Below are 110,655 nucleotides of genomic sequence, written 5' to 3'. Positions count from 1 at the left end.
GGTTTCCCGGGTCTGTAAGACACCAGCGGAGTTTGCCTAGAAGCCTGAGCCCCAAACTTCTTCACTCCCTTTGGAGCAGGGCCCCTGACTGTGGTATGCCCATTCCCCACCCACTCTGAATTCTAGAGAACCTTCCCTGCTCAAAATCCACAGGATCCCAATTCTTTCTGCAGGCAGAAAAGGTTTTCAGCTACCCCCACCTTCCTCCATGTGGTTCTCCCAAATATGGGAGGGACGCAGGAGACCCAGGCCTCTGTTCAGTGAAGTCCTGGTTCCTCGTCCCTCTACAGTCTTCTACGTGGACAGCACCTTCTGAAGGCAGTACAATCGAGCCATCATTACCTCCTCACCCTCTCTGCTTCTCCAGCTCCGGGTACTGGACAGAGAGGAACGCTTTCTGTCTTCCAGGCCGAAAGCCCGCCCAAGAAGGGGCGCCAACGCAGGAAGTAAGATCCGTGAGGGCAAAAGGGCCCGAATCTGGCAATTGGAGCCCCCAAGGTTGTGTGTGCTTTCTGTGTGTGCGAAGTCCTGGCCAGCGCGCGCTCGCTTCCACCTGCCGCGCCGTCGGGCGCCGCGAGGAGGCGGGGCTCGGTTGCTGCAGCCAATAAGCGACGCCGGCGCTAGCAGCTGCTGCTATAAAGGGCTGGGGGCGGCGGCGGCGCGGCCCAGAGCGCGGAGCGCGCAGCGCGGGCCGGAGGGAGGGAGGGAGGGCGGGCGAGGGGAGAGGACTGAACACCGGGGACCGGACCGGCCGGGCCGAGGGGCGGCGGCGAAAGGCAGAACGCCGAGATCTCTGTCGGGAAGCGCAACCTCCCCGGGCCCCGCGGGGCCGCGCAGGGGGCGTTCTCAATCCCGCGCCCGCTCCCTCTTTCCATCCCCTGCTGCCCGCAGGCCACCCCGGGGCCCGGTTATCCGCGTTCGCGTACCCGGGCTCGGGCCCGTCCCCGGCCCTCGAGGGAGCCGCTGCCCTCACCGAGACCTCTGCAGCGGCCGCACCAGAGGCCGCCCCGGCAGGACCCCGGCTTGAGCATCGAGCGCCCCCCAAAGAGTGCACGACCCTCGGAGCCGCCCTCAACACGGACCGCGCCCGCCGGGCACACAAGAATGGTCACTGTAGGTATTCCCCTGTCGCTGAGAGGGAATCTAGTCGGAGAGGGTTTAGGCACAGGCTCCGAGGAGATGGGGGTGGGGGGGTAGGACCAGGCCTAGCTAGGCCTGGATGGGGGGGTAGGACCGAGCCTCGGGGCCTAAGTGTGGGCAGAGCCGCGCCCAGAGTGCTGGGGGCGCTTAGAGTTTGGCTTGAGAGGCCTTAGGGAATCGACCTGCGATTCGGGGGACAACCTACGGAGCCCTGGGGGCGGGATTGCCCCCCTTCAGCAGGCCTGATGGGGGAGGGGCCGCGGCGGCGGAGGATGCCTCCTCCATCCAGGCCCGGACTCAGCAGGCCTCCCGGGCAAACGCAGGGCCCCAATCACTGGTGCTGGGCCAGGACCAGGCGGCAAGGAGTCCCCGAGAGCCCCAGGGAAGGGGTGGCGTCGGATCGCGCGCCCTGGGCCTCGACCGCGCCCGGGAGCCGGGCATCTCGTCCTCGAGCCCGTCGACCTTGCGGCAAGCGGGGAGGGGAGAAGAGGGGGCGCGCCCGGAGGCCCCGCGGGCCCGCCGCCACCGCCGCCGCGTCCCTTTGTTTCTCGGTGCTTCTTCGCGGGCCGTAGCCTCGCGCGGGCGCTTCAGGCTGCTGGGAGGGGGAGGGGAGAGAGGGCCCGCGGGGGGGTTAGTGCTCCGCCGCTCCTGAGCCCCCGCCTCCGGAGGATGGGGAAAGGAGCTCAGGCAGACCCCCTAGGCCAGGTCAAGACGCCCCACCCTGCCAGAGCTCAGGGCCGCGGGGTGACCTTGAACGCGCCCGCCGGCCCGCCCGCCGGCGCCCGTCGCCCAGCGCCGGTGCTTTCAGCAGCCGCCGAGCTGGTCAGCTCCCGAGCGCCCAGCCACGCCCGGCCACGCCCTTTCTTACCACGCCCCTGCCCCGCCCATCTAGACCCCGCCCCCGGGGCCCCAGGGGCCCGGCCTCGCCCGAGCCCTCGGATTTCCACTCCACTCCGCAGCCCGGGCGTATCCCGGGGGCGGGGCTGGCCAATTTTAGCCCCACCCCGGCTCCACCCCCGCCCCCGCCGCGCGACTCTACTCCCCGCGCCGCCGAGCGTCCTTTGTCTGGTCCCAGCGCCCGGGCCTCCTTCTTTCGCTCTTTCTGTCTGTCAGGTCTCTGCGTGTGTGTCTCTGTACCCTGTATCTCTTTCCGGACCTCTTTTTCGAGTAGTAGAGAGCATAATGGGTGGGGGTATGTTCAGCACTCCCTCCATACCTGGGCCTCTCCCCTTCCAGACCTTGAGTCCCACCCACCTGGCTCTGAGAAAGGAGGCCTGAGAGAGGCCACCCTTTCCTGCTGTGTGATCTCAGGCCAGCTCCTTTCCCTCACTGTCTCATGCACCTCACCCAGGTCTAGGAACGTGAGTGAGGCCTCCTGAGGACCCTCAGCACCCCCAGAACAGCCCAGCATACATTGCTCTGATCTCTGCCCCCATTTGAAAAAGGGAAGCTGAAGCACAAAGGGGAGAACGTGTGGTCAGAGGTCACACAAGGGCCTTGGAGCCCTCGGAGTCCTGGAAAGTACTCTAATGGAAAGTACTCAGGCAGAGACCCACCACTGAGACAGGCTGGGAGGAAGTCAGAGGATGAGTTGAGACAGTGATGGCCCTGCATGAAGGGAGAAGGACCCAGAAGTGGGAGGCTCACTTAGCACCACGTGGTGGTCCAGCCTTACCATGCATAGCCACTCAATGCCCTATTGTCGTGGGTGCCCAAGCATCTGTCACTGTGACTAGGACCGGGGCACAGCTGGAGGCCAAGGGGTCTGACACAGCAAAATGATCTCAGGTGTGTTCACTGCAAAAATCCATATGTCAGATGTTTGTATGATAGTACAAAAGAGTTGAAGGAAGAGAGAGACGGAAGGGGAGACAGAGAAGGGTGCAGAGGGGAAAGAAGGACGGAGGGGAGAGACTCGGACAGAGAAGAGAAACAGGAAAAGTGTAGCAGAAAGAGGGAAAGACCCAGAGGAAGAGCCAGAGAGAGTGTGGGCGGGAGGGTGGGGGGAGTTTCCCACTTGCTCCGTCTTTAATCTGCCTTCCTCCCCTCTGACTTCACCTCTCCATCCTTGTCCTGGGACAGCCCTCAGCCCTCGAAGGTCTCTGTGATTCCTGTGTCATCCTGGGCCATGCATTTGCTGTGGGCTGAAGCCCGAGAGGGTGTGGCCTCCACCAATCCGATCCCCATTAGCAGCTCAGCCGGCTCAGCCTCGGAGGAAATGCGACACTGATCCCTTTAAGCTCTGGCACAGATGCGAGGGAGATGGGGTGGGGGAAGGTTGAGATTAGCAGGCTGGGCTTCAAGATCCCTAGTGGGAACCCCCCAATCTCCTCTTAACCCCATCCAAGTTGAGGATAGCATTCAGAGAGGTGGAGAACCAGTAACCTTGTAGGCTCTAGGGTCATCAGATCAAGGAATCAAACCCAAAAACCATCCCTGCCACTTCCTTGTCATCCTGGGCAAGTCACAGGTTCCTTTCACCTAAATTTCTCCATTTGAGAAATGGAGATAATCTCCAGCTTTCAGCATGATTGTGGAAAAACAGTGAAAATTATACATGTTCGGTGCATATAGTAGGGCTTCCAAAGCTAGAATCTGATGTGCCTTGCGTACTATGTCCTGCTTTTTGGGGCTTGCATAGACATCATTAACTGATCACAGAATAATAACTTGCTGAACCCAGACATAAATTCAGACTCCAGCTCTCCATACATGGGGGACCTCTGTGGCATATTTTTAGTGGTTGGACAAAGGCCCAGGGAGGCAGCATGAGTGTCAAAGGACACACAGTGAGGAGGGTGGAAGCAGCAGCTTGGTGGCAGCTAGTAAATAACTTGTTGAGTTGAATGAGTAGACTCGGCCAACAGAGTAGGTTTAAATGTAGTGATCCCCAGGGCTTGGGGTTGAGTGGGTGCTCGGCTTTGCTTTGTTATTGTTATTATTTTTATTATTGGCCATTTCACCAAGAGAGTGGGCTCTTGGGTCTAAACCCTGGATTTGAATTCTTGGTCCACTTTTTGTGTGCTACCCAACCTTGTTTCAACCCCTTCTCCTTCAATGAGACTCAGCTTTCTCATCTGTCATCTGTTAAATGATGAAAAGAGCTCCATAATATTCAATGTTGGGAGAACTGCCTGGGAATTTTCACATAGAGAATTTTGTCTGGCACATAGCAGGCCCTCAACTCATGGCTATGTTATTAGTAAAGTGTTGTTTTAAGACCAGGATGCTGATGTGTGGAGTGTACGTTATTGCTTTCTTTCAGGAGCCTGCTGCAGACATTGCTAATCAACCAAGTCTGTATTCCTGGTGAGACTGGATGTGGCTTCAGAATAATCCTCCAGGGAATTCCCCAGTGGTCCGGAGGTTAGGATTCCATGCTCTCTCTGCCGAGGGCCCAGGTTTAATCCCCCATCAGGGAACTAACATCCCATAAGCTTCATGATGCAGCCAAAAATGGAAAAAAATAAAGAATAATTCTCCAGGCAGATCTCCCAGATAGCCACTCCCAGCCAATTGGAGCTGCAGGGGAGTTGACCCTCTGAGCCATCCTTTAAATAAGAATAAATGACAAGGAAGCAGAAGCCCAAAGAAGAGCCAAGATTGTCCCTGAGGACATACAGCCATATGGTGGCAGAGCTGCCCCCAGTGTGCTGGCCAGTCATTAGAAACAGCTCTGAAGTCCAACATATCCAGGTTTGAAATCAAGTTCTCCATTTATATCATGCAGTGTCTCTGAGTTCTTTCCCGGGTACCGGACACGGGAGGTGTCAGTGGAGCGGGATGATTATTAATAGCAGGACTGGTGGACAGGACAAGCCTGCTTCCACTTCCCATGACTGTGTATACGGCAGACATAGCCAACCGATCCCAGGATGCTTTCCAGCTGCACCCACAATCAGTTTTAGATTGTTCTCTGGTCACTATACTGGTAATTTGTTGGAGTTTTCAAGAAAATGGAGCAGAGGCCCAGAAGTGTGAAGCAGCATACCTAAGGACACAGCTGGAAAATGAGAGAGCCAGCACTAGGCTTCGTTGGCAGTAGAAGTCAGAACTATAGACTTCTCATCATTAAAGCTCATGTGCAAATCCCTGTTTCACCATTTAGGGACTGCATGATCTTGGTAATTTTTTAAACATCTTTGAACCTCACTCTCCTCATCTGTTGTCTTAGTCAGCTCAGGCTGACTAAAATACCATTAACTGGGTGGCTTAAACAACAGACATTTATTTCTCATAGTTCTGGAGGCTGAGAAGTCCAAGATCAAGGTGTGGGCTGATTTGGTTTTGTGGTGAGGGCCAGCTTCCTGGTTTGCAGATGGTTATATTATCACTGTCTTCATATGGTGGAGAGAGATCATCTGGCCCTTTTTATAAGGCTCCATCCTCATGACCTAATTACCTCCCAAATGCCCCGCCTCCAAATACCATCTCATCGGAGATAAGGGTTTCACATATGAATTTGGAGGGACACAAGCATTTAGTCCATATGCATGCATACTAAGTCGTTTCATTCGTGTCCAGCTCTTTGCAACTCTATGGACCGTAACCCGTCAGGCTCCTCTGTCTGTGGGATTTTCCAGGCAAGAATACTGAAGAGGGTCACCATGCCCTCCTTCAAGGGATCTTCCCAACCCAGGGATCAAACCACCATCTCTTAGTCTCCTGTATTGGCAGGCAGGTTCTTTACCACTAGTGCCCTCTGGAAAGCCCATTTAGTCCAGAGTCTCTCTCTCTCTCTTTTATTTTTTTCTGTAGCATCTCTTAAACAGGCTTCCCAGGTGGCTCAGGGGTAAAGAACCTGCCTGCCGATGCAGGAGACGCAGGTTCAATCCCTGAGCCAGGAAAATCCCCTGGAAAAGGAAATAGAAACCCACTCCAGTTTTCTTTCCTGGAAAATCCCACGAATGGAGGAGCCTGGTAGGCTACAGTCCATGGGGTTCAAAAGAGTCAGATAAGACTTAGCACCTAAACAACATTTCTTAAGCTGAGGAAATAAAACCCTCTTCTTTTCAGAGTTGTGAATAAGGAAAAAAGAAAAATTGCCTGTAGAGGGCCTTGCTCTGTGCCTAGTACACAATATGCCCAAAATCTGGGGACAACTATGGTATGATATTTTGGGGCAGGGATGACTGAGATGATGTGAACCTGCTGGCTCTTTCTATCACCGCAATAGACATTGCTAATCAATCACACAATGGTCTTTCCTCCTGAAACTGAATATGGCTTTAAATCCTTCTTAATTCATCCCTCTAGGAAGACTCTACCAATCTATTCAGGTTTCTAGGTGAGGGAAACCTATTCACTAGCTGTGCTATAGGAGAAAAACCTAAAGAAATGCTGGCTACTTTCCTTTCTCATGCCCATGACAGACAATACCAACCAACCGCAGCACTGTTTCCTTCTGAGCCCAGATGTGGCTTTCAAATTCTTCTTTCTCTACATGACTCTTAAGATAGCCAAGGCTAATTATTTGAATTTTCAGCAAAGTGAGTCAGAGGACCCCAAGAGAATAAGGAGTATATCCAAGCACACAAAACAAGGAGTTAGAGCTGGTACCTGACTGACTGACTGACTGACTCTCATAGAGAATGGTAGAGAGTGGTCTTCAGGTGTAGACAGGTCTGCATTTGCATTCCAAATGCCACCACTGATATGCTGTGTGACTTTAATACGTTCTTTAACATCTCTGAGCCTCATATTCTTTGTCATAGCATAATTAACTTCTACTGAGCTGTTGCATGGATCAAAAAACATAGTGTCTGACTCCTTGTGACCCCATGGACTGTAGCCCGCCAGGTTCCTCTGTCCGTGGGAGTCTCCAGGAAGAATACTGGAGTGGGTAGTATTCTCCCCACAGTGCTGGGATTGGTTGGTATTGTCTGTCATGGGCATGAGAAGGGAAAGTAGCCAGCATTTCCTTAGGTCTTCTCCTATGGCACAGTTGGTGAATAGGGTGCCCTCACCTAGAAACCCAAATAGATTGGTAGAGTCTTCATTATATATGGATGGACTTTTTCCAGGTAAAAGATCCCCTTCTCCGGGGGATCTTCCCAACCCAGGAGTTGAACCAGGGTTTCCTGCATTGCAGGCAGATTCTTTACCATCTGAGCCACCAGGGAAGCCCGTTCTTGAACATAGATGTTAAAAATCCCAAACAAACAACCATCAAAAAATGTGGCAAATCAAATCAAACAATGTATATAAACAAAACTGCAACATGACCAAGTTTAGTTTAGCTTAGGAAAGTTGACTTAATATTAGAAAATCAATTAGTGCAGTTCATGATAGTAATATAGTAAAGCAAAAAAAATTATTTCAATAGATGTAGAAAAAGATAGTCAATAAAATTCAATATCCATTCCTTTAAAAAATATCTTGTTAGGATATTAGGAATAAAATTAAACATTCTTAACTTGATAAAAGTCATCTACCAAAAAACCTATAGTAAAGATCATATTTAGCTGTGAAATATTTAAAGCATTTCCTTTAATGTTTCAAGAATAAAAAGCCACTAGCAAAGAGTCGGAACGACTGAGCGACTGAACTGAACTGATCACAAGGTAGCCCCTGCAATAAGACAAGAAAAATAAATAATAGGTATAGATTGGCGATAAAGAAGAATATCATTATTTGCAGATGTTATTATGTTATACAGAAAAAATCCAAAATGGCTCAGTGGAAAAACAGGTGGGGAGGTGTAAACACCTAGTGGGAAAATTATGCATAAAGCAAAAGAAATATTAACATATTTGGATAGGACTTGCCTTTGGTGGGAAGAGCAAAGTACAAGGTCAGGAATGGGATTATGAGGGTTTCATAGTGAATTTAAAAGGTTGCAATTTTAATTCTGAATACAAAAGTATTCATTTCATTATTCTAAAAGTGTAGATTGGTTTTAGACAAATGGGCAAGCATATGTGCAAAAGGGCATATATGGCATTTATATACGGACTTTTTCCAGGTAAAATCACACACAAAATGCTTTGCCCAGTGCTCAAGGAGTGGGAGGGGCTGTAAGAATAATACCTTATCCCCTCTGAATGTTCAAGCCTATGTCAGACATGACACATCTGTCACCACAAACCCTGGTGTGGGGACTGGGCCATGAGTGGGTGTGGCCTGTTGTCTCCAGCAGATACTCGGCGCCATGGAGTCTCAGGTGGCAGGGGGCCCGGCCGGCCCGGCCCTGCCCAACGGGCCACTCCTTGGTACAAACGGAGCCACTGATGACAGCAAGACAAACCTCATTGTCAACTACTTGCCCCAGAATATGACCCAGGATGAGTTCAAGAGCCTCTTCGGCAGCATTGGTGACATCGAGTCCTGCAAGTTGGTTCGGGACAAGATCACAGGTGTGGCTTCTGGCGGGTAGGGGTAGGGGATGGAGGTGGCAGCCTCAGAAGTACATGTGTGATGTGGAGCCGGAAGTGACCCCGGGTGGGAGGTGAGGAGAGCAGGTGGGACCCTCGTGGGGCCTGAGGTATGATGGGGAGCCAGGTGTGAGCCCAGGTAGGAGCAGGTGGGACCTTGGTGGAATGTGAGGTGTGATGGGGAGACAGATGCAACCCTAGGTGGGATACTGGAGGGGTCTGAGGTGTCCTGGGGGTAGGGTGGTACACTGGGGGAATAAATAAGGGTGGAATCCTGGTTCTCATAACTGTGATGGGGGTGGTCAGCCTCTCAGGCCTGGGTCTGGGAGGACCCTGGCAGGTCATCGTCCTGGTCCTGCCTGCAGGGCAGAGCCTCGGCTACGGATTTGTGAACTACTCTGACCCCAACGATGCAGACAAAGCCATCAACACCCTCAACGGCCTCAAACTGCAGACGAAGACCATCAAGGTCAGCGCCCTGGTTCCTGTGACTCCCCATCTTGGCTGTGCCCATTTCCTCTTTATTACCACCCACCTGAACTGACCCTTCCACTGCCACCCAACCCCCCTGGCCATACCCTCCCCACATGTCCATTCCCCCTACGGCCACCCATCCTCCCCCATGGCTCATCCCCTAAGGGGTTCAAATCATTCCCCAAAGGCTTTCTGTCTGGGGCCCCAGAGCCAATGACTCTGGCTCTCTGAATCTCAGTTTCCTCACCTGTTGATGGGGAGATGATCAACCCCACATTCTCTGGCAACTCAAGGAGTCAGCCAGGCCCTGGAGGTACCCACCCCCTCAGCTGTAGGAGTGACCAGGGTCTGGTGTGCAGCCCCCTCACTGCCTTTGTCATGGAAATGGGGGAGAGGGGGGCCCATCTGCCATCTGGAGCCTAACTAGGGTCTGGGAGGGTGGGATTAGGGGTGGGCCCTTCCCCCACCTTTGTGCAATGCCCCTCCCCCCCATGACCTCCCCTCTCAGCAGCTGCAGCTGGGACCCTGCGAGCCCAGGTTCCCTGGGAAGGTGGGGGGGAAATCACCATGGAAACCCCCTCTCCGGGTTTGCCTGGGGGTGTTTGGGCTCCACCCCACAAATCTGCTTCTGAATCCTGGGGGAGGGTAGGCTGGGGAGGATGCCCATCTGGCCCCCAGTTTGGCATAAAAACAGAGGTGCTGGAATCTCTTCCTCTCCCTGATGTGGAGGCTGACAAGGGTCTGATGGGTCCCTCTGTGGCCAAGTGGACCCAGAAGCCCCCAGGCTGTGAGGATGGACCCTAGTGATGAACTGTATGACCCTGAGGGCTACTGTATGCGGGTGATGTGGCATGCGTGTGTAGTGCGTGGCACCCTAGGCTGTAAGACATGGTGTCTGTGGGACCCCGTGGCTAGGTCAGTGGCTGTCATCCTGCGGGCCTGGCTCTTATAGACTCAGGTTGTGTTACTCTCTGTCTCTGAGGACATGGGGTTTTCTTGGTAGGTGCTTTGTGACACACTACAACTCCGGCTGTGACCTGGTGGGGCTGCATGGGTGTGTCTTGCTGTGACAGGGTGTTTGTGTGTTATGGTGAAATTGTGTGGGTGTGTCTAGCTGTGCCCCATTCGGGGTGGGATGTGTGTGACACCGAGGGCTTGTGCAGTGGTGTGACAGGTGTGTGGTTGGTTCTATGATTCTTACTGTAATTACCCTGGAGTTCCATGAATGTGGCAATGGCCTTGTGTCCCCCTCCTGGTGGTGTAGTCACCGGAGCTGTGCAGTGGGAATCCTAGTGTGGCCCCGTGTGTGTGTGTGCCTGGGTGGCTGTGGTGTTTGGCTGGTCCTAACTAGGTGTTCCAGCAGGTTGTGCCCCAAATATTTCCAGCCATCCATTGTGTGCCAAGCCCTATCCTGGTCAAGGGGTGTAGGAGGAGCCCATACCCAGGTGAAGGACCTGGGTCAGCCCACGTCATGGAAGGATGGGAAAGGACCCTGAATGCCGACTCTGCCTTGGATGACCCTGACCCCAAAACCCACCTAGGAGTTCAGCGTCCCTTCCCCCGTCCCCCAGCTCCAATCCATCAACAAGTCGTCATCCCTAAAAAAGGCACAGCCCCTAGGGTGGGGAAGAGTGGAAGCCATCAAATACATTGCCATGAGTTTTCATTGTTATTACTGAAATATAGCAGCTGTGATGTTTGTCTTTTAGTTTTCTGGAGGGCCCCGGGTGCGCACAATTGCATCAATTAGAATCTCCCTGCCCCCACTCCAGAAGCAATATACCCTTGGCCCAATTTATTCATTTTGTTCATTTTTTTTTTGTTTTGGTTTTGTTTGTTTTTTTTTTTCATTTTGTTCATTTTTTAATTAGTGACTTCTAGTGAAGTAATATGCCCTTGCAACTCACCTCCCTAAACAAAAGCTGGACCCTTGACAATGACCTCCTCTACCCAGAGGTTAATTTAGAAGAAACAGAAAGATAGACATCAGCAGAAGTAAGGGAGGAAGGAGCTTATCCTCCCACCCCCTGCCCCCGATAGCTCTAGCTCACCCTGTTAGCGTTTGGGGGTGGGCCCTCTAGACCATGTTTCCAGGACATTGATAAACACACAATGAGATGGGGTCACACAATAGTCGCTGCTCTGTAAATGGACTTTTCTTTCCCCCACTTTACAATACTCACCACTGTTTCGGGGAAATAAATATACACATCCACCATTTTTCAAACAGTTGCAGAGAGTTTCATTGTTGGGCTGGACCACAATTAATGAATCGAAGGGTCATAGGGAAATGTGTCTTATTTCATAACTGAGAGAAGGGCTTTGAGAGAGGAATGGGGCTAAGGGTGGAGGACCAAATGTGGATGGGAAAGGACCAGGAGGATATTTCACAAGAGGCATGGAGGAGAAGAAAGGCGAGGAAGAGAGTTGGAAGCCCAGGGGACAGCAAGCGCAAAGGCCCTGAGGGTGGAGCAAACCTAGTGTTTGGGGAACATGGAGGGAGGCCTGTGTGCCTGGAATAGAGATGTTGAGGGGGACAGTGGGCTGAAATGAGCGTGGGGGGTGGTGATGGGTCAGGTCATGCAAGGCCCTGTGGGCCATGAGAAGCACTTGAACTCTGAGAAGGTGGGAGACACAGAGGAGTCTAAGCAGAGGGATGTGACCTGGTTCAGATGCTCACAGGTGCCCCCTGGCTGCTGTGGGAGGAACAGCCTGTGGGGGGGTGTGGAGTGGAGCAGGGAACCAGGGTGGAGCCTGCTACACTGGTCTGGATGAGCAATGGGAGGAAAATGGGGAGAAGTAGGTGGATTCTGGATAAGGAGGAAGGTGGAGCCGATAGGATGATGGTGTTTAGACGTGGGTGTGATAGACACGTCGAGGACAACCCAAGGCTGGGGACCTGAGCGCCTGGAACGACAGAACTGTCATTACTGAGTGGAGGCAAGTTGGGGTTGCTGAGTGTGACTCCTCCACCATGAAGCCTCCTCACAGGACACCTGGAGGCAGGTATCACGCAGGTGTGCAGTTCAGGGGCCAGTCCCAGTGCTGGCTCAGACATTCTGGAGCTGTCAGGATTGAGCTGTGGGCTAAAGATCTGAGTGACCCTGAGGGTGCCCAGTGTAGTAGGGAAGAGACCGGCCAGCACCCCAGGTTCACTTTCCAAAGAAGTCAGACGTGTCGATGCTGCTGGAATGTCCAGCCTGAGAGCATGAGCTAGAGACGCAAAGGTCTCCAAAGTCCCCAGGGAGACACGTGCCCCCCCCACTCCCCCCCGCAGAGGCGCAGGTATTTGTCATCGCTCTACGCAGGCCGAGCCACGTTCATTATCTTGGTCACAGCCACGTCCCCTCTGACCACTCCCCGGTTGACTCCTGCCCACTGCCCATGGTGACTGACCACTCACGGTATTTGTTGAGTAAACGGATGAGGGATGTCTGTCGCGCAGTGGCAGTTTGGGTGTTGCCTCACTTTCCCCATCTGTGATATGGGTCTTGCCCTCAGCCCTGTCTGCCTGACCCCCTCCCCCAGGTATCCTATGCCAGACCCAGCTCTGCCTCTATCCGAGATGCGAACCTGTACGTCAGCGGGCTCCCCAAGACCATGAGCCAGAAAGAGATGGAGCAGCTCTTCTCCCAGTACGGCCGCATCATCACTTCTCGCATCCTGGTGGACCAGGTCACAGGTGAGGCTGCCGGGGAGGGCTCACCTGGCAGGGGCACGCAGGACAGAGACACCCAGGTGGGACGAGAGTGGAGAAACAAACAGCAGGGAGGAGGGGGCGGGGTCACACAGGAGGGGGCGGGTCCCCATGAAGCCCTCGCGCCCCACTGCAGGTGTCTCTCGGGGTGTGGGGTTCATCCGCTTTGACAAGAGGATCGAAGCCGAGGAGGCCATCAAAGGACTGAACGGGCAGAAGCCGCTGGGTGCGGCCGAGCCCATCACGGTCAAGTTTGCCAACAACCCAAGTCAGAAGACGGGCCAGGCGCTGCTCACCCAGCTCTACCAGTCCTCCGCCCGGCGCTACGCAGGCCCCCTGCACCACCAGACACAGCGCTTTCGGTGAGCCCCTGCCGCTCCCTGCCCCTAGATACCCCAGACCCCCAGAACCGGGTGCCCGAGGCTTGCAGGTGCCCTCCTTGAACCCCGTTCCTGCACAGTGGAGAGACTCCAGGACGATGCCCACACTCTGGGGCTGCTGAGGGCAGAAAAGAGGAAATGTGGGGGCCTGTCCTGTGTTGAGGCCAGGCCCTTGTACACAGCAGGCACTCAATGTCCACAGGCCACTGTGAGTATTATTATTGGCGTCAAGAGTTCTAGAACTACCCGATCGGGTCAGCCCCGGCTGCCCCCTCCCTTGGGCACGTGGCTCCAGCTGCTGGTTCCACAGGTGCAAGCCACAGAGTGCTCCCTGGGGGGCAGGCACCCTTGCTTTTTCTGCTCAGTGATGCCATGAGATCAGAGCCCATCTTGTCCCTTGAGGGACGAAGGGTCCCCAGGGACCCTGAGGCTCAGAGAGGCCGTGTCACTTGCCTGACCCAGGCACTTTGGAGAAGAGACTTGAAACTTCCCTTCTAGGGACCCAAGAGCTGGAGTTGGGGGCAGGTGGGGGGGTGGCATGGGAGAGCAAGATGGGGTGTCCAGTGTGGGAGGGCGAGGATGCCAGTGAAGAGTGGGTAGCAGGACTGGCATGAGGCGGTGCCCGAGTGAGTGACCGCGGTTCCGTGCCAGGCGGTGTCCAGCCGGGCGGGGAGCAGGCGGGAGGGGGCAGGGCCAGCAGCACTGCTGGCCTGCTGGCTGGGGGCGGGGAGGGCAGGCTGGCTGCAGTGTCACAGCCAGGGGGTGTGCCCAGAAGCCACCAGTGACCACCACTTCTGCCTCCACAGGCTGGACAACTTGCTCAACATGGCCTATGGAGTCAAGAGGTAAGAGTGCCCCTGCCCTGCTGCCCCCAGCCCCTCCGTATTCCCTCCTGGGACCTTTGCCCTGATGGAGCCCTCCCCCACCTCACCCCCAGGACTGCCCATGTATGGGCATAGTGTGACCATCAAGAGATCTGGGGAATACTGAGTCTGCTAAGTGCCTAGAAAGGGCTACTGTGAAATTTGGACCCAGACGGCCTATCTGTGGCCTTCTCCATTCCACTGAAAGGCAGGCAGGGTTGCCTGGGTCACAGCTGTGCCCCCACTGGCCACTGTTGGTCATCTTTGCTGAGGGTCACAGGATGCCCCCTTTCCGCCTCTTAGCTGGCAAGGAACCTTGAGGCCCCTGCTATACTGTACACATCCTGATCCTCTGAAGGTCCCTGTGTCTATACCATCAAGAGCTACTGAGCACATGCTGAGTGCCAGGAGCATGGCTTGGGGTTGGGAACCCAGCGTGGCCCAGTCAGACTTGCCCCTGGTGGCCCTGGTGGAAATGGAATGACACTGAGCTTGATGCTTGGCACACAGTGTGGGCTCGCTCAGTAAAAGGCAGCAGCTCTTATGATTATTGTTAATATTATTACTTATCTCAGTCCTTTGGGGAAGGAGACAGATGAACAGTGATCTGGGAGGTAGGGTAGGAGACAGGTTGATGGACATCCAATGGAGACATCACTCGGGGCCAGAAGAGAATCAGGGTTCCTGGCAGCAGAGATGGCTTTGCAAAGTCCAGGAGGAGAGAGTGAGCCCAGCAATCATATAAACAGCTTAAGGCCCTTGGTGTCCTGGGTCCTGAGGTGTAGAGGAGCCTCAGGAAGGCAGGGAGCCAGCGCGGAATGTGGTGAAGCCAGTTCTGCCCCTTCCTCTGTTCTTTGACTCCACACACCTCTCCCGAGGGCCGACTGGTGCTGAGAGCTGTTCTGGGCCTGGGAGCCGGAACCGAACCTTGCAGGGAAGATGGAGCTGAGAATAAATATCCGATTTAAATAGGAAAAGGCCTGGGGGCTTCCCTGGTGGTCCAGTGGTTAAGACTCTGAGCTTCCACTGCAGAGGGAGCAGGTTCAATCCCTGGTCGGGGAACTAAAATCCTGCGTGCCTCAAGGTGCAGCCAAAAAAACCCCCGAAAACATACACATGTACACGTGTGCCTGCCAAGTCACTTCAGTTGTGTCTGATTCTTAGCGACCCCATGGCCTGTAGTCAGCCAGGCTCCTCTGCCCGTGGGATTCTCCAGGCTAGAATACTGGAGTGGGTTGCCATGCCCTCCTCCAGGGGATCTTCCCGACTCAGGGATCGAACCCAGGTCTCTTATGTCCCCTGCATTGGCAGGTGGGTTTTTTACTACTAGCAGTACCTGGGAAGCCCACATATGTACATACATATGTACATAAGTAGGAAAAAGCTGAAGAGGGCCAGAGAGAGGAGGTGACCACGGAGCTGAGACCTGAATAACCAGAAGGGGACACTTAAAGGCCACACTCGCACCCTGGTTCCAGCACTGCCCTTCCGGGTGGGCCTCCTCCTGGCAGGATGGCCAGTGTGGCAAAAGAGGCGGCATTGCCAAGGGTGAGGTCAGGGTGGTGTCTGAGTGGCTGGTGAGGACAGGAATTGGGTGGGAAGAAATGCCAAGGGGAGAGTGGTTGCCAGGTGAGGGGAAGGGGTCAGGGATCAACAGGGCTGAGGATCAGGTGGGGTCCAAGGTCATGGGCTCAGGAGGTGGGTTGGGACTCAGGGAAGGATGGTGGGTGAGGACCTAACATTCAGAGAGGGTCAGAGGTCAGGACAGGGCTTCAGGTCAGGGTGGAGATGGGGGCTGGTGTCTCAGAGTGGCTCAGAGTGTGAGGTTTAAGGTGGATGGGGTCTCAGATGGAGGTCACAGGGCCAATGCAGGGTCACACAGTCCCAAGGTCACTGCACAGTCAGAGGTCAAGAGGGGTCAGGGGGCATGCCGGGGGTCAGGGCAGAGCCCGCGTGACCCCCAAAGTAGTCCCCTGTCGCTCATCGCCAGGTTCTCACCCATCGCCATCGATGGCATGAGCGGCCTTGCGGGCGTGGGCCTTTCGGGGGGTGCAGCGGGCGCCGGCTGGTGCATCTTCGTGTACAACCTGTCTCCGGAAGCGGACGAGAGCGTTCTGTGGCAGCTGTTCGGGCCCTTCGGGGCGGTCACCAACGTCAAGGTCATCCGTGACTTCACCACCAACAAGTGCAAGGGCTTCGGCTTCGTCACCATGACCAACTACGACGAGGCGGCCATGGCCATCGCCAGCCTCAATGGCTACCGCCTGGGCGAGCGCGTGCTGCAGGTGTCCTTCAAGACCAGCAAACAGCACAAGGCCTGAGGCGCCGCCGCCCTCCCCACCCTCCCCGGGCAGCAGAGACAGAGAGAGAGAGAAAGAGAGAGAGAGAGAGAGAGACAGGGGGCCCGAGAGAGACAGCGCAGGCAGACCACGGACGGCACGAGGGCCCTGCGTCCCTGCAGAAGCCACAGGGTGAGCACTTGGTGGGAGGGTCTGCAGGGCATGGGGGGTGCCGGGGGGGCCCCCTCCCCCATCCTAATGCCCCTACCCCCTAGGCTGGGCTGTTCACTCTCTCGTCTTGGTTTCGTTCATGGTGAAGGTTTTTGTTTCCTTTTTCGGCTAAAATGAAAGCAGAGATGTGCCCCTAGCCCACCCCTCAACCACCCTCCACGGATGGCTTGGGGTGGGGCGCATTGGGGGTGCCCTCCCAGGCCCCCTTGCCCAGGCCTCCCCAGTTACCTAGGTGAGCCTGAGACGGGGGGATCAGGTTTAAAAATCCCCAAAAAAGTGAAACATGAGAGGGGTGTGGTCAGCCCTGGCCCAGAGCCCCTTGGTGTGGAATGTGAGGAGCAGGGGGAGGGGCTGGAAACAGAGACAAAATGAAAAAAAAAAAAGGGGGGGTGGGAGGGGAAGAAAAACTCTATTTTTGTAAAAAGGGAAAAAAGACCTCGTGGAGAATTTTTACTGGGGATTCTTGAACTTGAAAAAAAAAAAACACAAAAAAAGACAAAAAAAAATATTTTGGCAGGTTATGTTTACCAACTGGGGCAGGGACAGGGAGCAGGGCTTAGGAGCTGAGGGTCCATGGGGCCACACCGAGAAACACAGCCACGCAAAGATACACAGGGGCAGGCACATGTACACACCCGCCAGGGACACACACAGCAGCACAGAGGGACCCAGAGACACGCCTCAGGAAAACTCCTTGGCCCAATAAACATGGAAGAGCAAAGTATGGGGCTACACACGCATGGCCATGGTGGACTCGGACGTGGGCAAATGTGGCCAAGGGAGGAAGTGACCGCAGGTGGGTGTGGCCAAGGGAGGAAGTGACCGCAGGTGGGTGTGGCCAAGGACAAATGTGCACACGTGAAGATGGGAACATTACCTCAGGTGCACGTGGCCATGTGGAGACAGATTCATTTGGACATAAATCTAGACACCCAAGCATGGAGACACATAGTCACAACACCCAGAGACACACAGACATGCCCACAGCATCGTTCAGGCCCAGGTTAGCGGTCACAGCCCAGACCCCAGCCCAGTCCACAGCCCACTTCCTCCCTTAGCAAGGACGGCTGGCCCCACCCCACCCGCTACACTCCAGCCCCACCGGCCCCGCCCCAGGCTCTCTGCAGAGATCTCTCCTGGCTCCTCAGTGGTCCCTGCTGCCCACGGTCACAGGCGTGCACACACAGCGTCCATGCATCCAGACACAGGATACCTCGTTACCCTTTTGGCATCATGGTGGGCTGGAGGCAGCCCCCCCCCACAACACTTGAGGCCAAAGGAACCCCCACCCCCGACCCTGGGGCTGAGCCTCCCTGGGCCAAAGGCCCTGGCCCTCAAGGCCAAGGGGGAGACTGGGCCCTGAGCCTCCCTGCTCCAGAGCCTCCCCCAGCAGCAAGCGCCCACCACTCTCCTGGACAGGCCCAGGGTGGATTGGCCCAGCGGCCCAGCCCCACCTTCTCTTCCCGTCCACTTGTCACCCCCTTTCAGTTTGTTGGGTTTTTCTGTCTTTCCAGATCAGTGAGGGCAGTGGACGCAGCCCCCATCCCAAGCCCCAGCCTCGGCTTCTGTCTGGGCTTTTCCATCCCCCTAGTTTTCATTCTTTGTTTAAAAAAAAAAAAAATCCAACAGAAGCCAAAGGCCGGAGCCCTCGGGAGCCCTCGCAGGCCCTCACCCCCACAGTGGGCCCAGTCAGAACCAAGAACGGCAAACCCTAGTTTCAGCCCCTCCTCCGGTGTCCCTGCGTTTGGTGTCTGGCCTTGGCCCCATCTGACTGCCCAGCTCTCTCTCCCCGACCCCTCCCGGTGTTGTTATTAAACGTCTGTGGAGCTTCTGCTGCAAGGAACAAAAAGAAAAAAAAATCAAAAAAGCGATAAAAAAACACAAACAGAAGAGGAAAAAAGCGACAAAAAAAAAAAAAAAAAGGAAGAGGAAAAAAACCACACACACAGAAGAGATTTAAAAAAAAAAGAAAAAAAAAAAAAAGACATAAACTGGCACCAGTTAACTTTCTTGTACTTTTTTGCCGAATTGAGCTTCTTGTAGTTTTAACTTATTGCTATGTTAACTATTTATCCTTGTTGCCCTGTAAGGACATTTGTGTATATTTCTGTTCCTTCATCCAGTTTGCAAGTTTAAAGGAACCACGATGTTCTCTTTGTTTCTTTAAGTTTTGCCGAGACGTGGTTATGCCTAATTTATTTATAAAAGGGGAAGTGGAATCATTAAAGTAATAATAATTATTAATAACAGTAATGGTAGCCGAGCGGCGCCCCGTGGGGGGGCCTGTGCTCTGCAGGGAGGTCCCTGCAGCCAGCGACGTCCGGGGTCTTTAATGGGATTATTTTTGCTCGTCTTGAGAATTTTTTCAGTCCTATTTAGCTGGTGAAACCCTAGCTTGTTCTTGATACACAAACCTATTTATTCTTGTGGTTTTTAAGTCCTCCCCAACCTCCCCACTCCCCTCCAGCAGGGCAGGCCCCCCAGCGGGTCCATCCCTCTCCCTCTGTTTTCTTGGGGCTTTCTCCCCTCTGCTGTCCGCCCGCAGCGACGCGTGTCCACACGTGGACAGCGTGGCGGAGGCATCTGTGAGCAATAAGGGCTGGGTTTGTTCCCCACCCTGGGGGAGGCCGGGCTCCAGAGAGGGGGCACCTCCCCACACCCCCCTCAACTGAGGCCCTGGGCCCCTGCCACCCCCAACTGGGAGGGGACTCCTTTTTCTAAAACACAGAACTCAGCCCAGCCAGCCAGGCCCCCTTCCTGGAGGCCAGCCCCTCACCCCAGGGGAGGTGGGGCCTGGGGTCTTCCGCATCCCTGCGTGGGGCAGGGGCAGGGCCCGTGGGGAAGGGGCTCAGCCCCTCCAGCCCTTCCTTCATCCTGTTATTTATTTGGATGGTTTCAAATCAAGACAGAGTCCATGTTGGAGGTGATAAAAGAACTGTTAAAAAAAAAAAAAAAAAAACAAAAAAAAAAACCCAAAACCCAACAAGAACACTTTGCGTTGAGTTTAGACACTATTTATTACCGGGATTACAGGCCTGGCCGCGGTAACAGACTTTTACATGGAATTGTTTAATTATTTGTACTTTTCATGCCAGAAAAATAAAAGTTCAGAATCTTATGGCCTCAGGTGTCTGTGCTTCCACACACCAGTTGGCCCTGCTGTGTGGCTGAGTGCACGCCACTGTCCCTCTCTGGGCCTAGCTCACATCTGGAGCCCCCTGGCTTCCCCACAGCACACATGTGATTGAGGGGGTGGGGTCTGAGACCAGCCCAGGAGGAAACCCAGAAGGAAGTGACCCAATAGCTGTCTGTTTACATGGTTCCAGGCTCTGCTGTCCACGGGGCATCTCAGGTGAGACCCTCAAACCGGAGCCAGATCTGCACAGCTGCTTACCATGTTCAGCCCTCTCCACCCCCGGCCCTTTCACACCCCAGCAAAGCCAGACAAACACAGATGAGTTGGAGGGATCATGTTTATTGTTTGGGGGGTCACAGGTCAAGTCACTTCCCCACCTAGAGGGAAGGCAGATACCCTGGGTGGGGGGCACAGCGGGCCAGGCCCCCAGGGTGTGGGGGCCCAAGCAGGACAGGCTCCTTTATTCCATCTGTGGAGGCAGCAGGGGCCTGGGAACATGGCTCTGCCCCACTGGCCAACCAAAAGCAGGGCATGGAGCCCTACCTGCTTCCTGCCCTGTGGGGTGGGTGAGGTGACCCATAGCGGCAGGCCTTGGTCCACAGACTCAGGGGCGGATGGGGAGCACCACTGGGGGCTGGTTCCACATCTTGATTTCTGGGACCAGAGAGAAACCAAATGAGACAGACGAAGGGAGATGGATGGGGAAGCTGTCATGTGGCCAAGAGCCCCCCCGCCCCACCATGCCCCCGAACGGTAGGATGGGAGAGACCCCCATCTCCCCACTCACCTCTGCACTGGGCAGGGCAGGGCTAGAGCTCATCATGGTCGCCCTCCACTGGGTATTCAGGCGGGGGCTCTGGGCAGGCAGCTGGCGTCATCAGCTCCATGAGGTACTCGCAGCGGCTGGGCTCTGTGGTGCTGGTCACCACCGTCTCCTTCCCGCACAGCAGGCGCACCTGGGGTGGGCAGGTGGGGCTCAGGTGGGCTCTGTGGGCCACATCCCCACTCCACTTCCCCCAGCCCGCGGACACTCACGGTGGTGGAGCGATTGGGGCCCTGCCAGCAGCCTGTGCCCTGCTCATACTTCATGGCGCTGAACTTGTCGTGGTCGGGGCCAGCCCACGAGCCCCAGGTGCTATGGGAGAGTGGGCCGCTGAGAGGGGCCGGCCGGGGCACCCAGGGGTGGGGATGAGGGGCCGAGAAGGGGGCCTAGCCCGAGCTCACTCACCCAAGGCTAGTAGGGGAGCCGCCGAGTTTGGGTTTCTGTGAGACAAGCTTGAAGGGGCAGAGTCTGTAGACGTACCTGTCGTGGGATGGGGCTGGTGGGTGGGGGAACAGGGGTCCCAGCCTCCACGACAACCCCCCACACCAGAGCCATGCAAGTACCTCAAATCCCAGTGGCTGTGCCTAAGCCCACCACCCTCCCTCCCCACCTCGTCCTTGCTCAGGCCCAGACCCACCAAGCCCACCCACCACACGTGCCCACAGGGGACGCACTCATTGGTGGTGAGCTCATAGCACTGGCTGTACAGGTAGGCGAACTCGCCGTTGGGGCCAAAATCAAATGAAATCTCCTGTTCCAGGTTCCTAAAGGGGAGGCCCGGAGGTTAAGGGGCAGTGGGGGGTGCCAGCCCGACTCAGGACAACGCAGGAAGGCCCGCTCGAGTGGTGGAGGGTCTCTCGGGGCCTGGGCTCCAGTCCCCACCACCTGGGGACTCTCCCTGCAGGAGCCACCGCCAATGTGCAGAGGTTGCCTGAGTGACTTCCCCATCGCCACCATCTCTGGGGAGTTGGGCAGCAGGCGGCCATGGGGCAGTGGAGAAGTGGCCTTGCTGCGACCGCATGGGCACCCCCATACCTGATGGATTCTTCCATGTCCTTCAGGGACCGCTCAGCCTCTTCAAACTTGTTGCGGGCCTCCTGGGCAGCTGGTGGGGTTGGGAAGGAGGTCAGAGGTGTCCCCACAAAGGGCAGGGGGTGGCGCAGACAGGCCTGATTCCCCCAGCCCCAGGGCTGGCTCTGGGTGAGGAGAGGGCCAGGAAGACCCTCTGGGCCTTGCCAGCCGCCAGGCAGACCCCACCGCCCCGCCCCGGCTCTCAGCTCTTGAGGGAGCAGGGCCGGGGCTCCTGGGGCCCTGCTGGTTCCTCGCCTGCCAAGGGCGACACAAACAACAGCTACCCACGAGGAGGGAGAAGGGCCCCTGGGACTGGTGTGGTGGTGCCAGCTTCCCCAGGCCCCAGAAGCCCCCTCTGGGTGGCCCAGAGCCCCCTGGGCTTGCCTGGGCCAGCCCCAGGTCCCCTCGAGGAGCAAGCGGGGCCTGTTTCTTGGGCCCCTGCACCTGCTGGCGACAGGGAGGGGCCCCTCCCTCCCAGGGTCAGCCCTCACCGTTGATGAAGGCCTGTGTCTGCTCATCATACGGCGGCATCCTGTCCTCCTCGGTGGGGCTGGCCGTCTGGGGGGCTGGGGCTGGGGGTGGGGCGTCCTGGGGGTGGGAGGACAGAGTCAACGAGTGACCACTCCCACCCATCACCCCCTCCACCCCTAAACACCCACTTTGGGCTGCTCCCCCTGGGAATCCTCGTCCTCCTCATCCTCATCCTCCTCTGTCTCCTCGTCCTCCTCGTCTTCGTCCTCCTCCTCTGTGGGCGGTGAGGGCATGGGGGGCTGCTCCTCCTTGGGCTCCATCACATCGGGTGCAGGAGGCGATGGTGGGTACTCAGTGGGCAGCACCTGCCGAATGTGCGGAGAGGTCATGCTGAGGACTCGGGGGTCCACCCCCACCCCCAGGGCCGGGGCCAGGCTCCCACCATCGCCCAAGGGCGGCCTTGTGTCTCCATCCCTTCCAAGGAGCCTAGAAAGTGGGAGGGAGGGACAGACAGCTGGGGGCGGGGTGGCTTCTGTAGAGGAGGTGGGGCCGCCCAGCTGGCCAGGGTGGCCCTGTGCCAGAGCTGGAGGCAGTGCCTTTGTGAGGCATCCAGGGGCAGGGCGGGGGCGGCAGAGGGGGCTCATATCACATCCCTTCCCCTCCCTCTACTGACCTCAGACCGGTACTTGTCCCTGATGGCGGCCCAGACACGGTCATAGAAGAAAGCAGCATCCATCTGCGCGTCTCCCCCGAGGAGGGTCTGTGTGCGTCAGGTTGGGGTGGGGTCAGGGGCAGGACCTCTACGTGCCCCCCAACTCCAACCCAGGCACTCTCGTAGTGGGTGCAGGGGCCCTCAGGCTGCGGTGCCAGGCACAGCACGCGCTGACTTGCCCAGGGCCAGACTGGAGCTGGGCTGGGTGAGGAGCGTCTGCCAGAAGGGGGCAGCACAGGGCTGTGGGAAAGAGGCGGGGGCCAGAGAGGTGCGGGGTGGGGACTGGAGAGACCAGGGAGAGGAGCTGAGAGACAGAGGCCAGGGCGAGGTGGGGAGTGAGGACCAGCAGGGCAGCGATGGGTGGGGAGCAGGGACAAGGCCAGTGACGGCAGAGCTGTGAGGAGGGCGGGTAACCAGGTGTGTGCACTGGGTAGGGCCGGGGGAGCATGGGTACAGGGAACCTAACTCTCCCCACGAGACGCCCTGAGGCACCACATGACTCCACTAGGTCCCACAGGGGAGGGAGGAAGGCCCTGGGTAGCCCCTCCTAGTCACCAGGCAAGGCCTGGCCACACCAGCCAGGCTGGGCCCCCCCAGAACCCTGGCCCTGGGCCAGCAGGGGACTCTCCATGGGAATAGCCCACAGAAGGCCTGCCTCTGGCCACCCCCGCCCTCCCAACCCTGAGGTCACCTTGGGGCAATCCCCTCCAGAAGTCCCAAGCAAAGGGGTGGGCCGAGTACCTGGGCTTCCCCTTCTGATAATGCCCCGTCGCCATCCGTGTCCAGCTCCGGGTGGGTCTGCAGCTCAGCCACTGAGACCCTGCAGGGTCAAAGGCAGAAGACGATAGAGCAGTGAGCCCATGGGCTTCTGGTCAATTGCCCCCCAACCTGGGCCAGGGCTCCTCCTGAGAACTTGCTTTAGGACCTTGGGGCAGAGAGAGAGGGCAGGCAGGAAAGTGGGAAAAAATGAGGTCTGGGGTTAGGGCCCGGTCTGGTCTCTATCCTGGGAAAGGCAGGTCCTAGCCACCGCGTCCCCTGCCTCCTACCCGCTGCTGAGGTTCCACAGCCCTGAGGAGCACAAGGGAGGGACAGGCACAGGGGTGGAGTGGTAGCCGTGTCCTCAAGGCCCAGCTGCCACTCCCTTCCACCCTTAGAGCCCAGTACAGGGGGACACTGTGGCCTGGCGTCCTCCACCACAGGAGACCCACATACCCATGGTGGCCCATCCTGCCCCTATCCCACCGCCCACCACCACTGCCCACCAGGAACGGGACCGCCCTGCCCATTCTCCCCCCAGGAACCCTCCAAAGTCCCAGGCCTCCCACCAGGGGGCCTGCCCAGCCTCCCTGTTCCCAAAAGCCCACCCTCCACTGAGCCGTGGGCCTGGGGTCGGCCAGCAAGTTCAGGGGCACTGGCCAGGATTTCGTCTTTCACTAAAGCGTCCCAGGCCACAGAACAGGCTTTCGAAAAGCACTGAGATCCCGAGTCCCCCTGTCCAGCTCGAGGGGGTGTTTTCCCTCATCTCTTCCCCAGCCCCTCCACGCCCCCAGGGGATCGGGCTCCAGGGCAAGGAGGTGGGCTCTGGTTGGTTTCCTAAAGGCGGGGAGAGGGAGGAGGGAGCCCAGGGCAGGTGGCGCTGGCACACTCACGCGCCATCCATGTCATCATCCAGCTCCTGGAAGGCGCTGGCTGCCAGCTCCCGCTCCCGCTGCTCCTTGGAGATGGCCTGCTGCTCTGTGGAAGGACCAGCTCCATCATCCTCCATCCCCAGCACCCCCTGGGCTCACTGTGTGCCCGGGCCTCTGGGTGCTGAGGCTGGGGCTCTGAGTCAGGCCACTGTGGGGGGCAGACTGGGGGCGGGAGCTAGGCAATGAGAAGGGCTGGCCTGTGTGGGGGTGGGGGGGCAGAGGAGCTGGGCAGTGCCAGATGGATGGAGGATCCAGCAGGGGCAGCTGGGGGCATCTGCAGAGAGTCTGAACAATCCGTGACAGAGTGAGGGGTAGGACCATAGGTGTGCCACATTCAGGAGGCCCCAGGAAAAGAGGTCAGGGGACAGAGGCTGGGGTGGGGGCGCAGCCAGGTGAGGCAGATGTCCTGGGGGCCCCGCGGAGTGTCTCGCAAAGGGGGAGAAGCCACCAGCACGGAAGACGGGAACTGAGCTGTGGCCAGAGGATGCAGGGCGCTGCAGCCCCACACGTGCTCTGATGGTCTCTCCTCGGCCTGTTTCAGCCCAACCGGCTCAGGGTCACTCAGGAAAGCACCCCCAGTGCAGCTGCACTATGAGGCTCGGCCCTCTCCACCAGGATGAGCAGCCTGTGTCCCAGAGACCGCAACAATGTCCTCACAGATGAGAGCCCCAGGCTCAGGTGGATGAAAGGACCTGCCCATGGTCACCCAGCTGGTGAGGGGCACAGCCGGGGGCCCAAGCCAGGCCATGTGCCTCCAGAGCCCATGCTCATCCCCACCACCTTCTGGGAATCCCGGTGCAACCTCCGTGGCGTGCCAACCCTGAACCTGAGTCAGCAACTCCACACTAAGAAGCCAGGCACTAGTCTGCCCAGCCTTGTGTAAAAGGATGCTAGACATGGTGCAAAAGAAGGTGGAAACAGAAGCAAAGACCAGAGTTCGCTCACTTTCTAACACGTGGCCCGGAAAAAAAGAGTAAAGGAACCTGGCAGCAAAGGTGAAAGAGAAAACGCCTGCAACTTCAGTCACCAAGGGCCAGCCCCTCGGTACACAAGAGCCACTTACAAGCATGGAGACCAAAAACCTGATGGGAAAAATGGACCTGGATGAGACAACCCCACCAGGGTCACACGCTGGAATGGACAGCAGCTCTTAAAAAGGAAGCAGGGGTCCCGACACCGGGCTACAACATGGATGACCCTTGACAGTACGACGCTAGGGGAAAGCAGTCAGTCACATAGGCCACTCACTGCCTGACTTCCTCATGTGAAACGTCCAGAGCAGGTCAGTCCATGGAAACAGGAAGCCAACGCATGGGGCCGGGGGCTGGGGACGGGGCCAAGGGGAGATCTGGAGGGCCAGTTTAATGGGCCTGGGGGTCCGTCCTGGGGTGATAGGAATGTTCTGGAACTAGACAGCAGCGACGACGTCCTGCTGGACACTGTCGACAGTGTGGACGTACCTGACACCGTTGAGTCGGGCGCTGAAAACGGGCTAAATTGGTGAATTTGGAACATGACTGGGATTTTACCGCAGTGAGAAAAAATGGAGAGCAAAGAGTAAAAGGAAACGAGGCACCCGGGGACAGAGCACAACATGCATACACCGTGAAGACCAGTGCTGCCCAGTGGAATCTTCTAGAGGGGGCGTGTGTCACCGCTGAGCACTGGGCCTGCAGCCCGCTCGACACACGTCTGCAGTGGGCATGGCTGGAGCAGAGGCCTGGGAGCAACAAAGAGCAGCAGTTTCGCAGGGCTGGTGGGGGTGTGGGCAGGCCATCAGGCCAACATGGCACATACACAGAGTACAGAGAGCGGGGGGAAGCCCTCGACCGCAGGGGGCGTTGTAACCAGCCAGTGGTGGCCCAAATGCTGTCCCACCCAAGGCACTGGGGGAGCCAGGAAGACTGCTGGCCTGATGGAGGGAGGCCATCAGCAGGCCAGAAGGGGCAGAATGGGCCCAGGGACTTCTCTGGGGTCCAGTGGTTAAGAATCAGGCTTCCAGCAAAGAATCTGTGCGGGGGAAATGGGTTCGATCTCTGGTCCGAGGGGACTCCACATGCTGTGGAGCAACTAAGCCTGCGCACTACAACTACTGAGCCTGTGTGCCACAACTATGAAGCCTGTGCGCCTAGAGCCTGTGCTCTGCAACGAGAAAGCCCCACACCCTAACAAAAAGTAGCCCCCGCTTGCCGCAACTAGAGAAAGGCTGCAAGCAGCAAGGAAGACCCGGCATGGCCAAAAGTAAATATAAATTAGTAATAAAAAGTCAGCCTTCTGATTCTAATAATTCTAATAAAGAACAATAATTTAGTAGAACTTAATAAATAGAAACGTAATAATATAATCTAATCCTAATAAAGCATCAACACGGGGGACACATTTCTGGCGTAAGATAACATACGCCGTGGGGCAACTGAGTCTGCCTGCCGCAACTAGAGAAGCCCCACACCATGCAACAAAGACCCAACACACGCAAAGGAAACTGGGCCCTGAGCGAGGCAGGAGCAGGCTGGTGACTCAAGCCTGCAGATAAGGGACAGGGTCTGCAATCGGAATAATGTGGGCATCAGTCTAGCTGGGCAAGCCAGTGGCCTCTTTGGCCTCAGCTTCCTTGTTTGTGAAACCAGGTGATGACTGGGAAAGGGGAGCAGGGACAAAAACACGATGATCCTTGTGAAACAAGCACTGGGTGCCCTGGTCTACCCAGCGTCAGCGTGGGAGAGAATACTGGTGTCTGTATCAGGGGTCAGCAAACTTTACTGTAAAGAACCCAGCGCTAAATATTTTAGGTTTGACAGGTCATAAGGTCCCTGTTGGCAACCCCTGAACTCTGTGGCTTGATCACAGAAGCAGCTGATGTTATGTAAACAAAGAGGGGGAGTCTCTGCTCATTCACCAACATGGTCTGTGTGTGTGTGTGTGTGTGTGCACTGCTCAGTCATGTCTGACTCTTTGTGACCCATGGACTGTAGCCTGCCAGGCTTCCCTGTCCATGGGATTTCCCAGACAAGAATACTAGACCAGGTTGCCACGCTCTCCTCCAGGCGATCTTCCCAACCCAGGGATTGAACCTGCATCTCTTGCGTCTCCTGCATTGGCAGACAGATTCTTTACCGCTAGCACCACCTAGGAAGCCCATGGTCTCCTTGCTGCTCCTTAAAAACTAGACAAGATGCAGCCTCGCGACCTTTCAGCCTGTCCCTTCTACAGGTAAAGGGCTTCCTCCGTCTTAGTCAACGATGTACTGTGGGCACCTGGGGTAGACCTGGCACATCACAGGCACGCAGCAGGTGCTTGTCAGATGAACGACTGAATTACCGATTATGAGAAATCAGGACGCAGAGAGGGAAGGACGGAAGAACACAGCAGATGCTCAAAAAGATGGGGGAGATCACAGCACAGCCTCAGAAGGCTACCAGCCGCTGGTCACCATCCCTGTGACCAGCTGGGGCCACGGCTCCAGATATTTCTGGCAATGCTTGATCTTAGTCTTTCAACTAGTCTGGAGTGGGTTTCTGCCCCACCTCTCCCTCCTATCCGCCTTCCGCCATGTGTGTCCCTGCACACAGCAGACTCAGAACAAATGCCAAGGTTTCAGATTATCCACAACAGCGGCACAATCTGCCAACAGCAAGAAAATGCTGGACCAAGCATTAAAAAAAAAAAAAATCACCTTAAAACCAACCCTAGGCAGTAGGAGTTGCCAGAGCAATGAGGAAGTGAAGAAGAGAAGAGAAGGTAGAAGCTGCTTTCATCCTAAAGGATTTTGCCAAGCCTGGCAAATGTGGATGTCCATTTTGATAACTTGTGAGGGAAGGGAAATGAAAATCAAGGTCCAAGGTGACCCGCCCCATAACTATGACCCCATGGGACTCCCCTCAGGGCTAAGCTGGGCCAGGAATCAGGCAGCCCTTGCTCGGACCTCGGCTCGCTCTGCCTGGGGGGCTGGAGGAAGCCCCAGCCTCAACTTCAGACTTGCAGTCCCTGAATCCAGTGTTCCCACAAAGAAGGCAGAAAGAAAAGCCCCTCTTCTCAAGAGAAGGACCTCTCATCAAAGCTGCAAGTTACTGCTATAAATGACTTTTAAACACAATGCCCAACACACAGTCGAAGATAATGAGGCAACTGGGGAACTAAAGGGCCGTGATTTAAAAAAAACCAGTGGAACGACAGACAAGAGACAATGGGCAAGAGACTCCTGGGCCCAGACTCTTCCCTGGCAGGAGCCAAGGGGGCATCTCAGCCACGCGGGATGCAGCGACGTACCTTCCCACAGCCTGCGGTGCTGGTCTTTGGCCGCCTCCTCTGGCTTCTCGGCTTCCTCCTTCAGGGTCCGCAGCACCTCCACCTGGTCCTCCAGTGACTTCTTTCCAGCCTGCAGCTCAATGAGCTTTTTCTGGGAAGGCAGAAGACAGGGGCCGGCTCTCAGCCTATTCTTCCCTCTTCCTCTCCTGCCTCTATTCCACATTATCTTTTCCTAATACACCCGCCTCCTGGATCTCCCCCAACCCCTGCTACTGTGGTTCTCTGCAGCCCACTGGAGAGAAATGCAAACACCTCAGTGCATGCCTGAGGCCCTGCACAACCAGGACCCTGCCCACCTCTCCAGCCTCATCCACCCCTTTGCTATCTTAACTGCCCTAACAACATTCAAAGCTCTCCACACACACTGCCCCTAGTTCTTCACATAGGCTTTCCTTCTGTCTGCAACACTCTGCCTGGCTAACTCTGAATAAACCTACAGATTTTGATTTAGATGGAGACCTCCTCCTCCAGGAGGTCTTCCTTGCTTCCTGTGCCCCAAGCCGGGTTCAGAGAGCAGAGGGACCAAGGGAGGGAACATACGTTTGATTCCTGGCCCAGGAAGACTCCACGTGCCTAGGAGAAGCTAAGCCCCTGCGCCACAACTACTGAGCCTGTGCTCTAGAGCCTGGGAACTGCAACTCCTGAAGCCGGCGTGCCTAGGGCCTGTGATCCGCAATAACAGAAGCCACTGAATGAGAAGCCTGCCTGCTGCAACCAGAGAAAGCCTGCGTGCAGCAATGAAGACCCGGCACAGCCAAAAATAAAATAAAATTCTTTTTAAAAACTGATTGCTTGTATTAAAAAAAAAAAAAAAAAAAAAGAAAGGGGATTTCCCTGGTGATTCAGTGGCCAAGACCCTGTACTCCCAATTCAAGGTGGCCAATTTGATCCTTGGTCAGGGAACTAGATTCCACATGCTGCAACTAAGACCCAGCACAACCAAATAAAAAATATTCAAGGAAAGAAGGAAGCAAGGAACGTGTGTGCTGGGTGGGCTCCAGCCTAAGAATGTGGGCCCTAGGATGTAGGGTCCCTCCCAAGACTTTGCCTGACACCTCAACCTGATCTGCTGCCAGGGTCCTCCTGCTGGCCCATGAAGTCAAAGGTCACTTGGCACCAACTTCACTGTGTGGCTAAGCACGAGAAGGATCTCACTGGCCCTGAATACACTGCCCACTATGAATTCAGGAGGTACCTCACTAGCCAGGCCATGGGGGTGGGAGAGGAAGACCCGACCCTTCCCTGGTCTGAGAAACAGAGCTGGGGCCCTTGCTCAGAGGGTTAAGCGGGAGCCCTGAAGGAGAGTTGAGGACTCTGACCTACCAGTTAAGGGGGTGGCAGACAGGCAGGGAGAGACACACCCCTGGGGACTCACCCTCTTCGGCCCTCCCCCCACACATCCCCAGCACCCACCCTACTGAGCTAACCTGGCTGTGGTTGAAGGACCTTGTCTTGAGTCCTCCCCCAGAACTGGTAAGACATACAGTCACTGGCCTTAACTTACAGATGAGAGCACCCTAGAACCTGGAGGAGAGGCGTCCCTCCTCCAAGCCCACTTTGGTCTGCACCCAAGGCCTAGGTCCATGCCTGGCTGCCGCCCACCTGGTACCAGCCTAAGCAACAGCTAAACGTCAAGTGGACACAAGGCACAGACAGACACCAACTGGCCCCAGGACACCACTGGTGGGGAGCAGACATAAACCCCAGCCAGCCTCACCAGCCTCCAGGTCGTCCTGGCTCAGCCCCACCAGGCCCCTCACCTGCTTCTCCTCCCGGGCCTTCTTCCAGTCCTCAATCAGGATCTTCTTCAGGCGGAAGCCCTCGCGGGTCACCTCTGCCATCTGCTGCAGTGTCTCTCTCTCCTTGCGGCCCTTCTCTCTGGGGGAAGGGAGACACAAGCACCAATGGGAGGGCGTTTAGTGCCCACTAGGTCTGCCTCTTCCAAAGGGGTTCAAGCCCCTGCCATCACCCCATTGTGTGGGCAAAAACAGGAGCTCAAACACTCCTGCTCCCTCCTCCCCCAGGTCCTCCTGGCTTCAGAGTCCCTCACCCCCGTCCTAGAGAGGAGGTGCAGTGGACAGGGCTCGCTCACCCGCAGGACCGTGGGAGGGACTAGGGGTTGCTGGGATGTGGGGCTGGAAGGAGGTGCCCAAGAGGAGAAAGAGACGAGCGCACAAGTCACAGACTCCCTGACAGAAGGGCTGTCTGGCCTGTAGGCAAAATCTGCTCAGTCTACTCTCTACTTAAGAGACCTTCCATCAGAAGGGTTTACGGAAATGTCACGACGCTCAGCTTCTCTGAAAAACATATCCGGCCCTGCCACCTGCTCCCAACTCAGGAGTGGAAGGAGGCTGTCCCTTTTAAACGCCACAATCCCCATCACTCCCTGACTGCCTCACACTCGGCCTGCATGCACTTGCTTCCATCACCTGCCTGCGGGCATTTCAGTTTTCAGGTCCTGCTGCAGCGGTGCAATTAAAAGCACAGAGTCCCAGGTTAGACCAAGCTGGATTCGAGTCCTGGTTCTGCTATCTCTTAGCTATGAGACCCTGAGGAAGTCATTTTCCTTTCTGAGCGTGAGCTCCCTCATCGGCTGAACAGGCGAACACATGACACTCGCTTCCAGGCCAGAAGGGAAACCGCTGATAGAGCATGCACAGAGCACCTGACACAGGGTGAGCCCTCAACACACAAAAGCAGAGAGGAGAGGGAGCCCGATTCACCCAGCAAGGCGAGGCAAGGGAAGGGGGAGAGGGGGGCAAGGGAACGGGGGTGTCAGCTACGTACTTGCAGGTGTTCTCACAGACGATCCCGCTGTTGTATTCGTCGGTCCCGTCACAGCAGTCTGAGGGCAGACGTGGGGGCGCTGTCAGGACTCCCCCCACCCCGCAATGCCGCCTTCCCTCCGCCCAGCACCCTGTCCCCCATCCTGGGGCCAGTTCATTCACCACACACTCCATCGTTGACCCATCTGGAGGAGATGTACAGGGCCTTGTAGCCTGTGTTGGTGCAGTGGAAGCTGCCGTTGGGACAGGCAGCTGTGCCTGTGGACAAAGGAGGGAAGGAGGGTTTGTGGAGTGGGTTCAGGATCCGGCAGGTCACGCCCACCACATGCACATGGGAGAGTGAGAAATGTGAGAATAACTGATGCCAAGTAAGGGGAGGAAGGACCACTGCACTTTGGGGGCCTGAAACAAAACGCTTCTGGGCTCCCTCCTGCCTCTCCACGCTGGGGGGTGGCAGGGGGCGGGGGGGCGGGGGGGGGGCCCTCCCAACTGGGCCCTGCCAAGCCCTCCCCCTCCCCCTCTGGGCTCCCATAGCGCCTCCCCATCTCCTCACCAAACCACTGACCCACTTTATTCTGTGCCTGCTTGCCTCCACTCAACAGAGAGCCCTGTGAAGACAGGACTGGGTCTGTCTGGGACACCACACAGGACGTAGCACTCACCAGCTCAATAAATGTACAATGAATGAGTGAACGGATGCATGGATGAATGGAGAAAACACTCACCTGGTTCATCTGAGCCATCTTTGCAGTCACAGTAGTCATCATTGACCTGATCAAAGGGGATACTGGCAGAGCCATCCAGGCAAGTGAAAGGCTTTGACTCGTCGTAGAAGTGATGGTCTGGGGAGGGGGACAAGGGGCCCAGTCCAAGGCAGGAAGAGAGCCCTTTCCACCCAAAGGTACCTCTTCCCACTCCCACCGGCTAAGCATTGCAACCTTCCCTGCCCAGAGTCCAGAACACTGAGACCGAAGGCTGTAAGCGCCTATCCCGGAAGCCTCCCACACCCCACCCCCAATTCTGGCCACCTCCAGTGGCTCACTCACTGGTGAGGGAGACGCCCCGGGGTCGCCTGACTTCCACGGCCCAACACATCGGCAGTAGCAACAGCAGCAGTAACATCTCGCTGAAGCCTCGGAAGCCGGAAATGGGTTCTGCCAGAAGGAGGCTACTGGGAGATGCACTGCGACCCCACGCTGCAGCGAGAAAGAGGCAGCAGGTCAGTGGGAGAGGGCTCCTTCCAGCCGAAGGAAGGCGCCTCTCCCTCCGGTCAACTGGATTCCTTCATCGCTCCGTGCAAAGAGGTCTCACTTAACTTCCCACACTGGGGGCACGGGGGCCGGGGCGGAGGCGCGGGGTGGGGGGTTCTCCCCAGTCCTACCTAGTGGAAGGGAACCTCACTTGGCCCAAATCAATGGTGAGCGGAACTCAAAACCTCCGCTCCCTCTGGGTCGGAGGTGGTTCGCTATCCAGTTCCCGCCAATCGGCCAAAAGGGTTAACAGTCCCCCCCCTCTCCAAACGCACACCCTTCGGCTGCCCCTAAATAGGAAATTGCGGGGGGGGGGGGTCCTCCCGCCCACTAGTCCACCACATACACGAGGCTGGGGCAAAGGTCAATATCCACCGCGCCCCCCTGACCCAGCAGCCAACGGTTTCTCCTGCAGAAAGGAAGCGGAAGTGTGTGAGAATCGTCACGTCCGGCATCACGCTCCGCGCTAGGGACGGCGGGTCTTGGCTGCCATGTTGGGAGTGGCATGTGGCAGGCTCGGAACCCAGTCGGCCATCTTGCATAGGACTGAAGCCTGAAAGGGAATAGTTCTGAAGGTTCGCGCTTAATGGCGGCGCAAGGTGCCTCCATCTTGGGAGTGGCGGGTTCTGCAGCCGGAACAGAAAGTTCCTGAAAAATGCCCGCGAAACCCCACACCGCCGCCCCCGGTAGAGTTGAGATGGAGAGGTGGGGAGGAAAAAGGATGAGCACGTGACTCAAAAGTACCCTCCCCCATCTTTCTGCGGACTGCTCTGCTCGGGTCCCCTGCAGGGACCGCCTCTCCGCTCAACGTCAGCCAATGAGAGTCGTAGACTGGAACGCGGGCTGTTTCCATGGGAGCGCTGGAGGGAGGCGGGGAAGGTTACCTAGCAACCGGAGATGCGGCTAGGTCCCGCCGAGCGGTCGACAAGTGCATTCCCAGAGCCCGAGGAACCTGAATTGACGGATCCTAGACAGAGGCAATTCCCCTGAGCCCCAGAGGCCCTCGACCTCAGCCCCAATCATGACGTCTCCCCTGTGCTGGGCGGCGGCCTCCAACGCCATGCCTTCTCAGGACCAAATTTCAACCCCCTCCAAAGTCAAGGCCACTCAAGTTCAGCTCAAGCCCTACCGCTCTCGAGGCAAGGGCTTGGTGCCTGTCTGGCACTCACTTCATTCCAAGGCAGGACCCTTGCATGCCAGCGAGGGGAAGTCCGCTGTGAACATGCAGGTGGCTGAGTTACAAAGGAAGATACAACTGTTAGGTAAGATGACTCCAGAGGGCCCAGAGTCAACAGCCCTCCGACCTGGCAGGAGTTCTTTCACTAGCATTCGTCCAGGTGTCCAGTATCCGGAGGCAAAAATTCATGCTTGGTCATGGTTTTCCTCATCTTATACAACTTATACAACTTTTCCTGAGCTCAGAACCGAGTGAACTGTATTTCATACTTTTACGTGTGTGCGTGCCAAGTCACTTCGGTCGTGTCTGACTCTGTGTGACCCTATGGACTGCACCCTGCCAGGCTCCTCTGCCCATGGGATTCTCCAGGCAAGAATACTGAAATGGGTTGCCATGCCCTTCTCCAGGGGATCTTCCCAACAAAGGGATCCAATCCACTTCTCTCACGTCTCCTGCATTGGCAGGGGGGTTATTTTACCACCAGTGCCACCTGGGAAGCCCCTACTTTTATGTAGTTTCAACTTTTCTATCATGCATGGGAGGATGAAGGATATAGATTCTAGAGGCAGATTTTCTGGGTTCAAATATACTGGCTCTACATGTGCTATTAATAATTGTTTGATCTTCAGGGACCAAGAATAATGTAATTGCTCTCAGTTTGTCCAACCATTAGACGAGGATAGTAACAGTACCACCCCATAGGTAGTTGAAATGTGTAGAGTGCTTAGAACAGTGCCTGGCACAGAGTAATACTATGGAGTGTGAACCAGTGGTTCTCAATGGAATCGGGCTATTTTGCTCCCCAGAAGACACTTGGCAATGTCTGGAGACATTTTGGTTTGTCACATTGTTTGGCGGCGGGTGGGGGGCGGGTTGTTACTGGCATCTAATGAGTAGAGGTCAGGGATGCTGCTCAACATCTGATGATGCACAGGACAGTTCAACACAGCAAATAATCATCTATCTCAAGTGTCAGTTGTCGCTTTGTGGTTAGGAGGTAGTGTTGCATAGTGGTTGAAAGTGTGTGCTGGGGAGTCTGACTGCTTGTGAACTGGAACAGTCTAATACGCATGAGCCTTCTCATGTGTGAAATGGGTATAATATGGATATGGGTATGTACATACTGGCACATCCTATGTGATACCTAGAAAATGATTAGTCCATCCCTGGCTTTCCAGTGGTTAAGATGCTGTGCCTCCACTGCAGAGGGTGTGGGTTTGATTCCTGGTTGGAGAACTAAGATCTCACATGCAGTGCAGTACAGAAAAATAAAAGAAAATGATTAGTCCAGCATCTCGGCATGCGTGCTAAGTCACTCAGTCGTGTCCAACTCTTTGCAACCTCGTGGACTATAGCCCACCAGCCTCCTCTATCCATGGGATTTTCCAGGCAAGAATACTGGAGCCGGTTGCCATTTCCTACTTTAGGGGATCTTCCTGGGCCAGGGATCGAACCTATGTCTCCTGAATCTCCTATACTGGCAGGTGGATTCTTTACCACTGAGCCATCTGGGAAGCTCCAGTCCTGCATCTAATACATAACAAATGCTCAGAGTAAAATATTGTTATACTGTTGATACCTACTACAAGGTCTTCCCTCTGGGAAGTGCCTCCTCCCGTGATGCTCTGCTTCTGCCTGCCCACCTCACATGACCCCAGAGGGTGACCGGAAGGCCTTTTATGAGAGCACCCAGTGGAACATCAAGAAGAATCAGGAGACCATTAACCAGCTCCGCGAGGAGACCAGGGTACTGCAGCTACAGTTGACAGCCCTGCTCCAGGTGAGGTGGACGAGGTTCCAGGGGTGGGGAGGCAGCGTCCCCAGGGGATGCTCTCAAGGAGAGGGTGGCCAGAATTTGTAGTGTGACCTGGGCTCTCCTCCTTGCAGGGAGATGAGAAAGTGGTCCAGGCAGTGATTCGAGAATGGAAGTCAGAGAAGCCGTACCTGAAGAACAGGACAGGCCAGGTTTGCCCCACTCCCATTCCTCTGACCACCTCCCTTCATTTCTAGCCTGGGTCCCCACCTGACTCCCTGACCCCCATCTCACCCTCTCCAATCCCTTCTCTACGCCAGCTGCCATTAATTTATTTCTCAGTCTTTCTCACACACTGACCACATGCCTGGCATGGCTTTAGGTATTGGTTGCTGTACGCTGAAAAACACAGACCATGTCCCCACTCCCCAGAGTCTCATCTTAGTGTAGAAAGCAGACACTGCCCCCCCCCCCAAGAAAGGAACAATAAACATAGAAAGAAAGTGATTTCCAATGGTGACAAGAGAAATAAATACAATAAAACAGAGTGGCTCCCTAGAGGTGGATGGGGGTTAGGGCTTTTCCTTTAGATTGTGAGCTGGGGATCTTTGCTTTCTCTAGGAAGGTGATATTTGAGCTGAGAAGGGGTCAGGCAAGTAGTGATCTGGGGAAAAGCATTCCAGACAGATGGAACAGCAAGTGCAAAGTCCCTTGGGTAGGAACAAAGGTAGAGCGTTGGAGACACAAAGGAGGTCATTGTGGCAGAATGGGAGTGAGTGAGGGGGGCTCCATAGGAGGTCAGGTTAGGAGGGTCAGCAGGGGAAGAACCTTGCATCAGGCTTTGCTGCACGAGTGCAGATTTTATACTAAGAATCAGAGAAGTGAAGGGACTTCCCTGGTGGTCCAGTGGCTAAGACTGTACACTCCCAATGCAAGGGACCCGGGTTCAATCCCTAGTCAGGCAACTAGATCCCACATACCACAGTTAAATATCCCATGTGCTACAACTATAGACCAGGTGCAGGCAAATAAATATATATATATATATATATATATATATATTTTTTTTTTTTTAAAGAAAAGAAGTGGAAAATGGGCTCCGAGGAGGCAAGAGTTAGAAGCCATCCAGAGGAAGTTATCAAAGTGAAGGATGATGCTGGCTACTCTAGGGCAAAAGAGGTAGAAATAGGAAAGAGATCTATCTGGCTCAGTCACATCCAACTCTTTGCGACCCCATGGACGGTAGCCCACCAGAATCCTTTGACCATGGAATTTTCCCAGCAAGAATACTAGAGTGGGTTTCCATTCCTCGTCCAGGGGATCTTCCTGACCCAGGGATTGAACCCATGCATGTACTGCACTGCAGACAGATTCTTTACCACTGAGCCACCAGGATCTCTCTGGAGGAAGCTTTAAGACAGAATAGAGAATTGCTAACAAACTGGGTATAAGTGGGAGAGAAAAAGAGAAGATGAGGATGACATGAAGGTTTGGGACTTGAGCACCTGGAAGGACGGAGTTGCCATGAGCTGAGATGGGGAAGATTCAAAAAGGGCAGTTTTGGGGAAAGATCAAGGATATACTCAATTTTGGACAAATGGTTTTGAGCTTCCTGTGGAGACATCTAGAAGGCAGTGTAGATATGGATATACGAGCCTCAGGGGGGAGGCTAAATTGGGATGTCTTCAGTGTAGAGGTGGGGCTTCCCAGGTGGTGCTAAGTGGTAAAGAACCCACCTGCCGATGCAGGTAGACATAAGAGACGTGGGTTCAAACCCTGGGTCAGGAAGATCTCCTGGAGGAGGGCATGGCAACCCACTCCAGTATCCTTGCCTGGAGAATCCCCATGGACAGAAGACCTGGCAGGCTCCAGTCCATAGGGTCGCAAAGAGTCGGATAAGACTAAAGCGACTTAGCATGCACTCATGCAGTGTAGACGTGACTCAGAAAACCCGAGACTGGATAGGATCAAGTAGTATGTGTGGTCAGATGAAAGAAGAGCCTCTTCAAAGGCAAAGGAGATGGGTAAGGGGCAACCAGGGCGGTGGCTGCCCACCTGGAAACCAGCCCCTCCCCCCCAAAAAAAGAAAATCTGCAGGAGAAGCGGGATCAGCCAGGTTTCAGATGCTCTACCAAGAGACGAGAGATGAGAACCAAGATGTGGGAGAAGGAAGGACTAGGTGGGGGTTCAGGCCCCTACTGTTGCTTCCCTCTCTCCAGCAAGCCCTGGAGCATCTGGACTACCGGCTGAACGAAAAGGTGAAGCAACTGAACGCTCTTCGGCACCAGCTGGGACTGCGGCAGAAGTGGCTGGAGGAGCTCCAGCTGCAGCACAGTTTGCGCGAGCTGGAGATAGCCGAGGCGCAAGACAGCAACACCGAGGTGGCCAAGGTAGGGCCTGTGGGTCTGCAGAGCCCTTGATCCTGCAGGAGGCACTGAGAGGGGAGGGATCCAGCCCAGGCTTGCTTCCCTCTTGTTATTGTTCAGTTTGCTCAGGCGTGTCCAACTCTTTGAGACCCCGTGGACTGCAGCACACCAGGCTTCTTTGTCCTTCACCATCTCCCCGAGTTTGCTCGAACTCTTGTCCATTGAGTCAGTGATGCCATCCAAACTCATTCTCTGTCACCCCCTTCTCCTCCTGCCTTCAATCTTTCCCAGTATCAGGGTCTTTTCTGTGAGTCTGTTCTTCACATCAGATGACCAAAGTATTAGAGCTTCAGCTTCAGCACCAGTCCTTACAATGAGTATTCAGGGTTGGTTTCCTTTTCGGATTGACTGGTTTGATCTCCTTGCTGTCCAAGGGACTCCCAAGAGTTTTCTCCAGCACCACAGTTCAAAAGCATAAATTCTTCAGCAGTCAGCCTTCTTTATGGTCCAACTCTTACATCTGTACTGGAAAAACCATAGCTTTGACTATACGGACCTTTGTTGGCAAAATGATGTCTCTACTTCCCTCTAGACCATGCGGAACCTAGAGAACCGCCTGGAGAAGGCCCGGATGAAGGCAGAGGAGGCTGAACACATCACCAGTGTATACCTGCAGCTCAAGGCCTACCTACAAGTAGGGATCAGGTTGACTGGGGGTAGGTGGGGGGCAGCAAATGGGAGGGCCAGCCAAGTTAGGGACATCAGTCACAGGCTCACCCATCTTTCACGCCCAGGAGGAGAGCCTTCACTTGGGGAACCGGCTGGACTTTATGGAGGCTGAGGTGGTGAGGACGAAACACGAGCTGGAGGAGCTGCACCTAGTGAATCAGGAGGCGCTCAACGCCAGGGACATCGCCAAGGTGCCAGCCCACCGGCCCCTGGGAATCCTGCCCTTCCACTGCCATGGTCTCCTGACCTCAGCATCTGAACCCCAGCTGCCCCGAAACCCATCCCATCTCTGTCCCAGGACCCCACAACTTGCCCCAGTTGTCTTGAGTTGGGCCTGCAGCCCTGGCCCAGAGCCCCAGTAGATGCCAACAGGTCCTGTCGTTCCCCCGTCCACCCTCCAGAACCAACTGCAGTATCTGGAAGAGACCGTGTTCCGAGAGCGCAAGAAGCGCGAACGCTACCTAACCGAGTGCAAGAAGCGCGCGGAAGAGAAGAAACTGCAGAACGAACGCATGGAGCGCAAGGTGGGCGCACCAGGATTACGGGCCTGAGATCCCAGCCTGCTCCTGCTTGGACCCGGACCTGCGGGGTCCCCGCCGCTCCCCTACATTGGCCCAGGCCCTAGACCCTTCGGCAGTTCGAAGTTTCTCCTAACTCTGCCCCCAGCTCCCCATATGCCAGGGCTCTTCCCATATCCCTGACCCCGCCCTCCAGCCCTCCCCTTACTCTCCAGGGGTCCTCATCCTTCCCCGCCAAACTTGCCCATATCCGAAATTGACCCCGCCTCTAACCGGCCCCTTACCCGACAGGCCCCGCCCCTACGCTCTTGACCCGCCCGCTGACGCTGCCTCTGAGGCCTCCCTCTAACCAAGCACTCCTGACCCCTACCTGGATGCCCTGCATGCGTGCATGCTAAGTGGCTTCAGTCGTGTCCGACTCTTTGCGACCCTATGGACTGTAGCCTGCCAGTCTCCTCTGTCCATGGCATTCTCCAGTCAGGAATACTGGAGTGGGTTGCCATGCCCTCCTCCAAGGAGATCTTCCCGACCAGATCTGGACCAGATCCCGACCAGAGATGGAAACTGCCTCTCTTGTATCTCCTGCATGGGCAGGCTGGCTCTTTACCCCTAGTGCCCCCTGGGAAGCCCCGACTTGGCCCCAAGCTTGGGCCCCACCCCCTTCATGAACCCGGTCGGGAGGTATCTTCCCAATGCCCCTGGCCTCTGCCCTAAGCCCTCAGCTGCGGACTGACCAGACCCTGACCCCCATCCATGAGCAGACCCAGCGTGAGCACGTGCTGCTGCAGTCTGACGACACGCTCCAGGACAGCATGTACTCCAAGGAGGAGGAGCTGAAGCGGCGCTGGAGCATGTACCAGATGGAGGTGCTCTTCGGCAAGGTCAAGGACGCCACAGGCGTGGCAGAAACACACGTGAGTGTGCCCTCAGCCCTCAAGCTCCCAGATGGCCTGAGCCGACCCTGGGAAGCCGACGCACCCAGCCTCCTTTTTCTGCCCGGTCAGTTCCTCAGTGTACAAAAAAAGACACCCCTCCCTCCTTCAGCTGCTGCCCCGTTTCTCTGCTACCTCTCACAGCAAAAGCGACACGAATTATCTACACTGGCCACCATCCTCTCTTCTGTTCCTTATTTATTTTATTATTATTATTTTTTTTAACACACATTTGCAGTTTATTTGAATATAATATAGCTTTAAGAGTTACTTATAAAAAAAAAAGGTAATTTTTAATTTTTGTTGCTGCTGCTGCTGCTAAGTCGCTTCAGTCGTGTCCAACTCTGTGCGACCCCAGAGATGGCAGCCCACCAGGCTCCCCCGTCCCTGGGATTCTCCAGGCAAGAATACTGGAGTGGGTTGCCATTTCCTTCTCCAATCTTCTGTTCCTTATTTAAAAAAATAATTTTGTTTATTTATATTTGGCTGTGCTGGGTCTTCAGTGTTGTGTGGGCTTTTCTCTAGATGCTGGGAGCGGGGCCTGCTGTCTAGTTACGATGCTCCATGGGCTTCTCATGGCAGTGGCTTCTCTTGTTGCAGACCAGAGGCTCAGTAGTTGCAGCCCCTGGGCTCTAGAGCACAGGCTCAGTAGTTGTGGTGCACAGGCTTCGTTGCTCTGCGGCTTGTGGGGTCTTCCCAGACCAGGGATGGAACCCATGTCTCCTGCACTGGCAGGCAGATTCTTTGCCACTGGACCACCAGGGAAGCCCCTCTCTCCTGTTCCTGCATACACTGGCACTGACTTCTTTGGCATGTCAGCACTAGGAGAATGGGCAATGTTGTCTTTCCTCTCCTGTATCTTCAGTCTCTATAGCAGGGTCTGGGGCCCAGTACCAGCCTCCATCCCAGAGAAGCTGGGCTCCTACCCTGGGGCCCGCACTTGGCAGCATCTTCCTCAGAATTTTCTAAGACTTTAGGTCCCCGGCTGTGAAAGTGTGAAAGTATTAGTCGCTCAGTCACATCAGACTCATGGCGACCCCATGGACTATAGTCTGCCAGGCTCCTCTGTCCGTGCAATTCTCCAGGCAAGAATACTGGAGTGGTAACCATTCCCTTCTCCAGGGCATCTTCCCTATGCAGGGATTGAACATTGCAGGCAGATTTCTTTACCATCTAAGCCATCATGGACGTCTCTGGCTGGTCAACACTAATTCCCCTGGATCCCTGTCTGATCTCTCTGTTTGGGGAACTCTCCAACCCACCACTCATCTCATGGGGGTTACCCCCAAGGAGTTCCAGGACTTGGATGTATTAGGTCATCTGGAGCGCTGTGGCCAGACATCTTTCCAGAAATTGGCCTTGGGGGTGGGTTGGTCCCACGACCAGTCACATTTTCTCATAGGAGGGGGCGTTGTTTGCACATTGATTTTGGAAAGCAGCTGTGCTCACTGCTGTCGCTGCCCCAACATCTGATTTTGGTTGATTGATTTTCCTTATATAGACAAAGAAGGGCCTGCAAAAATCATTCGTTCAGGGTTGCACACCCTTAAGGCAGCCCTGAGTCCAAGGCTCACAGAGTGCTGAGACAGCATTATGCAGAAGCCATCATCAGCTCAAGCGACTTGTCCCTCGCATCCCTGGGAAAAGAGGAACGGGACAAGCCCCTGGCTCTGACGGGTCTGTCTGGCCCACCCCTCCCCCTCAGGCAGTGGTGCGGCGGTTCCTGGCCCAGGGTGACACCTTCACGCAGCTGGAGATGCTGAAGAGTGAGAATGAGCAGACGCTGCTGAGACTGAAGCAAGAGAAGCAGAGGCTGCAGCAGGAGCTGGAAGACCTCAAGTACTCAGGGGAGGCCCTGCTGGTGAGGTGAGGCCCCATGGTGCCCGGTGTGGGTAAGAGTGGGGCCAGTGTGGTCAACAGTGCCCCAGTGGTGGTCTCCCTGCTCCCTACAGCGAGCAGAAGCGGCAGGCTGAGTTGCAGGGGCGCCTCAAGATGGAGGAGCAGCGGCGTGCTGATGCGCAGAATCAACTGGACCGAACCATGAGGGCCTTGCAAATTACCAAGGAGGGCCTGGAACACCTGGCCGGCAAGCTGAACCACATCGTAGTGGCAGGTCCCACCTACGAGGAAGGCTCACCTGGAGCCTCCCTAGACACGAAAGGCAGTGCCACCCCACAGGTGGGGTTCCCACCCTGAAGTCCACTCCAGAGAACCCACCCCAGGCCCTGTTCAGGATATGAGAAGCCTGAACACATGGGAAACCCCAACCCACTCCCGAGTCTCCACCCCCGATCTCAGGAGGCACCCCCTTACTACTCAAGAGGCCCAGGACTTCAGAGATCCCTGTCCCATTTCAAATCCCACCCCCATGGGAAAGTCCCATCTAGCCCCCCAATACACACTCAAAATCTAAAAGATACCCTGCTCCAATCCCGAAGCAGCCATAGACAAGAGAGGCCCAACCTACCCACTGTGGAATCCTATTTCTTTTCACTTTCACCAAAAACTTTATTGAAGAAAGTATTCACCATTTTGTTCCACTACTTTCTGCCATTTTTCAGTTGTCATTGTTGTTTAGTCGCTCAGTCGCATCCAACTCTTTTGCGACCCCATGGACTTTAGCCTGCCAGACTCCTCTATCCATGGGATTTCCCAGGCAAGAATACTGGAATGGGTTGCCATTCCTTTCTCTAAGAATCTCATTTCTTAAGAAGGTCTTCCGGCAATGGCCTCTCTCCAGTTAATATCCCAGCCTGCCCTCTCACTAGAAGGCTCCCCCTCCCTTCCACCATCCCCCTGCCCATCCCTTGGCTTGGGTCTCTGGAGTTCAGAGGTGTTGCCTCACAAGCGTGGCCCTTGACGGCAGAGTCCCTACCCCACAGAGGGTAGCACCACTCCGGTGGATGGCCCCCAACTTCAAAGCCCTGCCCCCTGGGTGGGGCCTCCCAGGGGCCCCGCCCCTCCCGGCTCATCCGGCTCCGCCCCCAGCCGCAGGAGACCGGACGCTCTGTCGGAAAGATGGATCCCAAGGTGGATGACTATCTGCCCAACCTGCTGGGCCTGGTGGAGGAAAAGCTGTTGAAGCTGCATTCGCAACTCGAAAACCACAACGTGCCAGAGATGCTGCGCCACATCGTTGACCGCGAGGTGCCCATTCAGCCAGGGGCTGGGGCGGCAAAGGAGGGGTCGGGGCAACCCCCTGGAGGCCAGGGAGGAGGGTGATGGGCCGGGAATGGGCCTTAGGGACAACAGGTGAGGTTTAAGGAGCCAGGGATGAGCCAGGAGAGTTACTAGAGGTAACTCTGATAACCTGGTAACTCGGCAGACCAGAGGTCAAGACAGCAGGGTGAGGGGTGGGGGGTGGGAATCTGGGGTCTGCTCTCTAGAGGACAAAAGGTGGCACCTAGAGACCAGGGGCGGGCCTGGGGGGCAGGCTGGGTATCGGGGTGCACGCTGAGAATAAATGCTGCACCCAAGGAAAACTTTACTAGAGTGGGCAGAATTTCCCTGAGGATCCAGTGGTTAGCGCCCTCTTCGCTTCCAATGCAAGGGGCGCGGGTTCGATCTCTGGTTGGAGAATTGGATACCACGCTGCATGGCACGACCCCTCTCAAAAAAAAAAAAAAAAAAAAGGCAGAGGAGTGGGCAGAGGTGTTGAATAGAGTCGGGGAGTCGGGGTACATCTCAGAGGGGGATGGGGAGAAGGAGAGGGCACGGACCTCGCTACACCCCCTGCTAACTCACACACATCTGTCCCGCTCCCTCCTCCCCCTAGTTCTACGCCACCCTCGAGGGAAAACTGCCGTCGTACAACACCCGCATCGCCCTGCCAGTCGCAGGTCACAAGGACAAGTTCTTTGGTCAGTACGGGCAGGGAAAGGGGGCGAGGCTGGGAGCCCAAGCAGTGCATCGGGAGGTGGTCAGGAGCCGGACATATAGGGCCCAGGTGGGGATGGGGTGGTACAGGCCGGGGAGAGAAATCTGATCCGGGAATGGGAATCTCTCAGACGAGGAGGAGAGTGAGGAAGATGACAGCGACGTGGTGACCCGTGCGGCGCTCAAGATGCGTTCCCAGAAAGTAATCGAATCCCGCAGCAAGAGGCGCGGTCGCTCACGAAGGTCCTAGACGCGCGCTCGCGCCCGCCTGGCGTTTCCGGGCCCCTGCTGCGGGGGCCCACGGGGCCCCTTTAAGGGCTGAACGCGGCCCGGACAGGGGAGCGAAGCTGGCAGGCGATGCCCAGAGTGAAAAAGGGGGCTGGGCCGCCGGATGTTCCCACAGTAAATTTCCCCAGGCTGGTCCACGCCGGTCTCGGAATCGCGCAATAAAGGTCACCGACAAGCCCCTTGAGTATTCGCCTCTCCTTGATCCTGCACCGCCCCATAGACGGCTGTCTCTCAAATCCAGGGCCACAGCCTCAGCCGCCTCCGACCCGGGAGTGATGACTCCAAGGGTTCAGGACACAGATTGGTCTCCTCCGCCCCTCCAGAGAAACGAGATACCGCCAAACCTGGGGCAGACCAGCCCTCCCAATCTGAGCAAGGGTACTCCCCCCAGAGGACGCAGACCTGTCCTTGTGTTAGCTATGCACACTAACTCCCCCACACGTGGGAACACAAAAAAATACCCCTCCCCTGGGGAGTGTCCTTTCTCCAGGGCTCAGATTCACACACGTTTATTGGGAGAACCCGGGCCGCTTCCCAGGAGCCTGGGTTGGGCGCTGGGGTCCGGCAGGGGCGTCGGAGAACTGTGGGTCCACTCCGCCCCGCCCCCGCACGGCCCATCCGCCCCGCCCCGCCCCGCCCCGCCGGCCCAGTGCCCCGCCACTGCTCCCCAGCTGGCCCTTCCGCCTCACTCAGTAGTGCAGCAGAGCGGGCCGAGCGCGGACCATGGAGCACACAGCAGCGGGCAAGGAGCTCGCCCTGGTAAGGGGACCTGGAGTCCCAGGACCCTACATCCCTGGCAACCCCAGGGTCCAGAAACTCCAGGCTCCCAACTGTCCCCTTGGACTCTCTCCACAAATTAGGCTCCTTGGAACAGCCTGGGGGGTTCCTACCTCGGGCCTCTGGGCCCCTGACCCAGTGAAATGGCCGGTTCCTTTTCGGGGGGAGTCTCTGAAAGCATCTATGGGAGAGATCATAGACAGACTCCGTGCGACTGGACACCAAAGTGCCACCCCTTCCTTCCAAAGACCAGAGAGGAGGGTACCGGCGGCGCCGAGGGACTTCCCTGAGCCTGGGCAGGGAAGGGAGGATGAAACGAGGGCCCAGGCTTGAGTCCACTGGAGAGGTGGGCAGTGGTCCTGGGACCCTTCCCTTCGCCGCGTCCTGAGCCCGCCTCCGTGTCCAGGCGCCGCTGCAGGACTGGGGAGAGGAGACCGAGGACGGCGCGGTGTACAGTGTCTCCCTGCGGCGGCAGCGCAGTCAGCGTTCGAGTCCGGGGGCAGGGCCCCGGGTCACCCAGGTGAGGAAGGGGTAGGAGGCTGGGGCGGAGCGGAAGGCGACCAGGTGAGGGCGGGGCTGAATGGAGGGGCGGGGCTTAGAGCCGACCTGGTAAGGATGGAGGGGGGTTTAGGGGCGGCCAGGTGAGTGGGGTAGATGAGGAGGCGGGGCCAGGTGAGACCGCGGTGCCCAGCAGGACCTGGGGACTAAACTGGATGGCTGGGCTTAGGTGAGCCAGGTTTAATGGGGCGGAGCTGGAGAGGGAGGAGGGGTCTTTAGAAGCGGCAGGGCCAGGGCAAGGTGGGGCGGAGAGCACGGGAACGCGCCAGTGAAGCGAGGCAGGAGAGCTGAGAGCAGCCTGGGGGTAGGGATGGGGGTGGGGCTTTGGGGGTTGGGGGTGCCAGGTGAATAGAGCAGAGGGCGGGCGTAGCCTGGGCGATGAGGCTGTTCCGGGCGGGTTTCGGGTGCCGTTTGTGCACGGTACATAATAATGAACTAAGGGAGTACACAGGAATAGACAGGGTCAGGTGCAAAAGTGGTGGTCCCCAAAGACGCATTGGAGATGGGTGCCGGGGCCCAGTCCTCTGTGTCTCATTGCGGTCCCCCTGGCCCGCAGGCCCTCAGCCCCGCGCCCGACACCTTCCTTCATTACCGCACCAGCAAGGTGCGGGCGCTGAGGGCGGCGCGGCTGGAGCGGCTAGTGAGGGAGTTGGTGTCCGGAGATCCCGAGCAGGACCCAGGCTTCGTGCCCGCCTTTCTGGCCACCCACCGGGCCTTCGTGCCTACTGGCCGCGTGCTGGGCCTCCTCCTGCCACCACCGGCGCCGCCACTCCCGCCCGGGTCAGTACCAACGGGAGATTCTCCAGTGCCCACGCCAGACTGTCACCTGGATGCTCGATCTACTCTCTGTGGAGCCCTCCTCCTCCCCTCCAGAACCTTCCTCCTAAGTCCTCTCCAGCCCCTCCCTTCTTCACCTGATTTGGGTGTGGGGGTGTCTTTCCAGGGTGGAAATCAAGAAAACAGAAGGAAGAGATCTGACTTTCAACAAGAACTTGAGGTTTGCCTCCAATAGGGTGGGGGAGGGGGAGGGCAGAGGTCAAAGATCGGATCTGAAATGAAGGAGATCCGGGAGTCTGCAACTGTGGGATGGGCTCTGAGGTCCCACCCCTCTTGGCCAGGGCTGTGGTGTCAGTGCTGGGCTTATGGCTGCGGGACCACCCTCAGGATTTCTGGGACCCCCCTGCCCACTCGGACCTAGGCAGTGTTTGCAACTTTCTGGGCTGGGCAGCTCCATCAGGGGCTGAGGCCCAGGAGGCTGAAAAGCTGCTGGGAGATTTCCTGAAGGAGGCGAAGGCAGAGCAGGAGGAAGAGGAGCAGTGCCAGACACGGGCAGGTGAGCGGACTGGGGGCGTGATAGTGTCCTGAGCAGGCATTCTCCTTCCCCCAGGGATATTCTCCCCTCTGGAAGATCTACAGATCTTGGGCAGGGTCCTTAGCCCTGTCTGAGCCTCAGTTTCGCCACCTGTAAAATGGGGATAATAACCCAGTATTGTCATTTATCCCTCACCTCCCCCACTCAACACATGACAGCTATAAAGATATTCTTTCATGGGGTTGGGATATCTTGTGTTTTTGGCTACAAATCATCCTATTGCTACTTGCCTTAAGAGCCACAGAGACCTGGGTTCAAATCCCAGTTCTGCCATTTGCTGACTGTGCGACCTCGAATAAGTCACTTCACCTCTCTGAGCCTTATCTTCAGAATGGGGGCAATGACAGTACTTACCACATTGGCTTCTTCATTCATTCGACAAATAAACTGTGGATAGGAGCTCCCTGTTCCCTGGGGAAGACAATTAGTAGACAAATAAATAAGTAATGAGGGCTTTGCAGGCAGATTCTTTACTGTCTGAGCCACCAGGGAAGCCCAATGAAGGCTTGGCAAATAGTATTATTTTCATTACTGTTGGATGTCAGCAAACTATCTGGCCTTTAATAGAAAAGTTTGCCAAGAATTTCCAGGAGGTCCAGTGGTTAATACATTGCACTTCTGTGCAAAGAGGCAGGTTCAATCCCTGGTCAGGGAACTAAGATCCCACATGCTGAGCTTGCCAACCTCTGTTGTAGAGAGCTTTGGAAGGAAGGAAAAATATCCACATACTTCATTCAAACCTTTGTTCAATTGTCACCTGCTCAAATGTGCATTCTCAGATCTCTTCCCAACAAATAGAGCCTCCCACTCTGAGTCCTCTTACCTGCCTTATTATTCTCCATAGAATCCATTGGTCGTGTCCCCAGCTCTGTCCCCAGAGTCAGTTACAAGATGGATTTATTTATTGAATAATTGCATCCTGCCTATAAAATATCATCTTTCACCCATCTGTGTTTGATCTGATCCCTATCACAAAAGCTTCATAACCTTAATCCCTTCTTTAATCTTTAGACTAATCTGGCCATATTTCTCTCTGCTTTACAAAGTAGCAGCCACTTCTCTCCCCTAGAGACAAAGTTTCAGCTATTTAAATATGTTTTATCCCTTCGGCTTCTCTTTTGGTTACTAAATATCTTTCTTCCTTTGCCTTCAAGATTTCTCCAGCTTATTCCAAGTCATCCAAGCTGCACAGACTAGTGAGGTAGCCACTAGCCCCATGTGGCTATTGAAATTGAAGTTAATTAACATTAAATAAAAATTAGAATCAGTTCTTTGGTCACAATAGCCACATTTCTAGTGCTCAGTAACCACATTGGGCAGCACAGATAGAAAATATTTTCACCACTGCAAAAAAATTCTATTGAAAAGGCTACCCTAAACTGTGAGTATTTGAGATCAGAGAAGAAAAATGAGCATTTATTGAATGCCAGCTGTATGCCAGGCTCTGGGAACTTTAACATCTTTATTTGGGGGTTACTTTTTACCATGATTTCAAACACATACAGAAATAGAGAGAAGTAGTGTAAAGAACACTTACACACCCCTCACTCATTTTCAACAATTATCAATTTTAAAATATTTATTTATTTGGCTGCACAGGGTCTTAGTTGTGGCATACAGAATCTTTAATCTTTCTTGGGGCATGCGAGATATTTAGTTGTGTCAGATGAACTCTTAGTTGAGGCATGTAGGATCTTGTTCTCTGACCAGAGATTGAACACAGACCCCTGCATTGAGAGTGCAGAATCTTAGCCATTGGACCACCAGGGAAGTCCCTCCTATGCTCACTTTTAAAAACTAATATTTTGCAATACCACCTGTCCTAATATTAAATTAAAGACAGATAATCAAATGAACTTAAAAATAATAATATATTGCAATGGTAATAGGAAGGAGAAATAAGACAAAAGCAATTTACACAATGGTGTTGGTATGTTAGTGTCTGGGCACGCCTCATCAGAAGACATAATGAAGTTGTCCAGTGCCTTCACCTGCCGTAGCATCACAGTGAACATGGAAACCACAGACTAATGCAGGGGAGTGCACCAGTGACAAAGATGCTGTAGCAGATGTTAGTGACATCGATTTCCAAAACGGTGAACAACACGTGCAATTTCCATATAAAACAAAGTCCAAGCTCTTACAGTCCTTGCATTCCTGGAGCCAAAATAATTAGTGTTCAAGAGCAAGACTGGGTTTCCCAGGCGGCTCGATAGTAAAGAATCCGTCTGCCAATTCAGGAAACACAGGTTCAACCCCTGCGTTGGGAAGATACCCTGGAGAAGGAAATGGCAACCCACTCCAATATTCTTGCCTGGGAAATCCCATGGGCAAAAGGAGCCTGGCAGGCTATGGTCCACGGGGTTACAGAAGAGTTGGACACGACTGAGAGACTAAATAGCAACAAGAACAAGATAGTTGGGTTCTAGGTGCAGATTATTGTAAATAGGTTTTTTAAGGACACAAATTTGGAGGGACATTTGGAGGCTGGGTGTTACGATTCTTCACTATGCATGTCTGGATTTCCAAAGTGTCCCCTAGGGGGCGCCACCATTGACCACCCCCCTCCCCCACCACCACCTTGAGAAAAGTAATTCATATTTATTGAGTACTTTATAGAAGTCTGGTATCCGTGATCTCATTTGATTTTTTTTTAATCCATACTTTTGATGCATTAATAATGAATTAATGTTTTCACACTTGGACACTGAAAAAATAAATCCAGATGAGGAAACTAAGGCACAGAGAGGTTAAAGGCTTGTTTTAATTCACACAGCTAGCCCAGTGGATCAATTTGGATTCGAACTTGGGACATTAAGACAATGTCTTAACCTTCCCTTAACCACAAGGTTGGGCTTTCCTGGTGGCGCAGTGGTAAAGACTCTGCCTGCCAATGCAGGAGATGTAAGAGACAAGGGTTCGATCCCTGGGTGGGGAACATCTCCTGAAGAAGGGAATGGCTGCCCACTCCAGTATTCTTTCCTGGAGAATCCCATGGACAGAGGAGCTTGGTGGCCTACCGTCAGACTGAGCATTTAAGCTCACCTAGTCAGTGCTCCCTCAGGACCCCCTGGGACTGCCCAGATCCTCTGCCCAGACTCCCCGATGGGCTGCCTGGAAGACGAGGAGGGCCTCGTGTGGGAAGGCCCTGAGCTTCTGGACTTCAGTGTAGACGACGTGGCGGAGCAGCTGACCCTTATGGACGTGGTGAGTATCAGAGCCGGCCCGCTCGTGCAGGGGCTGGGATAGGGGACGGTAGCGGGTGGGGGAGGGAGGAGGAGTTAGGGGAGGTCCCTATGAACTCAGATTCCACCCTCCTCCACCCCCTGCTCAGGAGCTCTTCTCGCGCCTGCGGCCCTTCGAGTGCCTGGGCTCCGTGTGGTCGCAGCGAGACCGGCCGGGGGCCACAAGCATCGCCCCCACTGTGCGCGCCACCGTGACCCAGTTCAACACAGTGACCGGCTGCGTGCTGGGCTCAGTGCTCGGGGAACCGGGCCTGGCCGCCCCGCAGAGGGCGCAGCGGCTGGAGAAGTGGATCCGCATAGCTCAGGTGCATCTCTGGCGGGAGCGTGGGGGCAGGGCATGCGCGGGGCCTAGGCTCAGTGAGAGAGGCTGGGGGCGGGCGGAAGGCCAAGGACGGGTCTCTGGGTAAGCGGAGGGTTGAGGCTGGGAGGTACCTAAGGGAAGGTCCAGCACGTGGCCTTGAGCCGCGGAGGATTCAGTTCAGTTCAGTCGCTCAGTCGTGTCCGACTCTTTGCGACCCCATGGAATGCAGCACGCCAGGCTTTCCTGTCCATCACCAACTCCCTGAGCTTGCTCATCTCATCTTCTGTTGTCCCCTTCTCCTCCTGTCTTCAATCTTCTCAGCACCAGGGTCTTTTCTAACGAGCCAGTTCTTTGCATCAGGTGACCCAGATATTGTAGCTTCAGCATCAGTCTTTTCAATGAATTCAGGACTGATTTCCTTCAAGACTCACTGGTTTGACCTCCTTGAAGTCCAAGGGACTCTCAAGAGTGGCCGAGAATACTCCGTGCTGGTTAAGGAATAATAAGGATGGGATGATGGGCTTCTATTGTAGCTCAGTTTTATGGGCTTCATTGTAGCTCAATCTCCATGCAGTGCAGGATACCCTGGTTCGGCTCCTGGGTGGGAAAGATACCCTGGAGAAGAAAATGGCAATCCACTCCAGTATTCTTGCCTGAAGAACCCCCATGGACAGAGGAGCCTGGCAGGCTACAGTCCATGGGGTCACAAAGAGGCAGACAGGAGTGAGCGACTAAACCACCACAAGGATGGGATGGGGGTACTGGGGGAGGAATAGGCTTGGTACCAAGCCAAGAAAAGGAGGTGGACGTCTTGAAAGAGCCTGGGTGGAGGTGGGGCAGGTGCCTCTGGGTAGAGGGGAAGAGTAGAACTGGGGCCCAGGAAAGGGAGTGGGGGCGTGGCAAGGCAAGGGGACTAGAGGTTGACACCTGGAGTGAGACTTAGGTTGAGGATGAGGAGTCTGGAACTAGAGAGATGCTATGGGTCTGTCTAGGGCCCAGGGAGAAGTAAGGAGTGGGGACACGGAAAGCCAAGGTCAGGCAAAGGGTACGGAGAGGTAGGGGGGGGAGGAGGCTGAATCCGGGTAGCTTGTCAGATGTGGGGCGACATGTAAGGGTTTGACCTGGGGTCACAAGTCACGGGATCAAAGGTGGATCATACATGGGGATCAGGCAGGTTTGAGGTGTGACCAGCACCCCCTCCACCCCGCTCCCCAGCGCTGCCGGGAACTGCGGAACTTCTCCTCCCTGCGTGCCATCCTGTCCGCCCTGCAGTCTAACCCCATCTACAGGCTGAAGCGCAGCTGGGGCGCCGTGAGCCGGTGACCAGGGACTGGGGGTGGGGGCGCTGGGGTGAGACCTCTTGCCCACTGCATCCCTGCTCTGACTCTTCCCATGGCCACCCGTGACTCCTCTCCTCTCCTCCTCAGGGAACCATTATCCACTTTCAGGAAACTTGCCCAAATTTTCTCCGATGAGAACAACCATCTGAGCAGCAGAGAGATTCTCTCCCAGGTACAGATGGGTGAGGGCCCCCACAGATCCTAGGCCCAGGAAAGGGCCATTGCTTTTCGTTGTCATAACACTCAGCGTCCTTTCCCATACCTCTCGAGAATGGCCTTCCTCCTGTTTGTAGGCAGCCCTGTGTTTTTGCTGCCTCTGCTGTCCTCATCAGAGCTCAAACTTGACGGCTACCTTATTTACTCATTCAACAAATACCAGAAGCTACAGTGAAAAGGTCACAGAAGGTCAGAGTCACAGCAAAGAGTGGGAAAAAAAAATTGTGCCAAGGACTTGACTTTGATAAGCAAAACAAAACAAACAAAAAAAGTGTGCCAATGAGTCTGACTTACTGCAGGCAAGATTGAGGTTCTGACTGCAATTAGGTGCTGGTTCTTGGGGGTGAATCCAGAATAGAGACTTCCCTGGTGATCCAGTGGTTAAGACTCTGAGTTCCTGATGCAGGGGACATGGGTTCGATTCCTGGTCGGGGAACTAAGATCACACATACTGCAGCACAGTCAAAAAAATGCAGAATAGATGGCACTGGAAGTCTGTTCTTTTGCCAAGAACGTTCTTCCCACCCTCTGCAGGTGTCTCCCCCAGTGTTTCCACCTCTGAGAGGCCCTCCCTATATCCCCCACACCTCCACTCTACCCCCATTGCCCTTATCTCTGCCTGTCCTTAGATTACACACCTAACTTGGTTGTTGCTGTTTCGCCATGGCTGATGTCTGCTCTATGAGGCCAGAAATTTTGTCTGTTTTGTTCACTGCTGCCTCCCCAGCACTCCAAACAGTGCCTGGCCCAGAGTAGGTGATCAGTAAATAAATGAACACAGGTCTCAAATAAGGATGAGAGCTCAAGGAACTCTGCGTTAAGTGCCAGGCAGTTGCCAGGAGGCTCAGCCACGAAGACACAAACACACTTTCCTCCCCTTGGAGGGCTTCAGGCCCCAGATGGGTCACACACAATTTAGTAATTGCCCCAGCAATTATATCACTAATTACCAGGCAGAACAATGCTGTGAAGGCAAAGTTCAGGGCATTGCTTGGGAGGGGTCACAAGGACTCTCACCTGTGTTATAGGCCAGCCTTGGAGTCCTCGGCATCCACAAGCCCCATCTCTCATCATCCCCTGTAGGGCCTGCCCCCTGCTGCTTATCTGCTCTCTCCTCCTCCCTGTTCACTTTCCCTTGGGTATGGCTGTGATGGAGATATCTTCCCTGAGGGAGGGGTCAAAAAGACCCCAAGACTGCTCAGTCCTTCTCCTCCCCCTCAGTTAGTTCAGTCACTCAGTCACGTCCAACTCTTTGTGACCCCATGGACTGCAACACGCCAGGCTTCCCTGTCCATCACCAACTCCCAGAGCTTGCTCAAACTCATGTCCATCGAATCAGTGATGCCATCCAACCATCTCATCCTCTGTCATCCCCTTCTCCTGCCTTCAATCTTCCCCAGCACCAGGGTCTTTTCTAATGAGTCAGTTCTTAGCATCAGGTGGCCAAAGTATTGGAGCTTCAGCTTCAGCATCAGTCCTTCCAATGAATATTCAGGACTGATTTCCTTTAGGATTGACTGGTTTGATCTCCCTGCAGTCCAAGGGACTCTCAAGAGTCTTCTCTAACACCACAGTTAAAAAGCATCAGTTCTTTGGCGCTCAGCTTTCTTTATGGGCCAACTCTCACATCCATATATGACTACTGGAAAAACCACAGCTTTGACTAGATGGACCTTTGTTGGCAAAGTAATGTCTCTGCTTTTTAATATGCTGTCTAGGTTTGTCATAGCTTTTCTTCCAAGGAGCAAGCGTCTTTTCATTTCATGGCTGCAGTCACCATCTGCAGTGATTTTGGAGCCTAAGAAAATAAAGTCTCTCACTGTTTCCAGGAGGCAACTCAAGGGCCCCAAGAAGGGGATGCCCCCACAGGAAGCCCGTCTTCGGTGAGTGATGTGGTTTGAAATGAGAGACAAGTGGGATGCTGGGGCAGGGGGTGGAGCCTGATGGGGTCACTGATGTCTAAGGGTGACTGGAGCTCTGGGGGCCACAGAAACTGTCCCCAGGCCCCATCCCCTACCTTGGCACCTTTCTCACGGACCTGGTAATGCTGGATACCGCCCTGCCGGATATGCTGAAGGTCTGAGCCCTGACTCTTGACTCCTTACCCTCAGCACAGTGAACTTCCTGACCTCTCACCCTTGACCTTGCCCGTGCTCCCTGACCCCAGCTCCCTTAGTGCATGGGGTTCCTGATATCCCAGCCCCTGACCTTGATCTTCAACCCCTGACCTTGGAGTCTGAACTGTCTCCAGTTCAGACAAAGTTTGTCCCCAGGGGGATCTCATCAACTTTGAGAAGAGGAGAAAGGTAAGGGGGAGCTGTGGTGGGCAGGGGTGGAGGTGGGGAGGGGGTCCAGGGTTGGGGCAGAGCATGGGCGGAGGTCTCAGAGGCTGCCCCTTCAGGAGTGGGAGATCCTGGCCCGCATCCAGCAGCTGCAGAGACGCTGTCAGAGCTACTGCCTGAGCCCGCACCCGCCCATCCTGGCCGCCCTGCGTGCCCAGCACAAGCTCAGCGAGGAGCAGAGGTAACAACTTGTGGCCTGCCCTGACAGCACCCCTCCAACCCTGCCACTGATCCTGGGTGACACCCCGGATCTGCACACCCCATGCACCTCCCCAGCTCCTCCTCAGATCCCCTCCTGAGCCTTCACCTCACCCCCCTGCCAGCCTGTCACCTGACATTGTCTCCAGCCCAGCCGAGGGCCCCAGTTGCCCTCTGACCCCAAACTTCGACCTCATCTGACTGTCTTTTCTTTCTTTTTTGAAAAGTCACTTTCTTTATTTTTGGCTGCGCTGGATGGTCATGGCTGCTTGGGCTTTTCTGTAGTTGCAGTGAGTGTGGTTACTCTTTCTGGCGCACCGAGTTCTCATTGTACCGGCTTCTTTTGCTGTGGAGCATGGGCTCTAGGCACACGGGCTTCAGTAGTTGTGGCTCCTGGACTAGAGCACAGGGTCAGTAGTTGTGATGCCTGGGCTTAGTTGTTCCACAGCCTGTGGGATCTTCCCAGACCAAGGATGGAACCAGTGTCTCCTGCATTGGCAGGCAGATTCTTTACCACTGAGCCATTAGGGAAGCCCTTGTCTGACTTTTGGACTTCAGCGTTTAATGTGTAGCCAGCTGTTCCACTCAACCATCCTATCTTTTCTCTTCCCCACCTCTGGCCCCATCTGACCCGTGACCCACCTCTGACTCTCTGAGGCCAACCACTGACCCCCAGTTCTGAGCAACTGACTCCAACTTTGACATATATCTGACTTATGACCCCCAGGCAGTTGACCCCAATTCAACTGTACCAACTCATTTGATTGAATCCATGACCCTAATCATTGACCCCAGTGATTATCTGACCTTGAACTCTATCCTTGACCCAATTTGACTCCTCAGTCCCACTCTGTGAATCCCTGTGTGTCCTGCTAACCAAGCCATCTCATCTAATCACTGATAAGACCCTGAAACTGTAATATCCACATTTATTACCCTGATCTTGACATTGGGTGCCTAATTCCTGGCTGTACCCTCCCTCTACCCACACACACACCCAAAACCCAGCTCCTAACTGAATCTAATTCATTTGTCAACCCACCCATCCATCTACTTCTTGACCCTTCAGCTACCGCATCTCCCGGGTCATTGAGCCACCAGCCTCCTCCTGCCCCAGCTCCCCATGCATCCGACGGCAAATCAGCCTGACCAAGCGCCTCAGTGCGTGAGTTGCAGGGAGTATGTGGCGGGTGACGTGCACAGGGATGGGATCTGCTCCAGGGTCTGTGTTTGGTCTTTGCCTCATCCCATTCCCTATTTTCAGGAAGCTGTCCCGGGAGAGAGTTTCATCCCCTGGTGGAAGTCCTGGGGATCCCTCATCCTCCACCTCAAGGTGAGCATCCCATCTGATGAAGGAACTGGAGAGGGGTCAGAGTTCAGGGCAGCCACCCCACTTCAGATTCTGTGTCTCCCCCAGTCTGTCCCCAGCATCCCCTCCATCCAGTCCTAGAACCAAGGACCCTCCTACAGGCAGTCCTCCAGCCTCTCCAGGGCCCCAGAGCCCCAGCACCAAGGTACCAAGACTATGTGTACATGTGGGACTGCGGGCACCCAGGGCTGTTTTGTGTGTGTGTGTGCGCGTGCGCACACAGGATTTCACAGCCAAGTATGTGCACAGGAGACCGTGAACACAGTTGACTCAGCATTCTGAGCATATGTCTGGAAAACTGCATGCATCTCTATGGACCCACTTAAGGGACTGTCCGTCACTTACACTCAGATCTGGACAAGAGCTTCCACTTACCCACAAGGCACTCTGGGTGGCAGTCACTACTTTTGTAAGGATATGTGTTTTCCCAGGAAAGGGCTTCCCCGGTGGCTCAGCAGTAAAGAATCCACTTGCGATGCAGGAAACACATGAGACATATGTTCAATTCCTGGGTCAGGAAGATCCCCTGGAGAAAGGCATGGCGACCCACTCCAGTCTTCTTGCCTGGAGAATCCCATGGACAGAGGAGCCTGGTGGGCTATGGTCCATAGGGTCGCAAAGAGTTGGACTCAATTTAGCACAAACACAGGAATTTGCGTACCTGGAGGGGAAATGCTGGCGTGAATAGCCATAGTATCCATGGGCCTGTGCAGGGCTCCTGGTGTTCATGGGCTTGTGCCCGTCCAACAATTGTGAGCAAACGTGGGCACTCGCTGCTCTCAGATTACATGGGGTTTCTTGTGTGTGAACACGAGTCATGTGTGAATTCCTGTAACAGTATGAAGGTCTGTATGTGATGGGATGGCATAGATGCGGGCATCTATGGGATGGGATGGCATAGATACCCTAATTGCACATCCCCAGGCTCAGGGTATGCAGGAAGATGTGTTGAATACAATGAGGGAGGGGCCTCACTCTCTCCCCGCTCAGCCCCCACCCCCGCTGTCCACAGCTGCCCCTGAGCCCGGACCTGCCAGGCCCCTGGTCCCTGGCCCTACCCTTGAGTGGCCCTCGTATCTCCCTCCCTGGGCAGCAGGGCTCAGAGGCCCGCGTCATCCGGGTCAGCATCGACAATGACCATGGCAATCTGTATCGGAGCATCTTGGTGAGGAGCTGAGCCTGAGACCTGCTGGGGACAGCCCTGCCCTTGGGGCTTGGATGGTCATCCCTTACCTCCCAGCCTCTCTTTGCAGCTCACTAGTCAGGACAAGGCCCCCACCGTGGTCCAGCGAGCCTTGGAAAAACACAATGTGGCCGAGCCCTGGGTCCAGGACTATCAGCTCTTCCAAGTCCTTCCTGGGGACAGAGGTGAGTAAGGACAGCTTGGAGCCTGGGCTAAGGGGCAGTTGGCTGGGGAGGATGGCAGGCTGACCAGGGTGGTTCTGGAACCGAGTAGGGGTGAGATGCAGCAGGGTGGGGTTACGAGGCAGAAAAATATTGATGCCTTCCTTAGGTGGGATCATGAGGTTGTCCTAGCTCAGTGTGAGGGAAGGGGGCACCAAAAGGGTCTTCCTAGGATTTATAGGGAAATGAGATTATCTGGGAACCAGTGGGAGAAGGAGTATAGAAGGTCATCTGGGTTTCGCTTTGTAGAATTGTGAGGTTGTTTGGGCTCAACTTCATGGAGCACAAGACTGAAGGGGGGGTCTGGGCTTGAATCTGAGGCGAAATGAGTTTGTCCAAGTTTGGTATTGGGGACTCTGAAGTTACTTGAACTTGGCATGGGAGAGGGCCACGTGGTACTGAAATTCAGGGTAGGAAACGAGATTGTTCAATGTAAAGTGAGTAGAAAGTTGTCTGCTTTTAAAGGGAGAGAGGTAACAGGGAACTATATTGAATATCCTGTGACAAACCATAATTGAAAATGTAAAAGCATATATGTGGGCTTCCCTGGTGGCTCAGATGGTAAAGAATCTGCCTCAGTGCAAGAGACCAGGGTTCAATCTGGGTTGGGAAGATCCCCTGGAGAAGGGAATGGCAACCCACTCCAGTATTCTTGCTTGGAGAATCCCATGGACAGAGGAGCCTGGCAGGCTACAGTCCACAGGGCTGCCACACAACTAAGCGACTAACAGTTTCACTTTTTTCACATACATATATATGTATGAATAGCTGAGTCACTTTGCTGTACAGGAGAAATTAACAACACATCGTAAATCAACTGCACTTCAATTAAACGTTTTAAGAAATGACAAATATGTATATAAAGGAGGGAGAGGCAAGACATTGACATGCTAGGGAATTCCCTGGCAGTCCAGTGATTAGGACTCCATGCTTTCACTGCTGGGGGCCTGGGTTTGATCCCTGGTTGGGGAACTAAGATCCTGCAAGCTGTGTGATGCAGCCAAAAGGAAAAAAAGAAAAAAAAGACTGACATGCTAAAGGGATATATGAGGGTGTTCACATGACAAGTGTGAGGGTTGTACAGGCTGGAAGTGGGAAGTCCGAAGTTGTCCAAGTTCATGTCCTAGAGCAGCATGAACTTGGCTGGGAGTTGGCTGCAGGGGGGAGGGTGGGGTGAGCAGGACGTTGATTGGGGTGGGAGGCCTGACTTTGCTCAAGCTTCTAGTGCAGGTTGTCTAGACTCCAGGGGAATAGGAGGAGGTTGCCCAGGTTCACAGTGGGGGAGACATGAGGTTGTGCAGGCTTGGAGTGGGAACTTGTCTAGATTTCCAATGAGAGGGGAATGAGGTTGGCTTAGCACTCGCTGAAGGGATCCAAGATTGTTCAGGTTGCGTGGTGAGTGGTAGAAGGTTCCCTAGGTCCTTTGTGGGGGAAGTGCCAGATTGTGTGAGCTTTTCACCATCTTCTCCATGCTTGGCCAGAGTTCCTGATTCCTGACAACGCCAACGTGTTCTATGCCATGAGCCCAGCCGCCCCTGGAGACTTCGTGCTGCGGCGGAAGGAGGGGGCCCAGCATACAACCTCAGTCTCCCTATCCACTCCTCCAGGATATGGGCCTCATGGGCAGCAAGGGGTCTGGCTTCTATAACCAGGAGGTGGGGAGGGGGCTCCTCTATGAAAAGCTCCAATTCCCCAGTAGAGGTCATTGTGCTCCATACCCTGAAACCCCCCCAATTTTATTGGACCTCACCCCTCTGACCCTCTTGGCACCAGATCCCTGTTCCAAAGACACCAGCCCATGAGGTTGGCTGGTGGAGAGCTTCATCTTACAGAAAGGGGTGGGGTGTCAGGGGTCAGATCCTCCCCCAGAGAAACCTTGTAACTATTGGAGACACACCAAAAGTGACAAAAATGGGTGAAAATAGTGACCAAAGTTATAAAACAGGAGTCAGTCTTGTTTGTTCTGTGCCTGTGCCCCAAGTCTACTCTTCATTAGGATAAAAATTTAAATAAGAAAAGAAGGGTTTCCCTGGTGGCTCAGTAGTAAAGAACCCGCCTGCCAACACAGGAGACACGGGATCCATCCCTGGTCTGGGAAGATCCCACATGCTGTGGAGCAACTAAGCCCGTGTGCCACAACTACTGAGCCTGTGCTTTAGAGCCTGGGGACCACGACTCCTGAGCCCGTGTGCTGCAACTCTGAAGTCTCCAAGCTCTAGAGCCTGTGTTCCACAACAAGAGAAGCCGCCATGACGAGAAACCTGCGCGCCGTAGCTAAAGAGTAGCCCCCGCCTGCTGCTTAAAGGAAATCCTGTGCAGCAATGAAGACCCAGCACATCCAAAAATAAATAAATAAAAATTAGAAAAGAAAAACTAAGAGCCCTAAGAAAGGGGTTGAGTGAGGCACGGCTGACACCAGCATGGGGTGGGAGTGGGGTTCTGTCACAAACAGAGGGTTCAGGACTCTGTCCCTCAACATTGTTGGGGTAATATAATTCTTTCCTGCTGGGTATATGGAAGAGGGAAGAAATGAAATTCCATCAGAACTTGAGGCAAATAACATCATCATGTGAAAAACAATCATTACAACATCAGCAACAACAATACCCAGTTATGAACTCCCACTCTGCTAGACATCAACTATAGGCTTTATATCTAACTGTATTAATAAGGGTTCTTGCTTTTTCAAGTGTTCAAAAACCCAATTCAAACAGGAATGGGCAAAAAACCAGAAATGAATGCCCCTGTAATTGAAAAGTTCCATGGGGCCAGCTTCAGGCACTGTTGGATCCAGGGACTCAAAAGATGTCACCAGGACTTTGTAACAGAGTCTCTTGCCTCTGATTTGCTCTGAGAATGAGACTGTCCATTGACTCCCTAAATCCAATCACCTTCTCCTATGGTTACAGAAACACTGATTTTTCAGCTGGCTCAGCTGGCTACCCAGAGTAACAACTGCATTTCCAGTCTCCCTTGCAGTGAAATGTGGTCATATGACTAAGTCTCAGCCAATGAGTTGTAAAGGGAAAGGATGTGGGTACATTCCAGGCTCTGCCCTTAAAGAGAAGGGGTGTGTCCTCTCCTGCCTTTTTTTACCTTGGGTTGATTAGAATGAAGATATGAGTGGATCAGCTTGGACTGGGTGGTTCATACCATCTGAACAACTGAGCAGCAAACTGGAAGGATCATGGCCCTCTGAGACCAGGGAGCAAACATACTGTGTTGCTGCTACTTGAACTGTTACAAAAGAAAATAAATATCTATCTCAAGGCTTCCCTGGTGGTCCAGCAGCTAAGACTGAGCTCCCAATGTTGGGGGCCTGAGTTCCATCCCTGGTCAGGGAACTAGATCCCACATGCTGAACACCACAACTAAAGATCCTGTGAGCTGTGATTGAGACCTAGCACAGCCAAATAAATACATATTCTTCTTAAATGCCCAGCTTATTTAAGCCATCAGTATTATTTGGGTCTCTGTTACAGCAGCCAAAAAAAAATTTTTTTTAATGAATATTGCCCCACTCCAAGGCTGGATCACCCTCATGGGGGCGGTGCCATTCTTACATCCCACCAGTTCCACCTGCCATGCAAGGAAAATCCCTGGGACTTCCCTGGCAGTCCATTGGTTAAGAATCCCCCTTGAAATGATGCAGGGGACACGGGTTTGATCTCTGGTGAGGGAACTAAGATCCCATGTGTCTCAGAGCAACTAAGCCTGAATGCCACAACTAGAGAATCTGTGTACTGCAACAAAAGATCCCACATGCTGCAACTAAGACCTGATGTAGCCAAATTAATTCATTTAAAAAAGCAATTGGATGTAACAGTATTCTTCTTAAATTGTTATTGTTGTTCAGTCACTAAGTCATGTCAGACTGTTTGCAAACCCCATGGACTGCAGCGCAATCTTCCCTGTCCTTCTTAAATTAGCTTAAGCAGATAATTGCTATCCTTACTGAGCGCTTACTGTGTGCCAGGCATGTTCTCGTAACTTGATGTAATCTATTCATAATCCTCACATAAGCCTTATGAGGGGGCATTATTATCATGCCCATTTTATACATGAAAAACCGAGACTAGGGAGGGTTAAGTAGCTTATCTAAGGTTGCAGGGCAAGTGACATGTGGAATGCATCAGAACATATGCTCTTACCCAGAGAGCTAGCTTGCCTCTCATAAGAACAGTTTACAGTTTCTTCCTCTTTCTCTCTCTCTCTCTCTCTCTCTCTCTCTCTCTCTCACACACACACACACATAAACACACTCAATCTAAATGCCAATTTCCTGAGGAAGAGATTCTCATTGACTAGTTTTTTGTTGTTGTTGTTCCACGGCAAGGGATGTGGGATTTTAGTTCCCCTCAGTTCAGTTCAGTTCAGTTCAATGGCTCAGTCGTGTCTGACTCTTTGTGACCCCATGAATCGCAGCATGCCAGGCCTCCCTGTCCATCACCAACTCCCAGAGTTCACCCAAACTCATGTGCATCGAGTTGGTGATGCCATCCAGCCATCTAATCCTCTGTCGTCCCCTTCTCTTCCTGCCCCCAATCCCTCCCAGCATCAGGGTCTTTTCCAATGAGTCAACTCTTCACATGAGGTGGCCAAAGTATTGGAGCTTCAGCCTCAGCATCAGTCCTTCCAATGAACACCCAGGACTGATCTCCTTTAGGATGGACTGGTTGGATCTCCTTGCAGTCCAAGGGACTCTCAAGAGTCTTCTCCAACACCACAGTTCAAAGGCATCAATTCTTCGGCGCTCAGCTATCTTCACAGTCCAACTCTCACATCCATACATGACCATTGGAAAAACCATAGCCTTGACTAGATGGATTTTGTTGGCAAAGTAATGTCTCTGCTTTTTAATATGCTATCTAGGTTGGTCATAACTTTCCTTCTAAGGGTTAAGTGTCTTTTAATTTCATGGCTGCAATCACCATCTGCAGTGATTTTGGAGCCCCCCAAAATAAAATCTGACACTGTTTCCACTGTTTCCCCATCTATTTGCCATGAAGTGATGGGACCAGATGCCATGATCTTAGTTTTCTGAATGTTGAGCTTTAGGCCAACTTTTTCACTCTCCTCTTTCACCAAGAGGCTTTTTAGTTCCTCTTCACTTTCTGCCATAAGGGTGGTGTCATCTGCATATCTGAGGTTATTGATACCTCTCCCGGCAATCTTGATTCCAGCTTGTGCTTCTTCCAGCCCAGAGTTTCTCATGATGTACTCTGCATATAAGTTAAATAACTAGAGATCAAATCCACGCCCCCTGCAGAAGCACAGAGTCCTAACCACTGGACAGCCAGGGAATCCCTCCACTTCTGTTTTTAAAAGTGCAGGAGGTTAAAAAAAAAAAAAGAAAGGTGCAGGAGTACTCAGGAATAGCTCTCTCCAGTGGCTAACACAAGGTCAGCTGTCTCCCTACACCTCTCAGCTTGGTTTTTCGCTCATCTTTTACTCCACAAATATTCCCTGACCTCCTATTATATGCCAGGCTCTGTTGTAGGTGCTGGGGATATAGAAATGAACAAAACAGACTAATGAAGGTGGTGAATCAATAATAAAACATCAAATACATATTACATATTTATACAAAAAGTACAGGAAATGCAAAATGCTGCTGCTGCTATTACTACCAAACCATTTAAGGACTGATGTGTGCGTGGGGTGAGGCGGGGGGCGGTGAGAGGGGGGCGGTGAGAGGGTTGCTATTTTAAACAGGGTGATCCAGGAGGACTTCACTGAGGAAGTGACATTTAGTTAGAATCCTGAGTAAACTGAAAGTGAGCTGCATGTACATTTAGAGGAAGAACCTTGCAAGTGGAGGGAACAGACAGTGCAGAAGTCCACCTTAGCTTCACCATCAGCCAATTTTTTTCCTCCTAATGACAAAGATGTCTCTGGCTGCTCCATCTGCCTACCTCGTCATCAAATAGAAAGCGGCACCTCCTTTCCTAGCTACTCCAGGGAAAATCCCAGAATGGAAGCTCATTGGATCCCCTTGGGTCACATGCCACCCCTGAACCAATTACTGTGCTCCGGGGAATGGAGCTCTCTAATTGGCTAATCTGGGGCTGGCTGACGCAATAAGGTAGGTATCCCCTGCTTCCCAAGGCATGCATCTCTTTGGGGCGGAGGGTGTTTACCCCAGTTGAAGCTCAGCCCAAGAGAACAGCTTTTATGATGTGTTCTATACAGATTATTGAAAGAACTGCACGTTCCTTGTAAAATAAAATCCCAAGAGTATACAAAATGTAAGCAGAAAATGCCCCAAAATCACAAATAAAATCTCGCATTCTAGAATACATGTAATTTTTACAAACGCAGGCTCTTTCATACTTACTATCTGGCAGTACTTCCCAACATTGTGCAAACATTCAACGGCTATTAGGCTTATTATATTCCTACCCAGACTGGGAAGAGATGTTGATTACTACGATACTATCAGTAGTTGCAGTTTACGTTTTTTGAATGCTTGCTATGTGCCAAGTCGGATTTTATAGATTAAAAGGCTGAAGCTCAGATAAAGTAAGTAACCCGTCCAGGGTCGCACAGCAAGAAAGTGTCTGAGGCAGAAAGCAGAGCAGTTCCTTCCCTCCACCCACAAGGGGGTGCGGAGCCCAGGGCCCCTGCTCTCTGTAGCCTGGCCCCACAGGGCGGCTGCCTCCCTCTTATCTCAGCTCGGGCTGCCTGCTGGTCCCGCCCCCTCGGGGGAGCTGCCACTTGGAGGCGCCTGGCCGGGAAGGCCTGGTCAGCTGTGTCCGGCGGAGGCAGCTGCTGACCCAGCTGTGGCCTGTGCCAGGGGCGGAAGACGTGGGGCGGGGGGAGTAGGCAGGAGCCCTGGGCCCCCGGCTGGGGCTACATTATGTATCATCTCCCGGCACCCCTCCGGGCTGGAATTGGCTTCCTCTGCCTCTTGCTCGCTGGGGCAGCCTGGGCTCCCCCACCCAATCCAACGGACCCCAAGTTTGAAAACAAAGGTAAGGGTGGAGTTGAGTGTAGACCCCAGCACTGGATCTTGGAGGGCAATATGGGGGCCCGAACTTCCTGCCCGGACCCTTGGGGTCACCCAGGTTCTCATTCTGAGTCTGTGACCTGGAGCCCAAGGTGGTGTCTGAACCCCTAGACCGGGATCTCATATGGCACGCTGGGGTCTATATCCCCAGACTGGGTTCTGGGGGAGAAGCTAGAAAGGGGGCATAAGAGTCCTGCTTTATCTCTACAACGAACTTGGGGCGTGCTAAACGCTAAATGGGGCAGGGGTAGTGCTGTAGTCTAGAGTCCTATATTCTAGAGTCCCTGAGCTAAGGGGATCTAACCGACCCTTCAAGCGGGGAGGGAGGGTAAAACCCGAGTCCGAGTCAGAGGGGCCGAGCCGCAGGCGACTGTAAACACGGTTGGCATGCGGGCGCCAGATCCCTGGGTCCGCTGGGTTGAGGGAGGGGAACGGGGGGCACGGTTGGCGCTATCGGGCCGCCGGGAGCCTGCCGGGGCTGATAGGGGACCCGCCTCCTGCACACACACTCAGCCGCACTTAAGTCCCTAGGTTGGGGCGGGGCCGGCAGCGGGAGGCGGAGGCCTTGAATGCTGCGTTCAACAAAGCCGGTCGCGGGTGGGCGGCGTGTGTGTTGGAGGGAGACAATAAGACACGCAACCTACGCTTGGAAGTTTGGGGGGCACTACTTCGGCGGACCCCTCGAAGGGCCCCGCTGGAAGAACGGGGGCGGGGCTTTTTTTCTTATCGGTCCGCACAGGCGGCAGGAGGGAGGGAAGGATGCTGTGGCTCGAGAAAGGGACTCGGGTCCCTTGACCCCCTCCCCTGACCCCCATCCTCAGCGGCCCTGCTGACAGCCCGCGAGCCTGATGAGTTTCTGTGCTTCACCGAGCGCTTGGAGGATTTGGTGTGTTTCTGGGAGGAAGCGGCCACCGCCGGAGTCGGCCCGGACAACTACAGCTTCTCTTATCAGCTCGAGTGAGTTGGAAGAGGCGGGGTCAGGTGGATCGCCCCACAGGTGCAGGGGGCGGGCGGGCCGGGCAGACCTCCCAGGAGCTCGCATCTTGGGATGTTTCCTGGTGCCAGGGACCGGCTGCATCTCTGCTGGTGGGCAGTTGTGGGAAGCCCACGGAGTCAGGGCTGACATGCACCCTAGTGGTCGGGGCTGGAGCACTCCCGTGATCACTGCTGGAGGGTAACCGCAAACTTCAGGGCAGGAACAATACCGCTCCAAAGCAGGACTTAAGGCGTCGCGTACGTCGGGGCTGGGACGCCCCCTGGTGGTGGTGTCCAGAAACGCGCCCTCGGTCCTCGCGAAACCTCCAAACTTGATCCCCCTACCCTCGCTGGTTCCTGGTTGAACAGGGGTGAGCCGTGGAAGCCATGCCGCCTGCATCAGGCACCCACCGCCCGCGGCTTGGTGCGTTTCTGGTGCTCGCTGCCTACAGCCGACACGTCGAGCTTCGTGCCCCTAGAGCTGCACGTCACTGCGGCCTCGGGCGCTTCACGCTACCGCCGTACCATTCACGTCAACGAAGTGGGTAAGTGCGCTGGGAACAGGGGATTGGTCGGGAGGGAGTCCCAGTTTCCGCCCACCTAAGGAAACCCCTCTCCGCAGTGCTCCTAGACCCTCCCGCCAGGCTTGTAGCTCGGCGGGCCGACGAGGGCGGCCACGTGGTACTGCGCTGGCTCCCGCCGCCTGGGGCACCCATGGCGAGCCTTATCCGCTATGAGGTGAATATCTCGGCAGAGAACGCCGCAGGGAGCGCACAGAGGGTGAGGCCCGTCCCTATGACCTAGCCCCAGAGGGCTCCAGACTGGACAGGCCCTCTAAGTCTCACCCTGACTGTCACTAGGGCCCCGCCCCCTTGGCCTCGTCCCTTCCACGCCCTGCCCAAGACATCTCCACGTCCACTGACTTGTCCCTTTTCCCAATGATCCCCTTTTCCCAGCCCACCTGGACTCAACCTTTCTTAACTCTTGCCTGGAACCCTAGACAGCTCCAGTGCCCGCCCTGTCTGTTCGCAGGCCCAGCTGTTAAATAGCCGAAGTGCGCCCGTTTCTACCCAGGGCCCCATCCTGATTGGCCCCAAGCCTTCCTGGGCCCCGCCTCCTACTTTCGTTCCCGCCTTCCCATGCTTGGTTTCTGTTCTTCCTTTTTCTGATTGGCTGGATCCCTCAGAGTCCACCCCCACATGCCCTCCTTTGCCCACCCTGCCTCTATTGGCCACACCCCTCACCCGGGCCCCGCCTACAGGTGGAGATCCTCGACGGCCGCACCGAGTGCTTGCTGAGCAACCTGCGGGGCGGAACGCGCTACACCTTCATGGTACGCGCGCGTATGGCCGAGCCCAGCTTCGGTGGCTTCTGGAGCGCCTGGTCCGAGCCTGCGTCACTGCTGACGGCTAGTGGTGAGGCCCCAGGCAAGGGAGGTAGGAGGGGCTGGGCGGAGCATGGGGGCCAAGCTCACCGCCCTGACCTCTTCCCTGCTCCCCCAGACTTGGACCCCCTCATCCTGACGCTCTGCCTCGTCCTCGTGCTCATTCTGCTGCTGCTGGCCGTGCTGGCCCTGCTCTCCCACCGCCGGTGAGCGCCCCACTCGGCATCTGGCTCAGACTCCCCTCCACTAACTTTCCCCTTTCCCTGTGAAAACCTAGGCTCAGAGACGGGCAGGCACTTGCCCAGGGTTACACAATGAAGAGTCGGTGGCAGGGTCAGGATGCAAGCCAGGTCACACTCAGATTCTTACTTAAAATTCTCTGCTCTGGGGCATACTTTTTGGGTTTTCCTCCTACCTCAGTGTCTGCTCCTTCTTGGATTCCCTTGTGAATGTGCGTGCGTGCTATGCTAAGTCATTTCAGTCGTGTCTGACTCTTTGTGACTCCATGGACTGTAGCCCGCCAGGCTCCTCTGTCCGTGGGATTCTCCATGCAAGAATACTGGAGTGGGTGGCCATGCCCTCCTCCTGGATTGTTCCGACCCACGGATGGAAGCTGCATCTCCTGCCTTTTAGGCGGATTCTTTACCACTGAGCCACCGGGGAAGCCCTTCTTTGTGAATACTTTTTTCCCAGTTTCATTAACTTCTGTAAAGCCAACCAAATGGGCTTCATGAAACGACTTAGCCCCGAATGCCTCCCACCTGTTGTCAAGGTCCTTAGGTGTTTTATGACATGACCAGCCATCCTGAGGTTTTTGTAATTCAGTTTTTGTGACCCGAGTACAAACTATGTGTTTTTTCACACCCCCAAGCCTTGGGATACACTGTTCCTTCTGCCAGGAATGTCCTTCTTGCCATGCCTGCCAAGCAATCTCCTAGTTCTTTCAAAACCTTGTTTGTTTACTTGATTGGGAAATACTGAGTGCCAGCTATGTGCTAGGCACTGGGAAGAAAGAGCAGAACAAACCAGATGTGTCTCTACTCTTGTGGATCTCATAGCTAAGTCACACAACAAATAAGGGAACCAACAGATATTTGATTATAAATTGTGATGAGAGATAGCAGAAATATCGGGCTTCCCAGGTGGCACTAGTGGTAAGGAATTCCCCTGCCAGTGCAGGAGACATAAGAGTCTCAGGTTTGATCCCTGGCTTGGGCTGATCCCCTGGAAGAGTGCATGGCAATCCACTCCAGTATTCTTGCCTGGAGAATCCCATGGACAGAGGAGCCTGGTGGGCTACAGGCTGTAAGGTCACAGAGTCAGACATGACTGAAGCGACTTAGCATGCATGCCCATGGGGACAGGACGGACAGAATAGATAGGTGAGAGGAGGTGACATCAGAGCAGAAACCTGAATCCTGGGAAACAGGCAGCCATGTGAAAAGCAGGGAGCGAAAAACAGCAAGTGCAAAGGTCCTGAGATGGGAATGAGCTTGGAACATTGAAGCAGCTGCAAGAAAAGCTGTTTCCCTAGAGCAGAGTGTGTAAGGTGGTGGGGGGCGGGGGGGAGGGAGATGAGGGAGGTAACAGGAATTAGATCATGTAGGGTCTTCTGTAGGAGTTTGGACTTTATCCTGAATGCACTGGAGAACCATGGAAGAGTGAGAAGGAAAGTAGCATAATGGACCTTCAGACAAGCCTGGGTGGGTTTTAGAGGGACCATAAGGCAGTGTATATTGAACTCCTGTGTATCCTTCAAAACCCTGTTCCCATTGCCCTTCTATAGGGCCTTGCAGATGCTTTGGCAGAACCCCTGTTCCTCAGTCCCATGCACTCCTCTGCCTTCAACATGACCACAAGGGACTAGGAGTAGCTTTGCCCCATGGATGGTGCCGAGGGGGTGTTGGTGAATGTTCAGTGACACATGCCCAGGTATCTGTTTGTTTTGGTTTCACCAGGACTCTGAAGCAGAAGATCTGGCCTGGCATCCCAAGCCCTGAGAGCGAGTTTGAAGGCCTCTTCACAACCCACAAGGGTAATTTCCAGGTAGGCGGCCTGGTTGTTCCTTCCAGGCCTGGGGCTTCCCTGCTCCTGTGGCCGAACTCCAAGTGTCTGAGCAAGCTGGTGCTGTTTCCCCAGCTGTGGCTGTACCAGACTGACGGGTGTCTGTGGTGGAGCCCCAGCACCCCCCTCCCAGAGGACCCACCTGCCCCCCTGGAAGTCCTCTCTGAGTGCTGCTGGGGGGTGACACAGGCAGTGGAACCTGGGGCAGATGACGGGGGGCCCCTCCTGGAGCCAGTGGGCAGCGAGCATGCCCAAGACAGCTACCTGGTACTGGACAAGTGGTTGCTGCCCCGGAGTCCACCGAGCGAGGATCTCCTGCAGCCTGGTGGCGATATGGACATAGTGACCATGGATGAAGCCTCAGAAGCGTCCTCCTGCACATCCGCTTTGGCCCTGAAGCCTGGGCCGGAGGGGGCCTCTGCTACTAGCTTTGAGTACACCATTCTTGACCCCAGCTCCAAGCTCTTGCGCCCAAGGGCACTGCCCCCTGAGCTGCTCCCCACCCCACCCCACCTAAAGTACCTGTACCTCGTGGTGTCCGACTCTGGCATCTCAACTGACTATAGCTCAGGGGGTTCCCAGGAAGCCCAGGGGGGTTCATCCAATGGTCCCTACTCCAACCCTTATGAGAACAGCCTCATCCCAGCCCCCAAGCCTTCACCCCCAAGCTACGTGGCCTGCTCCTAGGACTCCAGCCCTCAGAGGCACAGAGACCCAGAATGACCCCACTGCTACTCAAGGCCCAAAGTTTATCCAGCAGGGTCAGTGAGGCCTGCTGACCTTGGCTTTCTGCTCAATTCATCCTGCTCAGAAAGTCACAGCCTTGCAGTATTTTTAAATGTACAGTTTTTTGTGTGTAGATAGATAAATATAAAAATATATATATACTTTATATATAAATATATACAAGTTTCCTGTCGTGACTTCTATAAATACCTGTAAGCCCCATCTTTTCCCTGGGCCCAGTCCATAGGAAAAGCAGCAAAAAGTCTGGAGTTAAGTCTAAAATTCTGACCTGGCAATCTGAATAATAATAACAGAATGAATTGGTCAGTATAAGTTATGCTAGCTGCCCTAACAACAACCCATTCCCTTCTCTAGGGGGTCTTCTCGACCAAGGGATTGAACCCAGGCCTCCTACATTGCAGGCAGATTCTTTACCAGCTGAGTCACCAGGGAAGCACTTTCTCTCATACAATTCAAATAGATGGTTAGCTTATCCCTGGGATGAGTCAGAAACCCAGGCTGTAGCTTAACCATCTCCTAGGGGTACTCTCGGGTCTTCAGATGGACCCTCTGCATCCTTCCAGCCCACAAGAGAGAGACAGCAGAAGATTTTTGTGGGCCACTTTAGGGATGTAGCCTGGAGGTGGGCGCCACCTCTTCACAAATTCTGCTGGCTAGAAATGGGCATGTGACTTCCGTAAGAACCATGGACAGCTGGGAAATGTAGTTCAGCTGTGCACCCAAGCGAGGAGAGCTGTTTAATGAGCAGCTAGCTAGTCTCTGCCGCTAATAATACTAACATTAATTCCTAAGGCTTTATTCCAAATCTGGTTCTAAGAAAGCACTCTGATGACACCAAAGGTCAATCAAGCGGCTCATTGGAAGTTTTCGGCTTAACTGCTTTTTAAAAGTTTGACATAACCTAGGAAAGCATACCTTCTATTCCAGCAATTCCACTTTTAGATATGTACCCTAAAAACCCTCACACACATGGACCAGGATATGTGTACGAGTGTTAATAGTAGTAAATAAGTCAATCTGATCATACCTAATTTAGGGTATAGTCACTCATGGAATTACATGCAGTATGGAAAAAGGAATGAATGAAAATGTGGCCAAATCTTAGTACCAGTGTTGAGAGGGAAGTTTCAGATTACATTTATCATGAAATTCTTCTTTATAAAATTCAAAACAGAAAAATTAAACAGTATATTGGCTGGGCACAATATATACAGGATAATGGTATATTTACGAGAGAAAAAGCACTTTACAATCTTAAGATCTTTGAATTTGCATCTGTCTTGGGTAAACTCTGGGAGTTGGTAATGAACAAGGAGGCCTGGTGTACTGTGGTTCATGGGGTCGCAAAGAGTTGGACACGACTGAGTGACTGAACTGAACTGAACTGAGGTAGGTGTTCCAGACAGGGAAACAGGCATGGAGAAGTTGTCACACTCCAAAGCTCACGGTTGGCCTCCAGAGCTTGAATCTTTGTGCGAGCTGGTGTCAACCGCCTGGGTGGGCCATCGGGTGATTGTCATCTCTCCATCTGGTTGAAAAATCACCCACCATTCTTCCCTGGGGCCCAGCCCACCTGGCTCCAGGGAGGCTCGGAGGCAGCACTGTCCTGGGCCTGCTGCATCCGGCTGCAGCCAGCACTGGGCAGGGAAATACCTCTGAAGGAGTGCCAGCTGCAGAGCATTTCCACTGTCTCCTCCTTCCTCCTGGGTCTGGAGGGCCACAATGAGCCCACAGCCCCGGCCAGGCCCAACCCGGTGGCTGAAGTGGACAGCTGTGTCCAGAAGCAGGGCAGCCAGGTAGGCGGCTTCCTGGGACCCAGGGTCTTCTACTAGGTACTCCTCCAGGCCATCAAGCAGCAAGAGTGAGGGGGCTGGTCCACGGGCCTCATGGGCAGAGCACAGAAACCGGAGGAGCTCACGGGTTGAGGGTGGGTACTGGAAGCGGATCTTCTAGAAAGGGAAAAAGGAAAGGGCCAGATTCAGCATAGGAAGCCGAGCTTCCAGTGAGAGCAGCCCTGCTTCCTTGCATACTCCCCTGGACGAGGCTCTCACCCACTAGACCTCTGGTTCCAGCGTGAAGCAGCTCAGAGGGATCGAATATTCTTCTGTTCACCAACCCCTCACCCTCGTTTTTTTCTTATCCTGCACTCGTCACTGCCCGGTATTATTAAGAACAAGGTACGCCTTTCTGCCAAATCTCTAGGGCAATCTTTCCACGGAAAACCTGCCCATAGCGTCCAACTCCACCACGGACTCCTGTTTAGCTCCGCCCCTGACTCCACCCATTGGGAAGCAAATTTGTGGATTCTGCCCCTTCATTGGGTGGTTTCTCATTCAATCTAAACAAGGCTTCGTATCCCCGACTCGTCCATATTCCTTCCCACAATGTTTGCTTCGTCTCCGCCATTGGTCTGTCTCCGCCTGTCAGTCAACCCCCCATTCGCCCCTCTACGGGCTGGTCCGCCTCTGGGCCCACCCCTCCCTACTTGTAATCGCAGTGGTTCGAGCGCTGATCCAGTCCTGCGGGGCAGACTTTGAAGAGGCCTCCGGGTCAGGAAGAGGACCGGGCCTCGGCCTTCCCCTGCCGCCTCCAGGGCCGCCGCGAATAGCAGCGCTGTCTTCCCAGAGCCTGGACCGCCGAGCAGCAGCAAAGGCGGTTCGGCTTCAGCTGTGTTCTTCCCGGGGCCCGCCGCGATGCCCAAGTTTAGCGCTCGCCTCAGCGTCTCCGCCATTTGCCGCGTACTTCTGTTCAATCAGCGGCCGGTGCCTGCCCTTAATCCCGCCCAGGGCGGGGTCTCATTGGTTACAGTGCATTTAGCTTCTCCATTAGTCCAAAAATCTGTTCCTCAAAATTAGATCGACGTTTCCTAGCTCCGCCCCTGGTGAGGGGGCGAATAACCTAGTTTGAGCAACAAATGGAGGCTTTTCAAGGTGATAAGGCCCTCTCGTAAGTGAGTCCGCTGGCGGAAGCACCACGAATACTATTATTGTGAGCTAAGCAGCTAATCAGACAATATAAGGGTTCAGAGTTGGACGGAACAGGCCCTAATCACGGACACATTACTTAAAATCTCTGAGCCCCAGCTCTGCCCACCTGTAAGATGGAGCACATGGTCTCTCAGGAATATTATGAAGTGTGTGTGCGCGCGCGTTTCTGCTGATGTTACCTAATGACAATGAAGGGTAGAAGTGGAAAAGCTATCCGCTTGTCTCTCTCTGCACTTGAATGCTTGCACAAATGTGTGTGTGTTTGGGGTTGCAAGTTTGAGGATATTCATGTGGAAAACATCCGTCAGACAGCAAAGGAGTGTCTTTGAGGGTCTGTGAGAAGAGTCTCAGCTGGCTTCCTCATTGGCCTGGGGGCTTCTTGAGTCCTGCTTAGGGTACAGTGAGAGGCAGGACCATAGAACCAAAAAAGAGAGAGAGAGAAGAGGCAAAGATGCAGGGGCTGGGAGACTGAGGGAGAGCCACAGCAGGACCTTCTTTGTCAAGTTCACTTCAGTATCTCCAGCGCCCAGACAGTGCTTGCTGCTGCTGCTGCTGCTAAGTCGCTTCAGTCGTGTCCGACTCTGTGCGACCCCATAGACGGCAGCCAGCCAGGCTCCCCCGCCCCTGGGATTCTCCAGGCAAGAACACTGGAGTGGGTTGCCATTTCCTTCTCCAATGCATGAAAGTGAAAAGTGAAAAGTGAAAAGGAAGTCGCTCAGTCGTGTCCGACTCTTAGCGACCCCATGGACTGCAGCCTACCAGGCTCCTCCATCCATGGGGTTTTCCAGGCAAGAGCACTGGAGTGGGGTGCCATTGCCTTCTCCGAGACAGTGCTTAGGGCATTGCAAGTCTCAACAAAGGCTTGTTAAAGGAATGAATAAAGAAAGGTAGGATAGATTGGAAACTGGAAGAGAAGGAAGAACAAGGTGAGTGGCCAAGTGAGCACTGGTTGGATATCTTCACACAGACTTCTCCCCAGAGCTGCCACTCACAGCCCTGTTGCCCTGGCAACTCTGTCTCCTGGTAACTTCAAAGTGGTGCTGTTGCCAGGAGACCCAGGGGCAGGGCTGAACTGAGATTTCCTCTCTCTCTCCCTCTGGGGCCAGAAAAGAGCTTCACAACATCGCTCAATACACCCACTCACACAGACAGGCACCCCCACACTCCTACACCCACTCACACAGACAGGCACCCCCACACTCCTACACACACACACAGGCAGGGCATCTCTGCATATATTTCATTTTCAGAATCCCCACCACCCACATGCTCACAATCATATCCTGACACAAAGCACCCCATACATACTCTTTCTCACATTCATGCCCCACACCCTTTCTCTTGCAAGTACACCAGAACACAGTCTGATACAACAATTCCTTTGCCGCCACACACACACACACACGAGGCACACTGTTACATTGTCCTGTTAAATGCACCACCTCCTCCCTTGATTCACCTCGCTTTGCAACACTCTAAATAACAAGCACCTGTATCGCACAGTTCCACATAGTTATAAACACCGGAGCATGCTGAACACAGCCCCATTTCAAGTCCTTTGCACTTGCTGTTCCATTTCCTAGAGCATTCAGCTCCCACATATCTATCCCTCATTTTTTCCATTCTATTCAGGTCTCTACTCAAATTTTCTACTCACTTTTCCTGACTACCTGTGTAAAATCACACCCCTCCTCACTCTTTCACTGCTTCTTCACCTTTATTTTCTTTCCAAATACTTATCACTTCCAACCGTATGTATTTATCTTATTGCCTCTCTCCCCACTAGAATGTCAGCTCAATTGAGGTAGAGTCCCTCTTTCTTTCACTGCTAGGTCTCCAGCTCCTAGAACAGCACCTGACATAGGATAGGTGCTCCTGAATGCATATACTGGCAGAGATGCAGACATTAGGTGTATCTCTCATGCATACACTACTTCTTTCCCTTGCTTCTTGGGACCCCATATTCATGTCCTGACAGAAGGACTTTACCTTACAGGGGCTCCCTGGAGGAGGCAGAACCAAAGGGTGAGGTGGACAGTTCAGGGTCAGTCTGTACTCCTCCCCCGTTTGTTGGTATCCTCAAGTGATAAGTTGATTCATTTAGCAAACACTTATTGAGCAAGTATGTTGTTCCTGACCCTGTTCTAGGAGGCACACAGACTCAGCAGTGAACAAACAACAACATCTCTGTCTCAGTGGAACTGACATCTTAGTGAGGGAGGTAATAATGGCCACCAAGCATAATGAAGAATTTAAATAGTCTATGAGCAGATGATAAGTCTGCATAAAAAGAGAGAGAGAGAGAGATTTGCACAGGGAAAGGAAGGGAAGGGACAATTGTTTGGTTTTTGCAATTTTAAACAGGATGGTAGGGGCAGGCCTCCCAGAGAAGGTAACACTTGAGGAAAGGCTCCTAGGAGGTGAGGGAGCGAATCATGCAGATATGAGGGGGAAGAGCATTCCAGGGGGGAGGCACCTGCAAGTGCAAAGGACTGGAGGCACTGGGAGAACCTCGGCCCTTACACAGAGTGCCATGGAGAGCCCAGAGAGCGTTTGAACACAGGAGGGTCATGGTCTGACTTACATTATAAAAAGGAGCTCAGTTTTGATCAAGTTGAGGACAAGAGGCGGTGGGTCATGTGGAGAAGCCTTTTGAGTAAGCAGGAATATCTTTATCTGGATTTTCCACCTAAGATTATCCACCGTGCAGTGGGGGTGGGCAAGGCCAGGGCTGCAGTCTCCACCCTCCCTAGCGGGTCCAGACACTTCTTTGTGCCCGGCAGCCCCAACCTGACCTTTTCTTGGCCCAGGCTTAACATCAGAACCATGGACAGCGCCAACTGGTTTGTTCATAGACTACTGTCCGTTGTGCTGAAATTTTGCTTCTCTGCTGGGCCCCATGGAGGCAGCTGTGCTATGGGGCTCAGGGGAAGGCAAGCCCTGGAAGTAGATACTCTATGCGGTGAAGTAGGGGGCTACATGATCCTCTCCCTCCTTTGCCTTCAGCCCTCTCATGCGTCCATCTCATTTCTTGCAATGCAGAATCAACCACACCCCACTCCTCCAGGCACATTTCCTTTCCCTTCTATTTCCCCATCACTTGATCTGCTTCAGCCATCGCTTGATCTGCTCCAGCTGCTCAGGTCTCCTCACTGTTCCCTGAACAAAGCCAGCACGTTGTCACTTCAGACCTTCATTCTTGCTGTTCCCTCTGCCTGGAACACTCCCCCACTCCACACTGCGGTTATTTGCAGGGCTCTCGTCCCTTCCTCCCTCCACACCACATCTCCAGTGCCAACTCCTCAGAAATAGCTTCCCTGGACACTCTCTTTAAATTGCAAACCATGTCCTCATTCCAAAGTTGTCCCATTGTCTTCTCTAGCTTGAGTTTTCTGTTTATTACTTATCAATATCTAACATATCAACGATACCAATTTCTGACCCAAATTCTTGATCCTGCAGTTTGAAATTTAGATTTTTTCAGATTTTCAAAAGGTACTATGGTGTAAATACGATGTACTGATTAATACCCCTAGGTGGACCTGGGGTAACATTCTTTTTTTTTTTTTTTCTGGGGTAACATTCTAAATCACTGTATCTGCAACGAAACATAAGAATACTCACATAAAGTTAAGCAAATAAAAGCTATAATGACCTTAAGTCAGTTCAGGTCAGGTTTTGCCACAAATGAGTTATGAGGATAATTTTGGTTTCCAGACCTTCTTGAAATTGGGAATTGTAGTTTTGTGGCTAACTTATTGACCTCGTTTACTGTTTCTCTGGTGTTAGAATGTGAGCTCCATGAAGGCAGGATTTTGTGTCTATTCTGCTTAGTACTGCAGCCCCTTTGCCTAAGAAGAAAGCACCTGCCACGCATGGGGGTGGGGTGGGGCGTGCTCCACAATGTTTTTTGACTGAATAAATGGATGGATGAATGAATAAATGTGTAAGGAAAGTAGACTTCCCTTCCCTGGTTTTTGAATGGCTCTGTGCCCTGAATGGCCTGAAGTCTCTTGAAGCCACAGCATGTTTGTGTTGGGGGGGCTGTATGTGGCTCCCTGTCCTTCTACCTTCCCCAGTCTCTGCTGGGCCCTCAGGGGTTGGTTCTCAGCACAACCTCATAATCAAAACCCCTGGTCAGATCCATGTAGTCGGGGACTCAGCGTGGAGGTTCCTGCTGCCCTCAGCATCCCCTTCTATTAGGACCTCTACAGTCCCCTCACCGTATTCCCTGTACCCTCAGCACCCTGGCCATGGTCAAAAACAGGCCAGCCACCTGAGGAAGACAGTCACATGAGGCCCCTCACAGTATGTTTGTGTGCCTTACATGTGGCTTGCAGGGCTGTTTGCATTTGACAGATGAAGAATCAAGGGCACAGAGAGGTTAATTAACTTTCCTGAGGTGACACAACCAGGAAATGCTGAGCCTGGATTAAAGCCAAGTCATGGATCCTACAGCCCCATGCTGCCTCCCCGCTATCACCCTGTGACTATACACTCACACCAAGCCTCACTGACACCCACACCCAACATCAAAGTCCTTCACCCCTGCCACCTGGAGGAGGAAGGCAGGCGGCCAAACTTCTGTTACAAACAGGTCTTTATTAAAGATGAGGAGGGGGTATGAAAGGGGGGCAGTGTCTCTCCTGCCCACTGCCTTTGGCTGCCGGGGGTGGAGAGCCCTCTTTGCTCCACCCATGCCTCTATGATGGCACATCTGTATGAGGCTGAGGCATGGGGGCAGGGGGGGCAGTGTGAAGAACAGGGGTGGTTCTAAGGAAAAAAAAAAAACTCCCTTCCCACAGCCCTAATAAATAACAGAAGGGTTTGAAGTGATCTGGGCACAGGCAAGGGGGAATGCAGCACCCTGAACCCCAAAACCTCTGAAATGGGGCAAGCCCTGCACAAGTTGGGAGTTAAGAGAGACTGGGTGAGAGATTGCACATGGGGGAGGGGCTGAGAGAGGAAGGGGTACCCAAAGGACCCTGCCATGGGGGAGCCTGCCCCCCACCCTCCAGCTGGACTCTGATTCTGAGGAGAGAGCATTCTCTCCTTTGCACATGCTTAGACATGGGCGGTCCCCCATTGACTGGAATCATACCCACCCACCTTGAGATTCTGAGAACCAAGGACTCCTATTTGTTGTTCAGAGGCTGAACACTGACTTAGAATTGCCCTCTTGCCTGAGGTGTCTAAGAAACGATGGGGATTCTCCTATTGGCTGGAGTAAACTCCTTTTGGCTAGAATTCTGAGAACTGGGAAGCTCCCATTGGCTGGGCAATGGCCAATGGGATCAGGCTTTGGCCCTTAAAAGGGCAATCCTAGGAGGCAAGGACCCACCTCCCAATTATGCCCACTTGGATGTCCCAGAGGGCAAGAGACACGGGGTCCCCTCGATGTCCTTCCAGCCATCCTCTGATGTATAGGCCTGGCTGGCCTGGGGACAAGGGCTTTGGCACTCACACAGCACACGCACACACACGCGTGGCAGGGAAGAAATGGGGACTGGGCAGATTCTGGGTGGGTGTCAGGCCTCACAGCAGGTGGTCACGGCTGGCAAACAGGTAAGGGCTGAAATTGTCCCGGTGGAAGGGGGAGGGATAGAGTCCGCTAAGGGTGTATAGGTCCCGCAGCAGGGGTGTGGGCAGCAGCAGCTTCCGGCCACGGCCACCACCCCCGCCCGGCCCCCCAGGCCCAGGCGAAGAGGGTGAGGGGCCCTGGCTGGGGGCTGGTGCCGGCAGGGGCAGAGGGAGAGGCAGGGGCGTCGGCTCAGACCTCAATCGAGGGCGGGGCACACGGGGCGATGAACACATGGCTGGAGCCCTGGAGGACACGCAGTTGGGGATCAGGTGGCCACGGCGGGCGCAGTTCTGCGGCTCTAGGGATCAGAAATCAGAAGTCAAGGGATTAGAAAGCTTGGGAGAGGCCACAAGAGCACAGTGACACCTCTGTGGCAGTGACAGCCATCTGGAAGTCCCCCTATTTATCCTCCCATCTCCTTGATACTCACTGGATGGGGTGAGCCGTGCCGGTGTCGAATGCGACCTGCAGCCCTCGGGTTCCTGAGACAAAGAGGCGGAGGGGAGGGGCTAGTGGCCCCCTGGGCACCCTGGCCACAGCCACAAGGGGCTCAAAGTGCATAGAGCCCAGTGGAACAGGTAACGAGTTTTCAGGATTAATCATGTCTCCTTGAGAGGGAGGGGGGACACACCCTTCCATTCTGTGGGACAGCCCCCCCGGGACCCAGGTCCACAGAGACAAGTGATTCCTCTACCCCTCCATGGCCCTGAGACCCCCACCGCCTGCCGACTTCCTCCCTCCTTGGTCCCCCCTCCACCCACCACCCTCTCCAGCCGGGAGCAGCCCCCGGCCCCCCTTACCTGGGCCACACTTAACTTTTCGAGGGGGCTGTCCATGGTGGGGGCTTGGCTCAGGTCCTCCCAAGGGGAGAGCCTTCGGCCAGAGGGTGGCCGGCTCTGGAAGTTGTGCACGACACAGGTGACCTATCAACAGAGGGTTGTTGAGGCCTGAGGCTGATAAGGTAGATTACTATTCCCATTTGTCAGATAAGGAAACTGAGGCTTAGGTTTTCAAGAACAGCTAACACTTTTATGGTGCCTATAATGTGCCAAATACCGTTGTTTCCACTTTACTAAGAAATAGGTACCCTTATTACTTATTCCACACGGGGAGGCAAATGATGCTGAGTTGTGTAACAACAGGATCTAATCCTGTCCTTATTTAAACCTTTGGTATTTTGGACAACATGGGTTTTTCCATTAATCCTGATTTGGAAGAATATTTCATTAGAATATTATTTATCTTGGGACTTCCTTGATGGCCCAGTAGTTAAGATTCTGTGTTTCCACTGCAGGGAACACAGGCTCAATCCCTGGTCAGGGAACCTGCATGCCATGTGCCTCCAAAAAAATTATTTTTAATAAATAAAATAAATTTGTCATGATTAATATTATTTTATATTATTATTTATAATATTTCCCTGATCTTGAGTGTTCTGGTATCTCCCTTAGTTGGTGTACTCAAGTAAGTGCCTCACTTGCCTTACCCGGGTCCCAAACCTGTTATCCGATTTCATAGATGAGAATGTCCCAGCTAGGTAAGGCTAAGGGACTTGCCCAAGGTCACACAGAGTCCACACCCTTCATCATCACGCAGTCCTGCCTCGGGTCAGGGATGGAAGGCAAGGGGGCTCACCAGAAAGGTGGCAATCGCTGCCCCTGTCAGGAAGCCAGCCAGCACATCCGACCAGTGGTTGCGGTACTCCGCCACGCGGACCACGCCCACCAGGAAAGCAGGGCACAGCAGGGCCAGGCAGAGTGAGGGTTTGACCAGGCGAGAGCCCTTCACGCGGAACACGAGTGTCACGTACATCTGCAGGGGCCGGACAGGTTAGAGGTCACACGGCAGCAACAGTTCCCAAACTCAAGTGGACATTACATTCAGGGAAGGGGGTGAGGTCTGAACCCTGAGAAGCCACGTTGGGGCTCCAAAGAACACAGCCAGGGGGACTGGAGTTCAGGGGATGGAGTCATGGACCCCCAGTGGGACTTTGCAGGAAAGGGGGTGTAGCCTGAGCACCAAAGAGCAGTAGATAGGGTCTGGGGCCCCAGGTCTCTGGGAGACCAATCACAGATGGTGAAAGATACTTGCTGGCTGAGGGTGTAGCCACAAAGTCAGAGGGTGGAGTCAGGCCCAAGTGACAAGTGCTGTCAGGAGCTCCAAGAGGTGGAGTCCCCAAACACCTGGGGACCACTAACAGGGTTAGAAGCATAGTCCCCAACGCCAGAAAAAGGAGTCAGAGCAACAGTGGGTGCGCCCAGGGAAAAGCAGGGGAGAAGAATCAGGAAGTTTCAACGAAATTGACTCAGGAGTATGGCCAGACCAATAAAAGGTGATGTCAAAGTGGGGGACAAGGGCTCCAGGGGACAGAGTTGAAAGCCCACTACCTAGTCACCCAGCCAATAACCAGGACCTGTGACACGGCAGGGAGTTGGCTAGGCTTCATTGGACAGAGTCTATAGAGCTGAGCCAATAGCCTCCTTCGGATGCCGGGTTAGTGGGTCTGGAGGCGTGGCTAAACACCAAGGGGACGGCTCTTGACTCAAGATGGGGGCGTGACCAGACTCCAAGGGGTGGAGCCAGAGCCTCCGCCCTAGGGGCGGAGTCACAGTGACGTAGGGCGTGGCCTCACTCTGGGAGGGATTGGAGGCCCCAGCCCACAGGGTCTTCTGACCACTGGCCGCCCCCCAACTGCCTTGCCTCCATTTCGGGGCTCACCGCTGTGTAGGTGACGGCATAGGCGCAAAGGGCAGCGTCCTTGCAGGGGAAGGCGCGGCGCGCAGCAGCCACCAGGCTGGGACTGCCGGCGCAGGCACCCTGGTCAGTGACGAAACGGTCGGGCCCTGGCCGGTCCGGTGAGGGTGGCGGGCAGCCCAGGGCCGTGTAGTTGGGGCGGCACACGGACAGGAAATGAGGCGTGGGATTACCGGTCACCACCTGCCCCGCGTTAGCGAAGATGGTCGTGGTGAAGAGGCCAAAAGAGTAGACCCCTGGGGTAGGATGAGAGAGGGGTTTCATGCCAGGGCCCAGCAGCTGTTCTCCTGTGAGCCCCCTTAAGGTCCATCTGGGTCCCTGTCTCCTTGTTCCTGTGACTGACATGAAGGCACACCTCGGACTCCCCCTAGCACCATATTCCCTAACAGTTGGGCCATGTTCCCTTGGGATGTCATTCTAAGCCTCCTCTACCTGCCCCTGTTCTTGCTATTACTGAGCTGCTCATTTTCATCCTGGAGGATCTTCAACCCTCTCCCCCAGGGACCACCATTTCGGGTGAGCTCTGCCCTTCTACCCCAAGGCCACCAACTGCAGCTGAGACCATATTTAGAGGACTGCCAGGGATCTCACCCCACTGCTCTGAGGACATCCTGTGCTTTTTCTGCCTGAGATTCTTCTTGTGGTAATTTGGGGCCCTCCTCTTAGAGTTGCCATCATGGTTGGCTTAGGGCACACCCATATCTCTAGAGCCTCCACTAGGACTGCCCACAGCCCAAATTCCTCTTGCCCCATGAAGTCACCATCATGGACATTCTAGGGCCCTTTCCCCCATGGAATTCTTATTATGGCCGAGCCTGGCCCATCTCCCTTTTGCACGGCTGACCCCTGACCAAGTCACTCACCCAGGAAGCGGACCAGCCTCCGCAACGGGGGGCTGAAGCGGCAGCAGGCCCCGGACACGATGGTGCTCTCCCCAATGATGGGGACGGCTGAGGGCGGTGCAGGGAAAAAGGCACGCGCCAGCTCCCCAAGCAGGATCTGTGGGCAAGACCAAGGTGTGGTCTTCTTGGCCTTCAAACCCAGTCCTCCACCCACCACCCACCGGCCCTCCTGCCTCCTGGAAGGCCCTTCCCATAGTCTGAGCCGGGTTACCACCAGTCTCACCGTGAGGGTGGGCCCAGCGGTGACCAGGGCGTAGATGAGGGCTGGGGGTGCTCTGCTGGTAGCCTCAGGCCCTGGGTAGGGCTTGGCATAGGTACTATCATAGCAGAAGAAGCCCTGGGTGTGCACAGGGAATGTGTCTGTGAACTCCAGGCGGTAGGCAAGCAGGACCACGATGCCCAGCAGTACCGACTGCCGTCCAGTCAGGGTGGGGAGAGAGATGGACAGAGAAGAGAGAGGAAAGAAAGGGTCAGGTCTGAGTCAGAGCCATGGAGACAAAGACACAGAGATGGAGAAAGAGACAAGGAGGAGAGATACAGAGAGAGATTAAGAGGAGTGGGCAGAGAGAACGGACTGGGAAGAGGGAGAGAGAACAGGGCCAGGGCTCAAAAAGTGAGTGTGATGGAGGGACAGAGCAACAGAGAAAGAAAACTACTGGTAGAAATATTGGGTTGGCCAAGAAAGGTCATTTGGGTTTCTCCATAACGAATTTTTTGCACCAACCCAATAGGAGCAGCCACAACAGGTGTAACTCTTACTGTGGGCTGGGCATCATACTAAACCTTTTTCTAGAATTAATCCATTTTACTTTCATAACAGTCCTAAGAGAGAGGGAGGGATGCCAACCGTGCCCATTTGCAGATGAGGAAACTGAGGCCTGGGAAGGCATGTGAGGTGCCCAGAGTTCCACAGTAAGGATGGGCAGAGGTGGGTTGGAATCCCAGGGAGTGCCACTTCAGAAGGTGCCTCCTCCCTCTGGGCCAGGGAGGAACTGTGCTCCTCACCTCCACGAAGACAAAGCAGGGGATGATGGAAAAACTCCTCTTCAGCTGTGGTCTCCCTCCCGCCATGGTGATGGCTGGGCCTGTGGAGATGCAGAGGGAATGGCACCGCCAGGGGCGGGGCCTAGAGGGAGCCTCAGGTCATCTGTTCTTGGAGTCTTCTGGCCACACCCTGGCCCCCAGCCCTGGTCCTTCCAACTACACCTGGCCCCACCCCCTAAGCCTGGCTCTTCCAACTACAGCCAAGGAGCCCCGGCCCCGCCCCCCTGAGGCTTCTGGCCACGCCTCCACATACCCAGGTCTTTGCCCCTGTCCCAGCTTATTAGAGGCACGTGCCTCCACCGATAAAACCTGCTCAGCTCAGCCTCTGCTGAAGTGCCCACCGATTCTATAGTGGTCCCCCACAGCCTGCACAGGAGATTCTGACTCCATACCTTGTAGGGTCCAGTCTCCCTTAGCATGTGGGAACCCTCCCCTTGGCCTTCAGCACAGAGTTATCCTGCTTAAAGGGAACCCCTCTTCTACAAATAAGGTTCCTCACCCCCACTAGTTTTTAGAAGACCCCCATACTCTTCCCCTACGTGCTTTACAGGAAGCCCTATGCTCCCTGTTACCCACCTCCACCAGGTCCCTCCCCCCATACCACTTCCCCCAGAGCCCACAGGGGCCTCCCTCTCCTGTCCCCATGGGCTGTGCCTGACTGGTTTGGGCTGATGGCCAGGCCCTCCCTCTCTCCCAGCTGCCTCTCCCTCTCTCCTTCCTTTCCCCTCCTCCCAGCCCGTCTGCCTCCCTGTATTATGAGAGAGGGCTATCTCCCCCTCAACCCGCTCCCCCTCCCCCCACCCCGCCCCCAGTCTAACCTCAGTCAGTCCCCAGCACTGAGAGGCCTACACAGTCACACCTGCTTGACCCATTCTCCCAGCCAGACCTCACCTGTGAATGGCCCTATGGCTTCCCGCAGGCTGCTGCCACGCCCACAGACTCACAGCCACTCCTGGCAGCCAGCAGGGCAGGGATGGTCACCCCCATTGCCCAGATGAGGAAACTGAGGCCCAGACAGGCAGGGGTAGGCACTCTGGGTCCAGTGCCCCATCCACGTCGCTTGCTCTGCAACGTTACACGTGGGGTGAGGGTCATACCAGAGATCCCAGATGCCCAAGGTGCCTACCCAGCCATGGCCCCCTCACTCTCACAGAGATACAGACACACATCGGCACCCCTCCCAGAGTACACAATTCAGCCAGAGCTTCCATCCCAACCACCTTCCCCAACACACACACACACACACACACACACACACACATATCCAATTGAACAGCATTCGTTCATCCCACCAACAAGGATGAAGGACCTGCTGGGTTCCAAGCAATGCACTGGGTGTCAGCCTTGTGATGAACAAGATGGGCTCGCTCATTCAGACAGGTGCCCAACACCCACTACACACAACTGCACACTCACACAGCACGGTGTGAACACGGCCTGTCACAGACACCCACGCAGATCAAACAAATCCCCTGCCCCCAACACACACAGTCACTGGGACACAACAGGAGGTCCTTCACATACCTCATGGCCCTACATACAGCCCCACTCCACCCCCATCAGGGACAGAGACTCAAAGCTGCCAATACACTTAAGAGTCACATCAAAAAAAAACTCACCACACACACAGTTGGGGGGGGGTGTCACAGAACTGGTCACAGCGTCACGCCCCCAATTACAAGGCACAGAATGATACATATTAAGTCTGGGGTCCACCTTGACAGTCACAGAAGAGCCCTGCCATCCACAACCACATCCACATGGCCACACAAGGGCACATACATGGACTGTGGCATAGACTTGCACACAGACACATAAGAAAGGCACACGATCAGTCACAGAATAATGGGCCCCCACACATCATCAGAAAAAACACACAACAGCCACACAATGACAGTCACATGCATACAACCACACAGACACCGAGACCGACACACAATCACTGAGAGAGCAGTCACAGGGCCACTCAAAGGCGGCCACAGCAACACGACCACAACACAGTCACCATCAGAGTGATACCCACGGCGACAATCACACAAAGACAGCCACGGGAGACACAGTCACACAGCCACCACACGCACACCCCTGATGCCACACACACACTGACACATAACGACAACCACCCAGTCACCGGCAGCCTCACCGGGGTACTGTCCCCATCCACCCCTCCCCTAGCTGGGTCCCCAAGCCTCAGCTCGCAGCCTCCCCTCCCCCTCCCCGCGCTGGACCCGCAGGGGACCCGACCCACACGAACGGAACCCTGGCCAGACAGACACAACGAGGCTCGGAAGCCGGCAAGAAGAGGTATAGGCGGCGCCCCGAGGCCCTCCCCCTCACCGGGTCGACACTACCGCCGCCTGAGCCCTGGCTCCACCTAGACGGCCCCGGCGCAGCGGGACGGACAGACAAACCGACCGCCAGCCAGCAGGCGAACGCGGAGATGGAGACGCGGTCGGCCGGCTTGGCCGCGCCGCGCAGTCTCCGCGTCGGAGGGAGGGGCGGGGCCTCCGGGACATTATTTGCATAACCCGTGAGGCGGGGCCTCGCGATGTCTCATTAGCGTTTTCGGGGCGGGGCCCCACTTGCTTTTGGGGGCGAACCATGAGGGAACGAAGACGAGGTTAAGAGGGAGGATCCTGGTGGGTGCTGAGAGGAAGAGGGTGGGATAACGAGACCCTCCCTCTCTGAGCCTCAGTTTCCCCATTTGGCAGTAGGGACAGCAGGCAGGATCGCCAGGGCAGCCCACAAAGGAAGACTGGTGGCTAGTGGGGAAGAGACTGTCTGGTCACTCAATAACTGGACATACTGACCTCTGACCTTGTCATATACTAAATCCAGTGTCACACCGCCCCCTGACTCTAGAACCACATATCCTGTTCAGCCCCTTGGTCTCCACATCTTGCCCAAGACTGGGTAGTAAATTGCAGGGGTCACTCGCAGGCCCAGGAAGAAGCAGGAGCAACAGTTCACAGGCGGAGGAAGGTCTCAGCTAGTTTATTTTCTTTCTGGAGGAGTCTTCAAGGGAGAGCAGTCCCGGCTGCTCAGGCTGCAGAGAGAGAGGGTGGGTCAGAACCTGGCTTGGTCCAGGGGACCCCAGGCGTGGTGGTCAGGGAGCAGATATCCAGGTTGGGAGTTTGGGGTGGTGCCCAGACTCTGGGACTCCAGGGCAGGCCAGAAGGGGAAGGGAAAGGTGGGTTGGGGGAGGGGGAGATCCGTACCAGGTGGGAAGGAGCTGCGGCTCTTGCTGAGCAGTAGCCGGGGAGGGCCCTGGTCCGTGTCTGAGTCCGAGTCCCAGCAGGGAAGAGGAGGGCTCAGGCATCTGTGTCCCTTATAGCCTGCAGGAGGGACATGTGCGAGTCTATCATGACACCTGAATGTGACCCTTGAGTGGTCTGTGAATATGAGCCCAGTACCCTTGATATTGGAGAAGGAAATGGCAACCCACTCTAGTGTTCTTGCCTGGAGAACCCCAGGAACGGGGGAGCCTGGTGGGCTGCCATCTATGGGGTCGCACAGAGTCGGACACGACTGAAGCGACTTAGCAGCAGCAGCACCCTTGATATAATGTGATCCTTGATCATGTCCCTTGAATGTGACCCAACACGACCCCAAACTATGATCTCAATTGATGACCCTTGAATTTTACCCCATTCGTGTGTGTGTGTGCGCTAAGTTGCTTCAGTCATGCCCAACTCTGTGCAACCCTATGGACTGTAGCCTGCCAGGCTCCTCTGCCCTTGGAATTCCCCAAGCAAGAATACTAGAGTGGGTTGCCATGCCCTCCTCCAGCGGACCTTCCCGACCCAAGCACCCAACCCATGTCTCTTATGTCTCCTACACTGGAAGGCAGGTTCTTTACCACTAATGCCAGTTGGGGAGTCCCAGATTTTATCCCATTGACCCTTAAAAAAGATTAGTGACCCTGAGTGACCCTTGGATGAAACCTCCAGGGACTCTCTAATGTCACCCCAGAACATTATTTAATGTGACCACAGAATAAGACCCAACAGAGGACTTCCCTGGTGGTCCAGTGGTTAAGAATCTGCCTGCCAATGCAGGGAACACAGGTTCCATCCCTGGCTTGGGAAGATCCCACATGCCATGGGGCAACTAAGCCCATGCACCACATCTGCTGATCCTGTGCTCTGGAGCGCCCAAGCTACATCTACTGAGCCCAAGAGACCTAGAGCCCATGGTTCGCAACAAGAGAAACCACCTCAATAAGAAGCCCATGCACAGCAACAAGAGAGTAGCCCCTGCTTGCCACAACTTGAGAAGGCCTGCACACAGCCATGAAGACCCAACATAACCAAAAATCAATAAATAAATAACTGTGGGGGTGAAGACCCAACAGATGTGACCCCCAAATATGGCTTCTGACATGACCTCCATGTGTGAAGCTGGAGAATGATCTCCCCCCCAACCCTGGAGTGCTGCTCAGCCCCCCTCACCCCTGAGGTTTGCGGCCCTGGGGCGGCCGCCTGAGGATATGGTGAGGCCATCAAAGGAGTTCTGCAGCACATGCACAGCGGACCTGTGGGGAGATGGTGATCTGTAGGCCCTCCAGGGGACTCTGGACTGCTCAGGGCTGGGGCGGGGGGGCTGTGGTGGGGGAAGGGTGGAGATGAGTCCCAGGAGAGGGAGACCTGGACTCAGGTGGGTTCCAGGTTCTGGTGGTCACTGGTTGATCTGATTGGGAGGAGAGGGCAGGGCAGATGAAGGTCAGGGGTCAGAGGTTACAGTGGGAGCTCATCACCATATGTCACCCAGCTCCTTTTGGAGGTTATCCCTCCAGGAACCACTGCATCCTGGTGGCAATTCCTCAGTCTCTAGCCAGTTGGCTGTCTCGTACCCTTGCTGCTTCATCTTGGTCAGGACCTGAGGTCAGAAAGGGATGGGGAAACAATAATAATAATGGTGAAAGGTGTGATATAGCATTTATTGCATACCAGGATGCCTTTAAACAGCTTATCACTCAGTTAATGCAGCTACTCGGTCAGGCAGGGCTATGTTATTACATCCATTATACAGATGAAGAAACTGAGGCTCAAGGAGGGGAGGTGACTTGATCACAATCACATAGCAGTAAGTACCAAAACTGAGATTTGAACCCAGGCCTTCTGGCTGCAGTATGATAGTAGAGGCCAGCAGAGATCCCCATACCCCAACTCACACAAGGTTCCCCTCCCACCCCACCCTGCTCTGCTCACCTTGCGGCACTTCACCTGTGTCTTCTGCATCTTCTGGATGTTCACCAGGTTCTCCGTGATCTCCTGTTCCTGTGCCTCTGTAGGGGGAGGGGACTTAAGGGGGCCGAAGCTGTAGAAGGACCTCCACCCTGCCCTCCCGGCCATAGGCTTTGGGCACTCACGGAGCTTCTGATAAATGAAGGTCACCTCCTCTCGTACCAGCTCCAGCTCCTCCCATAGGAACTTCTTGCTGAGGAGACAGGGCACCTCTGGCCTCCCATATCCTGGCCCCCTGGCTTCCCATTTGTCCACCTGCCTCCCCCAAGCCACTGCCACCTTCCCTGTTTCCATCTGTTCAACTACCATCCCCCAGAGGCTTGTCCCTCCCCCACCTGCCTACCCACCTTTCCCCTTCTACTACTATTCCCCCACCTCCTACCCCTCCCTACCCCAACCCTGTCCACCCCTTCTGACCTTCAGCCTCCTATTCCCTCAGGCCCCCATTTCCTGGCTTCCAGTTCTCCATCTTCTGGCGCCCTTGACCTCCCATACCCCAACTCTGCCCCTCTCCACCACCTCTCCCCTCCAGTTTCCCATCTCACCCCTGCCAGCTTTCTGGTCCCCTGAGCTCCCTTCCCATCCCTGTCTCCCCTTCCTCTGGCCTCCCAGTTTCCCACACAGCCCCACTGCCTCCTGCCTCCTCCACCCCCTCCTCTTGTCCCCCAAGCTTTCCATGGCCCCCCAGACTCCCTTACTTACTTCCCCCTCCCATTTCCCCCATCCCACTTGTGGCCCCTTCTCCCTGGCCTCCCTCCTCTCCTGAAGCAACCTCCATGCAACCCTCCTGGCAACACCCACCTGTCCCGGATCTCCTGGGCCAGCAACTGCAGGCAGCGGGTGGTGCGGGCCCGCTGCACCTCCTCGTTGTCATGCAGGCTCTTCTGCAGCCCCTGCAGGCCTTGAGCCAGGGCCTCATACAGCTCCTGCCGTCCCTCCACCACATCCCACTTGTGGCCTTCCTTGTCTCCCTGGTGGCTCGTGGGGCCCAGCACCTCTACAGAGATGGTGGGAACTTGCCTGAGCCCCACCCACAGCCCTGAGCCTAGCTTTGAACACAACTTCCCCTAACCCTCACCAGACCCTGGCCTGAAACCCAAACTCACCCAATTTTTCCCACCCTGGCCTGACCTGGCTGACCTTGACAGGGCCAGCCTCCAGCCTTACCTCAACCCTTGGTCAGTTCTCACCTTCCAGCTGTTGGATCTTGATTTGCTGCAGGCAGCTCTCCTTCTCCAACAGGGTCACTGAGTGGTTTAGGAACTCGAAAGCCTGGGCCGAGAGGTCAGGCCTAGGGGTGGGAGCAGGGGTGAAGTGGGAGGGGATGGAGACAATTGCTGGAGGTGGGGCTGAGGTGGCTCACCTTGGTCTGGGCCTGTAACTGACACCTGAGTGACTCCAGTTCACATCTCAGAAGCTTCTGGCAGTCAGGAATCATCGAGGTGGACTTAACTGTGAGCAGAGGTGAGGGTCAGCCAAGGCTGGGAAGGGTGCGGGGGGTGGGGGGGGCAAGGTCAGGGCAGAGGTCAGTAGAGGTTCAGGGTTGGGAGTGAGGCAGGGGACAAGGTAAGGAGCTGGGGTAGGCTGAGGCAGAGGTAGAAGAAGGAGTAGGGGTCAAGGTCAGAGACAAGGATGAAGGGCAAGGTCAGGGGCAAGGGTCAGCTGATGACAGGGATGAATGGGAAGCAATGGTGCAGGTCCACTGAGGAGGGGGCAGAAGGTGGAGGCAGGGACTGGTGGGTCTTCTACCCATAGTCTTGTTGGGTGGAAGGTTCTTACCTTTGGTTTTGGAACAGCTGGTCTCCAAGGGCTTCTAGAGAAGGGGGACATGAGGGCAGTAGAAATTTACCCCTGGGCTGCATCCTTGCTCACCCTAACCCAGGGTGTGGGGGTTAGACATGATTTGGGTCTGCTGAGTTCTGGGTGTCCTAGACCCCCGAGGGCAGGCAAAGCTGCCTCCAGGCATATGCATGCACCCCCAACCCCACCTCACCTCTGCCCCAGCCCGAACACACTCAGAAGCGCATCTGTGTGGCAGGCATGGGGGCTGCCCCTGAGAACACACAGCTTCAGAGCCCTCACTCCGGCTTGGACTCAGGTAATGGCCCTCTTCTTTAGGGGCAAACGGCATCAACGATGTCTGCAAGGAGCACCAGCAACCCCTGATGCACAACCACACACAGTCATCGAAACACAACCATAGACACACAACTTCAGACACAGAGATGCATGCTAAGTCATAAGACCCAGGGCACATGTCATGCCCATCTCAGACATACAACCACAGTCACAGACACACAGGCAGTCATACCCAGAGACAATCACAGACAGAACCTCATTAAGACACATAATGGGCTTCCCCAGTGCTCAGACGATCAAGAATCTGCCTGCAATGTAGGAGACCTGGGTTCAATCCCTGGGTCGGGAAGATCCCTTGGAGAATGCAATGCTAACCCACTCCAGTATTCTTGCCTGGAGAATCCCATGGACACAGGAGCCTGGTGGGCTACAGCCCATGGGGTAACAAAGAGTCAGACAGGACTGAGCAACTAACACTTCCACAAGACACACAATGAGGCATCCATTCCATTCATTCAAGACATTTTTAGTGCAGGCCTGGCTGAGCACTGGGCGCTGTTCTGGGTGCTGAAGACATAAGGCGTGAGGGTTCTCAAGAGCTCTCTCCTCCACAGCCCCCACCCGAAGCCCTGCAACAGTAGATTGAGGTGTGGCAGGAAGGGGTTTCCCAGGTGGGGTAGACCTTAGTGCTGCTGTTATGCCTCTTCGGAAGATCCTGGCCATTACACGGCTCCTGTGAGTCTGAGCAAAGGGTGGAGGGAGACCCATGTGACTGACACCCTGAGTCTCTCCCTGGCCTCCAGGCTTCAGTTGTCACTGTGTTTTCAGGTGCAGTCGGCTGTGAGGTCTCTGGCTCTGGGTCCTTCGACCACTGAAATGTATATTCCAAGGTCTTTTCTGAGGAAGTGCCTGGCAAGAGGGATGGGTGGTGAAGGTTTCCTGAGAGCCAGCCCACATCACACCAGCTCCCGCAGCCCCAGGCTAGTCCCTCAACGAACCACTGCACTTGTCACACTTCTTGTGAGCAGGTGAACATGAACCACAGCACTTGTCACACTTCTTGTGAGCAGGTGAACATGAACCACAGCACTTGTCACACTTCTTGTGAGCAGGTGAACATGAACCACAGCACTTGTCACACTTCTTGTGAGCAGGTGAACACACGTTGGAGGGTGAGGGAAGTGAGCGGTAGCAAGGCACGGAGTACTCAGGGTCCAGAGGTAGGCCAGCCAGAAGAGGGTTGCTGTGAGTGGGGGGGACAGAGGGCTGCACTGAGACCAGCTCCTGGGTCCTGACAACCCCAGGCCCTTCCTGACACCCCAGAGTGGCCGCAGCCCTCAACACAGGCTTCTTAGTTATGGTAGGAGCCAAAGCTGGGTGAAAGATGATCCTAGCCCCAGGGGTTGGACTGGACAGTGAGAAGAACCCAGAAGTTCCCACAGAGGGAACTGAGGTCTGAGATAAGCCTAAAAGAAAAAAAAAAAAAAGATCTTAACACTGGCCCTAAAGGAAGGACATCCTTGGCAGGAAACAGCATGTGCCAAAGCTTAGAGGTCTGTCTGTGCTCCCAGTGCAAGGAGTCCAGGTTCAATCTCTGGTCAGGGGGCCTGGATTTGATCCCTGGTCAGAAAACTAGATCCCACAAGCCCACAACTAAAGATCCCAAATGATGCAACTAAGATCCAGTGCAGTTAAGTAAATATATATATATATATATATATATATATATTTTTTTTTTTTTTTTTTAAAGCTTGTAGGTCTGGAACCAGGTGCTCTGTGCTGATAAAATCAGGGTGGCTGGAGGCATAGGTCCAGGAGGAAGCAGCAGGAGGTTGGCAGGACAGCTCAAACAAGTCAGGGCAAGCCAAGCAGGGGAGTTGGGAACTGGCTCCCCAGTAAATGAGAGCCACAGAATGTGAGAAGGAGAGGCACAGCACATCCATTTAACAAATGTTAGCTGAACTGGGGCCCAGGCCTGCACTAGGTAAGGCTGGGAACAGGAAAGGGCTCATTTCTGGGTCTCACATACATACCCCCTTGCCCTTCCAGTGTAGTGAGGGCTGTCACAGCCGGAGAAACCTGGGACAGGTCTGCCTGGAAAAACTTCCAGGTGAAGGGCATCTTGCCATGGATCACACTCAGCCAGAAAGGCCACAATATAGTGCTTTCTCTTCTTTTGTCCTTTCTGGGACCTCTGGTATCCTTCCCCTAGCCCAGTCCTCCTGGAAGACTCTTATATACCCTTCAAAACCTTACTCAGTATCGCCTCTGTAAAATCTTCCTTAATCCCTTTTTAAGTTCATATTTTCTGAACATTTGGCTGAGTGCTGGGCACCACCATAAGCCCTCACTGGGTCTTCACACACCATCCTAAGCCCTCACTGGGTCTTCATACCCACCATAATAACTTGCAAGGGTTATTATTCTTCCTGAAATGTTCTAAGCTACCCCTTCAAAAGTTACTGCCTCAGGGAGGTCCTCACTGCCAGAGGCAGTACAGCATGATGATTAAGCAAGGAGACCCTCCAGTTGGATGGCCGGTGTTCAAATCCTAGTTTTGTCCCCTTCCCAGCTGTGTAATGTTGGGATAATTATGAAACCTCTTCAAGCCTCAGTGTCCCCAACTATAAAAATGGGATATCATACTACCTACTTTACTGAGTTGTTGTGATTAAGTAAATTAATCCATACGAGTGCCTGATTGATACACAATAACGGGATCTCAGTCTTTGAAAATTACACTGAGGACTTAGTACTTTGGAATCATAGGAGCCCTGGGAGACTTGGGAGGGGAAAAAGCAGGGTGCATTTCTGAGTGACAATTGCAGGCAGGACACCAGGTCGATCCCCGCCCCAACTCGCCTCCAACATCACCTGCTTCTCCCTCAGTCACTCCAGATAGAATTCTCGGAGGAAGGGGGCGGGGTCATTTGCCTGGGCCCCGCCCCCGGGGCCTTGAATCCTGCGCCCGCCAGGCTTCAGACCCCTTTCCACCCCCACCTACCACATACCACCTGCTCATGCTCTCCCATCAGGGACCGCGAAGCCAGTCCCCAGCTGTGACGCTGAAATTTGATCCCGTGGGGACACCATCCCATTAAAACGCGCGGAGTCCAAAGGTAGAGTCACAGAGAGGGGTGTGGCTGGCAGTTTAGCTCCGCCCCTGCCGATGCAGCCGAAGGCTTCATTGGCGCCTTTCCGCTTCCGCAGATCCTAGGATCCGCGGTATAATTGGATGAGAGTCCGGAGAGTGGGCGGGATTTCAGGTTTAGTTTCCGTTTATCGATTGGTCAATATTTAAGAGGGCGGTACAGGAGATACAGATCTCCGGTCCGATTGGCTTCTGGCTTAGCTGGGGGGCGGGACGAATTCTTGGTCCCACGAGGGGAGGTAGCTGAGGAGGTCCGCGGGCCACCCCAGAGCGCGGGAGTGAGGTACCGAGCCCACCAAGCCTGACATTCTAGGTCCAGCCCGGGACTCCTGGTGCTGCGGGTCGAGATCCGGGTCCAGTGGTGGGGTCGGTTTCCTCCGGATGAGATTTGGGGTTTCCAGGATTAGAACGCGTCTCTGGGAGGTGCTTCGGGAATGTTCTTAGCGACATCCTGTCATGAAAGGAGCGGTCTTTGATGTTAGAAGTGGGTCCCTGGGGTGATATTTGGGAATCACTGGGGTGATCTCTGAAGATCTAGGGCTGCAAGCTTGAGCTGCTGGAGCTGAAATTTGGGGGTCTCAGAGGTGGCATGGATGTTGGGGTTCAGAGACCCTAAGATCTTGGGGGCTGACATTTGGAGAGATAGGGTCGGGGTTGTCACAACTGTTTTGGGTCTTCCCCATCCCATTCCTGGGCTGCTAGCCCGGTATCTCTGCTGGATAGACCACGACCCTGGCCTTGTGCAGGCTCACAGGGTCTGAAGGCCACAGGGCAAATATAAAGCTCTGACTTACCTGGTGCCTCCTTCTCAGGCCTGAAAGATGGAGGAAGGTGGGAATCCAGGAAGCTTGACTAAAGTGGTCCATCTCCTGGTCTTGTCAGGGGCCTGGGGCATGCAAATGTGGGTGACCTTCATCTCAGGTAGGGATCGTCGGCCTGGACATCATGGATGCCCGCGGTGGGGACAGGGATGAGAGAGGGTCCTTGGACGAGTCCTAACACTGGTCCCCTGCACCCCACAGGCTTTGTGCTTTTCCGAGGCCTTCCCCGACATACCTTCGGTCTGGTGCAGAGCAAACTCTTCCCTTTCTACTTTCACATCTCCATGGGCTGTGCCTTCGTCAACCTCTGCATCTTGGCTTCACAGTGTTCCTGGGCTCAGCTCACATTCTGGGAGGCCAGCCAGGTATGCGGGCTTTGGCTCCACTACCCTCTGGACATTCACTCCCAGGACTGCACTGACCACCTATGACACCTTTGTGACAATTAAAACAAGACCCCCCAAACCACCCCAGCTTCCTGGTATACAGAGAGTTGGGCTTTGGATACCCTTGAGCAGTGCACAGCCTGCACAACCATCCCCAGCAGCCCTGTCTATTCCCCCTGTGTCTGTCTGCTGGCTGTTGCTCCCTCTCCTCCCCCTGACTGGGCCTGCAGCCAAGCTGTGGTGACTCAGCTGGGCTGAGGCACTGACCCCAGCTCACTGTTTAAAAACTAGCCTGACTGGGGATTTACAGTCCCCCACCTCCATCCCCGGAGAAGGAAATGGCATCCCACTCCAATATTCTTGCCTGGGAAATCCCATGGACAGAGGAGCCTGGTGGGCTACAGTCCATGGGGTCACAAAAGAGTCGGTCACGACTTAGCGACTAAACAACAGCAACAACCCCCATCCACACATTTTACCCAACCACAAGGCAAGGAGCCATCTCTGCATCTCATGTTTCTCTATCCTGCCCTCCCCTGACCCCATTCTGTCCCTCAGATGTGGGCAGGTAAGGCCTGAAAGGGGTTTTGATAACCTCACAGACACATGAGGGATTATGGGTAACTGGAAACTTCGGGGACTTTTGATCCTTTCCCTGTGGGCCCAATGTCAGCTTCTAGGGACTAGGCTGGGGCCACAAAGGAGATAGGCCCCGTCTTAGGCTCTTTGGGGGAAATGAAGGGACAGTTACTGTGGTGCTCTGTCCCAACTCAGGGAAGAGAGGCTCTGCCCATCCTCAGTTCTGGGGAAGAATTGGGTAGGAGACAGGCTGTGTTCTGGAAAGTTCCAGTCAGTGTATTAGAAGAGAAGCAGCTCAGGAATTCGGGGGAGAGAGAAGAGACAGTGGTGGAGCCTTTCCTTAGGAACTGCGGGTCTCAGGATATGAGAGCTGGAGCTCTGTTTGGGTTTGGGGATGGAGCAGGGAGACCTGGCTTTGACCCGATCCTGTCTCCCATTCCCCTCTGGCCTTTGAGGATGCACAAGGACATGCCCTGGGGCCCCTTCTGCCTCCCAGGAGTGGCTCACCTTGTCCTCACGTTGCCCCACCAGCTCTTCTTGCTGCTCCTGAGCCTCACACTGGCCACCGTCAATGCCCGCTGGCTGGAGTCCCGCACCACGGCCGCCATGTGGGCCCTGCAGACTGTGGAGAAGGAGCGGGGCCTGGGCGGGGAGGTGCCGGGCAGTCACCAGGGCTCGGACCCCTACCACCAGCTGCGGGGTCAGGACCCCAAGTACAGCGCCCTCCGCCAGCAGTTCTTCCGCTACCATGGCCTGTCCTCCCTTTGCAATCTGGGCTGCCTCCTGAGCAATGGGCTTCATTTGGCAGGCCTTGCCCTGGCCCTCCACAACCTCTAGCTCCCACTGACTCTCTGTCTCTGCTGGGGCCCTGGATGTCAATAAACGCTTCTTTGGAAATGACTGCCTTCATCTTTCTCCAACTGGGAAGCAAAGAAGGGGAGGGGCAGGCAAGGGTCGTTGTTGCTGTTGTTTAGTCACTCAGTCGTGTCCTATTCTTTTGCAACCCCATAGACTGTAGCCCACCAGGCTCCTCTGTCCATGGGATCTCCCCGGCAAAGAATGCTGGAGTGGGTTGTCATTTCCTTCTCCAGGAGATCTTCTCAGGGATTGAACCTCCGTCTCCTGCCTTGGTAGGTGGACTCTACCACTGAGCCACCAGGGAAGCCCTTGTAGGCAAGGGTAGAGCTGAGGGATTCCGTTTTCCCATTCACATGGCATACTAATTCAGAGTGTAGTATGTTGCAGCCCCTAAGCTCGTCCTATAATGGTGCCATTTGTTGAGCACCTACTGTGTGCCAGGCATGGCGCTAACCATTACACATAGCATGTATTATGGTAATAGTATCTGGTTCTGATCCATAGAGGACAATTGTATTTTTTCACCTCATTGACATTGGGAATGGCCACGTGACTTGCTTTGGCCAATGAAATGTGAGCAAAGTCACTTTTGAGAAGAAGTATACAAGCCAGTGCCTGATTCACCACATCTTCCCCTGTTTGTAATGATCAGTGTGAGTGAGAAGCAAACCTTGGACGTAAGGGACTTGTGAACACGGTAAGGGAAGGAAAGAGTGGGGCAAAGGGAGAAGGTAGCACTGACCTATATACACTACCATGCATAAAATAGATAGCTGGTGAAAAGTTGCTGTATAACAGGGAGCTCATCTTGGCACTCTGTGATAACCTAGAGGGGTGGACTGGGGGAGGGGAGGGAGGCTCAAGAGGGAGTTGATGTATATAACTATGGCTGATTTGGGGTGTTGTATGGCAGAAAACAAGACAACATCATAAAGCAATTTTTCTCCAATTTAAAAAAATGAAGCAAACCTTGGATGTTGGGTGCCATGGTGACTTTGGGGCTGCTTGTTACTGAGCATATACCAGCACTTCCTGACTGACACACACCTCAGTTCATCCACAGTAGCCCTTGGAGGTGGCTAACATTGCTCCCAAGAAGCAATGGGGGCTCAGTGAAGTTCAGCAAGTGGCTTCAGGTGCAGTTGTTTGAATTAGGAATCCACCAAAGCCTGAACTTTAAAAATTTTTGGTTTTAAAAATTTTTTGGCCACATGACATGTGGGACCTTAGTTCCCTGAGCAGGGGATCAAACCCATGCCCCCTGAAGTGGAAGCATGGAGTCTTAACTACGTGGCCGCCAGAGAAATCCTAAGCCTGAATATTATAAATGCAGATTCTCTACTGTTGGCCTGAAGAAAAAAACCACAGTTGGGCCTGGATATCAAATTTTGTGGCCTCAGGCCAGGGCCTGCCCCTCTCTGATTTCCAATTTCTTTATCTATAAAAGGAGGGGGTTAACTCTTCAGGTATTTGGAAAAGGTGTCTAGCCCAGTTTAGGGTCAGGCGCTGCACTTTACAAACAACAAACTCATATCAGAACCTTTACCCAACCCTGTGAAGTGGGCACCCTTGTTAACGACGGACCACATGATGGATAGGGAAAATGAGGCCCGGGGAGGTTAACATGTCCAAAGCGACAAGGACTGGAAGTGGTGGAGCTGAGATTGGAACCTGGCTCCAGAGTCCGTGCTCTTAGCTGCTGTGCACATGTAGGAACTCCACGTCCGGTTGGTTAAAATGAAATGTTTATTGGCACGAACAGACAGCTAGCTGCGCGCTTGGAGATACTTCCAGCCCCTCCCCCGTCCCACTCCGCCCCCGCCCAGCCCCACAAGCCCCGCCCCGGTTCCTCCCCGCCCTTCCCCAGGAGCGGCCCCTCTTCCCGCTTAGGGGCGGGGCCGGAGCGGGATCCGGGTGGCTGCTGGCAGCGGCGGCGGCGTCTGCGGCTGCGGGGTCTGGGTCGCAACCAGGGCCAGGTCGCAGAGAGTTCGGAGGCAGAACCCTCGCAGCCAGCGTCCCCCACTACGCGAAGTGACTCCCTCGGAGGGAGAGCACTCCAGCCCGCGCCTCCGCGTCCCAGCAGGTCTCCGGGGGGGACTGGGGCTTAGCGGGGGAGGGCCGGGGTCCTGGGGAACAAAGGCAGGCGGCGGGGGACGCCACTTCCCTCGCCCCTACCCAGCTGGGCTCATCGGGAGCGTTAATGGGGCGCGGGCGGGGCAGAAAGCCCAGCTGGAGACAAGAGATGTGACCATATGGTGATGGAGGAAGCTCGGAGCTCCCCAGCACTGGCTGGGGCGCCCCACATCAGGTGACGAGGGGGACAGGACCGAGCCCTCCGGGGTCCCTTAACTCGTGCCTGGCCTGATGGAGAGTCGCCAGATGGTCAAGATAAGAGGTGGGACCGGCTGACAGGTGGGCTGAGGGTGGGGCGGAGTTGGGGCCCCATCCCAGCTGCCCTGCCTAGCATGGGGAAAGGCTTCCTGCCTCTTCCCTTCCCCTCCTCAAACTCGTTCTCCCGGAACACGGGGTGGGGCAGAGGGCTGGGCAGGAAAGGAGGGCCGGCTGGGTCCTCCTTTTTAACCTGGATAAAAGCCTCAGGGGGTAGTTGAGAAATGGCTTTGCCAGGGGTGCCTCTGCTGGTTGCCCCACATTCACCCAGGCCTTCTGGGGCCTCCCTGTGAGGCTCAGGGAGCAGCCACAACAGCTAGGAAAATAGGCCTCTGCAGTGACTGAGGGCGTGCATGGTCCCAGATGAAGCAGCCTTATCTGTGGGGACAGATTGACAGGAAAGGCCCATCCAGGTGGTCAGGGTGGTGGCTGGGGTGGGTGGTTTCCTTGGATTGGAAGACCATCTCTTTCTGGCCTCTGTGGGCTGACGCTGGGCTGGGGTGAGTCAGCTTTCCTGGGAGGCAGATGGGCCCAGCCCCTTTGACAAACAGAAGGTGGCAGGCCCCATTTGGGGGTAGAACTGGGCATTGAACCCTGGGGTGTATCCACTTAAAGCCCCCTCCCCATGGGCTTCAGGGAAGGACTTAAAGTTGGCCTGGGTAGGGGCAGGCGGGTGGCTAACACCTGCCAAAGTCAACACCCAGGCCCTGGGTGGTGGTGGGGTGGGGGGGGCTTTATCCAGCTGACAGCCCCAGCTACCCCCAGCTCACACTTGGGCCACGCCAGCTTCTCGCCCCGGGGCAAAGTCCACACCTGCACCTTCCGAAGGTTCTGGTTCCTCAGCAGCCCGATGAGGCACCCCCAACCTGGACCCTTGCATTTGGCAAACATCCCCATTTTCTAGGCGAGGACGCTGAGGCCCCACAAGGGCAAGTGACGCATCCAAGATCACTTGACGTCCAAGTGGCAGAGCCAGGATTTGAGCCCAGGTCCGGTGCATGGGCTTCCCAGGTGGCTCTGTGGTAAAGAAACTGCCTGCTGATGCAAGAGACCTGGGGTTGGGAAGATTGCTTGGAGGAAGAAATAGCAACCCACTCTGGTATTCTTGCCTGGAAAATCCCATGGACAAAGGAGTCTGGCAGGCTACTGTCCATGGAGTCGCAGAGTTGGACATGACTTAGCAACTAAAACAACACCAACCAGTGTAGACACTGGGACCATTCCCGGTGTCATTTTCCCTGCAGGGCTCCAGCTCTCCCCATCCCAGGAGGCTCCCTGCCAAGATGGCATCAGCTGGAGACCCCCCAACAGGCCAGCGGGATGCAGCGGACCAGAACTTCGACTACATGTTCAAGCTGCTGCTCATTGGCAACAGCAGCGTGGGCAAGACGTCCTTCCTGTTCCGATACGCCGACGACTCCTTCACGCCCGCCTTTGTCAGCACCGTGGGCATTGACTTCAAGGTCAAGACAGTCTACCGCCATGACAAGAGGATCAAGCTGCAGATCTGGGTGGGCCAGGCGGCAGTCTATGGGTCTGCCGGCCCAGGCAGGGGCTGGGGTTCCTCTGGGGAAGCTCAGGCGAGGGTGTAGGGCTGTGGGGAGGGGTCCCAGGTCAGCAACAGTGATCCAGAGTCGGGGAGAGGGCTTGGGGTAGATGTGAAGAGCAGTAGGGGTATTATCCATGAAGTGAATTCATCAGGATGAGGGGGATTTACCCTGCTCTCTAGGGTCTGAGGGGGAGACAGTACTAACCCAAGCTGGATTAGAAGATCTGGTGACGAATGGGGAAGAGGTTTGGGTACCCTGTTGGGATAGGCCCGGAGGCTCCCACTGAGCTTCTTCAGAGTCAAGCTCGCGCTCCCAAAGCACCTGCTGGTAATGATTGTCATGGTAATGAGCATCAGACTGTCTGCACCAAGGTGGTACCCTCTGGTCAAGGTGGTTCTTGTTTGTGGTCATGAAGTTGGTTCTTGGAGATGAGGTCATAGGGGGCTTAATAAGTCTTTGAGAGGCCACCGACCCCTCAGACTGGAAACCCCTCAAGGACAGGGTGCATGTCCCCTCCATCAGACTAGAGCAGGCCCATATTTCTCCCCATTAAATCGGGGGCTGTGAGGGCAGGTCCATGTCCTGGTCATCAGACTGGGGCTGTGAGGCTGGGGTGCCCACCTGGAGAGGTAGGGTGGGGAACAGGGTGGCTTCTAGATGCCTGACCCCACTGTGTGCCCAGGACACGGCGGGCCAGGAGCGCTACCGTACCATCACCACAGCCTACTACCGCGGAGCCATGGGCTTCCTGCTCATGTATGACGTTGCCAACCAGGAGTCCTTCGCTGCCGTGCAGGACTGGTGAGTGCTTGCTGACCACTGACCCCCTGACCTTCACCCTCTCTCCCTGACCCTAATCTCTGGCCTAACACAGCCCTCCAATTCCACAGGGCCACGCAGATCAAGACCTACTCCTGGGACAACGCTCAGGTCATCCTCGTGGGGAACAAGTGTGACCTGGAGGATGAGCGTGTTGTGCCCACCGAGGAAGGCCGGAGGCTCGCCGACGACCTTGGTCAGTGCCCAACCTGGGCTACAGGCCCTGGACCTCCCAGAACCAAACCTCCATCCCTATGCTTGAGTCCCAGGTCCAACCAGTCACCAATACTTTGCCCTTTGAAGATCTGCCCAGAAAAATACCTGCATGTATACCACCTGCTACGTTTAATTCCAGAGGATTTACCCACAGATAACCTTTACTGCCCAACTGCCCTGGGAACCCAAACTCAGCAAAACCGTTTCTGGGAATTTATCCTACAAACACCACCCGTGTGGGAAGTGACGGGTGTATCAAATTACAGCACAGTTATTAGGAGGGAAGGCTTGGCAGCCTCCCAAGTCTCTCACAGTGGGGGAAGCAGCTACACATAAAGTATAGTCACGTGAGGGAATACTATGCAGCTGTGTAAAAGGATCAGGCCATCCTTTATGTTCTGCAGTCTGTGGATATATGGGTAAGTGGAAAAAGCAAACTACAGAATAGTGGGTATGGCTGCTGCTTTTAGTCCAGGGATCAGCAAACATTTTCTTTTTTTGGCTGCACAGTGAAGCTTGTGGGATCTTAGTTCCCCAACCAGGGACTGCACCCATGCCCCCTGCAGTGGAAGCGAGGGGCCCTAACCACTGGACTGCCAGGGAAGTCCCTTGCCAACATTTTCTTAAAGGGCCAAATAGGAAATATTTTCAGTCCTAGGGTCTAACTGCTCAGCTGTGCCTGAAAGCAGCCTTGGATAATACATCAGTGAATGAGTGTGACTGTCTGCCAATAAAACTTTAATTACACAAATAGGCAACAGCACCTGAGACTAACACATAATATGATAAATCAGCTATGTTCACGCATGCTCAGTCGATCAGTCATGTCTGACTCTGTGACCCCACATACTATAGCCCTCCAGGCTCCTCTGTCCATGGAATTTTGCAGGCAAGAATACTGGAGTGGGTTGCCATTTCTTTCTACAGGGGATCTTCCCAGGGATCGAACTTGTGTCTCCTGCCTTAGCAGGCAGATTCTTTACCACTGAGCCACCAAGAAGGCCCAATATACTTAAATTTAGTTCTTGAATAAATACTTATAAAGAAAATAGGCAACAAGCCAGATTGGCCTGCAGCTCAGTTTGCCAACCCCTGCATTAGCGTTTAAAAAGGGTGTATATTGATGTATATTGATGTTTGCTTAAAGGAACTCTGGAAAGATACAGAAGGATCTAGTAATCCTGGTGACCTGGGATGCTACCAGGGTTGGAGGGGAACTTTTCAGCCTACCTTTGTGAATCAGGTGAATGGATTCTCGATTCAAAGTTTAAGCTAAAAGAAAATCTTGTCCTGGAGTATTCTAGGCCCTCCCCAGGACTTTCTGTCCAAGAGGGAATGTAAGCACTATGCAGGGAGGGCGGGTTAAGGACGGAGACTCTGGAGCTAGAATCCCCTCCTGCAACCCACTAACTACGTGACCTTTGGCATCTCACCTACCCTCTCTGTGCTTCCATTGCTCCATCTAGGAAACAGGTGAAAACCTCATCTACCTCATAGGACTGTTAGATTAAATAAGCAAATCCTGGCCCTGATTGAACATTAACTGCAGTTATTTCTTGATGGCTTTGTGATCTCGCACCGGTGACTTTAGCTCTCTGGGCCAGCACTTCCTCGTGTGTGAAAGGCAGATAATATAATAACAGCCCCACCTGGTTAGGTTGTCAGGAGGGTTAAATGAGTTATGACGCATGAAGCAGTGCTAACAGAATCCTGCGTATGTGTGGTTTGCATCTAAGCGTTAGCTAGCGTGACTGTGAAGTGTTGCTGATGTTTGTGCCTAAAACCTAAGAGATTTACTGTCTGACCCTTTGCAGAGAAACTTCACAGACCCCTGGACCATAACCATCCCCTCTTTCTTTTCATTTTTTTTTCTTGCCATCATCTGTTGGAGAAACTGGGTCTTTGTTCTGTGGAAGGTCCCCCGTTTGGGGTTTGACTCTGCTCCTTTGTCAACTGTGTTTTAGGAACCTGAGCCTGGGTCCCATTTACAGATGTGCTGGGAGTCAGCTGTTGGGGCCCTGCTGTAGGCTGGAATACTTGAGAATGCTGCCCACACCTTTTTGGTTGTTGGCTGCAACACGCGGGATGAGGGATCTTAGTTCCCTGACCAGGGATTGAACCCTTGCCCCCTGCCGTGGCTGCGCAGAGTCTTAACCACTGGACCACCGGGGAAGTCCCCTGCTCACACCTTCTTGTGGAAAACATCTAGTTCCTGGGGGTCAGGGGGCGATTCCCGCTCTTCCATTAAGTTTAAAATATCAGACAACAAGTTAGGAGATGGATTTGGACCCCAATTTTGTAAGAAAAAAATCCACACACGTGTGCACACATATTCCTACCCACTACAAACCAAACCCCAACAATTATATATTTTTTTTTTAAGTGGAAAGCTAGATGTCAAAACAGCAATAGTAGTTGTTATCTGGGTGATGAGATTACACACAACATTTTTAGCTGACTTGATACTTTTCAGTAGTTTCTCTAGTGAATATTCATAATTAGAAGAAATAAGGCATTTAAAAAAAAACAAACTGGGACTTCACTGGTGGTCCAGTAGTTAAGGCTCCGCACTTCAACTGCAGGAGATGTGGGTTCAGTTTCCTGGTTGGGGAACTAAGATCCTGTTGTGTGCGGCAGCCAAAAATTAAGTCTTAAAAAAAGAAGAAAAACTCAACATTGTTTGAGGCAGAGCTAGACATGATTAATGAAATGCCAAATTTGCCTGGGAAGACGGTGGGGTGACATTGATGATCACCAGGCTCAGGATAGAGGTCGTTTCCTGCCTCTGTCATCCACCCATTCATCCATCTATTCATCCATCCACTCATCCATCCATCTATACATCTATCTATACATTCATCCATTCATTCATCTATATATCCATCTCTCCGTCCATCCATCTACCTATCCATCCATCTATACACTTATCTATACATCCTCCCATCTACCCATCCATCCACCTGTACATCTATCCATCTAAAATCACATCATTCATCCACATATCCCTCTACCCACCCATCCATCCATCCATCTGATCAGTCATTCAGTCAGTAGTTTCTGAGCGCTTGCTCTGTGCCAGGCCCTGGGCTGCAGTTGTGGACAAGGCAGATAGACATCCTGCCATCTTGGTGCGGGTATTCTAATAGTGGAGACATAGATGGATAATTATACATTTACTAATTATAATGATATTTATCTAGTGCTGCATGATAATGACAAAGGTTAGAATGCTGCTACTGCTAAGTCACTTCAGTTGTGTCCGACTCTGTGCGACCCCATAGACGGCAGCCCACCAGGCTCCCCCGTCCCTGGGATTCTCCAGGCAAGAACACTGGAGTGGGTTGCCATTTCCTTCTCCAGTGCATGAAAGTGAAAAGTGAAAGTGAAGACGCTCAGTCGTGTCCGACTCTTCGCAACCCCATGGACCGCAGCCTACCAGGCTCCTCCATCTATGGGATTTTCCAGGCAAGAGTACTGGAGTGGGGTGCCATTGCCTTCTCCAAGGGTTAGAATAGAGGCCAACTGTTCACCCTGTGCTGTGTGAATAGCCTGGACATTTGTCTGAATTTCTGGCCTACCTTGGGAACGGCAGATGGGGATACACTGGGGACCATGGCTCCCAGCAGGTGGAGCCTGAACCGGGGCACAGGGTGCAGGAAGGACAGTCATGTGCACCCTATTTGCAGGTTGCTGGGCCCTTCTTGTAGCCCAGGAACTCTGGGCAGGGCCCCAAAGCATTTGTACCACCTCTCACCTTTTGCTAAATGGATAAGCTTTTTTTTTTCTTTTTGCTTTGTTGGGTCTTGTTGCAGCGCTGGGTTTTCTCTTGTTGCAGAGCATGGGCACAGTAGTTCCAGCACTCAGGCTTAGTTGCCCCGAGGCACGTGGGATCTTAGTTCCCCAACCAGGGATTGAACCTATATCCCCTGCATTGGAAAGCAGATTCTTAACCACTGGACCACCAGGGAAGTTCCTAAACATTTTTTTTTTTTAAGAGAAAAAGTTATGATGATCCCTGTGATGCTAAAAGTCTATTCAAATCTGCTTCACCCTCCCCTTCCCCAAAAGGAATCAGCCAGCCTGCCCTCCCTCCTGAGGCCCAAGGTGGTACACGAGAAATGTTTAATCTGTTATTATTTCAACCAGGCAGCCTGAGTGTGTTAACCTGTGTGAATTTACATGAGTGACTTTCCTGCTGTGTGCCTCAGTTTTCCCATCTATAAAATGGGCTATAATAGCATAGGGCATTCCCTAGCAGTCAGGTGGTTAGGGCTCCACCCTTCCACTGTAGGGGGCATGGATCCAATCCCTGATTGGGGAACTAGGATCCCACAAGCTGCATGGTCCAGCTCCCCCCACAAAAACTATCTGCCTCAGACTGAGTGACTGCGCATGCCCAGAGCATCCTTAAATGAGTTAATTTACATAAAGTTCTTAGAAAAGTACCTGTCAGTAAGCATTGCGTAAGCACTGCCTATTATTATTATTACTGTTTTTAGTGCACTCTGTAGGCCAGGAACTGCGTACATTGTATGCTCTCTAAAACTCTGCGAAACCTGCCATTATCTGGCTGACAGAGGTTACAGATTGGGTAGCCCTGGGCTGAAGCCAGTCCTGTTTTATTTGACCTGGAGCATATGTTCCAGAACATGTGAAATACTTGGCTGCGCTTAAAAGGTCCACATAAATATTGGGCTTTGTGGGCACCCTGGCTGTGCCTTTCTGTGCAGCAGAAATTGGATAGAGGATGAGTACCGCTTAACTGGGGTAAGACTCTTGCCACCGCTGCCTTGTGACAAAGAGATACGCAAGGTAGTCCGGGCAAGTGCTGCTGTCACACATTTTTATCAACATCAGCAGCATCATTGTTCCCATTTTACAGAAGAGCAAACTGAGGCTCCGAAAGACTAAGAGTCTCAGCTGAACGAAGGTCAGAACTGGGCTTGGAACCCAGGTTCGTGTGATGCCATAGCCCAGGCGCTGACCCCCCAGGGTTTCACAGATCATCCTATCTTTTTTTTTTTTTTTAATGCCATTTATTATGTTTAAACACCCTCCCCACCCCCTGCCACAACATGTAAGATATTAGTTTCCCGACCAGGGATCAAACCCGTGCCTCCTGCAGTGGAAACACGGAGTCTTAGCCACTGGACCGCCAGGGAATTCCCACATCTTCCCATCTTCTATTCCTCCAGGTTTTGAGTTCTTCGAGGCCAGCGCCAAGGAGAACATCAACGTGAAGCAGGTCTTCGAGCGCCTGGTGGACGTCATCTGCGAGAAGATGAATGAGTCCCTGGAACCCAGCTCTAGTCCTGGCAGCAATGGGAAAGGCCCGGCCTTGGGGGACACTCCAGCGCCACAGCCCAGCAGCTGTCCCTGCTAGAAGACTCCCCCACCCCACCCCCTCCTGCCTCGGCAGAGACTGTAACTGAGGCATGAGCCATAAGGGCTGTTTCCAAGCTCAGGGCGCCCCCAACTTCCCATTGGCCGCCCCCACTCCCGCATGGCGCGTTCTCTGGCCAAGGCCACCAGCCTGCCCAAGCAGCCCCTGTCGCAGGCTCCAGACCCTGCACTGCGGGCAGGGTCTGGGGAAGGGGCATGCACGAGCTTGCTGCTTCCTGGCATTGTCATGGTGATAGTGAGCACGCACACGGTGCGTCCCACTCCGCCTGGTGAAGGGGCAACCGCCATGCCTTCTGGGTTAGAACCACTTATCCGCATCCGTTTCTGAGTTGGGCATTGATTTTAGTTCGTGTGCTGGCCAGAGATGGTTCTTCTCCCTCGTGCAGTTGGGGTGGGAGTGGGGAGTTGGTGGGAGGGATCTCAGAATTCATCCGTGGAGATGTGGAAGGCAGGTCCTTTCTCAGGATCGCCCAGTCTGCCTGTGAACCTTCTGCCTGTGAACCAGGGTGGTGGTTTTGCATCTCCCAGACCCCTCCCTTCTGACCTGCAGATCTTCTGCCTGTGAAAGCAGTATTAAAGCGGCTTTTCCCAGATCGCCCCCTACCCCCACCCGTGGCTTTAGGGACCCCAGAAGTGCCTTCTCAGCTTCTCCAGAATTTGCTCGACCCTGCCACTGTTACAGCTGACCCACTGCATTCTCGATCCAGAATAGAATTCTGGAAATTATGGGCTGCTCCGGGCCAGGCAGAGAATCATGCATTCCTGCTGAGGACTTTTTACCAGGAGTTAATTCAGAGTTAGAAGCTTAGGCTCTCCTGCCCTGCCCTGCCTTCCACGGGCCCTGTTTGGCTGGTAATGTTTTAAGCAAGGTCTTTCCACATCCCATATCCTGCTCAAAAAGGAAATTGAGCAATATTCCTGTAGCATAGCCTGCACTGGCTGGCGGCTCTCCATGTGAGGACATCGGCTCCTCCCACTTGAAAAACCTTGAAGACACAGGGCTGGCTTCCCGAAGCCATGTTATCTCTGGGGTCCTGCTAATGGAGGAGCCACAGGAAAGAACGCTTTGGGGTTTGGCTGGAGGGGCAGCAGGGAAGGTAGGGCTGGGTAACCGCTGTTGCTACTTGGATTTCCTAGATGCCGCTTGGGAGTGGCAGGCTGAAGACAGATGGGTGGAGAACAGTCCCCCTGGTTGATGGAGGCACTAGCAGGGAGCCCACCAGGTTGGGCGTCCCTAGCTACCAGGGGCTCCTGCTGGGACGTGATCTTCATTTTGACACCTTCCTGGCCCCATCCTCCGCTCAGTGGCCCTTCCTGCCCACCTGAGTCCAACCTTGGTGACGCAGTACCTCTTTCAACTCTGAAACACTGATACCCCAGAACTTTCCACTGTGAGGACAGCCAAAGTGTGTGATTTGTCCAGTCTCCCAGCCCCTGCTGCCAAAGTGACTTTCTGTAGCCTTGAGGATCTCTGCTACTTCCTACAAGGAATGGGCAAGGTCTGGGTGCAGTTTAACGTAGTTCTTACCTTTACAGAAGCTGGAGATTGAATTTGTTTCTAGAGGGCCCTGTTCACCCCAAACCAGGGACTGCCCTTAGAGCGTCAAAAGTGGGGGTATTTTTGTACACCAACAAACTTGACTGCAATGAAAAGGACAAGTTCTTGGAAATACACCACATGAAACTTATCGGAAGGTTTGGGTCAGGGGAGTCTAAAATGTCAGTTGCTTTAACATAAAAGAAATTAAAGCAGCTAGAAAAAGGCTTCTTAAGACACACCATGGCCTGTCAAGATTGCCTTTGCCTGTCCATTTTCCTTAAACTGCTGCCAGAAAAAAAACGTTTGGCCAGAGTGTCACTATCAAGGGGACCAGCTGACTTGTGTGATAGCCTGTGTGATAAAAGACAGCTTTGGCTGCATCTTGTACCTGACCTGGCCTAAGATTTCTGTTTACACAAGACTTTTCAGCAGTTCAACTTTAAGTTGCAGTTGAGACAGCTGCCACTCTTGAGGGTTCTCTCAAGCCTAGGAATGATGTAGGAGAATTTTTCTTGTTTGGTCTAAAAATGGTGTTCAGTTTTTATCTTATGATGTTTTGGGGGGAGGTTTAACTCCTGACAGTGTCTGGAAAACTGCACCTGATGTTCTCAAAGATCACCAGGAGGGAATGGAGGTTTGTTGAGTTTACAAACAAAGATTAAGCCAAAGGCTGTGGGAAGACAGCTTCCTGGTGCCAGGGAGGCTGGGATCTGGGGAGGTGCCTTGAGGCTGTATCCTGCATCCCTGCTGTGCCTTCTTATTTGCTTTCAAGTTGTCTTTCCAATGTCAGCAGGAAATTGCCATGATCGCCTTTTGGGGTTTGGGGTTATGTTTGTTTTACTTTTCTTTGGCTTCTCTGGGGATCATTTTCTTGTGTGTTTCTCTCCCAGCTCCACTGAAAACAAAACAAGGGGTGAAATTTGATCTCAGTCTTGAAGTGCTAATTCCAATAAGTGACTTCTCCTCCATGATCCCAGAACACACCAGGAGAGAGCTCTAGACCTTTATATTCTGGGTGTGGTTCTCCTTGTGTAAGCCGTTCTTAGATGTTCAGTCATAAAGATGTGCACTTTTCTCGAGAAAATAAAAAATTAAAGTTGTTATGCCCAGATGCTGTGGTTCTTTTCTTTCCATTAGTGAAATGGAGTTTCCAGGAAGAGGACAGTTGAATCACAGCCAAGTGGAGAGTTGGTTGAGGGCCGTGTGTGATGCTGCAGAACCTGAATCAGGACAGGGAAGCTCTGGTCTGGGGCTGCCTCTAGTTGGGCTGATCTCTGGGGACCTCCATGGTGGCTCAGATGGTAAAGAATTTTCCTGCAATGCAGGAGATCTGGGTTTGATCCCTGGGTCCGGAAGATCCCCTGGAGAAGGGCATGGCAACCCACTCCAGTATCCTTGCCTGGAAAATCCCATAGACGGAGGAGGCTACAGTCCACGGCAGGCTACAGCCCCTGGGGTCGCAGAGTCGGACATGACTGAATCGACTTAGCATGCATGCAAAGTGATAGATAAAAAGTGATTTCTTAGAAAGGGACGCTTGTAAGGTTCACAAGTGGGCAGCGCAATGCTTGCCTGCCCCGGGTACTCAGTGAGTTACATTTTTATAGTCAGAGGAAGAGAGTGGAAGGGGAGAAAATCTTATCTGTCTTCCCCCAGGTAGGGCAGGGAGGTTTACTTGTCCCTCCCTACGTGGTCAGGCCAGGACTGTCACAGCACTTCTGGAAAATATTTTCAGGTCTCAGTACAATGAAGTTCCTTCTTTTTGAAAAGTCACCTTCCCGTAAATGATAGTTTTTTGTGTCCACAGAGCCTGACTGTAGAGTCATTAACTTGATGACACCACTGGGCAGATTGTAGGCCTTATTTTCTACTGTTGTTTTATTGTTTTGGGGGGCATGGTGCAAAGAGCACATCTTAGGGGCCAAATAACACGTTTTGGGGGTTCCTAACTCAGTGAGCTCACTGGGCAGGATGTGGGTCTCATGCCACCATTATTTTATTGCTTTGGGGCATGCCCCATGCTCGTGTTGCATGGTTTTGTTGTTAGCTTGCTTTTATCATTAAGCAAGCCAGTCTGACTTTGATGCTAAGTGACCTGTTTTGCTATATAATAAGTCAGGCAGGCCCACCTTGTTTCAGAATTTTCCCATTACTTTCTCTAGTGATCATTAATCTTATTAACGGGGTTTCCAAGCTAACTATTTGATCATCCTCTTTTGTCCCTATCAGACACACAGGCGAGATCAGAGTCACGCCCTCGTGGTAGTTTGAGTCACTTTTTACGGTACATTTCTTCCTGGTTTACTTTCGTCAGTCATCTTGCTTTGCCTGGTTCTGAGCCCGTATTTTTTTTGTCTTAAGCTCCTCCAGGGCTTCCCTGATAGCTCAGTTGGTAAAGAATCCGCCTGCAATGCAGAGACCCTGGTTCGATTCCTAAACATTTCCACCAAATAAAACATTCTCTACTTTCGGCTTGTGATTAATTTTTTAGTCAACACTATTATGGACTTTCTGTACACAGGAGAGAACTTCTTCACCCCGGGGCCCATCTAGTTTCACCACCTTGGTATAGAGGGTAAGGAGGACGATGTGTTAGGTCTTAGTTGCAGCATGCCGTATCTTTAGTTGCAGTATGAAAACTCTTAATTGCAGGATATGGGATCTAGTTCCCTGACCAGGGGTTGGATCTGAGCCCCCACATTGGGAGAACACAGTCTTAGCCACTGGACCAC

At 54.1% G+C, this 110,655-nt stretch overlaps 10 protein-coding genes across 29 annotated transcripts; 6 read left to right on the top strand and 4 right to left on the bottom strand.

The window, feature by feature from the left end:
* The first annotated feature begins 669 nt into the window (after window positions 1-669).
* On the top strand, window positions 670-19,555 carry ELAVL3 (ELAV like RNA binding protein 3). Of its 4 annotated transcripts, none has more exons than XM_061422248.1 (7): window positions 670-1,113; window positions 8,279-8,495; window positions 8,879-8,982; window positions 12,516-12,669; window positions 12,821-13,046; window positions 13,871-13,909; window positions 15,918-19,555. In XM_061422248.1, the coding sequence occupies exons 1-7, from the start codon at window positions 1,105-1,107 to the stop codon at window positions 16,246-16,248; spliced, it is 1,080 nt and encodes a 359-aa protein (XP_061278232.1). In that variant the 5' UTR covers window positions 670-1,104; the 3' UTR covers window positions 16,249-19,555. The 4 variants fall into 4 exon arrangements, with proteins under 4 accessions (XP_061278232.1, XP_061278229.1, XP_061278230.1 ...); XM_061422245.1 differs by having other exon boundaries at window positions 671-1,113; window positions 15,897-19,555; XM_061422246.1 differs by having other exon boundaries at window positions 673-1,113; window positions 8,276-8,495.
* Window positions 19,556-19,896: 341 nt separating this feature from the next.
* On the bottom strand, window positions 19,897-32,560 carry PRKCSH (protein kinase C substrate 80K-H). Its single transcript, XM_061422238.1, has 17 exons — window positions 32,476-32,560; window positions 32,155-32,271; window positions 31,592-31,687; window positions 31,431-31,488; window positions 30,404-30,521; window positions 28,605-28,734; window positions 24,300-24,384; window positions 23,392-23,470; window positions 22,612-22,698; window positions 22,127-22,303; window positions 21,959-22,055; window positions 21,432-21,501; window positions 21,071-21,160; window positions 20,802-20,876; window positions 20,609-20,708; window positions 20,361-20,529; window positions 19,897-20,227 (listed from the first exon to the last, which is right to left on the bottom strand). The coding sequence occupies exons 1-16, from the start codon at window positions 32,549-32,551 to the stop codon at window positions 20,383-20,385; spliced, it is 1,602 nt and encodes a 533-aa protein (XP_061278222.1). The 5' UTR covers window positions 32,552-32,560; the 3' UTR covers window positions 19,897-20,227; window positions 20,361-20,382.
* A 676-nt stretch (window positions 32,561-33,236) lies between these two features.
* On the top strand, window positions 33,237-44,502 carry ODAD3 (outer dynein arm docking complex subunit 3). The gene is made up of 13 exons (XM_061422239.1): window positions 33,237-33,941; window positions 35,515-35,636; window positions 35,744-35,821; window positions 37,829-37,999; window positions 38,568-38,669; window positions 38,770-38,895; window positions 39,106-39,228; window positions 39,984-40,136; window positions 41,860-42,020; window positions 42,107-42,332; window positions 43,143-43,301; window positions 43,930-44,014; window positions 44,162-44,502. Exons 1-13 carry the CDS (start codon window positions 33,701-33,703, stop codon window positions 44,278-44,280), a joined length of 1,866 nt encoding a protein of 621 aa, XP_061278223.1. The 5' UTR covers window positions 33,237-33,700; the 3' UTR covers window positions 44,281-44,502.
* Window positions 44,503-44,600: 98 nt separating this feature from the next.
* On the top strand, window positions 44,601-60,714 carry RGL3 (ral guanine nucleotide dissociation stimulator like 3). 5 transcript variants are annotated; one of them, XM_061422229.1, is made up of 19 exons: window positions 44,601-45,077; window positions 45,502-45,615; window positions 46,210-46,433; window positions 46,597-46,650; window positions 46,772-46,986; window positions 50,090-50,232; window positions 50,360-50,575; window positions 51,787-51,890; window positions 51,999-52,083; window positions 53,957-54,010; window positions 54,118-54,204; window positions 54,401-54,433; window positions 54,529-54,650; window positions 55,737-55,832; window positions 55,932-56,000; window positions 56,085-56,181; window positions 57,049-57,201; window positions 57,290-57,404; window positions 58,922-60,714. In XM_061422229.1, exons 1-19 carry the CDS (start codon window positions 45,042-45,044, stop codon window positions 59,086-59,088), a joined length of 2,184 nt encoding a protein of 727 aa, XP_061278213.1. In that variant the 5' UTR covers window positions 44,601-45,041; the 3' UTR covers window positions 59,089-60,714. The 5 variants fall into 5 exon arrangements, with proteins under 5 accessions (XP_061278213.1, XP_061278214.1, XP_061278215.1 ...); XM_061422230.1 differs by lacking the exon at window positions 54,118-54,204; XM_061422231.1 differs by lacking the exon at window positions 57,049-57,201.
* A 3,442-nt stretch (window positions 60,715-64,156) lies between these two features.
* On the top strand, window positions 64,157-69,774 carry EPOR (erythropoietin receptor). 2 transcript variants are annotated; one of them, XM_061422241.1, is made up of 8 exons: window positions 64,157-64,414; window positions 65,271-65,406; window positions 65,794-65,969; window positions 66,047-66,162; window positions 66,686-66,839; window positions 66,927-67,014; window positions 68,767-68,854; window positions 68,948-69,774. In XM_061422241.1, exons 1-8 carry the CDS (start codon window positions 64,300-64,302, stop codon window positions 69,557-69,559), a joined length of 1,485 nt encoding a protein of 494 aa, XP_061278225.1. In that variant the 5' UTR covers window positions 64,157-64,299; the 3' UTR covers window positions 69,560-69,774. The 2 variants fall into 2 exon arrangements, with proteins under 2 accessions (XP_061278225.1, XP_061278224.1); XM_061422240.1 differs by having other exon boundaries at window positions 66,047-66,204.
* A 1,054-nt stretch (window positions 69,775-70,828) lies between these two features.
* SWSAP1 (SWIM-type zinc finger 7 associated protein 1) lies at window positions 70,829-72,392 on the bottom strand. Its single transcript, XM_061422249.1, has 2 exons — window positions 72,105-72,392; window positions 70,829-71,568 (listed from the first exon to the last, which is right to left on the bottom strand). Exons 1-2 carry the CDS (start codon window positions 72,348-72,350, stop codon window positions 71,062-71,064), a joined length of 753 nt encoding a protein of 250 aa, XP_061278233.1. The 5' UTR covers window positions 72,351-72,392; the 3' UTR covers window positions 70,829-71,061.
* Window positions 72,393-77,188: 4,796 nt separating this feature from the next.
* On the bottom strand, window positions 77,189-85,691 carry PLPPR2 (phospholipid phosphatase related 2). 8 transcript variants are annotated; one of them, XM_061422219.1, is made up of 10 exons: window positions 85,225-85,691; window positions 83,779-83,952; window positions 82,849-82,969; window positions 82,067-82,255; window positions 81,805-81,940; window positions 80,906-81,177; window positions 79,823-79,999; window positions 78,988-79,110; window positions 78,618-78,669; window positions 77,189-78,485 (listed from the first exon to the last, which is right to left on the bottom strand). In XM_061422219.1, exons 3-10 carry the CDS (start codon window positions 82,912-82,914, stop codon window positions 78,142-78,144), a joined length of 1,359 nt encoding a protein of 452 aa, XP_061278203.1. In that variant the 5' UTR covers window positions 82,915-82,969; window positions 83,779-83,952; window positions 85,225-85,691; the 3' UTR covers window positions 77,189-78,141. The 8 variants fall into 8 exon arrangements, with proteins under 8 accessions (XP_061278203.1, XP_061278210.1, XP_061278202.1 ...); XM_061422226.1 differs by having other exon boundaries at window positions 79,004-79,110; XM_061422218.1 differs by having other exon boundaries at window positions 82,849-82,928.
* A 174-nt stretch (window positions 85,692-85,865) lies between these two features.
* CCDC159 (coiled-coil domain containing 159) lies at window positions 85,866-93,313 on the bottom strand. Of its 5 annotated transcripts, none has more exons than XM_061422213.1 (14): window positions 93,224-93,313; window positions 91,211-91,455; window positions 90,895-91,121; window positions 90,127-90,273; window positions 89,913-89,946; window positions 89,497-89,585; window positions 89,324-89,405; window positions 88,935-89,130; window positions 88,259-88,326; window positions 88,098-88,174; window positions 87,644-87,765; window positions 87,339-87,421; window positions 86,106-86,222; window positions 85,866-85,933 (listed from the first exon to the last, which is right to left on the bottom strand). In XM_061422213.1, exons 1-14 carry the CDS (start codon window positions 93,232-93,234, stop codon window positions 85,929-85,931), a joined length of 1,503 nt encoding a protein of 500 aa, XP_061278197.1. In that variant the 5' UTR covers window positions 93,235-93,313; the 3' UTR covers window positions 85,866-85,928. The 5 variants fall into 5 exon arrangements, with proteins under 5 accessions (XP_061278197.1, XP_061278198.1, XP_061278201.1 ...); XM_061422214.1 differs by having other exon boundaries at window positions 93,217-93,303; XM_061422217.1 differs by lacking the exon at window positions 93,224-93,313 and adding an exon at window positions 92,246-92,445.
* An 871-nt stretch (window positions 93,314-94,184) lies between these two features.
* Window positions 94,185-96,046, top strand: TMEM205 (transmembrane protein 205). Its single transcript, XM_061422228.1, has 3 exons — window positions 94,185-94,284; window positions 94,386-94,549; window positions 95,681-96,046. The coding sequence occupies exons 1-3, from the start codon at window positions 94,185-94,187 to the stop codon at window positions 95,984-95,986; spliced, it is 570 nt and encodes a 189-aa protein (XP_061278212.1). The 3' UTR covers window positions 95,987-96,046.
* A 1,843-nt stretch (window positions 96,047-97,889) lies between these two features.
* Window positions 97,890-109,032, top strand: RAB3D (RAB3D, member RAS oncogene family). Its single transcript, XM_061422227.1, has 5 exons — window positions 97,890-98,090; window positions 99,640-99,906; window positions 100,628-100,746; window positions 100,836-100,960; window positions 106,176-109,032. Exons 2-5 carry the CDS (start codon window positions 99,679-99,681, stop codon window positions 106,361-106,363), a joined length of 660 nt encoding a protein of 219 aa, XP_061278211.1. The 5' UTR covers window positions 97,890-98,090; window positions 99,640-99,678; the 3' UTR covers window positions 106,364-109,032.
* The last annotated feature ends 1,623 nt before the right edge of the window (window positions 109,033-110,655 follow it).

Source organism: Bos javanicus, chromosome 7 (genome assembly GCF_032452875.1).
Source record: "Bos javanicus breed banteng chromosome 7, ARS-OSU_banteng_1.0, whole genome shotgun sequence".
Classification (NCBI taxonomy): domain Eukaryota; kingdom Metazoa; phylum Chordata; class Mammalia; order Artiodactyla; family Bovidae; genus Bos; species Bos javanicus.
The sequence above is the reverse complement of the archived record's forward strand: the minus strand, read 5'-3'. Positions and strand labels throughout refer to the sequence as shown.

Coding starts and splice junctions, on each gene's coding strand:
- ELAVL3 (XM_061422244.1), top strand. Junction 8,983..12,515: donor TGCAGACGAAGACCATCAAG/GTCAGCGCCCTG, acceptor CCCCTCCCCCAG/GTATCCTATGCCAGACCCAG. Junction 13,047..13,870: donor CACCAGACACAGCGCTTTCG/GTGAGCCCCTGC, acceptor CTGCCTCCACAG/GCTGGACAACTTGCTCAACA.
- PRKCSH (XM_061422238.1), bottom strand. CDS start 32,551: ATGTTACTGCTGCTGTTGCTACTGCCGATGTGTTGGGCCGTGGAAGTC. Junction 24,385..28,604: donor GCACCGCAGGCTGTGGGAAG/GTACGTCGCTGC, acceptor GTCCTTCCACAG/AGCAGCAGGCCATCTCCAAG. Junction 22,056..22,126: donor CCCAGGGGGAGCAGCCCAAA/GTGGGTGTTTAG, acceptor TCCCACCCCCAG/GACGCCCCACCCCCAGCCCC.
- EPOR (XM_061422240.1), top strand. CDS start 64,300: ATGTATCATCTCCCGGCACCCCTCCGGGCTGGAATTGGCTTCCTCTGC. Junction 64,415..65,270: donor CCCCAAGTTTGAAAACAAAG/GTAAGGGTGGAG, acceptor CCCCATCCTCAG/CGGCCCTGCTGACAGCCCGC. Junction 65,970..66,046: donor CATTCACGTCAACGAAGTGG/GTAAGTGCGCTG, acceptor CCCTCTCCGCAG/TGCTCCTAGACCCTCCCGCC.
- SWSAP1 (XM_061422249.1), bottom strand. CDS start 72,350: ATGGCGGAGACGCTGAGGCGAGCGCTAAACTTGGGCATCGCGGCGGGC. Junction 71,569..72,104: donor TCGAACCACTGCGATTACAA/GTAGGGAGGGGT, acceptor TTCCCTTTCTAG/AAGATCCGCTTCCAGTACCC.
- RAB3D (XM_061422227.1), top strand. CDS start 99,679: ATGGCATCAGCTGGAGACCCCCCAACAGGCCAGCGGGATGCAGCGGAC. Junction 99,907..100,627: donor GGATCAAGCTGCAGATCTGG/GTGGGCCAGGCG, acceptor CTGTGTGCCCAG/GACACGGCGGGCCAGGAGCG. Junction 100,747..100,835: donor TTCGCTGCCGTGCAGGACTG/GTGAGTGCTTGC, acceptor CCAATTCCACAG/GGCCACGCAGATCAAGACCT.
- TMEM205 (XM_061422228.1), top strand. CDS start 94,185: ATGGAGGAAGGTGGGAATCCAGGAAGCTTGACTAAAGTGGTCCATCTC. Junction 94,285..94,385: donor GTGGGTGACCTTCATCTCAG/GTAGGGATCGTC, acceptor TGCACCCCACAG/GCTTTGTGCTTTTCCGAGGC. Junction 94,550..95,680: donor CATTCTGGGAGGCCAGCCAG/GTATGCGGGCTT, acceptor TTGCCCCACCAG/CTCTTCTTGCTGCTCCTGAG.
- CCDC159 (XM_061422213.1), bottom strand. Junction 90,274..90,894: donor GGCATAACAGCAGCACTAAG/GTCTACCCCACC, acceptor TGCTCCTTGCAG/ACATCGTTGATGCCGTTTGC. Junction 89,131..89,323: donor CAAGATCCAACAGCTGGAAG/GTGAGAACTGAC, acceptor CCATCTCTGTAG/AGGTGCTGGGCCCCACGAGC.
- ODAD3 (XM_061422239.1), top strand. CDS start 33,701: ATGACGTCTCCCCTGTGCTGGGCGGCGGCCTCCAACGCCATGCCTTCT. Junction 39,229..39,983: donor ACGAACGCATGGAGCGCAAG/GTGGGCGCACCA, acceptor ATCCATGAGCAG/ACCCAGCGTGAGCACGTGCT. Junction 42,333..43,142: donor AAGGCAGTGCCACCCCACAG/GTGGGGTTCCCA, acceptor CTCCGCCCCCAG/CCGCAGGAGACCGGACGCTC.
- RGL3 (XM_061422229.1), top strand. CDS start 45,042: ATGGAGCACACAGCAGCGGGCAAGGAGCTCGCCCTG. Junction 50,233..50,359: donor AGCTGACCCTTATGGACGTG/GTGAGTATCAGA, acceptor CCCCCTGCTCAG/GAGCTCTTCTCGCGCCTGCG. Junction 52,084..53,956: donor GCAGAGAGATTCTCTCCCAG/GTACAGATGGGT, acceptor CACTGTTTCCAG/GAGGCAACTCAAGGGCCCCA.
- PLPPR2 (XM_061422219.1), bottom strand. CDS start 82,914: ATGGCGGGAGGGAGACCACAGCTGAAGAGGAGTTTTTCCATCATCCCC. Junction 82,256..82,848: donor CCTGCTTTGTCTTCGTGGAG/GTGAGGAGCACA, acceptor ACTGGACGGCAG/TCGGTACTGCTGGGCATCGT. Junction 79,111..79,822: donor CAGCGATTGCCACCTTTCTG/GTGAGCCCCCTT, acceptor CTCTGTTGATAG/GTCACCTGTGTCGTGCACAA.